The 144,179-nt window shown below is 31.3% G+C and overlaps 4 protein-coding genes and 1 non-coding gene across 10 annotated transcripts in view; 1 reads left to right on the top strand and 4 right to left on the bottom strand.

Moving 5' to 3' along the window:
- The window catches only part of pall (pallbearer), a 21,353-nt gene extending 18,279 nt beyond the window's left edge, over positions 1 to 3,074 (bottom strand). For both annotated transcript variants that reach the window (XM_067263373.1, XM_067263374.1), the window contains exon 1: positions 2,821 to 3,074. In XM_067263373.1, coding sequence (XP_067119474.1) covers positions 2,821 to 2,919 — 99 coding nt within the window. In that variant the 5' untranslated portion in view covers positions 2,920 to 3,074. The remainder of the gene's footprint in view (positions 1 to 2,820) is intronic.
- An 18,594-nt stretch (positions 3,075 to 21,668) lies between these two features.
- Positions 21,669 to 21,760, bottom strand: TRNAI-UAU (transfer RNA isoleucine (anticodon UAU)). The gene is given in 2 exon segments: positions 21,669 to 21,704; positions 21,723 to 21,760. It is a non-coding gene; the product is annotated as a tRNA-Ile (tRNA).
- A 4,742-nt stretch (positions 21,761 to 26,502) lies between these two features.
- LOC136969273 (ninein-like protein) lies at positions 26,503 to 136,827 on the top strand. Of its 4 annotated transcripts, none has more exons than XM_067263368.1 (17): positions 26,503 to 26,724; positions 55,148 to 55,352; positions 55,419 to 55,533; positions 55,609 to 55,790; positions 55,862 to 56,149; positions 56,484 to 56,728; positions 103,441 to 103,513; positions 109,762 to 109,901; positions 118,370 to 118,510; positions 119,063 to 119,237; positions 120,126 to 120,242; positions 127,179 to 127,271; positions 129,094 to 129,265; positions 133,363 to 133,434; positions 133,614 to 134,462; positions 134,636 to 134,779; positions 136,389 to 136,827. In XM_067263368.1, the coding sequence occupies exons 2-17, from the start codon at positions 55,167 to 55,169 to the stop codon at positions 136,469 to 136,471; spliced, it is 3,075 nt and encodes a 1,024-aa protein (XP_067119469.1). In that variant the 5' UTR covers positions 26,503 to 26,724; positions 55,148 to 55,166; the 3' UTR covers positions 136,472 to 136,827. The 4 variants fall into 4 exon arrangements, with proteins under 4 accessions (XP_067119469.1, XP_067119471.1, XP_067119470.1 ...); XM_067263369.1 differs by having other exon boundaries at positions 26,504 to 26,724; positions 134,675 to 134,779; XM_067263367.1 differs by having other exon boundaries at positions 26,504 to 26,724; positions 134,636 to 134,775.
- Positions 41,616 to 46,720, bottom strand: LOC136969339 (monocarboxylate transporter 12-like). 2 transcript variants are annotated; one of them, XM_067263471.1, is made up of 5 exons: positions 46,395 to 46,720; positions 43,409 to 43,552; positions 43,247 to 43,342; positions 42,569 to 43,141; positions 41,616 to 42,002 (listed from the first exon to the last, which is right to left on the bottom strand). In XM_067263471.1, the coding sequence occupies exons 1-5, from the start codon at positions 46,579 to 46,581 to the stop codon at positions 41,872 to 41,874; spliced, it is 1,131 nt and encodes a 376-aa protein (XP_067119572.1). In that variant the 5' UTR covers positions 46,582 to 46,720; the 3' UTR covers positions 41,616 to 41,871. The 2 variants fall into 2 exon arrangements, with proteins under 2 accessions (XP_067119572.1, XP_067119571.1); XM_067263470.1 differs by having other exon boundaries at positions 42,569 to 43,342.
- On the bottom strand, positions 60,822 to 103,585 carry LOC136969274 (XK-related protein 4-like). Its single transcript, XM_067263371.1, has 4 exons — positions 103,405 to 103,585; positions 69,211 to 69,790; positions 64,239 to 64,498; positions 60,822 to 61,731 (listed from the first exon to the last, which is right to left on the bottom strand). Exons 2-4 carry the CDS (start codon positions 69,774 to 69,776, stop codon positions 61,124 to 61,126), a joined length of 1,434 nt encoding a protein of 477 aa, XP_067119472.1. The 5' UTR covers positions 69,777 to 69,790; positions 103,405 to 103,585; the 3' UTR covers positions 60,822 to 61,123.
- Positions 136,828 to 144,179: the final 7,352 nt, after the last annotated feature.

The raw sequence follows: 144,179 nt of genomic DNA, 5'->3' as shown, positions 1-144,179 counted from the left end.
CAGCCCAGACTTAGCATCAAGTGATTTCCATCTGTTCACTTACATGACGCATGGTTGAGAGGGCACCAGTTCTAAACTAATGAGGAGTTGAAGGCCAGCATGAAGAGTGGTTGAGCTACCAGGTGACAGACTTATTTGATGAAAATGTAGAAAAGATGGTGCCACAGTAAATGGCTAAATTGAAAGTGGTTACATTGAAAAGTAGCTAAAAAGTGTATCTAAATTTTGTATTAAAAAAAAAACAGTTTTAATCTTTGCTGTTCATTTTTCATCCTAGCACATAAAAGGTTGGAAAAACCTCTTCACATTATTATTGCTGCTGGTGAATCAGCACACTCAGATGATATTGACTGGGGCTACACCACACCATGGTCAAGGCAAAAACTGATGAAAAACTGTTGATTTTATTTATGTGTTATTGATATACATATCTATATTTAAGAATTTGCTATGTGATTCATGTTTAGTGCTGCTTTCTGTGAAGTACATGCTATTGTTAAGATATAAGATTTCCACATTTGTGTACTGTATGTAATCTGTACAAGATACAGAAACATGAAAAAAATAATGAAGAACATAGGCACAATAAGTACTATACCTTATCCATTTTCCATGTATGCTTTATTTTATGGTAAGTTCTGAACATAATTTCAGACTGCCCACACTAATTTTTTTGTAGTGTTTTTGTATATTGTATGTGTTTCAAATGTAAAGTATGTGTCTATGATTATCTTTTGTTTGTCAACCAATGTGATGCCTGGCCTATTATGATGAATTGTTTTGTCTGTAATTATGTAAAGTTTGTAATTACTAATCAGAATGTATTACACTAGATACTGATGATAACACACAATAAATAATGAAAGCAATATCACAAATAAAAAAAATTGCTTTTCAAAAAAAACTTGAGCTACTAAGCATCTATACAGTTTTTACATTTATTTTGTTTTATTCTAAATAAGCATTTTGTCATTTAAGTTGGAAAAGTTGAAGTTAATATAAAAAGTTTATCATTCACTTTAGCAGCCAATCTCCTTTGTAATGTAACTGAAATTTGTGACATTAACTACAAATATAAACTCAACATAACAGAAAAGTTTAAATATCATATTTTTGTATAATACTTTTTGTAGTCATATATCTTATGTCTTATTTTCACTTACTATCAAATAAAAATTTAAAAAATTCAAATTTTCAAAAAGTCATATTCGAAAAATATTCAAAGATTGATTGTATTTTTTATTCTCTCTTGCTTGTAATTCTTTTATGGAAATATATTTCAATGTGAAATTGATTTTAATAAGAGTCATATTTTAAATTAACTGATACAAAATCTGAAGTACTTCTATTAAACCATAGCTGAACTTCACCATATTTTTAATTTCCAGTAATCACAATGTCTCAAAAGCAACTTTTTAATTTATTTAAAATAATCTTAACATTACACGAATGTTTTTGAAGCTTTAAGTTTCTTTCAAGATTTAATTAAACAAAAATGAAGTTAACCTTGAACTTACTTCAAACAGAACATATTTTATATCAATACATTTAAAGTCATTCTGTAAAACTGGTTTCATTAGAACAAAGTCTCAAAATGAAAAATACATTGAGGCCGAAGATTGGGAGATTTTTAAAAACATTTTTGTAACATTAATCAAAAAGTACGCAAAACATATTTGAGAGATGCATGCACTTTTAATTTTGAATTTTTTTTAAAGCTACATTCCCAATCAAGTCAAAATTTACAGTATTCTAACATTGTCATCTTCCAAGCACTTTTGTTCTCGTTAAAACACATTTTTGCCTAACGATGGCTTCGGGTGCAGTTAAAATTTGTTTGTGCATGTGTCGGCACATATATAACGGTTCATCTGAGGCTAGATTCAATTCGAGTAATCAGAACGATATAGAAACGGTCAGGAATATCGTTTTGTGCAACGCAGAGATGCACAAAGAAAAATTCTGTAACACTGCCGACACAGCTTTTGATTTTGTGTCAAATAATTCTAGTAAAAAAGTCACTTTGTATGCAAGATTCGACAATCAAGAAAGCCTACATTATGTTACATCTCATGCCAATTTCTTAAAAATATTCCAAAGTAAAAGTATAATAAAATTCCTCAAAAATAATACCTAAAAAAAATCACAATAATTAACAAAAACGTATCAAGAATATCCAAGACACATCAGCTGCGTTCGGCAGAGTCAACAGTTGTAACCGAGCAAAGGCGTTTCGATCAGTAGCCGTTACATAATTACGTCTGCCGAACAACCAGCGACGTAAGCATCGGAACAAAAAGCAGTCATTGTCGGTCAATTTTGGGTAGTCATAGGTAGCCTAAATGCAACGTCAAAATACCAAACACATTCCTAAATGGACGGCGTTCGGCAGAAAGATACTCAACGGCTCCAGAACAGTCGAGTCTGCCGGCACGCCCACTCCAGGATTTTAAATTACGACTTCTTCGGTTAATTTAAAAAGCATTTCGAGACAATCTCTCAAGGTGCAAAACCACGTCGGCCATCCAAACAACATTCTTATAGTCCAGATAAAAACAAAAGGGAAGATATTTCCACCAGAGAAGCAGATTAATGGTGTAAATGTCCAATTCTTTAATTGACCTAGAACATTTTTTGTAACAAAAAATATAAATAATAAAATCTTATTGAAAAGAAAAACATTACTTAATTACTTTATAAGACTTTATTATAGAACACTTGATGATTTAATAAATAAACTTTTCTAGAAATTTCTCTGTGTGAATGTTATAAACACGTTTAATCTATTTCGATAATATAAAGTAGACACGTGATAATTACCAATCTGAGATGGCTTAAGTCATCGTAAGTGAAATACGATGCAATCTTCTCCAATAGTTCTTCAGGCATATCAAGCAGACATATGCCCGAGTTCGACATTTTTCACCTGTTTTTTGTATGCTTTACCTCAATCCGTACCTTGATTATATTGAAAAATTATAATCATTAAAATATAGAAAAAACCAATAAACCAAAACAAATTTTCTCTTCCCAAACCAGAAACTTCCTTAATCTCGACCTCAAATTAACCTTCACTCAAAACATTCTTCGTTGAATCATGCGTCCGAGATTAGACTTATTTTGGTTTTTAATTTTCGAAAATTATTTTCGGTCTTCGATTAAATTTTATAAATTTGATTTTATTTCGTAATAAAATTTATTAGAATGTAATAGTTTATGTTTAAAATATTATATTATAAAAAATTAGGTAAGGAGAAATGCCGATTGGCCGAGCGATTAGAGTGACGTCCTACCATTCGGGGAAACCGGAATCGAATCCGGACGGGTTGGAAAAAAAATCCACGAATTTTTCGGAGGCGTTCGGATATGTCGGATAGCGTTACCGCTCCCCTTTAGGCCTTAGGCATTTTCTATCCCCACGGGAAAGTTCAGAATATCAATTTTCAATCTACTGAAGATCTATAAATAAGGAAAAGAGGAGATTCTAGAAACGGAAAAAGACAAGAATCGAGGACAGAAGCTACAAACTAGAATATTCTGTTATAACTTAAAATTATGGCCTACAGCCACATTGATTGGCTCTTTGTTTTTTTTTTTTTTTTTTTTTTTTATTGCTTTATTACTTCTACATCTACTGGGTTCCGGTTCCAGTGGTCCGTGACCAATTTTAGTATTTATTTGCAAAAAAACAAGAAAAAACAAACTATGCCAACTTTTTTAAAATTAATTTTAGTAAACGATTTCAGTACGCTCTACTCTCTACTACTGCTGTATTTATACGTCTGGATGGTCTGTCTTGGGTATGTCGGATCCCATCCCTCATCCGACCGTCTTATTATGGCCCTAGCCAAACCTACAATGGTTTTTTTAAAACTCTTTCCTCCCTGTGGGAACTGAGAGTTCCGTTTTGTCAAGCGAATCGTGTGTTCGTCAAGGTATACAAAGGAACGGCTGAGTAATGAGGGACTGAACTAGACTTATCTGGGATGGACCAATCCCGAAGAATTCCTGGGAGTTTTTATCTTTCCGGATGCGTTTCTGGGTCCAGAGCAGTGGCGTGCCGTCCATGGAAACTGTGGAAGCGCCGCTTCCTTTTGTATTTTTTAAAATATAAATATATATTGCGCGATTATTTTCATATTTTAACGTACTGTACTTTGAATTACTTAAAATTAATATTTTATTATAACCGCATTATGTATTTTATTACAAATTTCTATACACGTGAAAAATAATGATAAGATCGCTATTGTATATTCGAATATAAATCCGTACATGCATATTCCCAATGGAAGCCCTGTATTGTCGAATTCGGGACAGCTTCAACCGCGAAAATATCTGAATGGTGTAAAGCAGCCACATTACAGGCATTCGCGCATGCGCTTTACAGAGCACCAACCTCTGGCAGTTTAGCTGGTGGATGCTACACACCAAAATATCGTATAACGATTCCAACGATTTCATCCATAAGCCACTGGTAGGGAGCTATTTGACTAAGTGCATGTTTTCAGATTTAAAAAGTAAAGAATATTCAATGTTATTTTTATGTACGTTTCTTTATAAAGCTATATTTAATTATAACTATATTGACATAAAAATCTTTACAATTTTTATCACTTTTAGATGTTAATAATTTTGAATACAGTAAGACCTCGTTTAGCGCTTCCTCGATTAACGCTGATTCGATATAACGCTGTCTGCTTGAAACCTAAAAAAAAAATCAAAATTTACATTGATTCAAATTATCGCGGCATTTCATCGATTCGTATATAATACGATTATTCCCAAACACGAACCGATCAGCAAAAGATGACAATTCGTCGTAGCGCTGTACTTTCCCTAAATCTATGTTTGTTTGATGCAATTTTGGAAAAATATGACATTATGGATGCCATATGCAATATCGACTTCACTTGGCATGAATTAACTGATAAACGCACAAACGCAGTATGGAAGAAGATATGGCTGGAGGTATCCAAGGATTCTCACGAGAAGAGCCTATCGTTCAGTGGCGTGCCGTGACATTTGATGACAGGGAAGCTGTGTTTCTGTAAGAAGCCGACTTCCAGGGGCAATCAGTTAATTGCGCGTCAGTGATGGTCTAGGGCAGTGGTTCTTAACCTTTTTATACTCGCGGTCCACCAAATATTTCATAATTTTTTGTGACCCCCATTTTTTAATAATAATTTATATTTGATAATTTATCTATAATAAATTGATTTTTTTATTATTGCTTTATTTTTTATATAATAAATGTAAATCATAATTTTACTATTTCATTATCTATTTAAATAACATTCAAACTTCACAATTAAACATGAAAACTCATTAATTTTTAACAGAAAATAAAATAAGAAACATGTCGATAAATCGATCCAATGTCGATGCTAAAACTAAACTAAAACTAAAACGCCCACTTGTCGTAAGGATTTTGCATAACTTTTGCAAAAATATTTAAATTTTCAAAGCCTACTATTTTTCCTAATTATTTTTAAAATTCCAAGCATTAATAGTTTCTTAAAATTACTTTGGAATAAAAGAAGTAAATACTGCGGTGTAAGTAGCATATTTACATTTATTTCTTCTGTACTAACAAAGTTGTATGTAGGAAGAAATACAAAATAAATAAATAAAAACTAAATAGGAAAACTATCTTTATTATTTCACTTTTCAATACGATATTCGGATTATACATCAATTTTCTTTTTATTATATTCTGAAGGAAATTTTGCATAATTTGGAGGCCCCCGGCAAACTTCTTATGGACCCCCAGGGACCGCGGCCCCCTGTTACGAATCACTGGTCTAGGGTCCATTCGTATTCATTTGTTCGATAAGCCAGTAAAAACTGTAGACTTCTCTAAATGTATTTTTAATATCACAATTACATTCTGAATCGCTAGCCACGATATAAGGGCTAAAATTAAAAATAAATTATAAAAACTTACTCGGTGAAATAAAATGTGCGGTGGATATACGTACCTGGTACAATGTATTGTTCGATTGTATTAATATACTTTTAAAGAAAATTATAATTAAAATATAGCTTTGTAAAGAAACGTACATAAAAATAACATAAAATATTCTTTACTTTTTAAATCTTAAAACAATCCACTTAGTCAAATATCTTCATACGAGTAGCTAATGGATGGAACTAGTGACGGTCCAGGTAGGTGTGTAGTGAGTGTGCGTGTGCCAAATCCCGAGGGTGCCGATACCGGTCAATGTCAAATGCCTCTTTTGTCGCATCACTAGTATATCTCAAAGGACGCCACAGGGCTGTTGTAAATTTTAAACGTTTCTCACCGTAGCTGTAAAAATCTATGTTAAACTTAATAGTCATTCGTTTTCTAACTAATTCGTTTTAATACCAGGTGTACACGGAAATCAGTTTCCCACTGTACTGAGCGAGTGATTGGTTCTGTTAAGCTTTTGTTAAAGTAAAATTCTGGCTCTTTCAACAGGATTTTATTTATGTCTCCATTCCCTAATCTCTTAATTATTTAGTCACTTCTTAAGTAGAAATAAGTCGAAACCAGTTACTTTGTATTTGAATATCTGTAGTCTTGGGAAAACAGTGGAAAGACAAATTTTTATGACAACGGATATATAAATCGTAAATTTAAGGAAAATAAATTCTAGAGCTTTTTTTTGTACCATTGTATGTACTGTACGTCTCATTCATTAAATTTGGTTGTAAATGATGCTGCCAAAGTAACAGTTAATTTTTAACACTGTACTAGAATCGTACACGTTTTTTCTGCATCTCCTTACAGATGGGACATACTAAATCGTAATATCACCGGTTCAACATCGAAATCCGTAAGTAATATAAGATGGGAGAGCGGAATAAACGCGGAATAAATATATCAAATATTTTAATGGATGTTTTTAAACTCCTGTCAACTATACAGAACTATCATAAAAACATGCCAGTAAATTCCTATCGGTTGGGTTAAGTTATAAATCTAGTCTAGGGTGGGCAACCTTTTTTATAACACGGGCCAGAATAAATTTTACGTTTTTCCGCGGGCCGTAGTAGTTAATTGACGCCTTTTTGTGACTCGTAATTTTTTTAGTCTGCAAATATGAAATAAATAAATAAAAAGTTTATACTACATTTATTTCTCTTATCGTTTTCGAAAATTATAAAGAATTGGAAAATTAACTATTAATTAGTTATTTTTCCAATTTAATAATCTATTAAAGATCTCGCGGGCCGGATAAAAACTTTTCGCGAGCCGTAGCTGGCCCGCGGACCGGGGTTGTCCGCCGTTGATCTAGTCTACTCGTGATTCACGTAATCGGGCGAGGGCGGCCGAATATCTAGCAGGCAGGCGGCTAAACAGCCCACAACCGGTCCGGGATATAAAATTAGAAGCTTTATGTGTGAAGCATCCACCAGCTAAACCGGGTGACGTTGGTGCTCTGTAAAGCGCATGCACCAATGCCTATAATCTGGCTGCTTGGAAGTTGACAGGCAGGTGGCTAACAGCCCACAACCGCTCCGGGATATAAAGCTGTACTCTTTACGAGTGTGTCGCTTCTACCAGCTAAACCGGGTGAGGTTGGTGCACTGTAAACCGCATGTGCTAATGCCTATATAATCTGGCTGATTGGAGACTGACCCGGTTTCGACATTCCTTCCGCCACCGAATTATTCGAATATACAATAGCAATCTTATCGTTTTTTTTTTCACATGTAGTATAGAAATTTGTAAAAGATACATAATGCAGTTATAATAAAATATTAATTTTAATTAATTCAAAGTACGTTAAAATATGAAAATTTATATTTTATAAAATTCAAGGGAAGGTCATTGGAAGGTGGAATCGGCGCTTCCATCGCTTCCAATGACGGCATGCCACTGGGTAACGATAACCCGAATCGTTGATTAAATTGTAGCCAATGATCCAGATTTTGAAAGGAGTGCAAAACAAGAGGAGGCGTTGTGAAAGTGATCTTCTGCTACCGACATTTGCTTAAAGGGAAAAAAAAGAAAGAAAGAAAGCGACAAATGACACTAGACGACTTCATCCCAAAAAATCAAGAATTTCAGCAGAGCCAGGACCTTCGTCACAAAAATGAACTTTACATTTATGTGTGCATATGTTTATGTGTTATGTAACGTATGTTGTTATGCAAAGTAATATAAAAATAACTTAAAATTAAAGTAAAATCTGTTTAGTTTTGGTCGCGTGTTCCCCTTTACCCATTTACTGTGAGTTAAAATGACTTCGTTTCACGCGAAGATAATTTTTAAATTGAAATAACGTGACTTTCAAGTCTAAATCAGGAGTTCCTATGTAGTTAATCGGAGCTTCTGGCTCCTAAGATTTCCATATATAAGTCTACACTTTCATCTACCTAACTTCATTCTTGAGATTACGAAAGGACAAACAGACAAAGAAAGCCAGTGGGTATTTTTAGGTCTATGCTTTTTGAAAATTGCAGAACAATAAACTGAAATGCAGTATTTTCCTACAATGCTGAGTGTATCGTTTAGGTTTTATCATAATTCTCTTACATTACCTCATATTTTCTTTAACATCGAAAGAACATTTAAGAATCCAAATTCTAATCACCCCACCCTACAGTTTATGATGAGACTTTCAGGATGTCCTTCTACATTTCTCGCCATTGCGGTTCTTACTCTTCAACAATGGTCAAAACTGTAGTTAACAATATATTTTTCCTACAGCTTTTGGGCTGACTGTACATCAGACAATGGTCTATGTAATCTATAAAGTAATATGTTTGAAAGTATAATAATTCAGATCTTCAAATAATAATGACGAATTACAAAAAGTTTAAGTTATTCCATGTATTCTAATATGATTTCTATTTTTTCAATTCCTGTCACTCTCAAATCCTGGATAATTAATAAAACATTCTGATTTTATATCTGTATATTGGAATGCTTTTCGGGAATGCTGTTATCTTAAGCAAATGTGTATTTTATTATCATAATTTTCTTATAAAAACTAAATTAAATTAATTTATAAAATAATTATCGATTAATTAAATTAAATTATTAGATATTTTAAAAATGCTGTTACCACTTAATCTGTAATATATTTTACATGTTTAGATTATTAAAACTTCTTTCGTAACTTTAATATAGTAATAGCGTAGAGTTCTATTGTTAAACGGAATATTTGGTTTTAAATTTACATCAACATACATATATGTTAAATATTAATCTTCACACAACTACTACTAATATACGTTTATTTCATGCGAAAGTGTTAAATATTTCTGATTTAAGACTAGCTTTTCTGAGATTCAAAACTTTTATTTATATAGATAGATCAATAGTTCTAGTCAGAACTCTCACCAGTGATTCAACGAATAAAGCCAGTGAACTTTGGCAGTTGGTGGCGGGTTCGCACTCTACAACAATTTGCCCAATCAGACTTCTACGTTAGTAACACGGAAATAGAAGCCAGTTTCCTATAGAAAGTCCTCTCTAAAGATATTCTCGTTGCGTTGCTGTATTTCATCAAACCAAACCTAGTCAGAACAGACATGAATATTATTTTACTTAATTAAAAATTTAGCAACGAGTTGTCTAACTTTTCCGGCGACATTTGGTGTCGCCATCTGTTATCATATTTTATTTTAAATTTTTAAAATATTTTTAACAATTATAAAATGGCAAATACAGTAGAGACTCGTAAATCGGCACCCCGGTAATCAGAATCGCCGGTAATCGGCACGATTTTCAGTCGGACTGTGTCGTGCTGAATCGAACGTTTTTGATACTAAATTTACTTCTAAAGTATAATTTTCATGTTTTTATATTCTTCAATACATTTATTTTGTTTGTACAGAATGCAGAAATAATTTTTAACGATACGATAGCCTCGATTATTATTATAAAAATTTTCGTTAGGCTTAAAATCGACGAAAATTCAACACGAAGCGACACGCAACGGAGAAAAATTTGAACATCGGACAGGTTAATGTATTTTTTCGTACATAATCGGTAATCCGAACAAATCACTAATCTGAACAACCCCAGTCCTTAATTGATTCCGATTTTCGGTTCACTACTGTAGCTTAATTCTGAGGGAAGGAATGGGTTTTATTAAAAAAAAAAAAAAAAAAAAAAAAAATTGTAAATGCTAATAACCAGTAGAATCGTCAATAAGTCCACCCTACTGGACTTATTGACGATTCTACGCAACCTTCTTTATCTCCCTGCAGAATTTCGGAAATTTTCGACAAAAAGCACATGAGTTATTAAGCTTCAAACAGAGTGAACAAACTCGTGCCCACACACACACTAACGTCCATACATACAGAAAAAAATATCGAAGTTTTTTGCGTTTCTCGACGTTACAAGATTCTCTGAGTCCAAAAATGTAAAAATCTTGGGGGTCACTTTTTGACCGATTGCTATACTTTCCCTCTGTCATATATAACAGCCGGGAAAGTAATAGGAAAATATAGTTTTGTGTTTTGTTTGTCTGTATCGCCAGGGAGAAAGGCGATTTGTAGGAAATTTTGTTAGCGTTATTAGGCTAAATGGGATTTAATAAGACCACTTCGACACGATAATGCATTTTTTGTATACGAAGGAGGTAAATTTAAAGAGTACAACATCTAAATTAAATTATAATATGACTGGGTACGAAATAATTGAACGAATAAACAATAGAAACAATTTGTATTATAGAACAGTAATATCTGGCCCATTGTTGGAATTACAAGTCAGAAGAATTTGAGAGATGGGACAAGAAGAATTTGACATGTTTCATGTGAGATGTCCAATTTGTTTGGAGATTTACAACGACCCGGTGTCCCTGCCTTGCGGCCATCTCTACTGCAAGACGTGTATCGAGGGGGTCAGAAACATCATGAATATCTGTCCAATGCCAATGTGTCGCTCACCGATGGGCAGAATTAATAAAAGTGACCAGCGAGTAAAGGAAATAAGGACGTTCATGGCCACACATTACGCCATCTGCCATTTGTGTGGGAAAACAAAACAAGTTTCAAAACTGCATAAACACACGAGAATATGCGAAGAGGCAGCAAAAAATTCCGACATAAAAACCTCCCGTGATACAAAAATAATTCGATGTCCAATGTGCCGTGAAAAGATCGCACCGAACGGACTGTTAAAGCGCCTGAAAAAAAGGAAGAGGCGTGGACCTTCGTTTATTTGTCTAAAGTGCGCTTTGAAAAAATACGGCTAAATCGAGATGGTCGGATCATTTAAAATAGACGTGAACAAAATTCTCAATGAATAATTTTAAATAGAAATAACGCTTCGTTTCGACGAATCTAAATGCAAAATTTCTGAATTTTAAGTCATTAAAATTTGATTTTATTATTTATGAATAATTTCTTTATTTGCAACAAATGATATAAGCAGCAGACTTTCGGATCCTTTATAGATCTGTTCGTGATAACAACTTTTTATATTTTAACAATTTCGCGGAAACAAAATAATTTGTCAATTCTCATGGAAACACAATGGCGGACGGATTTATAGGTTTGTTCCATTGGGGGGGGGAAACACGGAAGTTTAGAGGTTCTACAAACTTGATATTACTTTCCGAGCTGTTGTGTATCGTATATGTAAAGTATTGAAATCGTGTGAAATTTGACCCTCCGGATTTTTTGCAAATCTCCGTTTTTCGAGACCTCCCGAATTCAAAAAAGTCAAGAAAACTGGAAGAAAATGCCATATGTATGTGTACGTGTATATGTAGCCTATACGTCTGAGAGTGTGTGTGCGTCGGGGGCATCTATTTTGTTTAGTATCCGAGGATAGAGTAAACAGTAAGAAACTAACTAAGGCAAGGTAACTTGTATATAAGGGGTATCGATGCTATTAAATTTTGGTGGTAAAAGGTCGAGAAGTGGGGAGCTAGATGTCCTGTGTTATTTCTCCAGTGGGGTGGGACTTAAAAAAATTTTTACTGGATATTGGCATTTACAATAGTTTTGAAAACGCGCCATTATCTTTAAAATTAAGTCATTTTTATAATAATTAATAATATAAAAGCTAATTTTAATATCTCACAACATACGACGGCAGACAATTTTTAACCTCGATCTAGTGTCACAGTGTTTTTTAAACGTGAAAATCTCATTTAAATAAACACTTATCATAATTCAACAAAATTACCCCATGGGTTTTTGTTATTAAATTTTATATCGTAGCATAATTGAAAGTTACCGGATTTTCTAATGGAATCTTTAATCTCCCATTCGAGGACTGAGAGGATCGAGCTTTTCGAGAGTCATTGCTAGATTTTTTTTTACTCCCTTCTGACGAATGACGACCGGCCATTTCATCACTCAAAATAATACTTAGGCCCTCCGGTGCAATTTCTAATAAGAACTTTGGCAAGTACCCGAGCATTCACAATCCGGTTTCCGTTTGCCCAGTCACCAATCTGACATTTACGGTACTGATTATTATACTGTAACATTTATATTTAGGAAAGAGACTTAGACTGCGTACTCCAAAGAAGTACACGCTACTATTCATTTAACAAAATTAATACCCGTTAATTTACATATAGGATAGGATAATTATAATAGCAAATCATTAGCCATTTCGTAGCGGGTTCTCACCACTAGAGAGAGAGTTTACAAGTGATCGCGAGCTGATAAATACCTGAAGTTGTAGGTCTTTTGAGGAGATCGTACACTTGCAGGTTGGAGAAGGTGGACTCGTCCCGTAGGATGATGAAATTGGCACCTGGCAAGTAGGATCTGGTCTAGTCTAATAAGATGATGATCTGGCCGCTGGCGGCGATGACTAGATAGGCGGCAGAGTCGATTGAATCTTCTTGAGTATAGTTGCAACTCTCGATGACGGCGAACTGCTCTGTCGTCATCGATCTTTCATCTTTTATTTGGGGGTCTTCCCATTTATTTCTCATGCTCATTTTTGGTAAGGTTAAGTTTTTTATCCAACAGATGACTTTTCGTGTGTTAGGTTTCCGATGAACTCATTCGGAAGATGTCACGTTGCAAAGGAAGCACGTTGCTAATCCGTGGAAAATACAATCATTTCCCGCTATCGTTGTTGAGAGAAAAGCTTCTTTTTTTTCCTCTAACACTTACGAGAGAATTTTAGATATTTTATTTTAACTCCCTGTTTTTTTCAACGTTTCTCTACCTAGCCCGGGCTCTCACACTAACAAGAAAAGTACGACGTACGGGTGCGAGACCACCACTAAAAGAGCTGAGAACATTGTGACGAAAATTTACAGGCCGGCATTGTGACCATGTCACAATAAATAATCGCTGGTTGGAATTAGTTTGGTTTATTTAGTTACGACAACGCCACACGTGAGAGATCTCTGAGGGGAATGCAATCCGAGAAGACTTTTATATAAAGGTAGTCCCTATTTAGGTGTTACTAACATGAAGAAAACCCAGAAAACTCCACGTGACCAGCTCGTTGGCCATGCTCTGAACCCACGACTAACTACCAGAGTTCAGTAGTTTTATCCATTCGGGTACAGAGATAGCTTATTAGAATTAAGAAAGTAGCGTTCGGAAGTGCATAAACCCGGGTAATTTAATGTGAAAAATTAAATACTTAGATACTTTTTACGGGGTAACATTTTCCATTCCACGCAAGCAAGTGCTATATGCTATTTGTGTCTGTAATCTTATGGCGCAAAATAGACGCGCGATATCGTTGTTGCAGTAATTAAGTGAATACATATATATATAATATATATGTAAAGTTTCTTTTCCCGCCTTTTGATTTCTGTGGTTAACACGTGGTCCTTTCTTCTTGACCTTCTTGAAACTTCTGTTTAAGTGTTGCCAGATCTCGAAGATTGTTCTGGTGTTGCCAGATACCTTTACATTCCCCCGCTTTCTAGATCCAAGAGTGAGTTGTTGTATAAGTGTAACTTGGATATATGAACGACATCTGACAGTGGCGTGCCGTCATTGGAAGCGGTGGAAGCGCCGCTTCCACTTCCAATGACCTTCCCTTGCAGTTTCTAAAATATAAATTTTCATATTTTAACGTACTTTGAATTAATTAAAATTAATATTTTATTTTTGTCATTGAATTTTCGTCCGATGGAGAAAAATTTTTTTTTTAAAAAAAAAGGAAGGTCAGTCGCCGAAAAGTGTTTGTCTTGGAACACAAAATAAAAAAAGGTGATCCCATTTTTTTGGGCAGACTTAGTCTTTATTCTAATTTTTAATATTTTATTATAACTGCATTATGTATCTTATTAAAAAATTTTATACTACATGTGAAAAAAACGATAAGATTGCTATTGTATATTCGAATATCAGTGGCAGAATGGAAACGCTTACGAGACAGCTTCCACGACGAGAATAATTAAATGGTGTAAAGCAGCCAGAGGGCATTGGCGCATGCGCTTTACAGAGCACCAACCTCAGCCGGTTTAGCTGGTGGAAGCTACACACGTGTAACGCTTCCAACGATTCTATCCCTTAGCCACAGCTATCTGACTAAGTGAATTGTTTAATATTTAAAAAGTAAAGAGTATTCAATGTTATTTTTATGTACAGACAAACAGTTGATCGACCCATTCGAAATGCAAATGCTTGGGAAATTTGATAATCTCCACTAGCTAAATACCTAAAATTATCAAACAAATCATTTATCACTTGCATTTATAATCTATTATTATATTTCCTTATTAAAATAAATAAATACATTTTCAATATAGATATAAAACGAGATCTCAAAAGTCTTATTTAATTTAAAATATAATTACAGTAGAGCGTCGATAACTGGAACCAATTGGGGACTGGGATCCTTCCAAGTAGTGATTTTTTCCAATTTCCGATTATGTACGAAAAAATATATTAACCTGTCCGATGTTCAAATTTTTCTTCGTTGGGTGTCGCTTCCTGTTGAATTTTTCTCCGTTGCGTGTCGCTTCGCGTTGAATTTTCGTCGATTTTAAGCCTAACGAAAATTTTTATAATAATAATCGAGGCTATCGTATCGTTAAAAATTATTTCTTTATTTTGTACAAACAAAATAAATATATTGAAGAATATAAAAAACATGAAAATTATACTTTAGAAGTAAATTTAGTATCAAAAACGTTCGATTCAGCACGACACAGTCCGACTGAAAATCGTTCCAGTTTCCGGCCATTTCAATTACCGACGTTCCAGTTTTCGACGCTCTACTGTATAAACATACAAGTTTTAAATATCAATTTTTTTTTATTTAAACCCACCATTGAACGATTTTTTTATGAATTATGAAACAAAATAAGAAATCCTATATCTTATATCTAATCGTAAAAATTATTCTGTGAATCAATGGATAAAGTTATTTTAAACTTACATTGGTGGCAACAAATAAAATTTAAACAAACTAGAACTATATCAATGGCAAGTATGCTTGCTTGCTTATCGATATAAAATCACAAATTCTGTTTTATTTCAATCGGTAAATAGTAAAGATCGCGTAATAAACTCAAAACTCTACCTTAATGTGACTTCTAAACGTTCTCTCGGAGATATGGCTTTACGAAAATTCGTATCCTTTCTGCGTATTAATGGCCCTACTCTACAGAGCAATTCATCGAATAATTCATTCGTCATTCTAAAAAACCTAAAAAGTGTTATAATAAATTTTTTGTTATTCATATATTTTCTTACTAAAGAGAATAAAAATTAGTATAAACAGTCCTACCTAAAAAAACTCTCTTTGTCATTCAGTCTCATTTCTCGCACCAAATTAGCATGGTAACCATGTAATTCTCGGTTTTTTAAAATATCTCTCACCCAACATCACTTTCTTTTTTTTAGTATCTTTTTCTCTCAGTAAGTAAACAAACGTGGTTAACAACAGAATATCGGAAGCAGCCATTTTTGTTTTTCGAGATGACGTTTTCTCTTGCTTGCAAATGATTGGCTCCTTAAAATTCGCAATCCGCTTTTCGCTTTTGGTCGTAGGGTCAATTTCGCTAAGCGAATAAAAATCGCTTTTCGCTTTTCGCATTTGCTTTCGCTATTCGCTCAGTGTGAACTAAGCTTTAGTTTATAAAAAATTTAAAAAAAACAAGTTTTTCTATTATTGTTTGTATCGTATCAATTTGTATTGTGTATGTATTATTTGTATTTTAGAACTAAAATACATAACTTGTTTATTTTTGTCATTTCCAGTATTTGTTTAAAACTTTTATGGAAATGTCATGTACCGGACAGGTCTGACTCGTAACGAAAGACGCGAAAAGACGATTAACTTAGAGAAAAATTTATTAGTTTAAAAGAACATAGGTAAAAGTCGTTTGTAGTCGGACACCCATTGTTTACATCAAACTGCCAGGCAGAAACTATAAATCGCGGAAGGAAGTCGTTTTATGATCGGTGGAAGATCGAATTTGTCTTCAATTTTGACTTTTCTCGCGCTCCAGGGAACCTATTCTGAGCTCTTCCGATAACTGAACGAGAGCGATACACGGGACATTCGATAAGTCCCCTTAGCGAAAGGCGGTTAACGAACCTTAGACAAATCGCTATAGACGCAGGCAAAAGAAACTTTTTCGGGAAAACACGAGCGTCTTTGGGTTAGATACGTACTGAGACGCGGTGCTTGTTTTCTGCCTGTGATAATGAAAAACAGCTTTCTGCCAACAAAACTTCAAAAAATAACTGTTGTGTGGCCGGTTGTAGTGTTACCTATATTACTGAGCCGCCAAGTACAAAGTTTTATTCGTTCCCGCATGAATAATAGTCCTACCCTGAGACGAAAAAGAAATGGCTGACTGCAATTTAATTCCTGAGGTTAATTACATAATGATGTGTTGCATTCTAACCAATCTCCTGTTAACCTTAGTTGGCTCTATTTTAAATTTAGTTCTCTAATGTAAAGTTTAGTAATTTTTTTTTTATGTTATTTTGTTAATCTGACAGATATTAATTGGCATATGATGTGATATTTGAATTTACGATATCTGTGGAAGAAAGGAGTAAGAAGCAAAATTAGTATTTTGAGGAAATGAGGATAAGAATTTCCCTATGAATACAATACTATTAGCTATTGCTATGGTCCTTATTGAAGTTCCTTTATATATATGGTTAGTTACAAATTTCATTATTTACCATGAAATAGATATATAGTTTATTTCTTCCACACCACCCTTTAAATTGTACAAAATTAAGAGTATAATAAATATAAAAATATTAATACTGCTCAGTCCCAATGATCTACAGACACTTCTCGAGTTACGACCATTCGCACTTATGATGAAAAATTTCATTAAAAAATTTTAAAAATCTATCAATTTTTTATAGGTTTCGTGGAATATATATCATATACATATATATCTTGCACGCTTTTGGCGATTGATTGTCATCTTTAGTTTTGTTGTGTAGTTAGTTACCCTTCGCGTGTGCTTGTGTAAGATGGCTAACTGTTTTATTGAAGTAAAGTCACTTCTTGACTTACGACCCTTTCGACTTACGTCCGAATTTGCGGAACCGAACCCCGTTGTAAGTCGAGAAGTGACTGTATTGACTAATGCAGGCATTACTTTGAGCTTAAACTGCAGAATGTATGTATATATTATATATAATTAAATATACGCTTATAAATAATATATAAATTTAGAATTTATCAAATTTCTATTTATTAAAATATAAATAGTTTTACATGTAACATACAAAATTCATACAGGATAAATTCATATGTTGCAAGAATGCTATTATTCCTCAACAACAATCAAATGAACAAAATGATGAAATAAAAGTAATGAACATGAAGTACTGAACTTTATAATGATCACATTGAAAAATCACTGGTAAGATCGTCATCATCAGAATCTTTTTCACTAGAATGTTTTTGTATGGTTGAAGCGGATGATGGTTTCCAAGTGTAACATTTTATCATTGTTGCTTTTAAGAACTCGATTTTGTAGTTTAATTTTTATTAAATTTAATTGCAAAAAAATACGTTCAACTGCTGCACTTGAATGAGAAAGCAATAAAAACATCTATTTACTGCCAAAGTAAAGTAGAAAAATATTGAAATATAGAATTAAAATGAATGTTTTGAAAGATACTAAATTGAAAGGAAAGATATTAGGATTTCATAAATAGTACTAGGAAAATGGTGTTGGGTATCTTGGTACTGGAACAAGTAAAAAGATATTAGATTAGTACAAAACTACTAGGTGAAACAACACTGGTGTTGCCTTTGTAGCCCCGATTCTGTTACTCGGCGTCGCCGCTAGAGGCGCCTCAATCTAGTGTCGCCGTTCCTTCCACTAGCTCTATTCTGTGCTCCACGTTAAGTGGGTTTCGCTACGGGTAGTCGGTCGAGATGTGTCTGGGTTCCATGCTATCGATAGCTATTACGCTTTAACCAATCACAGTTTAGTTAACATTGTATTTTGTCACGTGACTGCAACCTGCCATTTTCTAAGCGAAGCACGTGCTTTTAGCGTTGTCGTGTACTAGCACTAGTGATATAGTTTTGTTTTGTTTTAAAACGTCTGGGTCTATTACTGGGTCTATTTTGTCAGCCCATCCGCTAAGCAAATATTTGTTTTTAAAAATTATAATTTATGTGATAGATAGTCATTTATGTCTAGTGTATAGTTTACTGTTAAGTTACGTATATAGAATGTATTTTTTTATACTAAAACTAATGAATTAAAGCCGACATTAAACTTAGATAAAATCTACAAAATAAAGATTTCTATTATTACATAATGCTAACATTTTACAATTATACAAAGTATGTCTAAGTTTGTTTGTATATTTCTATATAACTTCATGTAATTAATGTATTTTTTAATTCATTCATTAAGTAAAGGAAGAAGTTAATTCGATGTTTCTCTTTATTAGCTTTTATTATTACTCAATTTTCAAAGGTCCGTCCGTGGTCGAGTGGATAAAATCAATGGGCACCGGTGTAAAGTAAAAAAAATTAAGATAAAAGTATTTCAATTTTCCTCGTGACGCAGAAAGTTCTCTTGGGAGATATCATTTTCCGCAAATCTTTGGTATTGAGTGCTTTATCAGGTTTACAGATATGTTAAGTAGAATTTATCTTCATTTAAAATGAGTATACTGTATCTAAAATAATTAAACCACAATTCATTGTTTCTACCAACTTCTTCACACTTAAATCATTTATTTTCTTTATCTCGAGATCCAACGTTATCCATTGAGTTATAATCACATCATTTTCCATCATCTACTGTATTTTCGTATCTTCATCAGTTATAGAAGTTAGACGTATAAAAAATGATGTCTTACTGTATTTAATGTTTTCTATAATTTGTGTTTGGTCTTTTTTCGTTCTGTTATTCTCTTCACTGTCTTCGTACACTTATATCTAATGTTCTTCACTTCTTTTTGGATTTATTCAGTTATTTTTTGTTAATTTTTTTATAAAGAATGAGAAAAAAAATACGATGAAACGTATAATAAAATGTCTCATTTCATTACAGACATTATTGAATACGTTTATAGCCATACATACACATAAAGCGTGTATAAATGAAGAACAAAAGATCATTATCAAATTTGTACTGTCTTTTATAAAGCAATCAGTTTTTGTCATTGATAATAGTCGTTAAAGCCAATATACCTGTTAGCTGTAAAATATAAATAACAGGTAGATTATAATTATACGATGCTTATTGTCAATATGCGATATACTGTATAAAGGATAATTCATAATGATTCAAAAGGTTATAATGAACTTGAGTATCGTGTACTAGTGTAAAAAAATCCAGCAACGAGTTCCTTAACTTTCCCGGCAACATCTGGTGGCGCCATCTGTTATGATATTTTATTTTAAAATCTTTATATTTTTAACTATTATAAAATGGCGAAAAGTTTAATTTTCAGAGTAGGGACGGGTTTTATAAAAAAAATTGTAAATGCTAATAACCAGTAAAATCATCCTCAAGTGAAGATACACACGATCCCGATTATCTCCCTACCCCCTCAATCTTTAAACACGAAAATTTAATAGTAACAATCTCCCTAACAAACAAACTTTCCTGCAAAATTTCAGGATTATATTTTAAATTAAACAAATGTCTACCATTGGCCAGTTTTCCAGATTTTTCAATGTCTAATACCTAAATACAGGTCCGATTTTCTATTGAAAGTTTCCCGGGAGCCATACCTCTAGGCAGATTACAGTTTTGCCCAAATTGCCCAAACTAAAACCCAAACCTTCGTTGGCACTTTTTAAAAATTATATTTTTAGATGACGATTCATTACAATATTTGCAAAATAAAATGAGGAGTAACATTAGATCTGTCTAGAAACTGTATCGAAAGAGTATAGTTCATTCAGCTCTCGTACAATTTATCTTCCTGAATATTGATTTCTAGCTTTTGACAAAATTGTAGTTAATACATTACTATACGATTTTAGTTTGAGTATTATTTGTTTATTGAGAAAAATCTGCATTTTGTTATCATTCGAATTTGTTATCATCATTAGAATTAAGTTGAAATAAATACATTTTGAACACCTCCACTCTCTTAATTCAACGTGATTGTCGATTGATATCAGAATAAATGCTGAAACTGGATACAAACTGTAAACAATTAATGAAAAAAATATATATATTTTACAACAAGCAGTTGATAAGAAGAGAAAATAATAATTATGCTTCAGATAATAAAAAAAAAAAACCTGCTTTTAATAAACATGCCAACTACTTGTGGGTCTAAAGTACTGAAACTTGGCCTAAAACACTGGTACTCAATCACGGGTTCGGACCTCTCTAACTGGTTGGCCACGTGCAGATTTTCGAGTTTTCTACTCATTTATAACACGCAAATAGGGACTAGTTTCCAATAGAAAGAAGGAACGATCTATCAAAGTGGAATGCCTTTCAGAGCATCTCACTTCGGTAGATTGCCCGTGGATCTTGTTGACGTATTCATTCAAACAATAACTTTTTAATAAATATAATGCTTGTATAATTATTTGTATTTATTTTTATTCGATTTATTTATTTGTTTGGTTCTTTCTGTCTTTTTCTTTATCATATCCATCTTGGGTTCGGCTAGGCCCACAATAATATTGCTGAAAATTGGATTGAAAACACCATTTTTCTCTCCAGACGTCTCGTCTAAAACATGGAGAACAATGATGAATGACGTGAGGACTCGAAAACCGACTTGAAGGAAATGGCCAAAGATCAGATTGATGATGATGATGATGATGATGATGATTAATAATTGATAATAAAGTTTAAACAAGTATAGATCATATTTTACGTAAGAAGCAGACTCTAACAGTGACAAAACTGAGTAATTAAACATATTTTCATACTCCTAATGTTATTTCTTCAAATATTCAAAAATATATCTCCAAATTCCTAATTTTAATAGAAATATAGCCCTATCATAAATAATCAGAATACATTTGAATTAGAAAATATTCTGCATTATAATAATCTCAACTGAATAACTTTGATGATAGAGCAGTTTCTAAATTAACAATTACAGAGTAATCTCTGACAGTCTATTAATAAATTCGAAATTTCATTTATTTTTAAGAGAAGTCATTACACGAAAACAGGTTTATAACAGTAAATTACACTCAAACCTTACGCTAACGAATACACCAATTACACTCTCTAAAAGACCAAAACAACAATAAATATTTGTTTATATAAACCAGTTGATGGAGAAATAAATTTTAAAAAATATTCCCCAGGTGAGGCTCGAACTCACAACCCCGGCATAACTCACTAGTACTGCGTTATAAGTACCGTGCGCTAACCAATTGCGCCACTGGGGACACGTACTATCAGCCCTCCTATTCGCTATAGTAGAGTAACTTACTTATCAAACATCAAAATGCTGATGTATAATTGACTTTCGTGATAAATGGTGCCTCTTATCATCACACCAATCGCTTATATTATAAATTATCAACTAATATATCATACAAGTGATTAAACTTTTCGTGATGACATGGCAAATCCTTGAACAGATTGACAGTAGACTAATACATATAAATGTTATGTACAATAAATAAACTAAGGAATTGTCTTTTATGAGAAATTTAATTGCAGAAAAACAGTGTTTAAACATAATTCTTCGCTGAGAAATGCGGTATATGAGAGTAATAATAGTAACTGTTTGTGTAAACATATTATTAAATTATACAAGGAAACTGCTGAATAAATTTGCATTGTGTGTTAATTATTTAATCTAAAATTAAAATTTACTTTAGTAATATTCCCAAAAACATAATTAATGACCAAGCAGATGTGACATAAATATAAATGAGCAGTAAAAATTAATAAAATTGAATTTTTATTTATGAAAATGGCGCGTTTTATGAGGTAATCGAGGAACCAGTGCATATATATTTTTTTCCCTTTACTTTTTTAAATGGAAACATTTCAATCAAGCAGGCGAAAATTAAGTAGACTGATTATGTCGACTTTATTACGTATAACGAGTAAAGGAAACAAAAAACGCCGATACATTCTATAATTCACTTTTATGTTGTCAGATGGCGCTATGTTGCTCTTCATTATTACAAATTACCCTCTTTAAAGAGGTCATAGATGTTTGAAGATCGAAATTGCTCTCAATTTTTCGTAAGGCACAGCATAAATTTATTAAAATCTGAAGTTTATTATAACCCATTAATTTTTATATTACTTACTTTTTAAAAAAAATCGAAATTTTATAGGGCCATAAAACATTTTATAGTATATTTATTAAAGTATATATGCGCAGTTTTATTCAAAAGTATAATAGATGTATTACACGTGATCGAGGTGATGCCGTTCTTAAGATAGAGATGTGTTTACGATACTTTACCATTGGTTTTAATGTCGATCTATCTCAAAGTACAGTACAGTACATCTGCATGAAAGCATAAATTCCAAATGAGTTTATTAATAGAGTAGATAAAAGGCCAAAGAATGGGGTTCTATTTACAAGGAGACTGTTATTACCCACCGAATTCCAACAAACTGGTTTTACTAAGAAAAACTAGTTTAATACATTTTGTATTTTTTCTAGAAAAAAAAAATATATATATATATATATATATATATACTGTATATATAATATACATATAAACAGATTTGTAATTATAGTGTAGCCTGACATATTGCTTACACAGTAGAACCTGTTTAAAACGAAACCTGCTAAACCGGTATGGTGTGAGTCCGGTTTACACAGGTTTTACTGTCCGTATCTATACCATCTCTTCATAATCTTTGTCCATTGAAAAAAAATCCAACAACGAGTTGCTTAACTTTCCCGGCAACATTTGGTAGCGCCATCTGTTATGATATTTTATTTTAAAATCTTTACATTTTTAACTATTGGTTTAATTTTCAGGGTAGGGACGGGTTTTATAAAAAATTGTAAATGCTAATAACGAGTGAAATTGTCATTAAGTCCCACCCCACTGGAGACACACAAGACTCTCTTTATCTCCGACCTTTAGTCACCAAAATTTAATAGCATTAATTCTCCTAATAAACAAACCTCCCTGCAAAATTACATACAGAAATTACCCCGAAATTTTTGCATTTCGCGACGTTTCAAGGTGTCGTAAGGCGATCGCCATACTTTTCCTCTGTTATATACTGTATAACAGCCGGAAAAGTAAAAAATGTATCGCGCTAAACAACGCTATGTTTGGGCTAATTGTGAATAATTTATTACATGAGGCCGATCCTAAGAGGGGATTCCAGGAACCTCGTTAACGCAAAACACTCCTGACCTTTTTTTTAAAGATGCGAGTTTACGAGATAGTAAACTTAAATTTCTTTCTGTGCGCTGTTATTGTTTTAAGTTAAAGATCAATGTCCTGAAGTTAGTGTGATGAAGGATTTTTCGATTCTCGTTTTCAAAAATCATGAGGCGAAACCTTATGATTTCCTGTATAGTTCGTACTAGTGTTTTACGGTGAAGAGTGCGTTGACTTTCCACATCATGCCAAGGGTCGTTGGCATATCTGCACCCAGCCACCTTGATGGCTGCTACAAGTTAGTTCCGCATTGTCACGTAAAATGTCGGGTTCTAACTGCATTGGCCTGTATTTTCCAATTGAACGTTTTATATGAGTCACGTCGTAATGATTTTATTAGTGTTTTATGTTAGTTTACCCACCTAAAAATAATCGTAATGGAGTTCAAGTACGATTTACGCTTCCAAAATAAAGGTGCGTTTTCGCCTTCTCTCTTCTCCTTTTTACTTTTTAAAATCAATTTTAAAATTCTGCAAGTTTGATTTTAAGAAACTTTATTTTTTTTTAGCAATTCTCTGTATTAGTTTCTTTACTTAAAATAATTTAATTTAAATTTAATGCCTTGTAAACGCCCTAGTAATTTGATTGTTTGAGTAAATTTACTCATTTTATAACGTTCTTTTAATTAAATTTATCTCGAGAAAGTAAATTTTATCCCAAATTCAAACTATTTTACTAACATTTTCGATTATTATTGGGAATCGAAGTATATAAAAACACATATTAAGACACGAATTGTTCTAGAAAAACAGGGATTTATGTTAAGTTCCCCCTTCCAATGATTTTATTAGTAAATTTGACCACGTTTGTTTGAGTTTGTCAGATTTTAATGGGGATTGTTGTTCGGGAGATGCTTCTAATAGGGACGTTGTTTGAGAGAAGTCACGTGCAACTCAACTAAAATAAGTGGAGTTGCACGTGACATCTTAAAAATTATATTTATTCCCTTATATTGATCGTCACAGTTTTAGGTCGACTTTTTTTTTATCCTAAAAATAATTATAATTTTATATAATAAAATAGAAATAAGAAGTTTTATTAAAGATACTTTTTTTTTGTAAAAATAAAACTAATTTTGTACACAATTCCAAGACAATAATGGGTAGTGTACAGGTAGGCAATCGGTAATGTACTGTACAAAAATATTAAGGTTAAATGTTTAATCAGACGTAATTATCATTACGTGACACTTTCGGTATTTGAAAACTTTCTATCATTAGCGACTTAGAAAAAGAAATTAATAAGCAATTTTAAGGATTTCTAAGAAAGTTTTTTTTTTATTGTTTAATTAATTATATTTAAGAGGAATTAATTTAATAAATTAACTCGTAAGAGGTGTTCTTCGCAGATTTGATTTGCGTGAGAAATGAAATAAAAGATTCAATTTTTATAAATCTCTTTAGGAATTATTATATACTTTTAACAGTAATAAAAAATAACCTTATATTAAATTGTCTTCATTGTTTATAAATTCTTTTGTTATTTTTTTAAATAAAATGATTTATTGTGTAATTTATTTATGCCCAGTTTTAGTAGTTGGAACGGATTATTTTATTGAGTCGAGTTTATTTCTTTGAATAATTTTGTCATATTCAGTCATTTAAGTGAATTTATTTTATTTTATTAGATAAAAATCAAATTTATCTCTTGTATTTCTTTTCGAGAAGATTTTCTGATCAAAATTAGATTATTGGAAACCATTTTTCTTTTACTCTGATTCATTTCTATAAAGAAAAAAGTGGAGTATTTCATAAGAATAAATTATAAAAATATCAAAAATATAAGTAAATTTGATTATTGTTTCAGTAAAGCAGGTTACACACGGTTTAGGGCCTCAAACTGTAAGGGTATAGTTGAGGGCCTCAAACTGTGAGGATGTAGTTTAGGCCTTCAAACTGCTAGGATATGGTTCGGGACGTAAAACTGTAAAGATATAGTTTAGGGCCTCATACTTAAATTTATTATTTGAAGAGGAAGCGACTCCTATATTGTAGCTTAGTGTCACTATAAGTCTAAATCCGGTAATGCTAGAATCATTTGCAAATAAATGACTTTAGAAAAAGCTGTGCATCGCCTACTTCTAAGGTCATTCCATACTTAGATACGACTTTTTGCTTCACGATTGAGTTAGATAACTTATTAAAATTTAAATTTAATATATCTGATGATAAATTAAACGTGAATTAACTAGCAATCTATCGATTCCTTTAAATTTGTGAATCGTTGTAAAAATACATAATTAAACAACACACACATAAATAAGAACCTATTAAATGAATACACACCTTTCCTATATACACACGTATACTTACACTAACACACACAGCAAAGTTTTATGTCTACATCAGTCGTTATAGAACTTCTTGTGTCTACACACGAGGTTTGTCTTCATCACTCTTTACCTCCTGCACCTGGTTGATATTTCCTCCAAGCTGGTTATTGCCTTAATTCTTTGCAACAAATAACACTAGAAAATAGCATAAACTCGATTTATGTTCAACCTTTTAATTTCATTTTAAAGAAAGTTATACAAATAATTCTTTTTGTATATGGTTTTATTGTTTACGTTTCACATACATATACAAATTTGTATTTTTAAAGTACAAAAAAAATTTATAAAAAGTTTATATGTACGCTCAAATATAGAATTTGCGTACGAGAAAGCGAAGAGAAATACAAGTAACGTCTACATTGATAAACGTAACGTGTGTTACGTTTAATCCAACAAGAGCGCATGCGTAACTTAGGTGGCGCTATAAGCAAATCTCTTGCCAGGTGTTTAGTGGCGTGGCGTTGTTGACACTTTGCACTTAGTGAGTCAAAGTAGTGATACTATCGTCTCGGCCATTCATTCGCTAACTGGATTCGTAAGCCACTTGTGACTAGTGACAGTATTGTCGATAGGGTCGACTGTTTAACAATACAGGAATATATGTGAATTGGCGTCATCGGTACACATAACTAAGAGTCTATGATGTAACTAGGTGAGTGATATGACTCATTTATAGTTTTATTATCTCTATGGCATTTAAGTTTATTACGAAATATTATTATTCTAGTTAACATATATGTATATTGTTTCCATTATTCGCGTACTTGTCTATAGAATATTCATGTTTTAAAGTAATTAAAATGCATGCATTTTTATCAATTTTACTTACGTTGAAAACAATGGTTATCGGGTTTTTAGTTTGTGTATACGTCACTCATTTTCCTATTGTTATATATGAATTTTGATACGACTCTTCGTGTTATTTACGTGCATATTATATTACGTTTGAGGAGAGCAATTCGATTGTTTTCTTGTTGCATTTTTTTTAAAAGTTTTGTTCGATAAATAACTACGTAAGAAAAGTTATTGTTCGAAGTAATTTTAACGTAAAATTAGCGTTAACATTTATTGTTTGGGAAAACAATAATGTTCGAGTCGTCGCACTCGATATGGAAAAGATAACCTTGAAAATTGTCTTCTCTTTACGAAAAATGGTCCGTACAAATTTTGAAATTTATGCTGTTCGACGACCGTAAAATGAACGTTTATAGTTGAAACACTGCACTCCTTTTGCTTGGGTTTGAAATGCTTGGATGCGAACGAAGTTATGCGGAAGGATTGCTTCGTTTCCAGTAAATCTTTCATCAGCACAGAATCTACCTAATAAATGTCGCCTTTCTGTCAGCTTAACGCTCTGCAAGGAGGACAGAATCGTGTTTTCGGGAAGCAAAAAATAAACTTTTTTTTTTTTTAAAGAAAAGCGCTTTATAATAATGTAAAAATCTCCACTTTCTTATTGTAATTACATCAGAAAATCCGGCTAGAGAAAGGCGACTCGCAATGACCCACTAAACTGTTGTTCAGATAGGTGGAAAGTAATTCAGAGCAAGTTGAATAAAGACATCTTGATAAACCTGTTTGAGTTTTTACGACTTGGAATTCTCTTAATATTGCCGATAACAAGTTTTGTATGTAGAAGATATCCATCTCTTACCTATAAATGAGATCACACTTAAAGTTTGTTATATATTTTTTAAGCTAATTATGGAGTAGGAAGTGAATAATCTGTACCGAAATTAAATATTACTAGTTATACGCTTGAGATCATCTTTTAAATTACAGAGAACTCGCATTCTTAGAAGTACAGCACATATGAAATATCTATATAAATACGCTGGCAGTCATATGAATTGTTTTTAATACATGCAATTATCTTAAAGGTTCAAAGTTTATACATAAATACCCGAGGAAACATATTTACTAATACTTTAGAATAATAAAAATAATTATCAGTTTATGGCCTTTTTAATCGACTGTGCAGAAAGAAAGATAAATTTTTAAGTAATTTAAATTCAGCAGGCTTAAATTTTGCAGTTTTATGAATTTAATTTACTTTTTTTTATGCCTTTATCGCAGATGTTAAGTTACGCTTCTCGACAATTAAGTTTACTTTTTGATATATCAAAGGTAATTCAAGGTCTGTGCGACTCCATTGATCGAGCGAAATCCGTTGGAAGAAACTATAGAATATTATTTGCTTGATTTATCGTATTTTCAGATATAAATAATTACAGTTTTAGCAAATATAATGATGTAAATGCGCATCTGTCGCAACCGTACGTACATTGCAATAATCTTAAGTCGTAAAAAATTATAATGGATATTTTATCAATTAAACAGTTTTATATATTCATATATAAGATATGTTTTAATGTTTATTTTCGAAATTATATTTTATTAAAAAATTGAGTGTGTATGATTAAAGAGGGTTGAAAATGGTGGCAGAAAACTACAAAGAGAGAACAGTCAATATTAATTACGCGTAATTAATATTTATTTTGCTATCATATACATTTTCAATATATATATTTAGAAATATTTTATAGAACCAAACATATATATATATATATATATATATATATCTTATAGGAGAAGACAATAGAGCCATTAAGCCAGTAGACACAGAGGAGCCTTAAAATTTAGTCTGTTAAGTAAACAAAAAACAAAAGTTTCATTTAATAAATCTGTTTGTATTTGTTTTATTGATTTTATTTGTATACTTTTATGACTTTCGGATGCGGGAAAGGCCCCACATTTATGGCTTGCCGAGCCTCATTTCACTTCTCTCGAGCCCTGTATATATATATATATAATACATTCAAGGTCTCCAGCCTAATTTCTACAAAGGCATTATACATATACAGATATAGAACAAAGTAAAAATATGGCCTCTAAGAAGGAGAGGCCCTCCGATACTGTCCAGTGCGCCTATGAACGTTACGTACTATAGAGTATATAATAAATGTATACAAAATTACTTTTTGTGTAACCGTTACGATAGAATTACGTCAAACTGATAACTCTGTATCTATATAACCTTATACAGTACTTTCAGCTACGATTAGACAGTGATATAGATCATTGAAAGATAACCGATTTACGTAGAGATTATACTAGATTTTTCGTTCTACAAATCTAAAATAAAACACTACAATCAACACAAATTTCATTTTAATTTTACTTATGCCATCTTTAAATAATCAAAATAAATTATCTAACGTTCCACGAATGCATATAAAAAAATATAGAAATATTAAAATAATTAGGTCATCGTAATTGTTTAAACGGAACTTTATATATTCTTCTACCAAGAATATACTCATCGTTATTTTATAGTTCTAGTAATATAACTTTTGTCAACGGTTTTAATGCGTTTTGAACTTGTTCTGTCGAACCTCTCTCTACTTATAACACCAGGAAATCTTTACAATTCTATACAAAAATTCATTTATATTGGCAATATTTTATATTTTTTATTATAGATAATATGATTCCAGCTTTAATTATTTTCTGTTCTATACGAAAAATACATTAAATGGGACAGAAGACAGCCCATTTCGTGCAAACACACACACACACTCTTATTGATTATATACTGTACTTCGCAGAATGCTGTTGAAAAAGGAGGGCATTTTTGATTGAGAACTAAAAAACTAAGTGATAATTTATGGTTCCAATTTTATATATAAAATTTTTTTAATAAAGAAAAAAAGAAAACTGAAGTTAAACGGAGAAGATAAACTTTAATACAATTTTCTTTTTCTGCTTTCGTCTCATTTTTAACTTTAAAATATTAAAAGAAATTCGATAAAAGTGAGGTAAAGATGAATAATTCTATAGAAGTTTTATAGTTTGTAGCGGTGTAGTGTTATTTACAGTATTTATCAATAGTTCAAGTTACATTTACAGTAGTATTTATCGAAGACAACTGATAAAAGATGATCGTTAAAGGGGTATAAAAATATATCTTTGGAGCGAAGGAAAAAAAAAAATACTTTAAGAATTGTGAAGATAAAACTCTTACAAAGTAGATACGTAAAGCGTACATTACTGTAGTTTATCCCTATATAAAAATAGGGTTTAGACGAGGGAGGGATGCTAGTTTATTGAATGATGCGACCATAAGCACCGTGTACATTTATCAAGAGGGGGGAAGAAAAAGTATATTTTCTCTAATCTTTATAAAGATTAGAATAGAAGTTGGAAGATGATTTTTCATATTCGAGGTGTCATCATTAAAAGTGTAGATTATCCGGTCGGGTTATTTCTATGTGAGGCTTTAATGGTCGGTCGAACAGTGCGGACGTGTGCCACGTGCGTTGCTAAGCGACCGTCTTGCTCTGCTTGTTGCATCAGCAGTTAAAGTTGCCAATGATAAACTTCGTAGAATCGTTCTTCCAGGTACGGCCCTAAGCTCTCTTTTATTGTTCGAAGTTTATGCCATTTATTTATAAGGCCTGGCACCTATTTACTGTAGTAAATAGGTGCCAGTCCCTGTATTGATTGAGATAAAAATTCAATTTTTAATCTTTGATATAAATAAAAAGAGGAAAAGATGGGTTGATATTATTTCATTTAATTTATAAAATATTTATTATTCTTTCAATGGATTAATTTTTGATCATCCGTGCAAGATATTTACTGAAAATGTAGGACAAATGTCCATTTTTAACCATTGATTCGTATTTATTTTAGAAAATCTGTATAAATACTATTTTGTGTTCGAAATTAAATATATAAAAAATAAAATTTTAATTGATTTTTATACGACGAAACAACGATTTTCTTCCTTTTTTTTAAAAAAATATATATATATTAAATTGTTAAATAATGTATAGTTGCTTAGTAACTGTTAGTTTCCTGTACGGTATACAAATGAATGCATTTCTTTCTTGTAAATATAGAAAAATACATGAAAAGATAGGCCAAATTGCTGTTTACAGTACAAAATAATTAATTGATTAGATATAAGTAAGCAAAATACATTTTATGAAGCAATTTTACACCATTTTTTTCAACGTTAAATTACTGTTAAAAACAATTAGCATATTTGTAATTTACTGAATTAAAATACACGAATTTATTCTTCTTAATTTCATAGTAATTTAAAAATAATTGTAGTTATAATAACTGAATATTTCATCAGGAAACGGGAAGAAACTTTTTTAAGAATTTAATAAATATTCTTATAAAATTTCATGCGAAATTGCTTAAATTGTTTATAATTGACCTATGCATTCCCACTGTCGTCCGTCCGTCTGTCTGTCCTTCGTTAATCTCGAGAACGGAGGATGAAAATCGAGACCGGATACGGAAAGCTTACTGACCGGAAGCCCCTATTAACTGTACACGAACTTCCGGTTTGTACCGGAAGTCGCGTGATTATTTAAATGAAAAAAATATGATTAAAAATGCACATTCTGTTTTTTTTTAATTCTTAATTAATGTATTAAATATCGCCAAATAAAATTCTGTTCTAAATATTGTTTCATTGGAAACAGAAAATCAATCTGCCGTTTCGTAAGTTCCATTTTATATTACTGTAAGTAATTGGTTACGAAGGAAGGTAATTACGAAACTTTTCACCGAAATTTCCTTCAAATTGATTTAAAAATTCGATTAAATTATTTCAATAAGTAAATGTATTTTCTTACCTATGCAAAATGCAAATTTATATTAATATTAAATGCTTAGACACACTGCTATTTCGTTTCACAGCAGTGATGTATTGTATTTTTTAGGTCTTCTTAAACAATACCTTGATACTTTATACAAATAAAAATAAAATTTCATTCAAATTTATTCAAAATTTAAGACTTGTAGTAATGTAAACAATTGAAAAAGGTTTTCTTTCGAAAGAAAATTGTGTTATTTTAAAATGTTTCCTTTAAAAATTGGGAGAAAAAAATTTGCCGAATTTTGAAGTTTCTAGTATCAATGCATTCTTGGATAAACACTATGTAAACGCGTAAACAATGGAATGGTAGGATAAAAACTATAATTTAAAGAGGAGAAAAAAACATTTAATTATAGCTGAATCACGAAAACAAAATGAGTTAACTTAAGTTTAGACAATGTTTTGTGATCCAACAACACAGGATGCTTTGCATGTGAAAATTCACATGCTGAGAATAAGTTAAACCCATCTCTCATCCCACATGCGATGGATAATTCATTTACTTTACTTTTTGCCATAGGCGCAACTTACAAAATAAGTTGTGTGTTCTTTTAAAAAATTTAAAAGCATGTAAATATTACATTTTTGTAATTTAAGAAATGTTAAGAAGAAAAATATGGACTGAAAATTTATTATTTTGCAAAATTTTATAGTTTACTCATTTCTTACGTCACATACTTACTTGTAAGAATGTATTATTAAGTATCAGAACATAAATTCGGAGATATAAAATTTAACTAGCAGTACAGACCGTGACTTAAAGCTTATGTTTTAATAGGAAGAGGAGTTTTTCCCCTTTAAAAGGATTACAGTTTTCTTAATGACCTTCCATGTATTACTTCTATAGAAAAAGTAAACGTGAAAAAAACGGTAATCAAGACGTTTTTTATTCAGATTTAAATTGCAATCACGATTTTTATCGACTTAATTATTATGCTTTTTATCACCCAAACCGAAATCTCGGTTTTAAAACGTTAAGAATTTTAAAAGATAGATTGATATCTGCGTGCTCGAAGCGTATCTCGAAGCGTTAGTAGAAAACAATTCGGATGATGTTGATCTTTAATGACTTGTTTCCTTAATTAATTGGTAGAGTAATAATTTTTGTGTCGATCCCCCGGAGTCAAAATGTCGTGGCTTTTCATCAACAAATTCATTTCCTCGTTGAAAAGTATCCTCGTAAATTGTACAAGAGAGAAATTAATGAAAGATAACATCTTTTTCTTTAAAGATGATAATTATTTAAAAGACAAACATTCTGAAAACCTTCACTTCTCTTATCTTACTTCCAACTTCCGATATCACTTTTATGTAACCGGAAATTTGACGTCACACCAGTCACCTAGGCAACTATAATATCAACCCTGGCCTAGACATTGAGTTCTATCGACCGAATCGCTTTTAAAATAGCCGAACGAATTAAAAATCAGCTAAAGTAACCTTAATATAGGCGTACACATAGTTACATTATGCTAAATTTTAACAATATCTCTTAGAGGCAGATTGCCAGATCATCCTTACTGTAATTACCGAACTATTTATTACCCTCTTTGTAAGTTCTTGTGTTACGGATGAATACGAAACAAATATATTTCTGTGTTATATACTTGGCCTATATAATGGATACACGCTTTATTCATCGAATGTATAAATTTTTTTAAATAAAATTTAAGCATCTAAAGTTTAATTGAGAGGCAACTTGCCAAGTCTATGTTGCTATACTTTTACACCATTACCCCCTTCAACTTTTTCAAAGGAGTAATGAAGCACGAAAACATGATTTTCTTAAATTACAATTATATTACTGAATAAATTATTTGTGCGTTGAACTTTTCCTTCAATTCTACGTAAATTTCTTTAAAATTTAACCGAGAGGAAGCTGTTAAAATTTAATTGAGAAGAAGTTGCTTATACCCTGTTTTATTTTTTATTTTTTCAATGATAAGTTACTATTGATTTGTAAGCTCTTCCAGTTACACACGTTTATTCAGACATGTGTCTAAACCTTGTTTGAATAGTAGAAGGGTGGAGTTTAGAAATCTATTTATGTATCGAACACCATCAAAAGTTCAAATACTCCTGTTAACAAGAATTAAATCGATAAAACTCTACTGTGTAAAATTACTGTAAACGGTGCCATATTTTTTGATAAATTAGTAAAGTTCCTGTAATGTATTGGCAATTCGATATATTTGAACTCGTCTAAAATGAGTACTCCACCCTCAGAAGGCGGATTAACCTTGAAACTCGATAGAAGACACGCTCGAAAGAATATATAATCAATTGTGTAGCTGTAATTCAATATGCTGAATTGAGTTTATTTTTGTGTATTTTTTAATATAGTTTATAATTAGATTTTTATTAAAAATTTATTATTAAAAAATTTATTTTGTTATTAAAAACTTCATTCATTTCTAGGAAAAAAAATACTTACATAAAATTGCCTTTTCTTAATAATTATATTCAATTAGTGAAGTGTGATAATAGCTTAGAATGACTTTATATATATTTAACTTAGAAAAGAATTAAAATAACTGAAAGTAAATTTAATCCTTGACCGAATTTTTTCATATTAGCCAGTTGAATCTTTTCTTGACCGTCATTAACTCAAGTACAAAGTATCCATTTGGTATAAACAATGAAAGGAAAGAGCATTACTCCGCTATTTCTAACTTTCCCTAACGGATAAACCAATATTAGAGTGTCTATCATTATATTTTTATATACATAAACAGTTAATAATATTATTAGAGATAAACACGCTGCATGAATTAACGAAGATCAGTCTGGTGTATAAAGTATTAAGTAGAGTAGAGGATGAAGCAGAGTCGAGGATAATTATTTTCTGAGCTTCCATAAAAGTGATTAAAAGTTTAAATAACAAATTTTAACTTGTAATAATAAAGGATCCTTTGAGTTGTGATGCGCATATTTTACATAATTCCCTTGTGCTAGATGACCTTCGAACAATTTTGTTAAATTGCAAGAATATATAAAGTCGCGCCATTTATTCCACTTATTTTAAATGTTAATTATAATATAGGTGAATTTTATTAACGTTCGAGGAAAGGAAAATATTCTAAAGGAACTAAAGAAAATCCCTCTTGTAGCCGGATATATTCTAAACACTATCATTAAGAATTTAACGACGAGGGATGCGAAGGAAATTTTTACAGAGGATATAAAAGATGCACATTCTTGTGTTTTTTTCCCCCTCAACAGATTGCCCTGTATAAAAAGTACTTATTTAAATTACGCTATGGCAGGTTTATTAGAAGGACACGACCTGCTAAAGGGTTCCTGATTACCTCTCAACGTAGTTGAATCCTTCCTGGAATTTTTAACAGAACAACAGAAGAGAAAGATATAGGGGAAAAAAAACTTAAGGTATGTTGTCATAACACGAATATTACTCACATTTCATAACCCGGATTTTACCTTCAGGAAAATTTTGATTATTTAGACTCTACAATGAGGTATTTATGTAGCTGCAACTAGAAATTTTTCCATTAATTTATAACGTAGCGCGAGTAAAAAAGAAATCTCTTTGTACTATATAAAATAATAATAATAATAATAATACACCCTTCTCGAATAATTGGAATTAAAGTTACGTGTATAATAAAGTAAAAAATAAATATAAATATTTAAAATTTATATATAAAAGTATCCAAATTAATTGTAACGTGTTTGTTAGGATAAGCGTAACAAACTGTCTAAGTAGATCCGGATAAGTTGAATAAAAAAACCGAATTTATGTGTCTAGAAACCGGAACCAACACCCGTTATGATCTAGTTCAGCAGATTTTACAATTTTAATTAATAAAAAAAAGAAAAAATGTATATTAAAAAAAAAAGTCAATAGCTATACAAGAGCATCATTCATCCCTTGACTGATAATTGTACTTGATACGTTTCCGCTTCTTTTTCTCTTCTATGGCTTCTTTAATGCTTAACTTGTTAAAAACATGTTTATCATATTAATCATATATGAGACGTCAGAGAATTTTATACTTTAATTTACTTGAATTTATAATAAATTTTTAATATATTTATTTTACACATTTAAGCTTTCGCTAATGGGATAACCTCGCTCATATTAATACACTTTAAAAATTAAAATTCCATTTAAAAAACTTCATTTTTGTCTCTATTTATCGTGAAATTTATTATTTTAAGAGAAAAAGTGAGAAGAATTTCGTAGGAAATTTATCAATTTTTATAGATAAAAACAATTTTAATTCCCGTTATTAATATTCAAAACACTTCACATGTTATTAATTTTATTCTTAATCATTATTAATCACTTAAACGTCGAAAATTGCACGAAGAGGATTAAAATTTCACGAAATTGACCGACATTGATACGATTAACTCGTAAAAAAACAATGGCCATTAGAAAATTCCTCAATGAGACAATTGTTTATTCAACTCGCTAATTACTTCACATGGCTTAAGAAGGATTCATAAGTTATATTTTGGCATTTGTAGGATATAAACCTGGAAAAAATACTGAATTAATTCACTTGCGGATCCATTGTGATTACAAATATAATAACTATCCTGTATATGAAGCATTGTACGTGTTTAAATGGCAAAATTATTCTTGGTTGAGTAACTCATAGGCCAAGATAATGATCTAATGGATATATTCTATAGAATATAACAAATGATTAAGTCTTTATGTACTATATAATAATACTATAGCTTAATAGAATGTTAAAAATATTTGAATTGCATCTCTAAAATTATATATTTTTACACATTAAAATATATAGGCCTGTATATTAGTTTGTCCGTCTGTTTGTCTGTATTTACGACTTTGAATTTGAAATTTTCAAATGATTTTGGGAGTCGAATGAACACACTTAAATGTATTCAAAATTGGATCAAAAGTTTTGAAGTTTTATACAGAGTTTTATGAAAAATTGATTATAATTTTAAATAAATTTACATATTTTTGTCGATTTTTTAAAGTTATTTCGTGTAATTAACTGTTTAATATTCATTTATGTATATTATAGAAAATTTTAAAGATTTTTCCTTATAAATATATTCGGTTTTAAATTCAATATATATTAAAATATTACTTCAATTCTTAGTTTCTTATATATAATTATAAATATTGCTAAAATATATTATTTTCCTCTTAAATATCAATTAAACTTAATTTATAATCTGCTATTACCAATTACTGTAAAATAAAATACAAAATTACTGTAAAATATGGATATTTTTAAGGTAGACGAAAGTAATTTCGGCTTAATGAATGTATATTTTTGCTGTGTAATTGTCGAATCAACTTACCTTAATGTAACATTAAATGATCCTATTTTAATGTATTAAACTGGAGGAATTTCTAAATAAATTTTATTCAGGAAGAATTCGTTTTATTTTATTATTTCCTAGAACGAAATTTCTGGATTTTATTCAGATTTAAAAGTTTTAATTTTTATTCTTTTAAAAACTCGAATCAAATATCTTTATCTCTCTGCAATTTGACATTTAAAAATACGAGTACACATCAGGCTATGCTTTTTTTTGTTTTTTTTTGTTTTGCTTATTGTTGTTATAAAATTTCATAATAATAATAATAATAATATTTTATTCTCGTTTAATAGCGAATTAAAATTACATATAAAATTTCAAAATAAAATGGAGTAAAACTTCAGAATATTTTAAATTTTTTAATTTTAATTTCGTAAAAAAAAAATTGCAGCGAAAAAATTTAAAATTCGCAATTTACGATGGGTTGTCTGTAATTAAAATTCTCAATTAACAGTGAATAAAGTATGGCTTAGATCCGCAATTAACAGTGAATAAACTATGGCTTAAATCCTCGGTTAACAGAATAAACTATGGCTTAAATTCTCAATTAACAGTGAATAAACTATGGCTTAAATCCGCAATTAACAGTAAATAAACTATGGCTTAAACCCGCAATTAACAGTGAATAAACAATGGCTTAAATCCTCAGTTAACAGAATAAACTATGGCTTAAATCCTCGGTTAACAGAATAAACTATGGCTTAAATCCGCAATTAACAGTGAATAAACTATGGCTTAAATCCTCAATTAACAGTGAATAAACTGTGGCTTAAATCCTCAATTAACAGTGAATAAACTATGGCTTAAATCCTCAGTTAACAGAATAAACTATGGCTTAAATCCTCAATTAACAGTGAATAAACTATGGCTTAAATCCGCAATTAACAGTGAATAAACTATGGCTTAAATCCTCAATTAACAGTGAATAAACTATGGCTTAAATCCTCAATTAACAGTGAATAAACTATGGCTTAAATCCGCAATTAACAGTGAATAAACTATGGCTTAAATCCTCAGTTAACAGTGAATAAACTATGGCTTAAATCCTCAATTAACAGTGAATAAACTATGGCTTAAATCCTCAATTAACAGTGAATAAACTATGGCTTAAATCCTCAATTAACAGTGAATAAACTATGGCTTAAATCCTCAATTAACAGTGAATAAACTATGGCTTAAATCCTCAATTAACAGTGAATAAACTATGGCTTAAATCCTCAGTTAACAGTGAATAAACTATGGCTTAAATCCTCAATTAACAGTAAATAAACTATGGCTTAAATCCTCAATTAACAGTAAATAAACTATGGCTTAAATCCTCAATTAACAGTGAATAAACTATGGCTTAAATCCTCAATTAACAGTGAATAAACTATGGCTTAAATCCTCAATTAACAGTGAATAAACTATGGCTTAAATCCTCAATTAACAGTAAATAAACTATGGCTTAAACCCGCAATTAACAGTGAATAAACAATGGCTTAAATCCTCAGTTAACAGAATAAACTATGGCTTAAATCCTCGGTTAACAGAATAAACTATGGCTTAAATCCGCAATTAACAGTGAATAAACTATGGCTTAAATCCTCAATTAACAGTGAATAAACTGTGGCTTAAATCCTCAATTAACAGTGAATAAACTATGGCTTAAATCCTCAGTTAACAGAATAAACTATGGCTTAAATCCTCAATTAACAGTGAATAAACTATGGCTTAAATCCGCAATTAACAGTGAATAAACTATGGCTTAAATCCTCAATTAACAGTGAATAAACTATGGCTTAAATCCTCAATTAACAGTGAATAAACTATGGCTTAAATCCGCAATTAACAGTGAATAAACTATGGCTTAAATCCTCAATTAACAGTGAATAAACTATGGCTTAAATCCTCAATTAACAGTGAATAAACTATGGCTTAAATCCTCAATTAACAGTGAATAAACTATGGCTTAAATCCTCAATTAACAGTGAATAAACTATGGCTTAAATCCTCAATTAACAGTGAATAAACTATGGCTTAAATCCTCAATTAACAGTGAATAAACTATGGCTTAAATCCTCAGTTAACAGAATAAACTATGGCTTAAATCCTCAATTAACAGTAAATAAACTATGGCTTAAATCCTCAATTAACAGTAAATAAACTATGGCTTAAATCCTCAATTAACAGTGAATAAACTATGGCTTAAATCCTCAATTAACAGTGAATAAACTATGGCTTAAATCCTCAATTAACAGTGAATAAACTATGGCTTAAATCCTCAATTAACAGTGAATAAACTATGGCTGAAATCCTCAGTTAACTGAATAAACTATGGCTTAAATCCTCAGTTAACAGAATAAACTATGGCTTAAATCCTCAATTAACAATGAATAAACTATGGCTTAAATCCGCAATTAACAGTGAATAAACTATGGCTTAAATCCTCAGTTAACAGTGAATAAACTATGGCTTAAATCCTCAATTAACAGTGAATAAACTATGGCTTAAATCCGCAATTAACAGTGAATAAACTATGGCTTAAATCCTCAATTAACAGTGAATAAACTATGGCTTAAACCCGCAATTAACAGTGAATAAACTATGGCTTAAATCCTCAGTTAACAGTGAATAAACTATGGCTTAAATCCTCAGTTAACAGGAATAAACTATGGCTTAAATCCTCAGTTAACAGAATAAACTATGGCTTAAATCCTCAATTAACAGTGAATAAACTATGGCTTAAATCCGCAATTAACAGTGAATAAACTATGGCTTAAATCCTCAATTAACAGTGAATAAACTATGGCTTAAATCCTCAATTAACAGTGAATAAACTATGGCTTAAATCCTCAGTTAACAGAATAAACTATGGCTTAAATCCTCAATTAACAGTGAATAAACTATGGCTTAAATCCGCAATTAACAGTGAATAAACTATGGCTTAAATCCTCAATTAACAGTGAATAAACTATGGCTTAAATCCTCAATTAACAGTGAATAAACTATGGCTTAAATCCTCAATTAACAGTGAATAAACTATGGCTTAAATCCTCAATTAACAGTGAATAAACTATGGCTTAAATCCTCAATTAACAGTGAATAAACTATGGCTTAAATCCTCAATTAACAGTGAATAAACTATGGCTTAAATCCTCAATTAACAGTGAATAAACTATGGCTTAAATCCTCAATTAACAGTGAATAAACTATGGCTTAAATCCTCAATTAACAGTGAATAATCTACAGTTAAAATCGTATATTTTAAAAACAAAATTAAAGAGCTTGCAGTAACACATTAATCCAATTATGCTGATAACATCTAAAATTAACAATGATTCCTCTCGTACAGTTTATTACTTCAGTTACAAGCAAAGTTAATTGAACGTAATTGTTTTAATGCTTAATTATAATTAAGTTTTGGATGTTAATTAATTACGTTTTTCGCGTCAACTAAGTGTGTTTTTTTTTTTAATGGCGATTAACTGCATGATGTCCATAAAAACTATATTAAAGGTGAATAACAGTGAACAACTATTGCGTTAGTGAAGATCCGTGTTTAGTATCATCTTACAATAATTATGATTTTAATTGTAATTATTGTTGAAGTTAAAATATCAATTGTAAACAATTATAACCACGCAGTCTTTAAATAGGAAACACATTAATTACAGTTAATTCTGGTAATATAATAATAATTATGTATTATTGTAAATTAACTTAATTATTTAATCTTAACAATTATAAAATTCGATGAAGTTAAATGCAATTATATTAATTTCAATTAACCGAATTAACTAGATTGTCTGCAAATTTGGTTAATATCGAGCACGGTTACCAATTCGCTAATTGTAATGAAGAGAAATACAATTTATCAGATCGATAACACGGTTAATTTTAATTAAATATGCTACACCGATGCATAATTAGCTATAATTAACTATAATTATATATATATATATTATAAAATAAGTTGTTCATATTATGATAAACTAGTTTATATTGAAAGGCATTTTTGAGTTATGATTTAAATATGATAATATTTAACCTTAAATCATTAATCTGATAATATAAATGTAATTGATTACAGTATAATTGTGGGAATTATGTATCAATACAGCATATTTAACCCTGTTATAGATCTGATAATTGTATTGAAGTTTATTTGACTCTACGCTCTGTGGGCACTTAAGCCCATTGTGGGTTCAGCCAGACTCACAATGGGACGGGTGATTAGAGAAGACCACACAAGACCATCCGAAAAATCGCCATATTTGATCTCGGATTCTCCATGATGCCTTAACCGCCTCGCTCATTATTACAGTTAACAAATTGGCATTCATGATCTAATTTAACCAAATTCGTAATGAATATCGTTAACTATAATTAACGTGGTGCAATTAAAAGCCTAGTAATGCCAAATTTTTAGTGGAAAATGATGACGTTTGAAGATTCATAACTATGGTTTAGTAATTTGTATTAATTCAACGACGCATTTAATCGATCTAAACGATTAAAAACATCTTAATCATTAAGCGATTTAACACTTTGTTATGGTATTTTTATTCTTTTATTTTCCATTGTTACTGTATGTAAAAAGCAGAATGCTATTATCATAGTTGATCATCCAACCAAGACAGACACTCAGACTAACCAAACAAGTTAGGTTAAATTGTGTTGAGTTTTTAATTTTTCATTCCTTCCAAGCTCATTTTCGTGCTATTTCTTCTCGGTACAGCGATCTTCCTACAAAACAAAACAATAAAATTGTTTGATTTGATATATTACTTTAAATCGGAGACGATATCCACGTTAGGATTGAGAATTAATAGGCCTATCTACAAACAGATGCTCCAAACTCCATAATAAAACAGCTAATAAATTGATCCCTGCACAAGTGAAGTAGAGTGAACTGTAACTACCTTTTATATCCCTGTAATATCCTGTAAAAATATATTAAATTTTTAAAAATATAATCAAATTTTACTAACTTTTAAATTATTTAAAATGGGTTGTGACTAGTTAAATCCTATAATAAATAATATTTGAGAAATAAGAGAGAGGAAAATCTATATAAAATCTTCCTCTTTGCCAAATTTTATATAATTTTTGTGTTTTTTTTTAAATATAAAATGGAATATTTCAATTATAATTAACTTTAAAAATTAAGGTAAATTGAGATATTCCAAGAAATGTACTGTATATTCATAGATAAGTAAAGGTAATTATTATATTAATTATGACCAAATTTTGTCTATTGTTTCCTTTCTAGATTTAATTTGATTTTATTATAACGCGAGAAATATAAATATTTTGATTATTCTCCAACTCTTTCATTAATATCAATTTCCTTAACTAATGAGTATTAAGAGAGACCTGTCTCGGAATATCTTCGTTAAGATATTAAGCAGAGAATAATGTATTTTTCTCATATGATTCTCCTCTGCTCCGCACCGTATCACGAATTTATGGTTAATTCTAAGATTTAAACTCTTATAAATCCACTTACCTATTATATATGGGAAACAAAATGGGAGAAAACCAGTTAAAGTTAAAACGGTTCCTATTGCGAATGGCAAGTGAGTCAAACCAAGATAATCAGCGAAGATTACGGGCCATTGAGGCATTAAACAACCACTAAAATATCCAACTCCCGCGCTCACAAACATTAAAAATAAATAACTGTTATAGAAAGGTGTAATTATTAAGATCACAGCTTGAAGAAGAAACGAAGCGATTATCACGTGCTTTTTCTTTATCCTGAGAACGTCAGTAGCCCATCCACATGACAGGCGACCACATAAATCAGCTATACAGTAACAAGAAAGAAGAAATACTCCTTTGTCGGTTTTGATGTTCAAGTCCGAGGCATAATCGACGATAACAGTAGGAAAGATGAAATACGTGAAGTGATAAGCCGCATAAGTTATCCAAATAAGGTAAAATATCCGAAAACGAAAGATTATTATCCATTTAGAAATGATTTGAGCTGGTTTCGAAGTAAATTTCAACTTTTCTTCGCATTTATTTGGCGTGGCATCTTCTAATTCTTGAGGTCTGAACAGAGCAGCAGCTACCACACCTTGCAAGCAAATACCAGAAAGTATAAGAAATGTACCTCGAAGTCCATATATTTTTAATAAATATTCTATTAATGGCGGAAGAATAAAGGAACCCGTTGCAGTACCAGCGTATAATACTCCGATAGCGATAGTTTTGTATTTTTTAAAGTATTGACAGGTGATGATTATGCAGGAGATATTGACGATTCCTATACCGAACCCTGTAATATTCCAAATTATATATATATTTTTTCCATATAAAATGATAGAATTAATGATTAACTTACCATAAAATAAACCTAAGTAGATGGTGAGTGGTAAAACCTCGTGAGCTGTGAAACACAATGCTATGCCAATTGCACCGACGAGTGTTGCCGAAATTACAATTGTTCTAATGGTGAAGAGTTGGCACAATATACCATTACAAAAAGCTGGAGAAGAAAATTATTTATTTTAATAATAATATTTTGATGTAGAACTTAATAAAATATTCATTTTTAGATCAGTAATTGAATTTTTTCCCTGGTGTTTTCAATTAAGAATTAATCCTCTCATACGAACTTGTGATCCAAATATGCAACTCGTAAATATATATTTTCCATGTATAACAATTTTACTAATCTTATCTTTACATACACAACTGTTATAGGCCTATATATAGTTACACTCAACTATTGTTACGTTTATCTTTACGTATACAACTAGTTTCAGTTATCTTTATTGAAATAACTGAATGCCTTTGTTGATGTAAGAGGGTGTTACAACATAATATTGATTTGATTCAAAATTATTTCTGGTGTAAGCTTAAATAAGCTTCATTCTTTCGATGACATATTGGCTCTTTAAAATTTTGGTACGGTCGAACCTGCAATGAAGGCCATTTTTCAGGAACGTTGAACAAAAATGCATACAAAATAATCTGCAAACAACGATCGTTTTTTATGTTTCGGTCAATTGCCGTTGTTAAGAAACTCTGAAAACATTTAGAAATGATTAAAGAAATTGGTTTTATTTTTACGTATGTAATTAAACAATAATAGGGAAAACATTTCATGAAATCTATGTTATTAAATGGTATCAGTTTGATCGATATTGTCCCAATTGTAAAGAGGATTTTGTCACATAGGCCTAGTTTCTGTAGACATTATTATTTATATATTGAATTCATGAGATTCACTTCTGTTCCTAATATTTCCTGGTGTCATTTCGTATATAGCTTACATTTTATTTAGTCTAAATAACATAAATAATATAAATATAAACATATAATTTATAAGATTAAATTGTGAGGTAAGAAACATTTCCTCAATTTTATATTAAAATAAATAATTAAATGTTTCGTAATTTTTGAATTAAATGTCAAAATTTAACCTGAAAAGTGTGTTTATTGTATAAACTTTTGCAAGTGATTTATAATTTTTATTTTAGATTTTAATATTTTAATTTCTTTTGTGGTGTGGGGTATGGAGGAGTCAATCTTTGAAAGAGTTTAAAGGGTAACATTAGAGTTATAAGCAGTGTTAGTCTATGTTTAGAAAAAACAACTTTATTATTAATTAATTTAAAGTATTAATATTTAAAAACTGCCGAACAGTATGTTTTAATGAAGTGGTGTGGAGTCACAGGATGAGACAATGCAACACATGGACAATTTGCTAGAAGGGGTGCCTCCTGCGAGGACTTTCTATGGAGGAACTGGTCCCTATTTAGAATTAGACACGGGAAGAAAACCCGAAAAACTCCCCCTGGCCAGCACGTCGACTAACTCGCCACCAACTATTAGGTGTCAGTGATTTTATTCACTATATTAAGTATATTCTATTATTGTTATAATCGTTCTATAATTCTTAATTAATGTATAGGAAACATAAATTGCATAAAGTATTTGTATTAAACTTATGAATTTTTAAATAATGTATTAATAAACATTCAGAAAGATATTTTTTAATTCAATTTCTTGGACAGATATTAATGTAATCAGTAACTTTATTAATTGCTGTTTACTCTATCGAACACGTCAGTTTTTAACAGGAAATTGAGCAAGTTATATTTCATCTTTTGCAATATCAGTTATCATCTGTATGGAAATAATCTTTCAAACTTCGACCGTCGTGCAATGGCGATTTTAATTTTATTTACGTTTATATACTGTCAATTAAACTATACTTACACCATTAGATAATTTATAGTAATTTTAAAAAAAGTGAAATCCTAATTAAACTTGACAAGTCATTAGTGCTTTTTCTGTCTCTCTCTCTCTCTTTAAACTTGTTATCTATAGAAAAATATGCAATTTTTCTCAATACTTCTTGAGACTTTCTGCTCATTTTTCACACTACCCTACTGAGAACTTCTATCTCGAAATCTTAAATTGTTTCTTCAATTACAATTTGCTAATCTCTTTCAGTAAACTGAGCTAATTTTATTAACTCTTGTTGTTAAATAAGGACTAATGAAACTAGATTACAATTATGACATACAAAAAGTTTCTTATGCAATAAGCAAAATTACAATTGTTTATATTCAAATCAGTAATTGGACTTTATAAAAATGCTGTTATTAAAACATAAGTTATGTAGTTATGGTTTATAACTAATATTACAAATATAAAAATCAAATTGTTTCAATTACTTTGTTTTTACTAATTATTAAATAATTTCGTAAGATTGGATCTATTCTTAAGATGAAATTTATTTCAAAAATATTATAAACTTTTCCATCGTTTTAATTTTAATCGAAGGTGACAAGGCCCATCAATGACCGAGTAGGTTAAACCCCCGAATAGTGGGTTCGCGCCTTGCCAATGGGCTGGCCTCGTGAAGTTTTAGGGTGTTCATCACGTGTCTAATATAACTTAGATAAGGGTCATTTTCCCATAAAAAGCCCTCCAGGAAGGTACCCACCCTTGACAGCTCGCACATGTGTTGCGTTGCCTTATCCCATAAATCCAGTCTAATAAAAGGAGAATTAAAAATATATTTCAGTAATATTTACTATTTTTGCTGTATAATTTTTTAATTACTGTAAATAAATTATACATTTATTAAAATTTACTGTTTATCTGAAAGTCTATTTTTATCAGTGTTAAACTCTTATCTAAACTTTCCATCGAATTCCTTTTACAATTTGTAAGAATTTAATATTGAATTTTATCCCTAGAATAGGCTATAATCTTGTCTCACGTTTCCTTATTTTCCCTACGACAGCTTCAGAAGTAGATGAATAATAGCTTTAATTATAGTTCGACTCGAGATAATTCGAAAATGAACTTACACACAAGCAATCCAATTGTTCCAGCCAATGAGAAAGGCCAAGTAGCTTCTTCCCTGGTCACACCGAAGGTGTCGATAATTGCTGAATATATCACCCCCGATGCCCTATACAGACCTATCACAGCCAACATATTGACAAAACAAGCGGCACTTACGACCCACGACCATCCTCTATCGATCACAGCCATTTTTTAAGAAGGGATTCGCGTATTTATTAAATACGTGGCCAATTTCTAATGTTTATGTTAAATCTTTATCTTACGTTTCGAAATTTGGTGCCTGTACCGCAAATGTAAACAGTAGTCGTAGATTAATAGGACTTTTTAATGCTAACGTTATTTTATAAGTTACTTGTTTCGCGCGGCGCGTAGTATAGCGACGCGACATACAAATAAACATAACGTAACGCGTCGCGAAGCGCGGAGGGGGTGACTAGAAATGCTGTTTTTGTTTCGAGCTAAATAAAGGAAACTAAGTTTTAAAAAAAGCTTTCAAGGTCGTTCTGATATTTAGCTATTAAAATATCAATTCGATGAACTATATAAAGAAAAGTTTACTGACATCTTGCAGCAGTTTTGTAATTTATTTACATCATTTCCCCGTTTTATGCATGTTTACTACATTTTATCCTTGTTTTATACGTTAAAAATATTAAATTATCGAGCCTCTTACACTTTCTCATGGTGGATGGAAATTAATTATATTAATTAAAACGTTTAAATAGTATATTTTCCTTTTTTTGTTATAGAAAGTTGAACTCGTTTAGGCAAGCAACACCCCCTAAAGCGACCGTTTCACCTTCTTAACGCACAGTTTACAAAGTTCGTTATGCCGAGAAAATACCTTTCTTTTATTTTTCCCCGTTGGAAGAAGGGCAACGTGAGCAAAATACAAAAATAGTCGACTTATTTCCTGTTGGAACTTTGTAACTCTGTCTTTTCTGTCAGCAGTCATACGATAGAACAGTCCATCAGTCGATACAGTTCACTGTTTATAGGTATTTTGGACTAGATTACTTTTAATGGACGTCGAGGAAAAGAGTGAATAGAAGCAGAGAAAATTGTAAGCAAAGAAAATTATTATTCATCTTTACTCAAAATAGATTCTTTGCGCTTCATTACATATTCTGAATTCAAATTATGGAATGTGCAAGCCTAAAACCCTATTTTTTTTTTAGTTTACAAAGCATATGAAATGCTATATCCTAGTAAATCATAATTAAAATTTCTTGTTTTATTATTCAAATTAAACATTTTAATTATAATTAACTTTTGAACGTGAAATATTATTCTTTTAGCCCCTGTTTAGTGGTTCCCTGCTTTACTTCGCTTCCGTCGCGTCGCGCTTAGCGCGACGCGACGGAAGCGAATAAATTATCTCTGTTTGTCGAATTGATCTATCCACTATCCAAAAACACACTCTAACTTTCTTAAACTAAGTCCATATCAAGAAACTCGAGTAAATTAATATTTTATGATTGATATTTACAAAAAACTTCATAAATACGTCTCGACCACGCGCCGAAGCGACACGCCATACAAAGTGAATAGAAACAACAGTAATGACATTTTAAACTTTAGAACGTAATATCAAATTACATATCGAGTAAATTCGCAGAAGACAATTCCTCAGACAGCAAATGATACTTTTTTTTTTTTAATCTTAAGATCGGGTGTCTAAATTAAATTTGGGATTAGAAAGAATGGTCTTTATGACTCACTTGGGTATGTTTCTGTTTCTACGCCCTCGTGCTAACTTTGACCTCCCACAAGAATGGAAAGGTGAGAAACACCTATGGATTATTACACACTATTTGTAGAAGTATCAAGCTGGCAAGGTCGTTTTAATTTAAAAAATGTTGTACCAAGTCATCACAGAGAATGTAAAGACTAGTAAATTAGTAACTTTACTCTCTTTGTTTTCATTCTTTATCACTCATAATTCATTATAAAAAATGGTGTTTTTTTTAATTAAACAAAGCTTGCTCTTTATAAATTTTATAAACCATGTTCTATTACAATTAAATCTTTCTAAGAAATTCTCCTCGTCCTTGATTTTAAAAATGGGGAGAGATGAAAATGCTTAAAGATAGGAAGTTGCGAAAGAGGCAATTTAGTTGTCGCTCGTGTTGAATCATTGTCCTACAAAATAAAGAAATAAACAATCAAATCTTATCCTACTCGACTGAGTTTAAAACAAAAGTAATGCTCCAAAAAATAGGGAAAAAATAATATGTTAAGTACCTTTAAATACACAATTTTACTAGGTATTTGCATAAGATAAAAAGGACGTGTTGATAAATTATAGAAATTTGTAGTGTAACGTTTCCTTTTATGGATAATTTGTTTTATAGTTCACGTAGAGTTTCCTGAAAATTTCTTTTCTACGGTGGACGAAGTTGAGAAAATAAGAAGTAATTCGTTCGAAAAGAAGATAAACTTCGAGGAGTGCTTCGCTTGCTTAATTGTCTTAGTTGAAGAGTTCAACATTCATTTACTTCGGTATACAGTTGGAAAAATATCGCATGCAATCGTAAAGAAATAATCATTTAATAATATTAACAATTGAATAGAATAGAAAAAAAAGAATAATGAATAGCGTGATTATTCCATAGAAAACTTAGTAAAGTAATAATAATAATAATAGAGGGAAAACTGTTATTGGCAAGTTATGACTGTTTTTCTTTTATTTTCCTTCTTCTTCCTTGCTGGCTGTTCCTAAATTAATCATTTTAGTTATTTTTATCGATTTTTTTCGGAACAAAATATGTCACGATGCATATTTATATCTATTTGAAATCGTTATCTTATAATCTAGTTCAGATTATCAGTCGCGATGAACCGATTCTAAGTGTAATTTCTATCTTTTTTTTAACTCGTTAAATGCATAAATTACTCTTCAACTTACATCCTTTAACGAGGAATTTGAAATATAAATACAAAGGAAATAAATTATACATATACATTCTTTATTATTACTATTTATCCGTTTTAAATTGAATACTTTTTTATTAACTCTTTATTCAACACGCAAGATGTTTTTCCATTTTTTTTGGGGGGGGGGCTCTTTCCGCTCTATGGACATAAGGAGGCCTTTCTAGCCATTCTATTATGGGTTCGGCAGGCCCACAATGAGGACAACAGTGTGGCGAGAGACGGGGTCCGACATATCCGGGAGAAACAATCCACTAAAAATTTCTGGGGTTGCTTGTCTGGGTTCGATTTCCAACCTCCCAGAACGGTAGACTGAGGTATACAGAGTAACAAAAGATTTATAAGAATTTCAGCGATGTTAAATATCGTTTTTAATAGCATTTTTCGGGCTTTTCGATGTCTTCTTTTATTGCAAAAGTGTCATACTTTCCGAGAACGTGACGTGATGTCCTGCTCTAGCAACCTTGACACGCGGATTTTTGCTATGCACGCTTGATCATTAGTATATTTAAAAAACAATAATCTTTAAAAAATTGTAAAATTTCTTAAAAATAAACGAGTTTCTAAAATTAACTCTTTTCTATCCGACTTCGAAAGAGCTAAGAACTGAGATGGACACCGTGGAAATTAATATCCACGGTGTCCAATATGTCCATCTCAGTTCTTAGCTCTTTCGAAGTCGGATAGAAAAGAGTTAATTTTAGAAACTCGTTTATTTTTAAGAAATTTTACAATTTTTTAAAGATTATTGTTTTTTAAATATACAATAACCGATCCCATTGCTTGATATTTGTTTGATCATTAGTGTTTAAGTAATCCGGTTGGAACCATCGGCATTTAATTTTATGCTTTAATTTCTATATATAGGCTAATGGAATTATTTTATTTATTTATTATTTTTCGACCTATTGAGCTTTAATGAAACTTTATCGATTCCGTGCTATCGAGAGAAAGAGAAAGAGAATCCAATAGAGGATACGCCCGTTTGAATTGAATGTGACGTCAATTGCTTCAATTTTTTATATACAGAACCAAGTCGTTAGCTACAATCTAATCATTAAGTAACACAATTACAATTGTTTTAATTATTATTATAATAATAATATCTCTACATAAAGGCATTATTCTCTGTATGTATTTTTTATGTTTATTCACATTGTTCGCAAAGTTGGAGCGATGAAACTTTTAGAAAGGGTTATCTGGCCTTTTGGGGATGTCTTAAATATCTCCGAAGCAAAAAGTTCGAATTTATATTTACGTTTTCTGCTAATTAGCATCTGCATGTCTGTTACTCTCTCAGTAAACTTTTATGTAGTTGGACTCTATAGTGAATATCTTGGAATGTATACACTTTACACGAAGATTTACTTCGATAAAGTTTTTAAAACATTACCCCCGTTTGATTGGCATGTTTTATGTATATTTTAAACATAAAACGTGCAAAAAAAAAGTATAAAACGCGTTGAAAATAGTTGACAACGTTGTTGATGGAATTTTTCCTTGTTTTCATCCCTAATATTTGCTACCCTTACCTTTAAGTCTTCAGGAATCTGTTTGAGATATGGCATCACCCCTTAACCAATGCTCTGATTTCCTGCAAATTTCCAGAAACATTTCACCTGATACACAAACCTACATGAAAAATTTCAGAAATTTTCGACAAAAGGCACGGGAATTATAAAGCTTCAAAGTGGGTGAACAAAATCGTGCCCCCCCCCACACATACTAACTTCCATACATACAGAAAAACCCCCAAGTTCCTCTTGCATTTTTCGACGTTTCAAGGTCCCCCGAATCCAAAAATCTTAGGGAGGGTCATTTTTCGACCGATCGCCATATTTTCCCTCTGTTAGTTAGGAGAGTAAAATGCCTTTTATTTTTTAATAAGTGGAATGTTATATTATATTAAAGATTCATATTCTTATCATTTTTGTGTATATTTAGTATAATTAATAATTGAATATATGCTATAATCATCAGAGGAGTGGTTCTGTGACAAACTAATCATAATAAAAAGCGATGCAATGTCATTATTTCAATGTTTATTCTGATGAAATTTTTATGATACATTCGTTTAATTGATACTCTCCTACATTATAATGCCATATTGTGACAGAATTAAACGTGGAGTGAAGTTACTGCAAGCGAATTTCTTAATAAATAATAAATGATGTTTGTATACCAAACACGATTGTAAATTAACAAAAAATTTGTGTCTGTTGTATGAAATATAACAAGTTAATAGTATTATATCATATTATTTATTAATATTAATGAAAACAGGAGAAGGAAGAGAAGATGGGGCTGTAGTCTAGAAGTGCGGGGTGGAAATCTATACTATAAACTCTAGAAAAATCTGTCTGTATCTCATTTCGAGTGCTTAAAAATGTAAAAGAAATATTGCAAACAGAAAGTGTCGCATTATAAGGGACAAAGGAGGCCCTATATAGAACAGTCGCATTTTTAATAATTACCAATTTAATTATTTAAATACTAAAGTAATACAAAATTTGCCGTCGTCTCAGTGGCACGTTATAACTTCGTGGAACCCGGGAGAATTTGAATTAGGGCAACCCATGTATGTACGGTGTTGACTTCAGGCATTTTTCTTCCCCGAAGGAAATATTTTCTTACAAAAGATTGGTTTTGGGGCCTCCCGTTGGTGGGGCCCCAGACAATTGTCCTTTTTGCTTATAATATAACGCTATGAGTCGCCTTTTTACTCTATAGGTAGGGCCACTTCTGGGACGTCTCCAAGGCCCCGATATTAATTACAAGTTTTCAAACGTATAATTAAATCTAAATAAGATACTGTTTTAAAATTTCGAAAAAATTAATTGTTATTACATAATTAATTCGATAAGAATAGCGTAAACAATAGACTTTTTGGTAATTACTTTACGTTGCAATAGAAGAGGAAATGCAAAGAATGGTTAATGTTCGACGTCCTTTCTCTATACAAAACTATCCTATCCATTTGTGTAGCGTATTGATGGACCGTAGTTAGGATCACCTGTATACTAGGATCGGTTATTGACCCTACGTCACGTGACAAAAGCGGAAAATGTTTATGGGTTTTAAATTTATTAGTCCGACCTGACGTGTAAGTCGATAGATAGGTGAGTTTATCGAAATCCAATTTGTATCAATGGAAAATTTTAAATGGCTTATACACAATCGCATTTCCTCTATCCATTAAGGCACGTGATTAGCCCGCACGTGTACTACCGACGTCATGAAATGTTACTATAGCAACAATGTACCACGCCCAAAGCGAAATCGGGGGATAGAAGGGGTGTTGCCACCTGTGCTATCAGGTACGGCGCATAAGATTGGATTCGATCACGCTATAGTTACAATAATCTAATTTAGAAAAATCTCATCTTGTCTAAGTAAAAAACAAAAAATAAATAAAAAATTATAAATATAAGAGTTAAAAGCCGTTTTAATTTTTCGGAAGATGGTAAATCGTCAAAAGGTGCAAGAGATTTTTATTTAAATTAAAAACATTTCTAAGAAAAAGGATGCGGTAATGGCGCGCAACAACCCAATTTTTAAAGGAAAAATAACGGTTTAGAAGTTCTAGTAAATCATAATGGAGGTGGACAAAGGTCACTTATGCACGCTACAAAGCCATATATCCTATAATAAGGTCACTTTGTGTGTCGTTGGCATCCCTTAAATGACGTAAGTGGGAGCATTATATAAACAAAATGCTGTTTATAAATAAACTCGAATCAAATATTCTTTTATAAACATGACGTAATTTTACGAACTGACTTCATCTTTTTGTCAGATGAGCTAATTTCAGGAGGTCAACGTTTTGGGTAGAGTCACCAGAGGCGTTGTGTCAACCCCGTTTTTTTTTTTTCTTCTTCTTCTTCTGTATAGAGAACCTCTTTCATTTTTCGGAAATTTTTTAAATAAAATTTTCCCACTCGAAAATTATTCTGGTATTAATTTATGCAGGAGACAATAAATCTTAACCTCCCAAAAGCACGTCCTAATTTAACGTCGATAGAGGTTCTGTGATGTAGTACTGTACTTTATTTACCGGGTCGGATTTTTCGAATTTAGTTCACAGAATTGTATAAAAGAAAAAAATATCTACGTAATAAGTGTAAATATACGTGTTTTTCGAGCTTGTTTATGAAAGGATTTACTCTTCGTTGCGTATGTTTCTATTATGTAAAATTCCGACGTTTTATCTATTGTCAGACTCCTGTGACGTAATTGCCGTCACGTTTCGCCGATTCTTTTAATGGTGGGCTCGTGATGTAACGAGTATCTTGTTATCACGTAAAAATCCGAATTAATAATCTAGTTCTTTCGTTTAATAATAACATCTTTTGAAAATTCTTTACAAAAATCAAGTCGATTTATAACGCGAGATGGCGCCAGGCGAATTTTGAAACGATATTAATTTCCACCAATGAAAACTAGTTTTACAGAAATATACATTTTTTCCCCTTTTTAAATTTTGTAGAAATGTGTAACAGTTTGAAAATTTCGTCGAGGGGATTTTTTACGAATATAAAAGAAAATAAAAACTTGGGAGTTGATATATTATTTTGGCATTTTGAAAAATAATTTATTTATAAATTTAACATGGTAAAAAATTCAAATATCTTCTGTTGTAGTGTAGGCCTGTGTACAATCTTCTGCCATCTGTTGAGGGTGAACGATGCTATTCTTTGTATCGATTGTCAGCCGAAAATGGTTTTTTTTGGGTAGCAAAACTTAATCGAAATATCGAGATAAACACGATATTGCAGCCGGTTTATACTTCCATTTATCTAGAAAATAATATTTAACAAATGCTCTTTGCAAATTGAATGTTTTTATTGCGCCATTTCGTTTCGAAATTTATCTCCTTTTTTTTGTATTTGTGTGTTTATAAAAGAGAAATAGAGACGAAATTCTCACCCCCAACGTAGCGGATTATATCTCCCAACAACTTACTAAAGAAACACTATTACCTGTCCGTCCAGTTTGTTTACCTGAGAGAAGTGACTCACCACCCTCTATACACAAAAGCTGTAGCACCTGGGACTGGGACCTTGGCGGGAAACTGCATTTGTCTGCATCTCCCAAGGAATAGTGAAGTGCGGTTATCTTTCATCTTAGTTTCTTGAAGATGGTAAGTTTGTGTTTAGCTTCAGGCTACGAATTTCGTGTAATTTCGTCTCCTTTTTTAAAAAAGTCTTTTATTGTTTCTCGTCTGACGTGTGCTTTATTGTTTACGTATCAGTAACGTTCAGTTTTCCATTGGTTACTCCCAAGCAAGATCTCTCTCTCTCTTATCGCCATGATCATTACACGATTAGTTTCTTTATGGTTCATTTATCTGATTATGCATCAGTAAAGTACTAATTATTTTCTTAATTGTTCCATTTGGATGTTTAAACTAATTAGGTCAAGATTAACTCGATTACGAAGAGGGATGAACCCATGCACTCATTTACCAGTTGTAAAATATATTATTACGCCCATCCTTCAGGCAAAATAACCGATTCTTGTGTAAGAATCATTGGACTGAGATCAGAAAAATAAAAATAAAAAATTTCAACTCAAGGTTATCCTGAGTCCAACAACTGCATAATAAAAATCCTTTTGATACACTTTATTATAATATAAATAGAAGTTTAATAACCTTTCGAATGAGTTATGACGTGTCATTTCATTGTTCGAATGTGGGAATTTTATTATTATTATTTTTTTGTGTCCAAATTTTCTATTATTAAATTTTTATGCGACGTAATAGTGAATTGAGGTTTAGTAACTAATAGAAATTGTTATTATTTTTTTTTAATTTTTACAGTTCTGATGAGGCTTTTACTATGAACGAATCGGAGGAGCAAGACACGTATGTCAGCCAACTCAGGGAGGTATTTCAGAGTTGTGACATAAAGAATAAGGGCTTTTTGAACAGAGAAGAACTCATTTTGCTATGCCACAAGCTCCAACTGACAGAAAAAACGAATATCTTCGTGTATCAATTATTAGGAGATGATCCAAATGCTAAAGTGAGTGATTGTTTTAACATTTTATCTATTTTTAGTGATCGTGAATATAATTAACCATGCTTACAGGTTGGTTTCGATGAGTTTAAAGAAGGATTTGTATCACTCCTCACCGAATCAGTTGGCTTAGCAGATGCTGCAGAAAATGATAATGATGAAGAGACGGGAAGCCAGCACCTTTCAGGTTTAAGATCACTACTTTCTAGCACGTTTATGTAGCTTTATAACGTCTTAATTTCTTTATTATATATAATTTTAGATAGAGAAGTATCTCCGAAATTTGTCCTGGGTACGAAAAAGTATGGACGACGTTCTCGTCCGGTATTTAATGAAGATGGCGGAACTCCCGATTATTCGGATTCTGAATTACTTTGCGTTCCTATAGACGGAACTCCATCACTTCTTCGAAGATCTTCCCTTACTAAAAATTCGGTTACGGATGTAAGTGCTGGAGGATTGCGAGAGGAAGGCAATCGAAGGAGAAGAGTGTAATTTTCCAAGTTTCATTTCAGGTCGATAATAAGATGGAATGTAGTTACGAATCGCCAATTAAATACGGAAGTAATGGTAATTTACCCATGGTAACGGTTTCTTCTGATCAGCAAGTGCTGGAAACGTTCGAATCGGAAACGAATCCTCATCTCGATGTGCCAATGGAATCCGATTCGAATTTAGAAACAAATCCGGAGGAATACTTGCAAGGAATATGGAAAAAATTAGGAGTGGGCAAGGACGGTTACTTGAATCTCGAAGAATTAGCCAGAGTTTGCGAACGGATCGGCATGGAAATGTCCGACGAGGTAAGTTCAACGGCCAACTCCACGTGTCGCCATCTAGCGGAGAGTAACAATATTAAATTTTTAATTGTTTTTTTTTAATACTAAAAAATATATTAAAAATTAAAAATTTCTACACTTTATAAATTTGCATTAAGTAGTTTTTTTCAAAGAAAGTAGAAAATAAATAAAATTAATTTTGCTTTAGGGAATACTTGTGGCGCTAGGTGGCACTACAGGCGTAAGTTTTTAGTGTCACCTAGCGAGCGCCGCATTATATATTTTTATTGTATCTTATTTATTATTAAAAACACGTTTAAATAGGTTTAAGTAATTGTACCAAAAATATATTTTTAAGGTGGTCACTCAATTATTCGAAAAATTAGACTGCGATCAGGATGGAAAAGTTAGTTTTGAAGAATTCCTTCAAGGTCTCTTCCAACATGGCGGACCACAAACCACAGAACTGAACGAAATACAGATAACAGACAGTCCATTACACAAGAATAAATTCTATAAAGAAGATTCTCAAGAAGACCATCAGATGGCGGTAGTGACGTCAGAATCGGGGATATTTTCCTCCATCGATCCGGAAAACACAGGGTGAGCCTCAATTACGTAATTTAATAATAATAATAATAATATCATTATTATTATTTTCTTAAAATTATCATTATTATTTTTTTATTCAAAAAAAAATATTTTAAACTCGGTATAAATATTGACGTCATTTCCTTAAATTGGGGTCGCCCTTTAAAAATTAAACTGTCAAAGAAATGTGTATAAAACGATAAAGATTGCAAAAAGTCAGGAAGAAAAATAACAAAGAGGGAAATTGTATTTGGTAACAAATCACCTTACATTAATGTAGTTATGAAAAACGAGCGTCATGGTAGGGGAACCATGAATAAAGGCAGTTAATTCACTCTAAGAAGTGCATTTGTTATGAAAAAAATACAAAAAAATTACAGAATAAAACAAGTTAAGTAGTAAGAAAAGAAGAAGAGAAAAAAAATTATAATACAACCAGCTGCTGAATTCGCTAACATTTATCAAATAAATTTTAAATCATTACAGAAGTAAAGATAAGTTACAGGAACGAAGGAAAATTGTAATTTATCTAAAGTCTTGTGTACTTTTTTTTTTTTTACTGGTTTTTCTGTAGATTGTATGTATTTTCTTTTTTAATTTTTTCTGCCGTAGTCATTACTTTTATGAAGGGTGGAAATCGGTGGAGAGTCGCTTTTTAACTTAAACACCTTCCAGAAAATATATTTCTTGTGTATGATAAAAAAACAATTTGTATCTTTTTTTTTCAAGTTTCAGTTGATTTTCCTGTTGATTTATGGAGTGTTGAAATGTGTTTTTTTTTTGTTTTTAATTTACTATTAAATTTAAATTTAAAAAAAATGAAATCTATTTCGTCTAAGAGTAATAATATTTTACCGTTGAATATTATTGTCTGTTTTGTTCAATAGCGTAACTAGGGGCCCAGCAGACTACGAAAAAGGTGGGGCCTTATTTGCAGAATAGGCCCCACCTTTAGGGGTCCCTGGATACATGTTTACGCTACTTAGATCTAATAAGGGGTTCTTGGTTACGCAACAAGACAAATAATTACAATTACAACAGGTAATAACAGGGGGGCCTTCTTACCTAGGTAAATAAATAAATGACAAAACTTTAGGTACGTATATATAATATCTAAGTGTTTATTTTCGTCCATGGCACGCGGTGGTACAGGGTTAGTCTGCACGTTCTCATCTGTTTCACTATTGTTGAATATATGTTTCGTAATTATCAAAACTGTTTCATTCAAAGGTTGAAATCTGTCTCATTTGATGTTTCACAATTGTTAAAGCTGGAAATAAATATTTCTATTGTGGAATTATTTAATTATTTTCGATTCTGTTTTATGATTATTTAATTTGAAATCGTGTCCATTTTTAATTACAGAAATAAAATTAATTTCAAATAATAATTTAATTATAAAAGTCCTATCTTATTATTATTATTATTATTATCAAAATCTCCTTCGTTTCACTCTGTTATTATTATTATCCGACGATCGATATTTCATTTATTATTAAATTTTAATTCGTTTCAATTATTATTTAATTGGAAAGAAACAACGTTTTCATAATTGTTCCTTTGATATTTTGAATTTTAAATTATTATTATTATTATTTAAATAAATTCAAAGATGTTATTGAATATTGAAAGAATATTTAACTCTGGAATATTATCTCGATCGTGTTCCAGTGCGGAGTCAGCTGTTTTCGACTGTAGAAATCGCTTGGAAGAAGACTTTCCCCTTCGTTAAAAATATAATAAAATGGCTGAAGTTTTCTTCTTAAAAATAAAAATAAAAAATAATAAAGATTTTTTTACTTAAATTAATTTTAAAATTTCCACCATATTTTCAGTAAATTAAGTCTAATTTCTGCGATTTTTATTTCGTCACTGACACGTCACTGAAGGTGTCATTAACTCGTCGAATGACGCAATTTTCTTTATTACATTCGTCACGTCAGCGTAATAAACTTATTTCGCGTGGGATCTCTCGATTTAGCGTGTGAAATTGTCACTAAATCGAATGTGGCGCTAAATGGAAGAACCCGAAGGAACGAGTAACGAAGTGTGATAAGGTGTATTCGTTTCTACTAGTGTACACGCAGTTCCTGCTTTGGGGAAGCGTAAAATGGCGTCGAAATGACGTAATGGTGTACGCAATTTTGACGAAACGAATGAATTTTTAGTAATTTACAGTTACTGAAGTGTTCTCTATTTAATATTTAGGCGGTAGGTCGGCGCTATATCGAAGTGTCTAGCCATACGCGGATTATTATAATGAACGAAATGATTATTAAATAGAGAAAAATTCACTGAAATTCTATTCGATTCAGGTTTTGGTGAATACCTGAGGATTTGTGGTTAAGTTTAAAAGTCGAAATACAAGAGATAATTAAAACTTTGTGTAATAAAATATATTCAGAAAGTGACAGAAAGAAAATAACGATGAAGATGACAATCTACAAACAAACAGAACAATTTTGTAATTAAAATCTAATTACAAATACCATTCACTGGCAACATCAAGTATCGACTTTGTCTCCTTTACTTTGTTTCTCTTTATTAATTGAATTTTATTGGATTTTTCTTTGTTCTCTCTTAAACATGACATGTCCCAGATCTTGTAGAAAATTCGGATTCGACAGTACATTAATTGTACATTGGAAAATTACTTAAAGCGTTTTAATTAAATGATAAATCTTCTTTCGATTTTTAATTTTCTATCTTTCTTAAGAGCCATTTGCAATTTTATAAGCAATTTTCCTCTATCAAAACATAACTTTTGATAGAAGAAGACGGGCCGAAAGCGATTCAAACATACTTCAAAATTAATTATAAAGTCTTTACATATGAATATTTTGTATAAAGTTCGTGTTTGCTAAGATTATAATTCACTTTTATGGAAGAGAAAATAAAAATTTAGTGTATTTAATGTTAAAGTGATCCTTCTCTAACGATGCCAGTCACGTTATATATCTGGAAATTTTAAGTTATAAATGAAAATTTAATATTAATATCCACTTGTACATTATTAATCTATAATTAATGCATTATTATTTTTTTTCACCTTGTTTTCTTGGTAACAAGAAACGAATTATTGAATGTCTTGTCACGTTGTCACTTGGCTTCTTGACACGAGTGCTTTTATGTCGAGTTTATCTATTTGACGACCGACTTCTAATTATCGTCTTTTCCATAATCTCCGATTATTGAGAACGAAAGGGGGAAAAAATATTGTTACAATGACATACCATTAATGACTTGTCAGCCTGATGTTTAATATTAAAGATCTATTCAATACGTATAGAAAGAAAAAGGTCGGAAGCCTGTATGTACTGTACGTTGCCATTGACGTTATTAATAAAATAAAAATTATCGCCCCCTCTTTTTTTTTATAAATTTTTCTTTTTGTTCCGCTCTTTTTGTTATTAAGTAAAATCTAATTTGACGCTAAAAGCGGGGAAAAGATACTTGATAAGATTTTTGTCACTTTGAGATGCTTTGGCTTCTATCAGATGTTAGAAAAACATTTTTAAGAAATTGTCTGAGGGAATCTTTATCAAGGAAACGAATTAAGTTTCAAGTGTTTTTCTTTTTATGAAAAATGAAGAGAGTTTATCAAATTTATATTTATTGGATTATGATATATAAACACACACACACACACACACGTATAGGCCTACAGTGTAATGTACAGTAAATACTGTATATACCTGGAGGATATCAAAGATCATTATCTTTAACTTAATTTTTCTTGTCATTCTCTCGCTCTTGTATCTTTGTACACATCTCGTACACTACCTACGATAAATTTATATAAAACAATTAGTAAATAAGACTTAGTCTATCTTATTATTTTTGTATTCAAAGTTTATTTAGTAATCATAAAGTATATAAATTTATTTTTCCAGTCGAGACTCAAAAAACCATGTATAATGCGCACTTTAAACAATAAGCTCTTGCTATTTACCGATGATAATTGTATTCTATTTTTTTATTTTTTTATTATCTTTTTTAAATATTTTAATCGCTGAAAAAAGATTTTTTTTTTCTTATATTAAGGAACAACTATTTATAAATAGGAGAATATTAGTATAATTAACTGAGACAACATTAGAAACAATACAACTACAATTGTTATTTTATTGTTCACGATAAACGCTCCTTGTAACAGTTTTTGCTTTTGTGAAAGCCCCGATTAATAATAATTATAATAATATATTAATATAATAATAATAATAATAATAATCAGCTAAAACCAAAACTTCAATTTTTTTTTACGTTTTTTTCTTCTATATTTTAAAAGTCCAACCCTATTATCCCCACGTTCCGAATCCCAGACAAACAAGTGGCCGGAAGTTTATGTATTGCTAGTAGAAAAATGGTTGTAGACGTTGGAAGTGGATAGATATAGAAACAGAACAGTCAACAACACCTGGCCGCACGATTGACGAGGGGCATACGACCATTGGGGTGAAAATATCTGTAGTAGATTAGCATGAATACGATGCCTAAGAAGAAAGCACCGATCACACCTCCTAGAGCGGGATAACGGTACCACAGATGAGTATCGCACTTCAGGTACCACAATACGATCATAGATGCATCCTCGAGAAAAACGATGACGTAAAAAGCAGCGTACTTTCGTCTTGTGGGCTCCTCTTTGACGTTCAAGAAACAAAAAAGGTATATCGCTCCGATGACCATGTTGAAAAGATACTCGTGGCAAGGACGTGGTTCTCCGGTGTCGGTATCACAGAATCGGGTCTGCTGATGCATTACCCAAACTGACATCACCCCCCAGTGACCGATGCATAGTGGAATGAGCCAATACTTGTACTCGGATGCGAAGAGTGCCAGGGCTACTACACGTGAACCGATGGTACAATAGCGCCAAAGGAATTGTAGTGCTGTACCGGTACGGCTCATGTTTCGTTTATCCGGTGACGAACGGCGTATGGCTCGATGATAAGATGCTAAGGCCCAGGCTAATTCGAAGAGAGAAGTCGCCACCGATGCCAACTGTAGATATTCTACAAAATATACACAAAATATTCATTATTCATTGAGTAATTAAGCGCTTTCAAAGGTTAATTTACATTGTAACCCGAGCTGATAAATGATTCCTAACTAAATATTTGTTCGAATTTACGTATAATGTTGATCATTAATGATTATTAAGTGAACAAATTAGTTAAGGGGGTTATTAAGATAACACACTTTCTAATTTGCCACACACACAATCGGCTTCGAAGTAGTAATAAATGTAAAAAGTCATTTCCAAATTAAATTAATGCTCTTCGACCAGAAATTTGCCCAAAAATTCCCTTTGTTTGCGCTCCTTTTTCAAGAAAAATCTTTACTTTTGGCTCTTCTGTGATATCTGGAAACGAAAAACATTTTTATAGCGAAAAATCTGTTGAAACATTGCCAAACAAATGAAGGACTTCACAGGAAAATTATCTACAATTTTTTTCCTCCTTCCTTCCTTTCGCTAAATTTAAGTGAAGAGAACCGGGGGAAAAAAAATTCGTCCAGTAATGACCAAGATATAATTTAGTCGACACGCTTACTTAATTAATGGACTTCTAATTAATTAGTTTTGGAGAAGCGACGTACTAGAAGAGAATAAACAACAGCGGTTCGAAGGCATGCAGCTACTGCTTCATCTGTTTGTTTAACCCGAAAGACGGCTACTTTGCAAAGATTGCTCAATTCCGACGGAAACTCGCGATAGAATTAAGTGAGAATGAAGTTTCTTTATTTATTGATCAATGAACTGTTTAAAAATTGATTAGAGAAATAACGCGACTAACTCATATAAAATTTATTCTACACGTGTTTTAGGATTAGCTTGTCATGTTCATCCATCATTTGTCATCATCGCGACTTCGGATACTTCATCTGTCACGGTAAAACCGGTTGACAAATGTAACTTCCCATTTGTTGTGACATATTTTGAGGAAAAAAATGTACATTGGACCACACTACAACTTTGTTTTTAGAAAGTTTCGGCATCTGAAAGTGACAGCTTAGAGGTGGAATCAACTTCTTTCTAGCAAAGGAATTGTATATTTCGACCTCCTTCTAAGACATTTTCCAGCCAGTTACAGCTAAAATTTACTTATTTAAGTGATTCAAATTGTGTATTGCTTCCAAAATAAGCAAATAAATAAACATATTTGCGCTTTTAGGTAAGTTGAAAAAAAGTAAAGGAGGAATAAGAATAAATAAATAAAAAAAATGCCAGGCCTATATTTAAATTGGAAAGAGAAGCTTCTAAAGAAATTATGCAAACGGAAAATGAAATTTCAACTGAAGGACTGAATCGATAATCATTCCGATTCTTTTCATTTTTAGAGAAGAGGGAGTGAAATAAAAATAAAGATAAAAAAGAAGTGAAATTTTCATGCAGAAATCTCACATTTCTGAGATTATCTCGCTCTTTGTGATAAAACTAGTGAAAGGATCGATAATTTGGCACAACTTTTGGGTAATTAAAATCATCATTAGATGCGGTTAGGCATTCGTGTGATTTACTCTTTGTGTTCAATTTATATTAGGAGAATAAATCGAAAGATGAGTATCGTGCAAGAAACATGGCGATTATCATAGGAGGAAACGTCATTCCTGCAATTCCATTTATGGAAAAATATATATTTTTATATATATTACATCGTTTGAGTCGGTGAAAACGTTGTAAAAATCTGAAAAGCGTATTGAGAGAAGAAAGAGATGGAGCCAATGCATTTCTCACTCTCATTTCCGACGAATATTTATCACACGTAATCTCTTAGCGTGCATCGAATATTGGTAGGCAGCACCTTTAACTCTCTCTTATACATTACCCAGTTTTATAGCCGTTTAGGCATTGAATTTATAGGCGTTATCCAAACCAAGACAGCGGTCGAAGTTTTAAACGTGGGCATTTCTGACACTACATCAAACTATTCTGCAGCAGTCACTTAGAGCCATCAATCTGGCTTGAGTATGCCGTAGCCTGACACTTCCACTTTCCAATTCCTTTCATCCCCCTATTTATTTGACGTTTTAAATTGATAATTGGAGTCGAGACGAGCTCCCAATTCTGTCCAGTTAGCGCATTCGACTAATCCCGTTCTTGATGAAAAATTTTAGACGGGATTAAGAATGGGAAAAAAGGGAGAGAAGAGAGAAAGATGGACGTGTCGAGGAAGGAACAATTTGCTAGATATCGACCTTATCCCGAAAGTAAATGGATAAAATTCCTGTAAACTGGAAGCGCCTTATAGACAGGTTACTGTTAAATCTTCCTTAACAACCACTAATAAAATAAATCCCCTAGAAATCAAAACACAAAAGCGTTAAACAAACATTTATATCTTTGCTTGTTTAATTTTAAACCGGCGAAATGATATCGATCCAATGGATTAAACAAGGGATTTGACCGCTTGTCGTTTCTAATTCCCGTCCACTTTGAGCTTATCACTCGGAGACTAAATTCCACTTTGAATATTGTCTAATTAATTACGATTTTTGTCATCTTAAAGCGCTTACCAACCTGTAAGTTGATGTCTTTCCGGGATATCTGTCTGAGCCAAGAAGTACAGTTGCAATACCAGTTGGGGTGCCGATTCCATAAAACTCTGAAGTAATGAGAGAAGCGCTGTATCTCTGTCTTCGTGAACCATCAATAGATAGTAATCCACGTCATCCGGTTGTTCAATTCGAGCTGGCAAACGCGAATGCCAGTCTCTCGGATCGGATCGACTTCTTCCATTTCTTCGACTTCTTATACCGTAAATCAGTAGATCCAAGTACCTAAGAGGGGAAGAGAAACAAATAGGTGGGATTTCAGTAAACACATCTCTATATAAGCACTGTTGTTGCATGTGTATATAGATATATATAGATATATACACACAAACAAGCCGTATAAATAAATCTTTATGTTACGTGTTATTCCGTTTGAGTTGGCGCTCTTAGAAAAAGCTATTAAGTTTCACTTTCCCAGGCGACTGATCACAAACGTGTGTGACACCCATAAAAGTCTTTCGTCCTCTTACATAATCAGTTGAGTCGATTAAAAACGACAATTTATGGTGCGGAAGACGACGCAAGATTTACTCTGCCAGAAACTTGTACGTGGCAGGTAATTGAGCGTGTTTTGTGTCCTCTACCCTTATCCTTCCAGTCCAAACTACTTACCTAACTTATGTAACGTGTCGCGGTAGAATGTGTCGTTGCCAGGCAACCAATTATCCTCTTCTTGTACAGAGATCCCGGCATATTTTCTGAATATCCTTAATGAAACGATAATGAAATAAATTATCGCAAAAATCGATAAACGTGTTTTTTATCTTCTCCTTTATTTCTTTGGCATTTTCTCGGGTTTACTTGTTTATCGAGTCGACGATAATTATACGTTTAATAAATAAAACTGTAGGAATTTTTGTAGAAAATTTTGAATGATTGCTTGTTTATTATCGAATTTTCCATTAATAACGAAATCTTCGGAAATTTTGGAAGGATGATGATGAAGAGCAGTGTTATGATTAGGCGGGCAAACATTGTTTATCTGGATGTCTGGGTTGTAGTCGTAGCCGTAGCCCTCTTATTAATTAATTAATCTAAATATCAAACTTAATTAAGGAAGAAGCGTGTTAATTAATTTATTCGGGTTTATATTCGTCTCCGGGGAGAATTTCATTATTTATATTATTCCGAATTTCGGTTGATTCTTGAATGTCAATGGCATTGTTGTGTGGAGTGTGCGGATGATGAAAGACTTAATTTCGTTTGGGAGATTGTGCTGTGTAAAAATGACTTTAAGCATTACAAATGTACTTTTCAACAAGTTTATCGATTATATTATTATTGTTATTATTATTTTAAGAGTTGAATTATTATAGAATTAACTCTGTTAGAAAGGAGATAGCGTACGGTAATAAGTCTGAAACAGAAACCACACCATTAATTTTATTTTATTTCTCTGGAGAAAGACTCGGTGACAAATTATTGAGTATAAAATTTTTGCTATAAAAGTTGACGAATGGATAATGGCAAGTCTAAGCGTGAAAAATTACTTTCATAATCTCCGAAGTGGAGAAGGATAGTTCTATCAATCTCGACACAGTTGTGTTTTCAGCTGTCGTTCCTAGTTTTGATATTGAGCACAAGAGGAAAGTCCTCCAACACAGCTGCTCTGGATAGGATCGCATCTGCGCTCATAATTGAAGAACTTATTGGTGAAGTTTCTGCTTAATGATGCTTCTTTATGGGTAACCAAAGAATAGCAAGAAAACTCTTTAGGGTTTATGGTGGTTTAATGCTAAGAAGAAAGTCCATAACTGCATTCCTATGTTGGCAATACGTTACCGGTTTCCTATATATTACACGTTACGGGTTAGATACTTCCATGTATAAATCGGCACGTTTCGGGGAGGATACGCGCTGATTGCCAAGCAAATAAAGGGATAGGTAAAGTCGTAAGGTCTGAAGATAAAAGTTAAATATAAAAAAAAAAGATAAATCGTATAGAAAGCGAATCACGTTCATCCCGAAAGAAAGATGACAATATCCTGTCTTCGAGAGGTCAAAAAGAATATAAAAAGAATGGTTGTGTTTCGGGGTCCCACCTCCCTCCGGGGTACAGTTTGTCGTTGGCAATCTAATGGAAAGATCGGTTGCAATTTCCCTCGAGAGTATTGTGGCGAATTGAAGTTGGCTTCGATGAAACTACCGAGCCTGTTTAAATGGCTTCGTCATTAAGAGTTGCTGCTTTTTCTTGGAGAGATGGAAGTAAACAGGAGAATTGTCGAAAGATTTTCAATATTACAACCACTCTACACTCTTTCCCCCTATTTACTAACTGTTCTCTTTCACTAAATAATTAAACAGCAACTAAAAATGAACGATGTGACAAATTTACCTGTAATTAGGATGAAAGAAAATATTACTGTCAAGCGCCTAATGAACTCGCCTCGGTTAGGTTTCTTATTATTTTCTCTTTGCAAGCTATCTTATTTCTTAACAATTATTCTCCAGTTTATTTTTTCGTGTTTTTTGGACCGTCTTGTGCGAAATTTAAAACCAATCTCGAATCAAGTCTTGAAGAAAATGAAACTCCCTTCTAGGCTCTCTCCAATCAATATTGCATGCTTTATCAATTTTTAATATGCAGTCTACTCTACATATATCTATTTATTTATAACTCGTATATACATATATATATATACGCACACAGGCTTTCCTTTATTTGCTTTAATTTTACAGAGTCAACGTTATCAAATTTTCTCCCGTATCCATCTTTAAACACTTGTTTATAACCTAAAGGGAAGGTATTTTATGTATAGAAGAAAATAAATTTATAAATAAAATAATAGAGAAAAATAGAAATCCAACATTTTTTTATATATTGATTAAGAGTAATGTTCTTAAAGTAAAAAAAAAATAATAATCAGAGGTAATGTTAGGTTAATATCTTGTTTTCTATTTACTCTCTTCCACATAAAATATATAGAATATATTTTTAGATGGTCCAAGTTTTCTATTCTTCCATTGAGGATGACGAACTTTCATAAATGCATAAAGGATATTAACAAAAGTTAGATTTATTTTGACTCGGTTTAATTACATTTATCGTAGAGCGTAGAGGAGATATCTCAAACGTTATCGAAACCTTTTAAGGAAAAAAATAAAGTAAAATAAAATAAAATTCGACTTGGGAGAGATTTAATGCAGAAAAAAAGTAGAAGCGAAACGAAAGATTCCATCAACTAGAGGTGATTAAGAGAGTTAGTAGAATTCCCGAAGCTAGCAGCTCGTAGAAAACCAATTAAAAACTTGGACGTCGAATTGACTGATGGTGGGAGGTAAGGCGTGATTTGATTCGTCTTTTACCTTTGCTGATTACAAACCTAAAACTCTTCTGTCGCCTTAATCCTTGTCTGGTATCTCGTCTGTACAAGCCCGACTTGACGACCTAATGAACTATACTTTATTTAAAACTTCCAGTCGAGAAGATTTAACTAGGAAACAATATAAATGCGTACAGGACAGAAAAGAATTATTACGGAAATTAAAGCTTGTTATCAACTAGTAACTTGTAAATAATCTTTTCAGAAAATTTGTTTACTGAAATTCTACTTTTAATGTCAAATTTATTTATAGTAAGTTTAGTCATTTCGGTTATTAAAGTCAGTAAAGATATTAAATACTCGTTTATCAGAATGGAATACATCCTTCCTCTTCTCTGTTCCTTGTTTTTTCCTTCATCCCCTACTTTTTGTTGCACGTCTGCAGAATGGAGATAATTTTTAATGACTTCAATTAAGATATTCATTGTAAATTTTAGAAGATTAACCTTTTTTTGCTGGGTTTTTGGATATTGTTTTAACTTATTTGCATTTTTGTCATTTTTTTTGGTCGAGTTAAAGGGAGGCAGCAAAGCGTGAAATGAATATTCTACATTGAAACATTCTTTATATTCTTCCCTAAATGTAATAATTATTTTTGTTAAGTATTAATTACATCAAAACATTCTTAGTAATTGTCGTTTAAAGAGGACAATTAGATTCAGAAAACGTCGTTCTCGTGGTTTTAGAAAAATTAAAATAATCCTTCTTAAGTGCTGCAAATTGTTTAAAAGTATACTAAATGGCTTCGATTTTCTGTATTAAATTCGTTCAATTGTCTGTAGAGTTATTGGCTTCTTGTATGTCGATACTGATTCTGTAGTAAAATGCAAACCCATTATTATTCTCAATAAGGATGCGAGCCCGACTTTAAGACTAACTGTGATAAAATGGTCCCATCAGATCCCATTACTAACACTTTCTCTTATGCTAATGATGGGTGCTCTTTCTCCTTACCTGGCCACGTCTAACAAGATCGATGGTCTTTCAACTCCCACTGGAATCATTTGTGTTCGGTAATCTAGATCTCATTCCATTCCCAGTTGCACAGAAAGGAAAGATACTTCCCTTTCTAGCTCGAAATGCAACAAAAAAGATGTCTTTACCTGATCCGAAAATGTTGCAGGGGGAACACGTGATTGATCTAAGTTGGATTATTTTTTTATGGTTATGCTACAAAATCTGTATCATGTAAGGCTTTCTAGGTTATTTACTGTAAGTTCGACTCACTGAATAATTTTTTTCCTATAAATATATTTATCATTTTCTTTTTTTTTAAAAAAAAGAAAAAAAATATTTATTTAAAAACGCCAACCGAAAGCAGTGAGTGTGGTTAATGTAGCTTACTACTCGCTTTCTAACGCGTTTTGAAATATTACCCATTTGCGCATTGGCTTCGTAGATTTTAAATTAAATATATTTTAAAGACAATTTAAGATTTGTTATCGTTCGTATCTGATGCGTGTAGCACAATAATTTGAGCATAATTAAATTTAAATTCAGTGCGCGATTATTTCGATTATGAAACTAACAGAAAGGTGAATGGGAAAGTGGAAAAATGGAGAAGTGGATGATGGGGAACGGTAAAATGGAGGAAAAAAAAGTAGTTAAACTTACCTGATGACAGGTCCTAAGAAAATAAAGTGGAATAAAATACGAAACATCCATCCAGTTGCGGAAAAATGTGGACGTCTCGCCGTTTCGGGGCATGTCGCTCTCTCTTTTTCGTCGTGCATATACCAACGTAAACTGATTATATTGACAGTAATTGCCGATAGAGCAGCTACACCAGCCGTAAGTCCTAGCCACCAGAGGTGACCACCTTTATAGAAGAAATAACATATGACCAAATCGGTACCAAAGTCAGCAATGTAGCTAAACAACGACACCAAAGTGCCCAGAGCACTGAGACACGTAAATTCGTCCTCTTTTTCCACACGTCGTGGATAAACGATGTCCGATAGTGGTACTGCCGGATGAGGTCTCCCATAACGTGCACCGGGTGTGATAGTAACGATGTGACTGCTATCGTAGTCATAATCGCTCGATCTGTCGTCTTCGCTGTAGTAACGACTTCGATAATGTGGTGTCTGCCTTGTATTGGGTTTCAAAGGTGTGCGATAGTGGGCATCTTCCGGACGCAGGGCTGGCTCCTGCAACTCTACGTCGTTGACTACAACCATTGGATGCTAGTCAGCTATAAGCATAAAAGGAATATATAATTTATTCGGCTTCAACACATCCACAAAATAAAACTGAAACGAATATAGCTACAAAAGTTAAAAGATAAGTCCGTTTATTAATCATGTTTTATTTATTCATCCAATAACCCAAACCCGTGTAGTTTCTTTTTCCAATTTTCCGGTGTTGCCCTATTGATTTATCTCGGAAAGAACCAAAATAGACTGATAACTTATTTTATAGCCCGTTACTATGTAAATGTTATAACTGTAACATGGAAGTTGCAAATATTAAATAAACGTAGAATTCTGGCAATATTTAGAAAGCGGAAACTACGTCAACTATGTAGAAAAATATCTTTTCTCGTACATTTTTTATTGATCAGATATAAAAATTCCATCATTTCATGATCTAAAAAAAAAGGAAAGTTTTCGTTTCCATAAAAAATCGTGCGAAATATTACTTGACAAAATAAATATTTAAATTCGAAAAAAAAATTTAATTTAAATATTCCAGATTAAGTACAAGGCAAGTTACTTATATTTATATATATTCCAAGTTTAAGAAAGTATTTCTTTTTAGTTGAGTAATATTTTAACCAACGTACTTGCAAACCAAATGCATTCGGGCTTTTCTGATGGGCAGCGAAGCGTTGCAAAGAATACAACTTTACAGGCGCCGAACGCCAATCTGACGTGTTGCAGGCAAGTGAGTCAAGACAGGAATAAATTGCAGAGCTTCTTTGCCCTTCCTTTTCTTTATTTTTGATTTTGTTCTACTTACAAACGCAAATATAAAAGAGGAACAATTTAAATTTTCATTTATATAAAAATTTAATCTCCTAATGAATTAAATTGTAAACATAAGCAAAGAATCTGCAGTACAGTAGCCAAGAAAAACATTGTTTTATGTGTAAAATTATGATTTAAATTTCTAATTATTTAAGTAGTTTTAAGGAAAAATTCAATGCAGTTTATTGTATCGATATTTACGCTCCCCTATGCATAAATCTATTTTTAATAGTTTACTAATTAGCATGCGATAATTCGTTGAGATGATTATTCCTATTAAATACTAATAGGTCATTCCTTTAATGAACTTCACGCTCCTCTCCAAGATAAACTTTATTAAAATCCGAAGATTATTCGCAGTAAATTCTGCGTAATATTAAATAATTAATTAAAACTTGGATGGTTAATTAATTATATAATATCTCGACTGTCATCTATGCTAATTTTTATTGCCTGAGGAATCTTATCTGCTGGGTTATTTTGCTTCGTTCATTCTTAGAGATTAGCAGGTAGAATTATTCTTTCAATAATGCAGACAGGTGAAAAGCCATCTAAACATCGCAAATCCCAAGAATATCCCAGTGGAATTATTATTAAAGAAGAAAGGTTTTTACCTTTCTTCTCAATTCACCTGTTAAATCCTTCGGGATGGTCGAGATGCACTATAGAGAACATCGCCCAATTGAAAGTGGACTTCTTTACTTCAAATGTATTTCTTTCCCTAGCTTCAAATTGGATTTATGTCCTAAATATATAACATAATAGAAAATAAATTAAGCTTTCCCTTCCAAAATTAGCATAGAAATGATTGCACATTCGACAATAGATTGGACTTGTAAGCGAAATGTTTATACAATCGAAAATTTACATCAAATTATATATACCAATGAAAACGTTCCATTTTAAATTTTTAAATATTTAAACACCCAATGGCTGCGCTACATTTTTTTATTTTTTATTTTTTTATAGAGAAACCAATAGAGACCGATTTTGAAATGACGTATGAACTATCCGAACCAATGAAACTCGTACGAATGATATAGACTATCAATAACCAATAAGCTTAAAAATCTATTTGAAATTTGAAATTCTCGACGGTGATTGGCCTTTCTTTTTAATTTTCGTCTAGGCGATATATTTTATCCGTTCGCATTTAGTTATTCGCATAATTTAAACACGGTAGATAAATAGTGCGGTTTAAACTCAATAATAAGGACGTTTAAGTAAATTTACATTCACTTTCTCATTAAATATAAACAAATGACGTCATTATCAAGTTATAAATTGCTAATTCGTGACGAAGTACGATAGTAGTTTTATCTTTCTATAAATAGCATCATGGTCATATACGAGGTAACGGGATAAGATTAGCAATTAATTCCCGTTTTATTTCTTTTTATTTTCGATAATTAAAACAGATTTATAGACTATAAAAAGAATGTAATCCCTTATCAACAAGTAATCGGCTTTAAAGGATTATAAATGGAATTGATTTTCGTTATCTTCACTGAATTCTTTAAAGTTTTCGAATGTAAAAAGCATTATGGAAGTTACATTAGTTGTTCAATCGAGTTAACAAGAGTTAGTAAGAAAGAAGGAAAAAAAAATAGAGGAGTTGACAAGTAAGTTGTTACACGCCGTGTCGTGACAACATTGCCTTCAGGCTACTTTGTTGCCCCTTGTATGAAATTTTGAAATGTGTCGTAAATAGTTTGTACGTTTTTGACACTCAAACTGTATTTTCCGTCCCCCCTCTCTCCCTAAAATCTTCTTTACCGAAAGCGTTATACGCGCTCGAGGACATGATTTTACTTTCTTTCAGGATGTCCTTCTTAAAACTGATTTATAAGGCGAATCTTCTAGTAGATTGTTCCGGGTGCGGAAGAGAGATAACTGGATGAAAATTTAATAATCTGACGATTACAACAGTTTTCTACACGGCTTAAACAGTTCGCATTTTCTGAATGTTTTTTTAAATAGATATTTTTATTTTTTTAAATGTCTTTTAATATATATATATATATAAAACCTGTTTTTATGCGGGGATAGGGACCGCATTAAAAAAAACGCATTAAAAAAAATCTCACGAAACTTCACGAATGGCTGTAAATAATAGTTTTCGCAACACAATTAAAAAAATAATTTTTTTATGCGGTCAACAGGGACCGCATAAAAAAAAGTCTCACATAGAAAATAACTCAAAACCGTACGAAATAGAATTAATTGACAACAGATGTCAGCACTTGACTGCATCGTCTGGTCTATCGTCTGTTTTACATATTTTTGTCCAGGTGGTGTTTTGTTGACTTAAAAAGTAAATTATTTCATTTTTCGCATATTCATGCAATAATATTACTATAATAAGTGTATTTATGCTATAATAAGTTTATTTAGCTATAATAAGTCAACGTAAGACATGACGAATCGCACGAGACTAGTCGCCAACTATACCGCACAAATTAAAAATTCGCATTAAAAAAATCGCACAAATAAAAATCGCACATAAAAGGAGCGCATAAAAACAGGTTTTTTAAATGTCTTTTAATATATATATATATATAAAAGCTTTTTTAAAAGTTTAATACGCGTACCGACCAGTAGATGGCGCTATGTGTATTTTGAGAATTGGAATGTTAGCCGCCATAGCAACTGGAATTGGATAACTAAACTAATTTTCGAAACGTCGCGATATTAACTGCTGTTGTTGCAGCTTAGGAATGTCTGTCAGTGCGGCTTCGTGCAGGTAACTGTGTGAGTGATAGAAGTGATGTAACGACGGCAGGAAGCGTGACTTATCTGCCGTAAACTGCGGTCGTTACTGGTCGTTAAGGCTGGAAAACGGGGAAAAAAATAATGTTAATGCGAAAATTGTATCATCGCAGCTACTGGAAATTCTTCTTTTAACTTTTCTATTGTTTCTACAGTTGCAGGGAATTCTCCTTTTTTTTCATAAATATGAAATAGCCCTATTTTTCGCTATTAAAATTCAAGAATGGTGAAAATTGAAGATTCCAAATCGTAAGGAATGATGTAAACTTTTCATAAAAATTACTCACTGTAGCAATATTCTTTTTATACAACTTTGCATGTATGAAAGTATATTTTCTGATCTCTTGTAGATTTATATACATCATACGTTTCTTATCGGAATACATCCCGGAGGACTACTACACGTTTATCACATTTACTACTTTCTTTTCTCGAAATTTTAGTTTCCTATATTAAAATCTTCGTGTAAAATTTATATACTAGAATCATTTTGTATTATTCTAAACAAATCGATCGATTTTATAACATTAAAATTGTAATTTCCTTAATTTATCTTGCTTTGTTTGTTCGTGTCTAGACGTAAACCTGCGAGCCAACAGTCTAAAGCAGTTTTAATTGTTCTTTAGTAAATACTCTTAACCGAAACAATAAGGATTCTGTTTGTAAACTAATAATAAAAATTTCTCTTCGGCTAATTTTATAATATAATGTAATTTTTGTTTATACATCAGGTTAATTTATATAAATAGAAGAAGTAGATAAAAAAAAAGTATTATAAGATAGTTGGCTGCATTAAGATGCATTGTCGACCGCAATGTCTGTCAAACGGAAATGCCCTAAGCTAAATGTGTTATTTCATTCCCTTCTAGAATCTACTAAATGAAAGTTTGTTGAAAGCCTCAGTTGAACCAACATTCTCTTATAGAAGAGGGAAAAGAGACGAGGAGGAGGAAGAAAAAAAAGAAACTTCTCGCTGCCTTTTTGCAAATTCTATCCACTCCATCAATATTGCATTTTTTTAAAACTATATTTTAGTTTAATTCTATATTTTTCTAACATTTTAACTGCTGTATATATTTATACGGTGATTAAATAATACGGAGCTAATTCGGATAATCTCATTTCTGTTGCTATCAGTTAGAAAGTTAAAGGAAGAAAAAAGAAAGAAATCCGTACATAAATGAAGGCAAAGTGAGTTGAATTAAACCACTTGCTAAATGTTTAAGTTATCATTTTTCTTTCTCTCTCTCTCTTTCTCTCTTTTGGTATGTGCAATGACATTTTGGACCGTTGCCATGGCCGCTATTTTGATGCAAACATTATTCGAATGTTTAAACGACACAAATCACCAGATAAGAACCTTATCAACAGACCAAGGAAAAAAAAAATGTACGCCTTCTTAGTGACGGCGCGGCACCTAACGGTGAATTCTCGTACTAAAGGTTAATAAATGTGGCGGAAGATGCTGATAATTTTTGCTGCCGTAGACATTTAAAGGAACTAATAATCATTTTGGATTATCCTTGATTAAAAACGGTAATAATAATAATATAATAATGCCTGGCGGAAATGATTTTTAACTATTGTGTTTTTTTTTTTATTTTCTTTAAAAAAAATAAAAATAATTAACAATTAAAAATAATATTAACTTGCGTAATGAGTTTTCACGAAACATTCATTACGTGCCTGTAAATGCTACAAACTGTATTAACTAAAATAATATCGATTAGTTACGTCATAGAATGCAATTAACGTCAATAACGAAAATATGTAATGTATTTTTTAACAACTTATTCAACCGAAACTTCTTAAAAAACAAGAAAAAATAATAATAATTTCAAAATCTGATAAGTTGAAAAATTCGATTATGCTTAAGTAATGTATTTTTTTTTTCTTCTTTATTTTTTACTCCCTCCTCCTTCCTTCTTTCCGAAAGTTTTAACCTTCGTGGCATTAAATTTAAAATAAGAAAAATACATAAAACAATATCTGAAGGTCAAAAAAGCATTGTGTTAAGTAGTTTTTATGTTTAATATTCCTTTTATGTCGGCCTGTTCTGATTAAATAACGCAGACAAGTCAGCTGTTTATGATAAAAGGATAGAAAATCTGGTCGAGTTCCCTTCAGAACCGTTATATTCTCTAAGGCTAGTATTTAATTGCTGCTGGTTGCGGATAGCAAAAGACACATAAAAAGTTAAGTATGGTTGCAGCTGGGAAAGTAATCCTCGGTGTTGAACCACCTCGCGTGAGAAAAACACAGGAAATGAGATTGTGTTAGCTCTTTCGGTTGTCCAATTGATTCAGCTGCCTCTTTGCAACACACAGGTACCGATACCGAAATATCGGTAAGTTTATGCTAGTAGCTTTTCATCAACCAACTCATAAATAGCATCTAAACGTCGTTTTGATGAGATATGATGTCACTGATAGTTTTCATATACCTAAACACGTCACCGGTCTGCCGATGACCTCTATAGAGTGGGGGGGAGATGTCATCGATAAACACGTTTTTAACACAAAGAAAATTGTTTAAGTTATCAAAGTACAAGTAATAAATTTAAGTTAAATTTTTTAAGGTAGAATCTTTTTTAAAAAACCAGCGGTATTTACTTGTAATTATTTTTCTTTCAGAAAGATATTTAGGTTTTCATTGTGTCTTCCCGTGAAGTCTAATTATCAGGGGAGTAACGCTTTATTCTTTTATCAACATACGAATTCCGCTCGGTTTATTATAAAATCTATAAATTCTATTAATTATACAGAGAAAGAAAGGAAGAGTGAGAAGATAAAATTATTGATTTGGCAATTTAAAAAAAAAAAAAAAAAGAAGAAAGTGAACGTATATATACGAGTAGCCTATACGCCTATATTTGTTCGGGTATATCTACTATTTGATAGAATTTCTTGTATAAAAATAAAACCTCCCCCCCTGTTTGTAATTGGAAATTCCATATATAATATAGAAAAATGATATTTTCCAAACGATTTTAAGATAATTTATTTTTATTATTTTTTCTCTTCCTTTTGCTGGAAAAACTTTTTGTTATTTTATATTTTAGAAAATAAGATCCGCAAAATATATTGTTTTCGGAAAAAAAGAAAAAAAAAGTCAATCGCCAAGTACGGATCAGATTTCTTCCATATTTTTTTTAAAACTTTCAGTCCACCAGAGACTATATACGCTTCAGTTATATCCGAGATAAATAATATTCAGATATTTCTAAGAAAAATATACTCATAAAAAACATGAAGTAAGCCTCTTAAATCCCACCAAAAATATATATATTTTTAAAGGGAATTAACTGCCCAAAACATAAATTTTCTTTGATAATTATTGTAAAAAACATTTCGTAAACATGAAAACCTTATCTTTAATACAGGGATCTATCAAAATATATTAAAGTATATATCGTGTTCTTCTATAGCGAAATTAAATTATCGGCTAAGGCTATGTGTATGTTTAAAGTAAGAATATTTAACGTAGGCAAAAAAACAATCTTTTATAAATTTAATATACTCTTAAACATTCTGCTGGTTTCTCAAGGGAGCCTCTCCACATGTTAGTTTTATGATCACTATCAGGATGACTTTTCTTCGTTTATAAATAAATCTTTTATAGAAGAAAATTATTAAGATTTAGCCGTTTTAAAATGAATAAAAATTATTCTGAAGCTAATATAATTTTATAAAGATTTAACTGACGGGTGATTGTAGATAAAGGTAAAGGACGTGGGTGTCAGAATAAAAGGGAGGTGGTAGGGGAATAAAAAGAGCTGCCATATTCAGAAGCCAGGACAGTTTCCTGCAGGGACACATGCAGTGTAATTGGTATTATACCGTACAAGAATATTTATTCGCGTAAATTCGGTAGTCGTGTAATTGGTTTCTCTACTTGTACGACTCGATTTGGAACCTGCGACTTGTGTTAGTATCTCAGTATCTAAAGGAAATGCTGAGAGGTCGTTAGCCTCTGCATTCTATCAAGCCAAGTTTACTTAATTCAATCACGTATTCAAGGGCTTCTTTACAGCGTTATCCTGTGTTAGGCGTTTGTTTGAGAATGTTCTAGATCCATAGAAAGTCTCTATGTATCATCAGATTATATAGAGTGCTTTTCTTCCGTTATTATCTCGGCTTTATCTGCTATTTATAAACTTTATAAAATGCCATTAAGTTGTTGATAAAGGAGTATTGACACTCTTAAATGTTTTCCTGACAAACTAGGCTCGTATAGAAACCTTTTTAGATGTTAGATTACCGGTTTTTTATTCTTAACATTATATTCCACCAAAACCTATTTACACATTTGATTAGAGATTAAACGATTAAAAATCTGTTTTCCTGTAAATAAATGAAAGCTTAACCGCAATCGATAGAAAACTTTAGCTTATTTTCTATATAGACATCGAACAGTTGGACGAAATCGATAAATTTCCCAAATATATATATATATATATTTTTAGTAACACACAAAATCGATCTGGACCTATGGATAGGTGTCTATATGGCAAGATTTTTCGGCTTTTTAATAGAGACTTCAATGTTTCTCTGAACTTTCTACTCGAAAAGAGAGCAAGAATTCTCATCAAGTTTGCTCTCAAGATATACCGTCACCTGTCAAGGCAGCATCTGGCGTTAAGATGTGATCTCAATTAAGTTCTCGAATCGATATAGAAAAAACTTTGTGCCCAAAACTGTAGACGTTAAGGGGTTGAGGATAAATGCGTTGATGGAACATTTGTCTGCAGGATGTCGTCGGCACCTTGACTTGTATTTATTATCTCCTTTCCAATTGTCTCCTTAACTTAGAGAGTTATGATGAATGACTAGTTTGTTTGTCACCCACCAGAAGAAAAAAAAGCCTATCTCTTTTGTTACCATCGTACACGTTATAAACTCATCTTTTGCTCTCCCTCATCCCGATCATCCCGACCTTTATCCAATAGGAAATTCCAGACCGGCTTTTCTTTCATTCGGTTACGAACAATTTTTGTTTAAATATAGAATATATTTAAGAAGAATTCTTAAATATTAAGGCTGCAAAAGAAAGCGCAGAATAAAAAAATATATTTTTTAAAGAATTATTTCTTACTAGAAACGAGAATTTCTCTATTTTTCTTTTTAGATTTATCAATTTCTGGAAAGAAGTCAACTTCTGGCATTATTGATGAGTTTTCTTTATTGTTTCCAGAAAGAATAATATCCTTAAGCGCTATCTTAGCTGATGAGAAAAATTATTATTCACTAAATTAATCTTTTTGGTATTATTATTCTTGCCTCAAAGCATTACCCGTTTTATTCTATGCTTGTATTTAATATCCTGGAATATTTTCGAGTAGGTTACATTACTTTTTTTTTCTTTTTCTACAATTACTAACTCGATACTTTAAAGTATTATTACTTTTAATGAGATTACCATCATTACTAAAAATAAACATCTTTTATTTACTTATAGCTATAAATATTATGAAGATAAATGATAAACCAATTAAAATTACGTAAGATGGATTTATTACTACTTAAATTACCGCACCAAAACAAACGATGTAAAGTTTATAGATTTATCTTTACAATATAACAAATTATTTAAGGAGAATTAACGAAAATATTTATTATATAATTAATATTTTTATCTTATTTTCTGTTAAGGCATCAGCTGAAATTTAACAGGCTTGTTTACCTGTTTACGCATCATTTTATCAATTTATATATAATAAAATTGACGGAAAATAGCTTAACGGAGAGGGAAACATAAGAAAACTCTTAGAAAATAACATCAAAACTGATCCCGAAATTTGAAGTAAGAGAGATGCGAGATGCGGAAGATGCTGGAGCAACAATATTGAGATGTTTGTTGAAATGATTCTAGGGATTTATATATATAATTTAACATAAACATTCTTGAAAAAAATTTTAAAATGATCCTGGAAGATTTGGAGACGGATAAAATAATCTTACAACATTTTTTATATGGTCTAAAGACCGTAATGGAGAATGATCATGAACCAATTGGAGGCAATATAACAAGAAAGATCTCGAAAGATTTAAAGATATAACAAGAAGGACTCTCAAACTCTCTTAAGAAATGAAAACGATATTAAAGTTGACTATCTCGAAGACATAACAGGAAAAGAACTCTTCAAATGGAGCCCGAAGCGAAGAAAAAAGTGTAGAATAAAAAAAATCTCTTAATGATAGCCTCCGAAAATATTATTAGTTGCTTCTTTGAACTCGTGTTTTGCTAGAGAGGAATTTAAAACATGGCCAAACAATCCTCCAAGCATAATTAAGAGTCATAAAAAAATAAAATTGATTAAAAGTTTCATAATGAAAATTTCGATATTATAAGAAGCTCAAAGGGTATTATTTTACACGGGATTTTAAATTATACAGCGTAGCGCATGTATAATTTAAACGTAAAATTCGTCAAAGTGCAGTCAATTAAGGTTGCACACTCTATTGTAATTACTTCCTTGGTGATAGATGCACAACCCGCACCGGTGATTTCCGGTTCGGTCAACCGGAAGTGACGCGTTGCCCAGAGGACACGTGACAAGCTCTCTCTCTCTATACCCGGTCTCGGTAATTTAGGGAAGGAATTGAATGCGCTTCACCGCATCTCCATGCTGTAGAGCACGTAGCCAAGTTAAGCTACCGTTTCCAATTGCATCCCTGGGATGCTGAAGTACAGGAGGAGAGAGGGTTTCATTAACTCCGCAGATAATCGAAATTTAATTCGTTAGAAATTACTATTACAAGATGTTATAGTTTATGATCTCGTCCCTGTTGGTTATTTGTTCAATTATCCTGTACAGTTGTACCTTTAACAATGATAGCACGGAAACGATATTAAAATCACCGGTTGACAGATTGTCTCGGTCGATTATGAAATCAATGATAACATAAATGATTGATGATGGCATAATGAAGACGAGAATGCAGTAATACCGGGGATGAGACGTTTAATTAAAACTAGAGATAGATCAGATGTCAATATTACTACCTCTTGGTCCACAACTTGGACGATATGGCCCCAACTGTTTATATTGTAAATGTAATTATAGAATAAATACGATCGAGATGCGAAGAAAACACTCCCCGGATGTTTAGAGACTGGAGAAGATATTCGATTCTCTAGAGAGAATCCATTTTTATTCGAGCATTTTCGCCGAAATTACATTTTTTTCCTTCTCTCTCTCTCTCGAAAAAATCGCGTCTAAATATATACACAGAAAAACAAAATTACAATCAGAATCCATATAAAACAGGAATAAAATAGTTTCCTGAAATTGTTAGATAAAAACTTCATCTTCGGATCTTCCATTGGATAGAATGGAAGAAAACCGAGATGCACTTCTTTTTTGGCTATGAAAACGGAGGTTATTCTTTTTTTAACCGTCTTGTTGGAGCAATGAATTGCTAATGGAACGGTCAGAGCTTTGCTAGAGAAAATAATTGTCTCACAGACGCCGTTACTGATCGATATTGTCGCATATTTTACCTTAACTTCTATATATATATATATATATATACACTATATATATGTGTGTGTGTGTGGACTCTCTCCTTCCATAAGGCAAACTTAATTATAGATAGATACAAATTAACTTTGGAGAAACATCGTTAAGACAATCCAGCAAACAAAATTAGTAATAATATCTAAAAATATATGTAATTTTCATATTATTATAAACATTAGGAACGGTATCCATCTATAGTCGAGACGAAATATTTGCATCCCACTTTGCATATGGCTTGGTTTCTCTCTCTCCGGGGATTTTAGCTTGGTATGAAAATTAATGGAGTCAGAAAATCCTATCGAGCATCCTGCTGTTTTGTTCCAATCATTATTTTTTTTTTTTTTGTTCCTATGCTTTATCTTTTGATGAAATATGAGCTGTCTAAATGTTAATGAATAATTATTTCTCATCCTTTATTCGTCTAACAACTTTTATAAATAATTATTCGAATTTGTTTTACGAAGAACTTTTAAAAGATTTATATATTTTAAAATGTGATTTTTGCATTTAAATAATCTATTTTAGAAAATATTCTACATTTTACTCCTTATTCTTATAGAAAATTCAACATTCTCGTGTAACCGGAGAGGTCAGGAGTTTATCCTTAAATATAAATCAAACATGGCCTTTTTTTGATGTTTTTTCTTCTACAAATATCCACAGGTATCTCAGGTGTTGACCATCCATCAACACTACTTGCATCTTGGCGTTTTTGTTTACTTCTAAATTTTCTGTCCTGTCAACCGCAAGCACTTTTTTATATTTCGATTTTTTTTTTCGTCTTTCTACCTTTTTTTTCCTTCGTTCCGATCTTATTTCCATCCACAATCTTGGGATTTTGTTTTCCATAAATAATATAATATAAACACATATCACTTTTTTTTATCGTAAATAGAGAATATTTGTAAATTTAAACCCCTTATTCAAATTTTGATTCACGAAAAAAAAATGGCGAATCCGAAATGTGGCCTTATAAAATTCTAGAATTGATTAAGATGATTTTTTCCCCTCTTCTTCTTCTTCTTCATCTTTAATTTAACCTCATCGTTTCTATTTATTTTGTATATTTTTTCTTCCATTCATTAATATTTATTCCCTATTGAAACTGTTCTTTTGTTTAATTTTTGTCTATTTTTTTCACCTCCTCTTGATCATTTCAATGATTATTTTTCTCTGTGAGCGGGTTTCATTTATTTTTTCTACGTTTCCTTTAACAAAAACCCGACTTTAGTTAGAATTAAATTGAATTTTTTTTATGTATATTCTACTTAAAAACGTCAAAATAATTAAAATTTTAATTCGGAGGATTAACACCGGAACCGAATCCCCCGAGCCTTTACACTTTAAACCTCATAGTTTCGTAGCCTTTGTAGGACTTATAATTATTCCTATTATCCCCATAGAAGGATAATAGGCGAATCCTCCTCAAAATTACATGAGGCTACCGTATAATCGATTTGTTAATTAAATTATCAATATTGATATATTAAATCAAGTTTGTTCACTAATTCTATCCATAGTTAGATTGTATTGCTCATAGTAGCGAGATAAATAGGATTATTATCCGAATGCCACAAAAATTCCTCTTATTAAAGAAAAAAAAACATAGTTTGAGCCTATGAGTAATGCATTTCTCGTATCATTAGTGATGTAAAATATGAAAATACGAATTAAGATAGGAAAATTTTAAAGTTTTTGAGTTAAATATCGATAACAAACGGAGTTATCTCGCCCCCATCGAGTTAATGATAACCGTTTATATTTTAAGTACCCATAAAGACGTTAGTTAATTATTATTTTCGCACGTTTTATCAGATGATATCTTGAAATTTTACAATAATTTTCCTGCCAATTTGATGGGTAATTTAATTACCTTTTCTTATCTTCGTTAAGGAAAAGTGACTAAGAGAAACTAATGTGGTCACATAAAACAAATGACAGTAAGAATCAGCAGTAACTGAGGAGGAGATATCAACTGACCACTGCTCCTCACCAGGATACCAATTACTTCCAATTTGAACATGAACTAATTTACTACACATCGATTGTGCTCTTTCCATCTTCTTCTTTCACTTAAAGCTATTTCTAAGTATAAAAGGATCCCTTTCTGAGTGTCTTTTTTTTTTGATTTTTTCTTTCTGCTCTAAATAAACAATTTTCATTTTCTCAGTTCGTGATATTAAAAATGCTACTCCTAACCGGGATATGGTTTTTATGGCTTCTTTGACGAGGTTATATTGAAGTTTACCAGTGAAAACAGCTTCCTTTATTGATTGGTTGTAACGTTTCTATGATGTTAGGACTCGGTTTGTGAGGGGGGGGAAAAATTTGAAAAAAATTCTTCTTCTTCTCTATCGATTTCTAAAGTAGAATCATAAACAGATTAATCGCTTTAATTAATAATATTCGAGATTAAACGGGCCTTTTTATTGCCTGTGTTCATAATCTGGAGTTGCAGAAACAGAGCTTGTTATCGAGTGGAGAAAAAGTAGCACACGCCAGGATTTGTAAGGAAAGAAGGATTTAGTTAAGAACAAGAAGGAAGAAAAAAAAACTGTTATCATTAGCAAAGGTTTAATGGCCACTTAAGTGTAGTCCTTCTTAAGTCCTAATTATGTCGTCTGTTGGTCTAAATCCCAGTCACAGTTAATTGAAGTATGGTTTCGGTGGTGGTTCCAACAATCTGGTGTAGTTATTCGGACACGTGTGCCGTTTAGAAGGTGCGGGTTCGGCTGTAATCCAAATTTTCTTTCGTCTCGAATGGTTTTTCAATCCCCGGATCGATTGATTGATGAGTTGCAAACGGCTGATCTTCATTGCCTATTGTCTTAGAAGAGCGAATTAACTGTTTTCTGTAATTGGGAAGAGGGAGGGAGACGTATTGTAACTAGGCTCTGTTCTCTTCGTTTCTTTTCTTTCAGTCCAGAAAGTTAGAACAAAAGAAACGTCGTAAGTACGAGATAAAAGAAAGAAGAATAAGAGAAAAAATGTCGCCGTTAGAAATTGGGACGTGTACTTTTCGTAATTAAGTTTCTCTCTTTGTCCTATTAACTATGTACAGTACTTATCGGGTATTAGGAATAGTAATTTTGCATGTTCATGCGTGTAACAACTGATGCTGGACTGAATAGCTAATAGCTTCATTATCATACCTGCATTGTTTGTTTGTCTTGTATTATCATCGAATGTGCCCCGACTACAATAATATTAAGCTTCTCTCATCAATTAGTGATCGGTATTATAAGTTAGAAGATTGTTCTATGCATTAAATGCGCTTAAAAAGCATCATAATCGATCCGAAAGCAGTTAGTACAGATTGAATGTCAGCAGCATAAGGAGGGCATTTCATCAGTTTTGCAATATTACAACATATATCACTAGCATCTTGACTTCATCAACGATTTCGGTCGGTTCCTATCTCTGCTTACGTATAATTGAGAATCATTACGAGTCCTGCACAGACACCGACTAATGGATAGTAATTAAGATGAGCAATAAATTCTGTTTAGACATGACGCGAGTGCAGAAAACATGGACGGTGTCCTAATTAAATATCCATTAGATGTTTGTATGCCAGTTGAACCGGATGGACATACTGGCCAGTCGTGTCTTCTCCATTCTGTTCTATGAATGATTATGATACTCTTTATCATCTACGGTAGCTGATAAGGATGCGAAATTACTAAAAATTTCAATGGTTTGTATAAATTATGATGATGAAGGATGAAGTACTACGTGAAGATGATGCGCGAAGGCCAAAGGTTACCGTGAATGTTTTAAGCTTTTTACCACTTATAGGAGTATTTGAGAAAATTGGCTTTGAAAATCCTATACGATAATCAAGTGATATAAGAGGTAGGCCCTGTAACTAAGTGAAGCAGAGTGGATTTCATTATTCGGACAAGAAAAGGAAAAGAACCGAGATGGTTTCTCTCCATATATATGAATAATTTTCTATATTTTCTCGACTGATAAAGCTTTGAATAATTTATAAAAATTAAATTCGTGAAGCGAAAGGAAGAAAGATGAAAGTGCATTACACGAACACGGAAGGAGATGCTACATTCGAGTGTATTAATGATTATTATGTTTCTTTTTATCCTCTTTTCTAGCCGAATGAGGAGCAAAATTACCGAACAGTTTGAATGTCTTATATAAATTATGATGATGAAAGAAATCAGGCAAAGTATAGCGCATGAATATCAGTCTTATACGCAAGGAGAAAGATTGTGCTACATAAAAGATGATAGTTCTCTTTAACTCTTATCTACCGATGTGGACTTTCTAATGTTTTAAATATCCCAGGATAAGGAAGAGAAGCGAATATATCACAAATCGGTGCCATATAAATACTCATCTTACATGTAAGGAGATGATACTAGATCTTTCTAGTAAATGATTATTAATCTATTTATCTTCTTCTCCATTCGACAGATAAAAGCTTAAATTTTCTAAAATTTTGAATAATTTTTATAAATTATGGTATAGAAACTATCAAAGTATGTCGCAAATTCGATGTAAATGACACCACGTTACAATAGACGAGGAAGAGGGTACATTACATAAGGAAGAAAAGATGGAAGATTATGTTGTATTGATGATTATTATCCCTTTATCCTCTTCCCCAAACGTTATGAATACAAAAGTTTTAAAATTTCAACGTTATGTGTATATTAGGATGAAGAAAAAGTAAGGAAAAATTCGAGTCTGGTCATTTACATAAGTAGGAAAGTTGCGGTTTATGAATAATTACGAGTCTGTCATCATCTTTTCTAGCTTAACAAGAGCAGAAAATCGCTAAAAATCGGAATGGCTTGTATAAATTATGAGGAGGAAAGGAAACGAAGCACAAAGAACGCAACAAATTCGTGTCAGATGAATGCCTATCACGTAGATAAAGAGAAGGGTGCTAGAATTGAATGTGGTGAGGTTGAGAATGTCAGGGATATAGCCATATGTGTCAGGTGTGCAACGACTGTCACACATTTATCACGAAGCAAACAGCTCCAGTTTAGCGAGCGTGGAGTGAATATTGTATAGTCGAATTAGATTTCGGACGAATGCTGAAAACCATTCAATCAGGCCGTGTCAGCGAACGTGATGGCGACATTGGACGGATCTTAAACACCACGTCGACAAAACCTGCTGACTTTTTACAACTGCAACTCCAGACACAAAATCGAATTTACGTGCTTCGACTCGCCAACTTCCACCCGTTTCACTACATAATTGTTTCTTAATATTAAAAGAACCAAGAGCAAAGTATGTGCACAAGATGCCGTCCACCTTCTGCGAGTCCAATGGATCGGGCGCAGCTGTTTGGTCAACGTCTGTTTGTCCACTCTTCTCGTACACAAACAACCAGATACAGCCATTCTCATGCGGATTGACAGCAAGGAAACGACTATGCTGCTTCAATCATGCATTGTCACCTCACACCGTACATAAACAAACACCACCTATTTCTATATATTTATACTTCTTATGTACGTGTAAAAACATCTTTTCTACAGCAAGTGATTAGATATTAACGAAACTTAATTAAATATAAACGTTAATTATATTTTAAAAATCCTTTATAACATTATAAACTGTGTGTGTGTGTTTTTTAGTAAAGTATCTGTAATAATAGAAAGCCAGGCTTTAATTCTGAAAGCATTTAATACTATTTAATTATAGTTAATTACTTTTCTTCCTATTGTTAATTTATTTTTCTAGTTTAAAAATTTAATTTAGCTTTATTTTTTTTATATTTGAAGACAACAGTAAAATCATTGGAAAATAACAAATAACATGTCTTTATGCCTTTTAAGGGGGTAGAAATTCGTTTTATTTAGGAACTAAATTCATCATTGTCATGTGTATTTAAGTCGAATGGATAAAGTAATTATTTCAAAAGACTGAAATTCAGTCTTACTTTTTTTTTACAAAAAGAAGAAAATCAGAAGTATTTGTTAAAATTTCTCTTATTTCGTCTGGGCTTTGTGACGTTGCGCTTAGAAGAAGGAACGATAGCAAAATATTGATTAAATATTAAATATTTCCGCTTCATTCGAAGTAATTTTTTGAAAGAATAATTTGTTTTCTTGCATTTTTCTTTACTGCAGACTTCTTTTTATTTACATTCACCCCCTTTTACAGCGACGTTTTGCTTTGTTGTAATCTATATTATATATACAGCTTTATATGGAGGATATTTTCGTCTTCATCGATATATATATATATATATAGATATATATGAATAATAGTGAAAGAAAAACAAACTCTTGGAGAGTATAAACACCTTTCAATAAGAAGGGAAAATAAAGAATATCCAGACAGGAAGAAATGTTTATGTACATTATGCAATGAATTCGAATCTGGTGATTTTGTCGTACGTTTACTCAGGAATGTGTGAGGAGGAGAAGAGAAGAAAAATCAATCGACAGACAGCCACCAGTCGACAATGGCGAAGATCTAACTTTTAACTTCACCGAGTAGCATTGTTAAATACGTTTTCGACAGAAGAATAAAATATGTTCTTTTTATTTTTCTCTTTAAAAAAAGGGCATATAATTAGCTAGAAATGAAAACAATACGTTCAACACAATATTACAAACTAAAAAAACAAAATAGAATTATGAGAAAAATAAAGCGATAAAAGAAGAAAGAAGGAAAGAATCGGATTTACTGTTCTGTTTCATAAGAAAAAAGGAGGAAAATAGTAAACATATTCAAATTTGTTATCGTTGAAATGTCATAAGTAATGCTACCGTACGCGTAGAAAATGAGATCGAAACCAAAACTGTAAAAATATAAGGTAGGGGGTCCATTATGCCCCAGCAAACTTGTACTATTATTATGACCGACGACTAAGCTAGGTGATAATCGTTGGGCCTTAGTCAAGGCCTCCTATCTTATATGTATAAGAATAACACGATAAAGTACACACATGTGGTTTGTTTATTTTATGTATCCTACTTTTCTAAGACACGTAATTATAAAAATTCCTTACTAGAAATTGGAAAAGTAGAAGAGAAATTGCATTTTGCCATCGAATCCATTCTATATATAAAAATATAATTTCGTCGGTGAACATGCAAAGAATAGAAATATTGTTGATTGAAGGAGGAAACTAAAGTTGAAGCAATGAGTTAGAAAAGAGAAAAGCGAAAGTCCAACCAAGCGAAGTGTTTCTGACTCGTATGACTTTGTTATCGTAAAACTTTGACGTCAGAATGGTCTCTTTTTTAACCAAGTTCTTTTCCATTTGCTTGCTCCCTACAGAATTAAATCCCTTCCTTCTTCTTCTCCTCCTCTTTCTCCTCTTCCTTCTTTTTATATTCAACCAATAAATTTAAAAAAAAAAACTAGATTTTTAAATCGAATTTATGCAACTAACAAATTATCATGCAGCCATCTCTTGACGTAAAAGAGAAGATGAAGATCTTTTCTACCATCCAAATCGTTGTTAATAGGTTGAATTAATGACTAGAAATATGCAATCGTTATAGGGATTTTGGTTTAATTTATACGCGATATCAAACATGTCTAACTGGCGAGGATAATTAAATCTGATTATTCATCTCTAGACGCGAGTTAAGAGAGAGAGAGAGAGAGAGAGAGGGGAAAAAAACAGGAATATTTTTTCTCTTCCTCTTCTTTTTCTGACATAAAAGATCTTTCAATTTATCTACAACTCTGTTATTTTCTGAGAAATTTCTATTTGGAACGGTACTCGTGCACAACTAAAGACAAGACGTGACCACAGCTAACTTCATTATGGGGGAGGCATTCAACAAACTGCAAACCCCACTCCTTTATTATCTTATTTTTTATATATGATGAATGATAAAATTCAGAATTTTACAAAAATCAAGATTCGTAGTAAATACATTTATTTTCCTATATTTTATTGGAATAAATTCTCTTTCAACGAATGTTGCTCTTCCTTTTCTTCTTCTTCTTCCTCTTCCTCTCTCTAACCCATTCCTATTTATTAATATATTAAATTAATTTAAAATTTTGTTATTTACATAAAATTCATCATCGTTTTCCTGGCTTGGTAAAATCTTTATTCTCATTAACAAGATTAATTTACGGACAAAAGCAAACGTTATTTAGCAATTTGATTAATTAAATTTCCCCGATTTCTTCATTATCAACATCAGTTAAATGTTAAGTTAAAGTGTTCATCGCTGTCTTAACTTTGATCCCGTTGAAGGTTAATTTGCGCCAAAGGTACCGAATTTCATTCATTTTTGTGAATAAAAGTTGATAAATTATTGTTGGGTGTAATGATTTTTTTACTTTTAAATGGTGAAAAATGCTCAGTTTTAACCGGAAAAGTGGTGAAAGAATGTGCGAGTTGATGGATAATGAAGCGAAAGACCTTTTATAAGGGGAGGGGATCCGAATCGATTTTTAGCACCGGGTCTATGGACACGAGCCTCTATCCCCAGTGGGACACGCACGGGTCATTCCACATCACCACCTTCCCTGCAGAGTAAAGGAGAATACACACTTTACTACGACACAACTTTAACACGGCATCCATTGTGACGTTACAAGAACCGCCTATTTTTATCAGGGGAAGGAAAAAAAAAGAAAGGAAAGAAACTAATGTAGGTGCACTCCGGCATCGTTAAAGCTCTTCCAACCTCCATACCAGCAAATAATGTATTTGGATTGTTAAACTGTCATTATTGCAGTAGGGGATATTGCGAGCTCTTTTAGTAGCATTCTCGCTCCTTTCTGCGCTTTTACTTGTCAACCGTAAATCTTTCATTCACAGTTAACAACTCTAAACTATGCCACGTTTGTTGCTCTCTTCATACGAGCGGGAAGATGAGCAATCAATAAATTGTACAGAATTATACGCGTACAACTAAGCCACAACCAACGCATTTAATCACCGTTTTGATCCCGTTTGACGAATGTCACGTCGGAAACTTGGAAAAAAATGCCCAATTTTACTTATTAATTGAGCCCCGGGAATGTAAAGAATAGTCTGAAATTATGCATTTTCTAAGAATAGAATAAATTGGTTAGCATCTGTACAATGAAATCCCACAAATACTTTTAGACGTTGCGCCGTTATCTTGACAATTCAATTTCTTTTCGCTTTGCCAAGAAAAGGGTATAAAGAAATACGAGAGAAATAGTTGAAGCCGTTATTAAATAAGACAACAGCTTCGAGAATTTCTTAAAACGGACAGATGCGGTGCATCCCGCATCCATTTTTCAAATATTGATAAAGAGTAGAGGCATTTTTCAAGGTGGATAATTGTAAAGTTTTTATTAAAAAGTTCCGGTTAATGTTCTTTCATTTACAAAACTTGCTCTCTCTCCGTTCTTTTACAATTTATTTGCTAGATTATTCTTGTTGTCTTATCTGCTTTTACATATTATAATTTGAACATTAGCTGACAGCTCCTGTATATCATCTACCTACACTCTTTACCTCTTCATTTTATTCCGAAAATAAATTTTCCATCTTAACAAATTAAGCGCGAGCTGAAAATTTTCACCGACATATTTTATGTTTTGCTAGAATATTACAAGAGCCAAATTACTCTACAGCTTCATTATGTGATGATACGCAACTTCCCTGATGTGGCTCTAGGATTTTTATCACTCGTCCAGATTCGTAGCAGCTGTTTAGCTCCTAAAATTCCTATTTTATCCTACGTAATTCGAGATATTCCACGATATCTTCTTGGCTGGCTCCAAATCGTGTTTATCCTTCGTAAACGGATAATGATGCTGGAAGAGTTTATCAATATTCATAACGTTTTTCTTTGTAATAATGAGTCACACGTTTAGCTCCATAATTTTGGCAATAATGATGCATTGGGGTAATATAAAAAGTCTTGTTTGGTGTAAGATGCCTTCACCCTGGAACGGGAATGGGATCCTCTGAGCCTCATCGATCTAGAGGCATCACGTGATGCTGTCTTATCTCCAGCTGGATGCTGGTCTAAAAGATCCAAACGTATTGTATTGTCAACTCGGAATCGGGTGTCTTTGGTCTACCTGCACGATCAGCAGCAGGATGTGGTTTGCGTGTTACATTTGGTTCCCTGCTGGATCGTCAAGGCGAATTAAATTCTTCTTTTTTCTAGTCGGAAGGGAAATAAGGCAAAACGACGGGTTGGAATCTAATGCTCCAGACAATCTGTCCCTGTAGACAAAACTGCATTTCTGAGGATATAATAGAAGTGGCGAGAAGGAAAAAATGGGGTCTAGTAGCTAACGCGACTAAGAAATGGCTAGATTGGAGTCGAAAATACGACTTCTAAGTGGATAATAATGTTAAGAATTAATGATTAAATTTAAATGTAGAAATAACTAATGGATAAAATGTGTAAGGTAATTTAAGGCAATGACAGAGAGGTAGAAAACTACTTAAAAATTAAAATTGCTTTTTATTACATAAGTATGGTGGTTAAGCATAAAATCAGTGTTATAAATCCCCTATTTGTAAAGGCGACTCACACACCGTCCGACTTTTTATTTGTGTCTTTAAAAAGGTTTATTCCCGAGAAACAAACCCGGTTAGCCATAAATCGAGTCATAAACGCAACTATTTCGTCTGACCTATCTTTTATTGAATTTACGACATCATCAAACTACTCACACTCACTTTTCCCACGTGTTCATCTATGCATGCTTCTATACGACACGAGCAACGACGACTAGTGTATGCCTAAGGTCACGTCCTTCGTCTTGGAAACGGAAATTGCAATGTTGTAGTCATTGCAGACATGGCAAATCGTATTATGTGCAAATACTGTTTTTCCTGTCTTTAGTTTCCGCCAGCTATCCCCAGAAAATGCGGAAAAACCATCACGAACATGTTTTCTTTCAAGCCTGACCTTGTATTTGTGTTTATCTGAAATGATTAGATTTACTTCTTCATATTGTCTGTTTACTCAGCCGTCTCCTATTCCCAACTTTGCTTTTCTTGGCCAAATGATGGTTTTAAGTCGATTAGATATTTTTCTATTTAAAAAAAGCAATCTCCTACAAAACAACTTTTAACCTAACATAAAAATATAATAAGAAATTGGATATTTTTGTAAACTGTATACTTTTAACATTAACTCTCGATATCTCGTGTTACACTCGATCTTTTAAATGCACAGAGGAGCACTAGGTAAACTACAAGTCATCTCCCATTTATTCATTTTTCTCTCATCCTAAACATTCTCGATAAGTAGCCTTTTTAGGAAATTAAAAACTCCCCTTTCGATAAAGCAGAAAAAAAAGCAACATCATATTGCCTTTTCCATTTACGTGTGGGAGGTGTTCGTAAGACTTCTTACGTATTCTTTTCTACCGCATTTCTCTTGGGATACAATGCGTGCAGAGCTTCTATCCCCAACACGGGCCGTCATGTCTACTTAAAGGGATTGAAGAGACGTCTTGCAGTGATAGACACTCATTTCCATGGCTACGGAGCCATGGAATTTCAATGGGCGACTGCCAACACTTAGTGGGAGTGGTTGCGTCTAGTGCATAGTAAAAGTGGATCGACTTGTCTTAAGCGTATCTCGCCTTTTTAACTCAGATTTTACTTTTTGCAGTCAACTCGGATTTTCTTTTCTCTATTTTCTTCTTTTCTGTGCTAGAGAAAGCGTTTTATATCCTTCAGATAGTGACTTTTTTGCTTGAAAAAACCTTACAAAGCTTGTACAGTACGCGGCTTAATTTTTTCTCAAAACACTCAACACAAATTAAATTTGATTGATTTTAGCAAAATTACAATTTCTTTAAATTAATTTTAATTAAAATCGATCGCTGTAATCTTCAAATTACTTTTAAAATCGTTAATTAATCGCTTTTTAACGCTTAAAACATAAACCTGTAAATTCGTCTTCACTGCGTTACAAGCGAGATTTGCGGGAAAGCCGACATACAATTATCTATCAGTTATTCGAATTTAGATGATTTTTAATTTATTATCTTTAGATAGAAAGGGGGATAAATCAAATGGTAATAAATTTAAATTGCTTCGTCTAAACCGTGTTAACTGTTATGAGCTGCATGCCATGTGTATAGCTGAAGGGAAATTGGTTGGGGTGCGAAGCGTGCGCGTGAAATCTTATTTAGGTGCTGGGGTTAATTGAATGGCGAAGGGAATGCCAGAGTTTCTTGGTCATCGATTATCGAGTCGAATCTTCTCTTTGTTAATTACCGAGGAAGCTAAGAAAGTTTGTTTCACCCCTTTGGGATGTCAAATATGTGGCTGTTGCCACTTTCTTTATCTTTTACGTCATTACAATTTTTTTAGCCGCCAAACAGCTGTTGTAAACATACACAACGACTATAAAAGAGAATTTTTAGATCGTTTTTCCTTCTTTAACCTTCGTCTTATAAATTACAATAGAACGTTCCGTGCTGTATCTTCAGTCAATAATTTGAATTACCCATTCTCCTTCTTTCCTCCGGGACAAAATCAATTCAAATACTTATTATCGCTTAACATCTTATCTAAAAATACTTAAAAATCTCTAGTTTATAAGGAAAAAAACCATCATTTTTACGAAATTTAATTGATAAATAGTAAAAAATACAAACGTCGTGGAGATGCACGAAAGAAAACAGTCTGATTTGATTTTATCGTCATCTTCAACGTCACAAGATCTGGGAGTTCTGCAAACCCCATTATTTCCGCAAACCATCACACAGCTTGGCGCCAGCGTGATGGGAAAGTGGATCAAATTCAGTAACGTATATAGGGACTACATTACATGGGTTGAAAGAAGCATCTCTCATGACACACGTCAAGAAGTAAACGATCCCTCCTGTCATATTTATAGATACAGATCGCTATAGGGACACGTCTAGTTTATCATAAAACGAAAAAAAATCTCGAATCTTTACTCCCATCATCGAGTTAGAATTAACTCTTCTTTTGCCACCGAGAAGATTTAAAAACAGGTTTCCGTCTCAAGAAAATTGGCACGAGAACTTTTAAATATGCAACAGTTTAGCGCTTTACTCAATTTACAATTGGCACGTACTGTACGCTAACAATTTGTATTATTATTATTATTATTATTGTAAATTTCTATAATGTCTATTTAATTCCAATGCCATGGTAAAATTGAAAAAAGTTCGGCATTAAATGGATATTTGGGAGTTTATTGTAAGAATAGAGTTGTACTTCGTTAAGCAATACAAACACCTAGGCATTAGCGGGTTTGTTGGATAGTTCTCGAGAAGACGATCACTCTAATTGACTCTACATCTGTCTCTGTCTGCTGCACACTGAGCTGTTCAATCACAGAACTGACTTTGCCAACCAACCGCTAGCACCTCCGTGGGGTTAATTTGCTGTGTGCGTGACCAGACTGGAGAAACTCTTTCCATCTCTGTTCTATCTCCACATTCTTTGCTTTTTCTCTAATCATTCTGCTAATAAAGGTTTCTTTCCCACTTCTTTTTTTCTAAATTGATATCCACAGCTCGTTCGCAATTTTAACCTGTAGATCACCATTTCTTTTCTGCTGGCAACAATTCCCTTGTTCTTTTTCTTTTGTCGTTAGTTTTCAAGGAAATTACTACGTGTATTGTTTTAAGGATGCAATTTGTAGATGAAGATTGTTTTCTATCTGTAAAATAATTACTTTGTTAGTTAACTGACACCAAATGCCGAGTCTTAAACATTTTTATGGATTTTTTCCCCTCTTCTCCTCGGCTGTTTACACGACAGAAATCATAATTTTAAGTAATTATCGACTGATCTAACCGCTTTAATCTAATGTAGTAGATGGTGCGGAGGTTGTTTTCGTGTTTACAATAAGAATTTACACCGTGCCAGAACAAGAATTGCAAACACGCAACATCTTGGCAGAATGGAAACTGCCCAACTCGCATTCCAAGTTCTGATGCATCCGGAATTCTTAATAGGAATTTTCTCTGGATAAAATTCATTATTTAATTCTATACAATGAAATCCTTAAGCTAACACAAAACGTTATTATCTTAAGTAGATTGCTGGTTGTATACTGATTATCAAACAAAGCAAGAATTACGATTGATGACTCGCCTAATTTACGTACCTCGTAAGGATGAACGTGTTTATAATGGAACGAAAGAAGATATTCGGAAGAAAGCGTAAAGATGATGCGGATAAGCGGTTTTAAATTTACAAAACACTTTGACAAGGAGCGAAGAAGAAAAGGAAAAAGTGGAAAAATATTAAAATTTAACTCGGAGAAAAGGTTGGGAATAGGAATCCTTTCAATCTAGCAGTCCTTTCATTCGGATAACACCAGATTTTTGCAGATTCGCTTTTTTTCTACGGGAGACTGCAGTTGCCCGTGTCCTGGAAGATGGCAGTCGATGATATCTCGCTTAAATCTACTAGCGTGTCCAAACCTCGACAGAGCAGATGTTCGATCTCATCTTCGTCTGGCCAGGTGCACCGTTAACACCTCACAATAACCTTACCAAAGATTCGGTCACGCCATACAGTCGAGGAAAGTACGTGTAGATACGTGTTTCTAAATCATCTCACCCCGTTTAAACAACCATTGCTTTATCTAAAATTGATTAACGCGTGTCCTCTACTTTTATATATATATATATATATATTTCTCCCCCGATTTTATAGTAGAGTCGACGATAGAATTTCCTAAATTTCTTTAAATTCTTGAAAGTGAGTGTTGGCTTTTCGGTTTGGTTTAACTAGAGTGGACGATGTGTTCCATTTATCAATTTCTTATCAGTGCTTGCAAGAAGGAGTTTCTATCCAGCCATAGCAACAATTTACCCCAATCTTTCTCGAAACAATGTAATTTTTACCCACTGAAACTTTAAGGAACGAGTGTAGAAATCTCGAATGACCTCTCTCCAATTTGGACACTCGTCTCATTGTTCGATGTAGCGCGAGACCAAGTGATTTTCTGATTGGCTTCAACCTCTTCCAATAGAGCAATGGCAAATATTTCCCTCCCTTTATACCAACCTAATCAATTTACCTACTTAAATTACGAACAGACTGAAAGACGTGCAGTCCATGATTGGATTAAATATGGAAATTCAGCAATTTATTTTATTCATTCCGCTTGACCTGCTTTAAATTGTTATATTCCGTCCGGACGAAAACTTTTCTTAGATACACTAGAGAGCATCCTCTGCCAATTTGATTACCTTCACCACTCAAAAATTCTGCCACATACAAATTAATTTTTTTCTCTTTCTTTTTTCTCGTCTCGACAGGAAGAATTATATATAAAAGTTTTTAAAACTTGTTCTGATGGATTAAGTCGGATTGCGCTCGCTATAATTTAGGTGGAAGCGGAAGAAGAGGAAGGAAAGAAGAAAAAAAAACAGGAAAAAAGAGAGGTTTTTTTATACTTCTTTCACTATAGAAAAGAGGATTTGAAGTAATGAGTATTTGAAATTTTATATGTAAAAAAATTATTACATTTTAATAAGATAATTGTTGGAGCGAGATGCACAGTAATGATGTTTGTTTGACTCCAAACAGTAGCTCTCTCCCTTTCTCCTCTGCACAAAATGTTATCTTACTAGAAAGTAAAATAAGAAAATTCTATAAAAATTTTTTAAATTTGAAACTTCAATAATATCTCACCACGAATTTCACAATTTCTTCCTTTCAGAAACGATAATAACAATAATATCGAAACTTTCAAATTCGATTTATTCATGAATTTTCAGTGAATAAAAATTGGATTTAAAGGAAGAAAAAAAAAATAAGAAGAAGAAGAAAATTTAATAATGTTTTGGGTTTAATCTAAAATTGATTTTATCCCCCATCAAACAATTCTTTTCCAACGGGAACGTGGTTTTATATTAAAGAAAGAAACCCTTTCAGTACTCCATTTACCAATAAAAATCATCTTTGGCGAAACAAAATCGATGTGACGTTTCCAATTATGGAATATTTCAATGTTAAATGTAATTGCGGATGAAACAATCATCAAGTTTTATAAAGTTTCCATCGAGTTTTCGGTGTTTTCCTTTATAATGAGTTGATGTCTTTTCTGCTGTTTGTACTTTTCTCTTTCTCTTCTCAGTAAATTCTCATACATTAATACATCAAAGTTTCATTGACTATAAAATTTTAACAGGTCACCCCTCCTGGGAATCAAATCCTTTGCTATTCAATGTTATAAAAGGCATCAACTCGGACACTTCTCTTACTCTACAAATATTTGTTCGCTTGGTGTACAATATGTTCTTTTTATTCTATTCTACAGGTCTCATTCAAATCGACTCGACTGTGTACGATCAGTTTTAAACTTTTAAACCCTCGAAAAATGCCAAAATAAACTTTTTAACATTCAAAATGCCTTAACTTTCTCTTATTTAACTTGTTTACTCGAAATTGATCGAGAGAAAATTAAGTTAAACCTAAGAAAATTGCACTTCTTAATAATAAATTATAGAAGAAAAATTCAATTTTAAATGTATAAATTCTATTTAATTATTATTATTTTCTAAAGAAATTATTTAAATAGTGAAGCTTCAAATAGTTACTTAAAGTACAGCTTAATATTTTACTAATAAATAATTAAAATTAATTAATAAACACTAAATAATAAATTAACTTGGTTTAAAAATATGCAATAGACTTATTAAATATATTTTATCATTGTAAATTAATGCAAATTTAAAGGGGGGAAAAAAAACAATGCTTATTAACGCCCTTTTAAGCTCAATTAATCATTGTTTCTAGTTATATGTATATATTTTAAACGTGAATTATTAAAAAAATTCAACTATCTTAACAGGTATTAATGAATAAAAATTAATGTAATTATACTTTGAATTATGATATAACAATAATTATAAATCACGAATTAATATTTTAATTTAATAAGCAATATTAAAAGAAATTAATGTATTTTATGAAAAATAATTAATTAATAAATAAAAATTCTCGAAAAAAAACCTTCTGTGGTATATTTTACTGTAATAAATTAATGATAATTAAAGGGGGGAAAGAGAATTTATTTATAATTTTTTCCTTTAATTAATTAGTGAAAAATTAAATGTAAAAATATTAAAATCGTTATAAAAATTAAGATAATTTTGAATGAAATTTTTTTTTTTAACACCTTCAATTGCCCTGATATATTTTATTAACGTAGATTAATAATAATTAAAAACGAGAGGAAAAAAAATTGTTTATTTGCAGTTTTTTTAAGAGAAATTAATTAGAAAAAGTTAAGTTTTAAGCTTGTTTAAATATTATTTAATTATTAATCAAGATAACAATTAAGGGGGGAAGAAAAAAACAATGGAAATTAGTTTATTCAATGTTTGTTTACACGATATTAATCAGTAGTGAATTAGGTAGAAGGTGTTTAAAAACAAGACATGTTAACCATTAAAAATGCCGAAAAATCCCCGTGATACCTGTTTTTTTTCGGTCGTTATAACTTAATAATGTGATAGTAGATAATGAAATAACAGTTGAAATGGAAACATTAAGTAGTGGTAGTCACAATTGTAGCACCTGCACCCTCAGGATTAATGACATTGTCACTCTTTGCTGGTTTTCTTAATCACTAAAATAAACTTCTTTCTTTGTGCAAGTAATTAAATTCTTAATGACGAAACGTTATTATTTTTTTTTTGGAAGTTTGAAACATAACTTTGGACTTATAAAATGGAATTTATAAATCTTAAATTGTCAACGTAAATACTAGGAAAAGAAGATTGTCAATGAGTGTATTAACCATTACTGGAAACGTATGAAGCCGAAGGAGAATTTTCAGGTCATAAACACCGGGCTATCAACAAATATTGGATGAGAATTTAGTAGAGGGAGGAAGAGAAAGAGACGTATTTTTGTGTCTAGTTTAGTTTCAATGTGATTTGCGACGTTACAATAAAGTTTTATAAAATTGGAAATGGAAGGATGCTGTCATTACGGTCATCGTAAATACATCGAGGTTTGTCGATTGGTTCTGGCGTCACTAGGAATTCAATTATCTTACTTGGCAATGGCCTAGAGTCTTGCTTCACTCGATGACATTCTCAATATCCAGTAAGGTTGGCAGTTTTATTTAACTCGGTAACGAGAAAATTGGCTAGATTGGAAAGTTTTGGAAGAGAGCAATGACGTGAAGGCGTCATATCTTTTGTCTCTTCCCTGTCTGGCTGATGCTACTATATAGTTTGCTGCAGGTGTTTACGACATTCCTCGATGGCCGGACAAGGCCGGCCTTATTGTCATCGTTCGAGAGTGCTTTGTCGTTTTCTATACGTCCCATTGAGATCTTGGCCAATGACAAGCTAAGTTTCATCTATGCCCGTTGGAACGGATCTTGGCAAATGCTCCTGAAATCTTTTCTGTGTTAGGCGACTTTAAATGCCTTTTGTATTGCTAGAATTACGGTTTTAGTTTGGTCTTTTCGTAATGCTTTTCGTATCCTTTAATCTTTACTATCCAAAGTGTAGACTCGATAAAGCGCCAACGGTGTCTGTAACGTATGTCATCCGCCTCCCCTTTTTTGTCTTTGGCCATATTCTCTGTAGTATTGCGCCATCTCTTGTCGTGTTCGATAACTTTATTACTTAAATAAAATTGATAAAATTGCCTTTCGATACGGAAACAATCTTTATCCATTGTCCCGATTGCCTAGAATCCGTTCCTTTTCATTAGAGTGAAGCTCATTAGCTTCGTCTTCCTCTCTGTCGTCGTCATGTCTAGATGGCTGCAAATGGTCGTTTTATGGAAATCTTCCCGGCAAGTGTGTTAAATTTAGACTGAACAGTTGCATTTGGCCTTCTGACGCCCCACAACTAAATTGCAATCTTGCGATGTAAACAACATTAAAAGTACTCCGAGAGAAATTCCAAAATAACCAGAGAATTTTTTCCAAATACGTAAACAAGTAGGCTTCCAGTCAACAACATAGTCTAATCTACTCATTAAAAACATTCACTCGTATATAAAAATCCAAATGAAAAGATTCGACGCCATTTTTTATCTTCATTTTCCGCCGCTATGAGTACAATCCGCAAGAAACAATAATAATAAAAAGTGCCTATTATCCGAGAAAGTCAACTATACAGGAGGAGAGATAATCTTTCCAGATAGCTTCGTGTCATGCTACATAAACTAAGCCCTTTTCGTCGTTGTCCATCCTAAATTGGCTCCTCGGTTGTCGGGGACGGGAACCAACAGCATCGAAAGGAACAACAGGCACAAATCTCGTTCCGTCTGATAAACAAAGGCTACGTAAACAACCGTAGAAATATTTTTCAATTGGATAATGGCTAAGTTTATTAATTTAACCGGGCGAAATATATTTCGCAATTCTTGTCGGTTTGACGCTTCTCTCGCCTTTTCTGCTCGCAGATATTAACAAGGCGCGGTTAAAAATTGCTGAGAATTGCGTCTTTTCGCCTTCTTGCATAATAAGTGGTATTAAGTCTTGCAGGGTCAGCAATTTATGATATATTTTTTCCTCCTTCCTCTTCTCTGTTCTTTCCTCCTTTTCCCTTTTGCGTTGCGGCTTGTACTCTTTGATGGATCGAAAACGTTAATGGTGACTTCGCAGGAAAACAACAATTCCTGCGAACTTTTGTGCTCTATATCTCTAGATGTAATTAAACGATGTTCAAAAGTAATATAAATTTATGACGTTTTAGTCAAATGTTATTAAAATATTGATTTGTCTCAGTAAAAAAAAGAGAGAGAGAGAAAAGAAAGATCAACCTCGACTGGTGAATTTGCAATTAATAACATTACCGATGTCTCTCGTTCGAGGGAAGGGGGAAAAAGAAATAAAAGAAATATTAATCTCTCTTATCTCCGGGACATTTTGATGTACAGTTCTAAATATTATTATCGTAATTTTATTTTGTAAGTTAAACTAATTGGTTTAATTTTCTTTGCCTTTCTACTCGCGAAACGTTTAAGTCTGCATGGTTGCTTTGCTTAACGAGTATTATTTGTTTAGTAGTTTCTTGCGTGTGCGTAACAATGTGTGGTCGATCGGCAACTTGCGTAACAAGCTATCGAACATTTACCACAATAGCGACATTCATTCATAACTAACGTGCGTAAGAGTCTCTTGTGGATAACCACAATGACACCCTATACGCTTGACTGGCCAAAGCGTTATATCCGGAGATCAAGTCGTCCATTGCTTCGTCCTGGCAGCTTCCGTCACGTTTGGAATTTACTAGATGGTGTGCACCCTCTGGGAATGCTACTTAAACTAACCGAGCTTGGGTAGAGTCACGTACCAACAGTATAACTTCTCTATAGGTTTTTATGATTATTGAGCTATTTCCTGTAATTTTTTAATCCGTAACAATTTCTTAATGCCCCTATTGTACGCGAGTAGGAGTAAAGAATGTTAATAACATCGTTACGATGTTAGAAACACAAAAACAACACTCTTGACCCCGACGAAACGACGTTTAGTTACATTCAAACTTAATTAGATTATGTATAACGCTGCAAAGTAGAATGATGTTATGCAAAGAAGGACACACGAAAAGTTAAGTGATGATATCGAACGAGAAAATGATACTAAGTAATGATTATTATTATTGAGGGGAAACGATAATCGATAGAAACTAAGTACAGGATGGTTGGTAATGATGAAGTTTAGGCAATAACAAACAAAAATACTCTAAATAAAGTCACCAAGTAAAAGATATTATGCAAATAATGACACTAGATGAATGCCCGAAAATAGTAAACAGCGATGCGAACGAGAAAAGAATACTAAATACTAGCCAGGAAAAGACATTATATAAAATAAATTTTATATAGTTTCATGCGTAATATTTTATACACAACCCACAACAACATTATATAAGAAAAGACATTAAACAAAACAAGTTATGTAACAAAGTTATAACGTAAAAATCACCGAGCGAAGATTCTCCAAAGAAAAAACACCACTAAACAGTGATATTAAATAGGGGAATAAAAGAAACTAAGCAACAGTTACCCGTTAAGAATTACTTACAAGCGTAACGTCCAATAATGACAATACCCAGCAGCGTAACGGTTTTTTAAATCACCCATTCGTATCTATTTTTCTTTATTCATAAAGTAAATCCGGAAGATACGGGTAGGGAAGGGTAAAAAATAAAATAAAATAAAACCTCTCAGCCGACGAGTCTTGCCTTAGTTTAAACCATAAAGAAATTATTGGAGAGAGAGAGAAATTTCCAATTATGTGGAATATACCGATGCCGGAAATCGTCCTTCGTCAAACAAATGGTAATTTGCATAGATAATAAAAACAAGGGATGAAAATTAGCAACCGCATCGATTCGACATCTTCTTCTTCTTCTTCTTCTCCTCTCACACCATGCCAAGTGTTGGGGTGTCTAGACGTTGGCAGTTTGTAGTTTTTCTTCCACTCGTCCCGGGGGTAAACTTCACTAAATTAAAACTATCAAGAATTGTTTTATCAAAATTATTAAAGGGCTCATAAAACTTAAAATAAGCTGTTGCATCACTAATGAGAAATTCTCTTTAAAAAAAAAGAAAGAAGAAGAAACGTTGCATTATTCTTTTTCGGTGATTAATCGAGTAATTTGTCGTCTGGTAACATAAATTTCGGTGGAGTTATTGAACCTAATTATCGAACTGTATCGGCGAATAACTACTTGACATATCTGCCTAATAGTTATAACTATATTATAACCGTAGAACCATCAATGTTTAAACTGTAATACGAACGTCGTAATGTTATTAATGCATTTGTTAGTGGATGCGAGAGTAATCTGATTTTCAGACAGAAAAATATCAAGGCGAGGTTTAAAGTTTAAACAACAGCCAAGAAAAACAAACTGATTTAATCCCTTTGGCATTTCTTAAAGGACGGGACATTCTCTAAACTCTGGAGGACACGGAAAAAAGTCAAAACAAGATTTTTGGCTATTCGCTTGAGAGTGACCAAAGCAAAAATATCTCGTTTCTTTGCCTTTGCACAGTCTTTCTGACTTATTCTGACATTTCTTTTCTACGCTCGATTTCTTTAGCCTTTGATATATTGAATTTTTCCACCTCTTCTATTTGTTTATAGTTGATTTCCGCATTTTTTAATACACCCTCGACCAAACAGGAAGTAGATTACTTTTCATCCAGATGAAATTGAATTATTGATAACCTTTCTCTCGCCCTGTCTCCTTTTTGATATTTAACAACCTTTACTCTTTCCTTATTTGCCATCCTCCTCTTGTCTTTTCACTTTTTTCGTAATTCGTTCGAATTAATTAGACGTGTAACACGCACGACCTACGTCTTGATATATTTATTTGGCGGAACGTGTTTAACACTACAAGCAATTTATTCATAAATTTCCATTCCCCTCTTCTATCAACTATGTCACACGACTTGACCGCACTCACATCGACCTAAATTCCAACCTATGACTCCTATCGTCATCGACGAGTCGAGTCACAAGCACATTTTAAAAAGTCACGTTTGAGGGCTACATTTGAACACATCGTAGGAAAGAACACGTCCTTGACCCAATATACGTTTACTGGTGTTGGCATTCTTCGAGTTTACGCTATAGAATAGCTTATTCTTACAGAAAAATTACTTACTTTCAACGTTCCTAACTCTTCTCCATATCTTTACAGGTATGCCGATTCGTCAACCATTGTAGAACTATGGGATAATTTAGGACTTTCGGGAGGCATCAGAGTTCTGAAGGTAAGTTATAAGCACTCACATCAGACGTCTAGCATTGTAAACGTCCGACTACCGTCTGCTTGTAGAAGCAGTGGACGGTCGCAGTTGCAACTACGCAGCCTCCTTCTCAGCTTCGACTGGATCTCTTCCCATCGATTTTCTCCTCGGACCGTCCTTGCTCGCCATGATACCGCAAAAGTCTGACGTAATAGCTATGCCGGGTGTCCAGAACACCCCCTTCCACCTGCTCTTACTATCGGCTCTTGTTTGTAAACACCGTTGTGTACTGCTTAACCTCTTCCAGCTGCTCACCTGAATGCCTGAATGACGTTCGTTTCCATCGTCTACCTGACCCACCGCGCATTGTTCGACCGAATATATAAACTTTTAACCATTTATACACTCCACTTAAGAGACGAGAAATTCTCTTTTATCATTCATACTCGGAGGACATGAAAAATTCTCGATTATCCTTCAGCGCTTAACTCTTATTATACATGCAAATATAACCAAATGGGATTAATTTAATAAGTGAAAACGAACCAGACACGGAATTCGCGTGAATTATTTAAATTGTAATTTCGGTTTAATGTATATGCGAATATAAATTAAGAAAATCTCGTAGCATACTCCTGCAAGTTGCGGTAGCTCTTGCGGGGGTGGGGTATGCCACCAATTCGTTTCCTTCGAAAACCTCCATTTTACAAAGACCATAAAGGCATAGGAGCACTCACAATCTTTAGGTGGCATCATTTTTTACCCTTGCTTCTCCCATACACTCTCTTTTATTGATTACACTGTCAGGTGCAACCAATTATACGATAGATAACCGGTCTTTTCCAAAGCGTCTGGAAGATCAAACACTGCTGCGAGAGGCGATATTAAATCCCTCCTTAGAGACTTTACCGTTTCGGCAGAATACGTGAACCAAATTCCTCCCTACTCTATGCCAAAACGTCCAGAAAACGTCATTCATTCTTCTACTGGAGCGTGGGAGGATTTTAACTCCCGACCTTTTATGCCATCCCGATTTATGATCTTTGACCCCGCTTAAAAGCCTTAATGCCTTTATAACTCGATTTAATGAATTGCAAGAAGTTAACTATTATAACAGTCCGGGATTAACTATTAAATTTAATACCGGACTTCGGAGACGTTACATTGTTAAGGATTACGCCGTAAATTGTTGAATCTCGGATCAGCAGAGTAGCGATGATTAATAGCAAAATATTCTCCCTTAAATGATTAACTTAATGCCATTAAAGTGATTTAAGTAGAAGTGGAAGGAGCCATTCATAAGCAACGTTCGGCATTTTACAAAAGGATTTTCATTAAATTGGATTTTGCCACCTCAGTCGGGGTGCAAAATGTCAGCCATTTTTTTTATAACTCCTCGCATAAATTGCCTGGTTATAACGTTTATATCGTCTATAATAAATCTTTTTTTTTTAAACTCTGTAATTACAAGTCTCGGTTTACATAAATAACCCTCGACGCCTCGCGAATATAATTATTAAGAGCACTTTGCAGCAGTTGTATACGCTCAAGGAGTGCAATCCGAGACACCTAACTGTACAAAAAATAATTGTTAAACATCAAAAAATGTAATTCGTGGGAGTAAAACAATGAGAAATTCGCTTAATGAGCTTGGTCCGATAGCTTTTCTGATACGTTTCTAATTTATGGAGACGGCTTTTGCCACGTAAATTACAATTTTTTATGCATCAGAGATTATCTGTCTTTGGGCATCGAGCATGGCCACTTCAACTTTCTTTTCAAACATTTTTATTTATCATCAAGATTAAGATTTCCTCGTTGCTAATTAAGGTGAAGAAAATAAGCGAAAGAAAATGGAAGTTTTACTACGTTTTGTCTACTTTTTTTTTATTCCTTCTTTTATTTCTACTGTCCAATAAACTTTCACATCTGTCAGAACAGTTCTATGTTATTAGTTTGTAGCTGCTGTTCTGTACAGAAAGACTTGTGCTAAACACTTCTTTTTTTTCCTTTTTCTCTCTCTTATAAACCTAATGAGATTATTTACTCCTACATAATTTGCATCAGCAACAGGACATATGTAAATACATTGTATAAATATGCATGTATGCATTTTGTAACAGCATATTATCTGTAAAGGAAACCCTTCTATACATTGTGAATAGCCTTAAACATCTGAGTAAGATAGAATAGAAAGCAATTTAAGCTTCTATTTATATCGTATTTTTAATATACACACGAGAAGTGTGTAGTTTATTATCGTGCACGTTACATTGTTTTTTTTATTTATAACACGGAAAACAGCTAATAAAAACGAAATTTGTTAATAACAACTAAAAGTTAGAATGTAAATAATTAATCTTTTTCTACTTCTTTCCAGATGAAAGGGTCTATTTAATAACTGAATGGATTGTTTAGTAAGCGAGCATTTGTCAATAAACAGATAACACCCTGTGTATAAACATCGCTATATAAACGAGAAATCAAGATCCAGACAACAATACAAAAGAAGAGTTTAGTGACCTCGGATGATATCCGAACCTACATCTTTCTATAGTTTGTTACCATTTTTTAAATTAAATTAATTACTAGACAGAAGAAATGAGTGCACAGGATGCGAACCCACGTCCTTCCATACGTGCCAAATGCTCTAATAGTTAAAAAACGAGATATGCTCTTCTAATAAGATTCTAAATTCCATCTCTCTGTAATATTTTCTTAATTTAAATCCTTGTTTTATAAAGAGAGAAGGGTTTTGATCCTCGAACACATCAGAGTCTCTGTTCCTTTGTTGGGGTGGATATTGTTTCGTGCAATGTAAGTAGTATTTGTATAGTAGCATCGTGTAATGTTACCATTCTATTAATATTAAACGTTTATCAGCAGAATTAATTTATTCAAGCGTTTTTTTTCTTCCGTTCTTCCTCCTCTTCTTCAATTGAAACAGTTCTTGGAACAGAAGAGGATTTTTCCATTCATTTCATTAGTACAGCTAATTGAAATCCGAACAATGTACAGTACATACACAGAAGTTATTCTTTTGTTAGAACGAAATACTCTTGGTCATCAATATGCTAATTAAATTTTATTTTTAAAACCGCAGTAAAAATGAAATAAAATAATAATAATAATAAAGAAAAAAGAAGAAACTTTTTGGAGATTAAATATCAATTTTCTCGGTTGTGCAGAATACATCTGCACGATCAAATTTGCATTGATATGAAATGGTTCGTTTTCTGAATTATGATTACTCGCAAAACTGCTTTTGAATAACGATTGCAGGCTTAAATTCTTTCATTTTCTTTCTTATCAAGGTGTATAAAGTTATTGCAGGCATCCTGCATCATTTCCTATTCCTTTACACGTGCTACCGTAGTGACATATATGTAATATTTAAACAATTGCATTCTGTAATTATACGTTGCTTAAACTGTACATCTGAACAATAGCATACTTCTCTACTTTTCATAGATTAATGCTGCTACAGTATACTTATAGGAATCCCATTATAGGTGTGGAGTACACTCATACGGGAGTGTTCATTTAATTAATTAGAATAATTATTAATGCAATAGTACTAATAAGATACGGGGGTGATTATCTGTCGTGGCATCTATTTTTCAACACGCTCACTGCAACTATAAATGCTACTGTAGGGCTTAATATGTTACTATATGAAATGCTGCGATAATTTACTGTATATATATAGTAAATGTACTTTATATAAATAGAAAAACTTATCTGTGTATGCCACTATAGTAATAACACGTTATATAAATGTCAGATTTTAATACGCGACGTTAAAGGAATTTTTTTTTCTGTTTTCTACAAATATTTTTCGAATATTTCAAGAATATGAATTTGTCAACTTTCATATTTATCTACATCTGTAAAAGGGTAGAGAAGTAGTAATGCCTCCAGGGCGATACAACTGAAAAATATTTATATCTTTACACTTAAAAAAAATATATATATATATATATATAAATAAATATAAAATATCTTGATGGAAACGTCAGAAAAATGAATATTTCTGTATTTATTCCGAGCGAAAATATCTCCTTATTAAAAAAAAAACGTGTAGATCTTATTGTTGATTTAGCTTTGTGACGTGTTAAACAAAATTTTCAGCTCCATTACTTTCGCACTAACCGCACAATTTTGTGTGCGTTAAACGTAATTAACTAATCTACAACCGACTTTTTTTTTTTAATTTCTACACGACTTCTACTGTTTAAATTACTTTTTAATGTATAAATCTCGGAATAAAATATATTAAAAAGGGGTAAAAAGGAGGTGGAAAGTTTAAAATGCCTTATAAATCGGTTCACGTGACCGCTTTTAAAACTTCGATCGAGTAGACATATTGGTTATTCCTGCTTCCATATTTCAATACCTTTAAACGAATCGACTCGAATACCTCGAAGCTATTTACATCAAAATAGAAAAATATTTTAAATTTTCTGAAACTACGGACTTATATATATATATATATAATATTGAACGTGCTTTATCAAATATTGAAGCATTGTACAGTACGAATCGGTGGTGTTATGAAGAGGGTGCATTTTAAATATCCGTAAGATTGATGATTAAACGAATAGATGCGATTATTGGAAACGTAACAGCACGGTTATTTTATGGTTACGAACGTCATCAACCGCATCATTTTAACTGTATGACAGGAGATTTTTTGTCATATTGCCACATGCCAGGACCCTTGCTATATCTTTTGATGTGAAAATATTGTGCTTGTCTAGTTCGTGTGCCCATCATCATTTCTCATTGTGTACTCGCACCATCATTACCTCTTCGAGAGATTCTTAAATTCTTTCATAACTCCTATGTTTGTTTTTACTACTACCAAATTCTAGTAATTCAGACGTTTCTTTTGTCGACAAATTATTTGATATTCGTTGTAAAATCAATAAATCTACGTTCTCTGGTTTCGGGCGGTAATATCTTTTCTTCTTTGGAAAAATTCTAAATGAACATCTATCATTTTGACTTTAGGACTGCCTAAAGGTTTTCCTTTTCGTTTTCTCTCTTGCAAATCCTTTCAAAAACAAATATTTTATTTCATTTTAATATTCAACCACTTAGCATGACAAGCGGAATGATCACAAATTTAAATTCTTTTGTGCTGAATGGAAGAGCCCACTTCTACTTCTTCTCCTTTTTTTTGTTTAATATCTCCAGAATATTACCCATTTTCTCCTCTTTGTTGAATTTCATTAGTTTCTCTAAATTGTTGGATTATTCGTTTTTCCTCCTCTACTCTTGTATAATTGAAAAATTCGCAATAGGAAGAGGGGGAAGAGGAAGAGCAGAGAGAGAAGTTATCAGGAGTTCGAGTAAAGATTATAAATTGCTGGTTAACTAAATTGTTAATAACTATTTTCGTCCTCTTTTAAAATTCTTCGTTAATATTAAAATATTAAAAAATATTCCTCTTTTTTTAAAATAAAATGTGTTAATTGAAGGCTTCATTTTTTGCTATTCGTTAATGAGGAAGAAAAGGAAATGCTTCTGCGATTTACAAGATAGATTTTTCTCAATTAATGAATTCAAATATGCAATTTTTAATAATACTTTCTATCGAATCAAACATTTAATCCTATTTTCGTGCAGCGTATTTAATTTGTAATTTGCTCCTTCATTCGAATATATAAACAATATTAACATTTTAACATTCATTAAAATACTTACAATTAACTTATGCCGTTATGTATAACTAAAATGTTTGCAAAATACAAGTAAATTGTTTGAAACGAAATTATTCCGAAGCGCAATTTTATAGAATATCACTTATAATTAATGTATAACTGATACGTAACACAATGGCTATTTCTAGCAATTTTTGATTCATTTTCTCGTTCTCTGCTTACTAAATTTGAATATAAACAGCAAAAACTAGGACTAAATTGTTGTATTAATAAGAAAACATCACTCAAAGTGTAAACTTTGGTGTATAAATCCAATTTAAGATCCCATTATAAGGTAAAATAATTGTTTTATTTGCAACTTTGTACCGATAACAGTAAATTTCAATAAGTGCACTCGTTTTGTTTGAATAGTGTACAATTTTACGTCAAATTTGACGTAACGAGGAAGTGTCAAAATGTAGTAAACATTATTTTGACAGAGCCAATGCACCCAATATTCTTCGTAAGAATTAAATTATATTCTTATATATTTACAGTACATTAAGATTCGCACCTTTTTTATGCATATTTTATAAGAAAAACTAACACAGAATTCTCTTAATACAGGATCTGGGATTCAATGCAAACATGAAGATCAATTTGCAAAATTTAACCTCGATGTTGGAAGACGAACTGATGTCTGCAAGTAATTCCACCTTATACAAATTTGCAATGTTAACATACCAGAACGAATTGAGACACGTTAAGTAAGTATATTTGTAATAATATTACACAGAAACCGAGTAACCAATGAGAAAATATTTAACAGAATTATAAGATTGTAATTGGAATGAAGTCGAATTACAAAAGTTGTGCTGTCGTTTATAATGAGCTAATGATCTCTCGATTAACATTCTAAATTCTTGTCTATTATTCGACTTTTAAGTAGTAAAATCTTTATTATTTAATATGTCATTTGTTCTGCTTCATAGAATGAATTCTGGCACTAAACAAACTCATTTTGTCTTGGTTGTTGATTGTTTCTATAATTGGAATATTTATTTCTTTGATTAATTTAACATTCGATTTTCTACTTTAAAATTAAATTTAATTTGTATCTGAATAAAGAAAATTAATTAAAATTTCTTTACTTTAATTGTTTTTGAAATATTCCTTGTGGATTCGATGCTAATTAGAATATTCATTTCGATTTAATTCATATATGCAGTAAAACCTGTGTAAACCGGAATCGCACGTTACTCAATATTTTATCTTCGTTTAGACAGGTTTTCGCTTTATTCGGGTTCCGTTTTGGACAGGTTTTGCTGTATTTTTCTTGGTTTATGTTTATCAGGTTTATATGATTCTTGGTTTAAATATATTACAAACACAGTAATGAATGTTATTTATTCTCGTAAATGAAACTAATTATTTTTTAATTACTTCTGAGAAGATTTGTTTACTAAAATTTTAAATTGTTATTCGATTCATGAAATAATAATGCGAATATTCATCGTATATTTATATAAATATTGCATTATTTGTTTTTGAATTAAATTTTACACAATTCTCTTGTCGTTAGAAGTTCCTACTGTTTGCACAGTTCTTCTGTTCATTAGAAGCTCCTACTGTTTGCACAGTTCTCCTGTTCATTAGAAGCTCCTACTGTTTGCACAGGTCTCCTGTTCATTAGAAGCTCCTACTGTTTGCACAGTTCTTCTGTTCATTAGAAGCTCCTACTGTTTGCACAGTTCTCCTGTTCATTAGAAGCTCCTACTGTTTGCACAGTTCTTCTGTTCATTAGAAGCTCCTACTGTTTGCACAGTTCTTCTGTTCATTAGAAGCTCCTACTGTTTGCACAGTTCTCCTGTTCATTAGAAGCTCCTACTGTTTGCACAGTTCTTCTGTTCATTAGAAGTTCCTACTGTTTGCACAGTTCTCCTGTTCATTAGAAGTTCCTACTGTTTGCACAGTTCTCCTGTTTTGCATTTGAGTTCCTGCTGTCTACAGTAACAATATCAGTGGAAAAAGTATTACAAAATATAAATAAAATTTAGCTTCATGCAACTAGATAAACTCCAGTTGTTACATTACAATGCACATAGCAACAATATTTTACTCATGAAAACAGAAAAATTATGCACAATAATGAAAAAAATGTTACAAATTTATTCACAAAACTACCTTTATTTTTAATTATCATTCTTTGAAAGTAATAATGTAATAATATTAAAAAGTTATTCTTTCTGAATTGAATGATACCTTTAAAGTTTATAGAATTGAACTCCATATTTGAGGAAGTATGGGTTTAGTGACAAAACAATTAAATATTAATTAAATAAATACAAAGATATAATTAAGAATTGCTTTAATTAATACATTAATTTACTTGTTTATCAATTAAAAATAACATTTGATATATTACTCATCTTTGAATATTAATTATTTTAAATTTCGTGTTTATTATGTTGTAATTTCTATTATTTGACATTCGAACATTAATTAAAATATGATATTTTCTTCCTGTTATTCTCTATAATTGTTGTAAGGATCATGTAAATTGAATTTTTCGAAGTTATTGTCTACTTTGAATAAGTGTAAATGTCATTTCGTATATTGAATAATTCTGCACTTATCAAGAAATTTCATTTATGCAATTAGGAAGGAAGAGAAATTCGTTTCTCCATATTTTATATAATATTATAAATTATTCACAACTTTCTGGAAATATTAATTAAAAGCTATTTGAGTAAATAAGGATTTTATTGAGCGTTTAGGAACATTCATAGAAAATAATTGAGAATTCCTGCTTTGTTATAAAATAGTCTCAGAGATTTTGAAATTACTGGGTGATGTAAGGTAAAGTATTCCTATTCAGTGCGGTCTAGAGAGATATTTATCATTCTAAATGCCATCGAGTCTCGTACGGTGGCATTTTGAGACGTAACGAAGACTTCCGTAAAGAAACAAATTAGTACTAAAACTCATCACTGCGGCATTTTTGGCGCTTCAATGACAAACGATCTGGTTCTTAACCTTTGTGAATTTTGATGATGGAGACTCTTAAAAAGTGTGGTTTTTTTCGAGGACATGCTGCAAATTTGGCAGCCTTCATACTAGATGTGAGGGGTCAATTACGCTTGACAGTTGAACATACTTTTCGTCGCATTCAGAATGGAACGGTATCGCCTGCATTGTTAAGGTCTCTACCAGTATATAGCACGAGTGTCTTATACAGATAAAATTTTTGATGTCCTTGCGGCGCCAAAAGTGCCATAGTGACGAGTTTTAGTACTAAATTTTTTCCTTACCTCGTGTCCTGAAATCCACCGTATCAGATTTAGTTGCATTTGGACTGCTAAATATCCGTCTAGACAGAGTTGAGTAGGGATATTTTAATTACGAACACACGGTTTATTTGTTTAATAATCAAACTATTTATTTCATTCACCGTATAGAAATTGTGAAGATATTTATTGTGTAAACAGAATTTCAAAATGCGAAAGCAATATAGATATTTTCAAATGTTTTAGTATAATTTTCCTAACATAAAACTCCTCGGATAGGGATAACCCGTAAGAAGTGATAGCAGAATGGTTATTCTATGTCTTCTTAGGGGTTTTGATTTGGTTTAGTTTTCGTAGAAGAGACCACGAATACGTGGATGATCTGGTAAGGGGGTTGTCTCGAGGACTTTCCACGAGAAACTCTCCCCTGTTTAGGTGTTACACACGTGAAGAGACACGGAAAACTCCACGCAACAAATACTGGTGTTCAATAGTTTTAACCATTCAGTCATCCCTCGTAGATTTCTTATGGGTTCTTATAGACCAAATACTTCAAAAGACGATTAAGAAAATATTATTTTCGTATGTTTTATGAAGGTAAAACAGTATTTGTGAATTATATTTTCTATCGAAACTCTTTATAATTTGATTGGGACGTTTTCTAATATGACTTAATGTAGCTGGAAGAATTAATCAGATTTTGTAATTAAACATTCACCACGAAAGATTACTGCTTTCTAAGTGTTAATGAATAGTTGATTAAATTATATATTTCTAATCATTTATACTAAAGATTTAGGGACTAAACTTTGAAATTATCGCTAACAAGTCTGTACATAGGAAAGATGATGGAGAGTTAGTTGATTATTAAGATGGTTGTGTGAAGTTTTTGTATTTATCTCCGTTCAAAATTTGATTAGTTCAATCTTAGATAAAAATGATTGAAGTGTAACTTAACGGATTCCTCGTAGAATTACCTTAGTTAGAAGAATTATTAAGCCGAATACTTCAGAGAAAAATATTATTTTCATTAAAGATTTCCGTCATCAGACCACGTACTAATTAGTGACGTTCCATCTTGGTCCAAAAATGTACGTAAAAACGAAATTATAGACCTTACGAAGGATAATAAAAGAGGAATAAATTATGTTTCTAGCTAAGAAACTGATTTTCGATTCATCTATTGAGAATTTATTGCAATAGCATCTTGAAAATTATCGAAGATATTGTTCCCAGTCAATTGACGAAGCTGGTATTTATTATATTATACTGAAGACTTCCTGAAATAGCTGTCGGGTGATAATTAAATTCCACATTTTTGTCACCTTTTAAGATACGAATTTCTATAAAGATGGATTAATAAAATTGTTCACCGTATTATTATTATTATTAATATTTAATAATGGAATAATTAGTGAATCACATTGAAATTTGGTAAATTCGTAAAGAATGATAACAATTACACTCAGATTTAATTAGTCTAATTTCTCAATTCTACGGTGAATTTTTCTAGAACATTTTCTACAATAATTTATATCGATATGTAAATTACTTAATCGTAAATTATTCAAATAATTGATTGATTTCAATAGAATTTTCATCAATCCATTCACATTTTTCCTGATGAAATATCTTAAATTTATAGCTTTACCCTTAAAATATATATATATATATATTTACTCAGAATATTGGCTTTTAAAAATATATTTGCCAATAATTCTAAGAAGCCGAAACAATTTGTTTCTTTCTGATTTAACTTTATGGCACTCGAGTACCATTTTATGTTTTGGTATTTGGTTTTGTTTATAGGTTTATATTTTCCTGTACCAAGATGCCGTTCTTATAAGGAATTCCATTTTTTATCGTTAATTACCCTCTTATTATTGTTTTTTATTATTCTTATACAGGCGTATTCTATTTATTGCCGAAAATTTTTCGGTTCGTGATTTTTCTAACGTTAGCTGCGATTTAATTTTTCTTTATTTACAGACGAAAATAAATTAGTAAAATAGTAACAGCCTTATAATTGAATCTTATTCTTTTCTTTTCCTGTTAATTTTATTCAAATTGTAAGATTTTTGTTTAAGTCTACGAGTTTAAACGGTTCAGAAACGTATCGGATAATTGGTCGACACGAATATTGAAACCATAACTCATCTCTCCTTGCTTGGGAAATTCGCTATATTTAATTAATTCCTGTATTTTATAGTAGAAATTAATTGAGTTTTTGGTTGATGGGCTTAATGTTTACAAAATCTACACTTGTTTTTTTTTTTCTAGCGATGAATTAGATTAATTGGATAAGGCAGTGCAACACACGAGCGATTTTCCAATGGCTAGAAGGACTTTATGCGAAACTGTCCCCTATTTAGGTGTTACACACGTGGAAAAAAAAAAACGTTCAATGGCGTTATCTACTTGACCACTGGTGGGCCTTCTAGCAATGAAATCCCATTCAATTCTATAGTAAAACCACGAAACTTCCGGCTTTTAGGCGGAAATTTTGTGAAAAAAAAGACTACTAATTAAATAAAATTTCACTAATATTTTACGAAATTTAAAGAAACTGTGTATAGATAAAATACCCGAAATGTTATATATTTGAATTGCGTTTTGTACTGTACATTGTTTAATATATTAGAAGAATCGACTCAATTGGAGGAAGATTGCGCTAAAAAATACATCAAGTAAAATTGAATCTTCTCTTTCATTTTCCTCTCTCCACTTTATACAATTACTACTTAGAGATTGTAATATTTCACATTTAACCGTTCGGTTGTAATCGTATATCCGAATTTAATTCAGGTAAGTAGCCACTGAAATTAATACAAGATGATATAATCATCAACAAATGAATTATAGTTTTCTGTACATCTTATAAAGACGATTTACTTTTCCAAATTCAGAACGGAAATTCGGAGAATCGATCCTTTATAAAGCATTATACTTTATTTAATTGTTTTTATAGTGTAACTGAACCTTATCTACGTACAATAGTATCTGTACAAACACTGAGAAAGTTCTGTAGCTTAAATTAAACTCTAGGAACACGATATAAATCTAATTTTACATAATGTAAACATTGTTATAAATCTGCTACACACACATATATATATATATATACGCGTATTAACACTAAGTTTCAAAATTAGACATATTATGTTCCAAGTCTAATTTTCCAAGCCTTATACAAATGTACTTATATATAAATGTGATACCAAAGTGTAAAATTTAATTTCGAATAGTGCAATATCGTATATATATGTGTGTGTATCTAATATTAAAGCACAGCCAATGCGTGCTATTAATTAATTCCGTAATTTTACGTAATTTGTTTACAAAATTCGAACAATTATAAAGCAAAAATAGAATAATTTAATTCATTTTATTATTTACTCGTAATAAAATTATTAATTTTAACCGTAAACAGAGAAGAATAACAAGATTTCTTAGCTGTAAACAAGATGAGGAAAACATTTCTCGTCGCCATAACGCACGACGAAGCGATCATTTGAAAAACCGAATCTTAACGGGGGAGGGAAGTAAAAAATAAAAATATTACTGTCACAAATCAGACAGAAAATATCGTTTTTATACGATTTCGGATATTTATTTCTCAATGGAGCTTCGTTAAGTCACTTCTTTCAGAATAAAATTTGTCGAGTATCACTTTCGCATAACAAAATCGTATCATTACTTCCCTGCAAAACTTGACGTATTGCTATAGAATTTAGGAAAATCGTGTCATTGCATCTCATTTTTCCAAGATACAACCGTCGAAAACACATCATCGAATCAACAGATATGATTTTTCCTATTGACTTTGAAAGCAGAGATTTTTATATCCCAGTTTAAAAGAACGATATTAAGCAAAATAAACTTACTACCTTTTAAAATTATACATTAAAACACGACTTTTATAGAAGTTTTTGAAGAGGGGGGCCTGTATACAATAATAAGTTTTAAATTCGTCCTTGTAATCACGTATAAATTAAACAAGTCGTGGGCATTTTTACATATATTCCGAGTGGACTGAAGGGGTCTGTTAAATGTTTGGCTTAGAGCCACGAATCTAAGTCCAACCCTATTTAAAATTCGTTCTTAATCTTATTTCACCTTAAAAGTAAGGTAAATTTACATTAAAAGGCACTGATAAACTTATAGGACACTTATACCAATGATTTTTCTAAGTGGCTCATTTAAATTTAATATCAAAAATAACCTTTCTGTTCTTTTTTGGCATTAGATTTGAATGCAAAAATTTAACGTATACATTTAAGATTTTAAGTATTTGATTGATTTTCACGAAAAGTAAAGCACCATCCCCTTCGTGCCGCCATCTAGTGCCAATAGAACTATTTAGCTAATCTATAACAGATCGATACCCTTCTTCAATAATAAATTGCACTCCTATTTTCGCATAAACAAGAAAATATAAACCTTCAATAAATAAATTTAATAGAAAACTAGTGAATTGTTTCATATACATGTTTTTTCTTCTTTTTTCTTAGGTTTTTTTTTGGAATAAACACAGTTAAATTATATTTCTTCCACGTGGAGAAGGGATATATATATATATGTTCTTATGAAGAAGAAGAAAAAAAAATATATTCTTTCTTTTTCTTATAAATTAAGAAATTTAATTAAAAATCCTATCGATCAATTCTTTCAGATAAGAAAATTTAATTTAAATAAAAATCCTACTAATAAATTGAAAAATTCATTAAAATTGATGTTTTACGATTAGTTAAAAAAGTTACGTTACTATTCTACATCATTTGATTCTCTCGCTGTTTAATATTACTAATGAAATGATACTTTTATCTCTCGCTTAAATTTAATTTTGAAAAAAAAAAAAAACTTTTTCTTGTTAAATTTATGAAAGTTTTTAACTAAAAATAGTAGCGTAGACAGTCGTCTTTTGATAAGTTATCGTGCGATCGCTTGGTATTAATATTAACATTTGAAGGGTATCTTCAGTAACGCTGACCGCATCACTCTGAAATTTAGGGGGAAAAAATGTTTAAAATATGTGTTAGATTAACACATTTTTTAAACATTTTTTTTTACTTTTTACTTGCGCTATTTTTCTATTTCTAGAAAAAGTTATTCATCATGCAAATGAGTACACGATAAAAGAAAATTTTTCCTGAGAGAAAATGTATTAAGCAACTATTTTAGTAGCACGATTGGACAAAATATTGATTGTTACTTCATCATGAGTTTACTGTTGTGTGACATATCCTGTGTATTAATCTTTCTCTCTTTTTTTCCCCCGTTTCTTTTCGTTTCTTTCACTTCTTTCACTGTTTAGCAGGTTTGATACCATTAACGATACTCGATTGTGACTTGGAAAGGAGAAAATGCTGCAATTAAGAAGATATTATTTTGCTACTGTGACAAATTCTTCCCTATATTTTACAGTTTATTTTAATAATTTTTATACTTAAAACTTTCTCCAAACTCTTAACTAGAAGAGGAGTAGCTTCAAAAATTAATTTCAATAATTATGAGGATGCTACATCATCCGGTTTAAATTTAGTGATATTGATCTGTGTTAGATGTGTGTGTATATATATATATATCGAGGAAAGTTATCTCAGTTTAAAGTAAGGATGTAATTTGTTACTAATGTAGAGGTTGTCCACGATTTTCGAAATGAGAAGTGATATGCTGCAGTAATTTAAACCAAATGTGATCAGCCATTATATGTCATCACCGAAACTGGTCACTACATTACATGAGTTAACTGTCATAAACAATAATGGCAGTGAGTAATCTAGTTACTTGCTGTGACATGTGAACTCTCTATATATCTTGCTGGCTCCGTAATGATTTCCCTTGGTTAATGATAACAGAAAAGACAGGTGACAAAGATAACTTGGAAATCTTAAATCAATCGAAAGTAATTATGTTTAATTAGGTCTCTTTTTTTTGTTTGTTTGCAGAGTTAATTATGATCAAGCCGCTGCTGAGAGGGAGAAGCTCAGAATGGGAATTGCAGAAGCTAATGGAAGGGCCGCATTACTGGCTCAGGAAGTTGATGATCATCACGCTAAATTAGAAAAATCTTCTCAGAATAAACTTATGTAAGTTTTTTCTTTTAATTAACTTGTGATTATGAATAAAACTTGGGGAAAAATTTCGAATTTTTTCAATGTATATTAACTGGCATTAGCAATGTTAGAGTGGATCTTAAAGGTTAAAGTTACTTATATTTTAATATATCTTTCCAATAAAAATATTTTTAACGATATTGTCTTAAATGGAATGGAAGTTAATCTCAATTCTCGGAGGATACACTTTTAAAGCATGAAGCATGTTTCAATTTATTGGTAAATTGGCAAAGTGTAAAAGCACAATCTCTGGAGATGTATCCATAATAAATAGAAGTAATGGACGTTCAATGACAGTAATGTGGAAAATTAGACCCAAAATTAGCTAATTTAAAAGTTTGCTAGAGCGACTACTTCAAATTGTGACGAACACAATTCACAAAAGTCAGATAAAACACAACCATAAAAATCTAATTATCCGAGTAGAAAATATTTTAAGAATTTATTAAATTTAAGTAATATTATATTTTCTGTATATAATAAAACAATAGATATTAATATTTGCTCTTCATCAATAACACCAAGGTATTTAGAAAAGAAATATCAAGACCAAATGAAGGAGCTACAGGATGAACTTCAAAGAGAACGTGATATCCTTGCTGGCCAAACAAATCGCATCAAACAGCAATTCCAAAGGGAGATAAATGTTATACGTGAAGAAGAAGGGAAATTAAGAAACAGGCTAACTGTCCTCGAACAGGTACTCTCCCGTGTATTGATGCATTAGCAGTACAATTAAGCTTATAATTTACTTAACTGGCTAAACCTTAGACATTTTCATTTTTATTCTTAAACGTATAGTTATATTTATCCTTTATCGATCCAAGGTCTTGTTTGAGATACTCTTCTAAGTGTTTATCAAAAGTTTCTTTCAAGAAAATGATAAAAATAAACTAAATATTCCTATTAATAACTTGCTCCTTTATTTTTGGGGAATGGAATAGATTTATCTGTGTAATCTCTCTCTCTCTTTTTTTTAATGTTTTTTTTAGTATTTTCTTCTTTCAAAAGTACATCTGCTATATTGTGATGATATTTTTGTCATGTAATAGCTCTATAATGTTTCTGTAATAGCCAAGCTGTGGTTTCTAGTTTTTCATTTTTTGTATCAATGGCATTTGTTCCATTAGATTGTATTGTTGGCTCAAATTTATGTTATATTTGGTTCTGAACTTGTCTTTTATGTAGTTTTATATTTATGAGAATGTTACATCATAGATCTGTCATCATTTTACTATGTTCACAATGTTTCAAATACATATATATAATAAATAGCAAACAATAAAACCCAATTAACAAAAATATAAAAATATTCAAGCTTTACAAAATAAAAAAATCAATATATTTAATATTGTTGTTATTGTTTTGTATCTAGAAGCTTTACAATGATAACTACTCCCTTTTTTTTAAGAAATAATTTATCATGCATAATAAAATCTAGTGTAAAATGGCTCAGAGCCAGAATATCCTGTACTTATTCATAATTGAATGTTTACAGCTTTATAGAGATTTAAAATTTAAATATATATATATATGTGTATTTCATTAATCTACTATATGCTAAAATAGAACATTTTAATTTTTCTAGGAGAATTCTAGATTAGAACAAGAAGTTATGTTAGCTACTGAAAAATGTATGGAAGCGGAACGTTTAAAAGATGCACAACAGAGAGAACTGGAGACTGTTACAGAGTTGAAGCAAAGGGTAAAATGTTACTATTTATTATCATTTATCTTTCCGATTGAATAATTTATACCTTATATTACAGTTATATTATTTTTATAAATTAAATCAATATTTAATTTTGCTTTTTTATAATATATGAGACGATTAAAAATGTAATTTTTCTTCCTTTATAAATTATTAATCATTTCCTCCGGTTACGACAAAACAAGATAAAAATTGTTTTTTATATATCTGCAATACATACGCATCATCTCGAATATAAACAAAACTATATAAAATTAATAATAAAACAAATAAAACCTATCAAAAACCAATTCAGTTATATATGTGAATTAGGAAATAAATCGTTTGGAATTAAATTTAAATCTTTAATGCTGTTTTGTAACTAAAATATCCGCTTACAATTTTAAAGTAAAACTCAAACAGAATAATAAAAAGATTTCTAATATAAATATGTAAAAAGTTACAAGAGTAATTCCCAACGACTATAGAGATTAAATAGATACAAAAAAGAAATAAAAAAATAAAAATGATTTTTTATGGAAACTGTACAACTTGGAATGCTTCCAACTTTATCTGGTTCCACACACCAAAAAGATGTTTGCATTACCTTTATTGAAACTGTAATACATACTGCCAGCAATGATGAAATTTTGGAAAGGAAGAAAGTCTACAATTTATTTTCACCTTAAAAAATTCAATATACAAATCAGAAATAACCAAATTTAATATTTGGAATATTGTTTAGCTACAAGACAATATATACATATATATATATCTGCTTTATTTTAATAAATATTTACAAATTTTACATTTACGGTATGCAGTTTCCTTAATAAGATTTGGAATGTTTGTATGTATCGCTTCAAACATGCGAAATTGTAAATCTCAAACTTAAAGCTTGACATTCTAAAATCAATAATTAATATTGTTGAACCCTGATTGACAAGACAGTACAATAATTGAATGAATCATCTGTATCATATGAAAATTGGATTTAGTGTTAGATAATATATATATAATGCATTTAAGTCAAACCTTCCAGAATAGTTAGGAAACTTACATTACCAAAACTTTGAATTCGTAAGGATTAAAATATATTTTCCTAGAGTATTTTTAATTATATATACGTATATCGTGCTTCAAATAATGTGAAAGTGATGATGATAATTTTGTGTTTCAGAACTATATTAGATAGCATTAGCAAATTTGTCACTATGCCTGTCAAATTTAGCAATAAAATCAACTTACTCTTTTTTTTATTCCAAGGAAACAAAATTAATTTTACTTAAGAAAGACTGATGATATAGATATTTTTTTTTATTGCATCAACTAAATTAAATTATTACATTAAAAACTTGATGCAGTTTATTGGTAAAGTACACCAAGTTTGCTCAGCAATACTTTATCAGACCAGAAGTGAAGTTTTTTAGGTGTCATTTTCTTGATAAGTTTTTTTTTTTGAGTGATAAATTCCAGTCATTATTAAACTACCAATAATAAAAGTCATTTATCTAATATTAATATTAATACTTTTTTTATTCGCTTTAATTGATTCATATATTAAATTCTAAAAATATATTTTGTTTAGAAAAATAAGTTATAGGCAACAATTCTGGTTGGCAGAAGTATGTTTGTAAGTTTAGAAATGTTTTCTTACTGTAATGCTATATTTAAATTTTAAATATTTGTAGAAATAGTTTTGATGATATGCATTCCCTAAACCTGTTACGACTTAAATTTTACTGAAAATAAAAATAAAAATAAAAAAAATCTGTCTAAATTTAATCTGAATAAATTCAAAGCATTCTTTCATAAAGCTTTTTGAATAAACTACGAAACTCTATCTTTTATATATAAAGCAGAAAATACCTAACAAGAGAGGAAAAAATATCAAATTATTTGACATTATATAAAATACAATAAGCTTATAAATTATGCATTATATGTAGTTTCAAAAATTCTATAAAGTTTGTATATTCAAACTGTCAAATCTTTCTATTCTTTATACAAGTTTAAAAATTACCAAACAATCAATTTTTAAGTTTCAAAGGAATAATTTTAAATATCTTTAAATTTAAAGTATGTCCAGGTATAATAGTTTTATCCAAAGGGTTCAAATAAATTCAATTATTATCATATTACACATAAATAGCCAAAGTTAATGTATTTTTTTAAAATATTTTAACCTTAATATTAAAATATATAAATATTATAAGAATTTATAAAGATATTGATATTGAATAATTAGTACTCGAGTTTCTTATAAATGCATAAAAGTGCACTTATAATCTAGACTATTTTTGTGTATCAGATATAAAATGTATGAGCAATTTATTAATCTGAATTTGTTTTTCTTTCTTTTCCTGTTGGAAAAATCTTTCATTATTCAGATATACCTTTGCGCATAAATCACAATTTATATGATAAAAGAATGTGGCTTATCAAAATAGTCTTTAATCATTTACTTTGCTCTATTTAAAATTAAATGAATAAACACGTAAATTAATATTGTTTTTTCCATCAATTATACGTCCTTCTTTTTTTGTTTATACAGTTTATCTCTTCTAGATAATGATACACCAAATTAGGAAAGTGTATGATAAGCGAATACTACAGGATCCTAAATTTTTAATTCAAATTTCAGATGTATTAAGTAACTTTATAAAAACTGTTATCAGAATTTACATTTCATTTGTTCAAAAAATATCACAAAAAGAGCCTGATAAGGAGCAAAACAGGCTGGCTTTACCTCAAGCCCATACCAAGCTTCCTATAGCCCTGTTTTTAACATAGATATGACATACACATTAAATATATTTATATTTATTATCACTATATAAAATGCTAGAATTATGGTAATAGGATTTTTCTGAAAGGATGTATTTATTAATACTGAAATTATTAAATAGGTATTTTATATTATAAAGAAGATCTGGACCGCATTGTTAACAATAATAAATGAAGCTTTTGTCTACAGATTTCCACAATCGAAGATTGTTATTCAGAAGATCTATATTATGCAATCTAATTTGATATATAAAATGATGATAAATTGCATCCTTCTTGTATAACTTCTTAAATATTTATAAGAAAATTTATTATATTAGCATCCAAATACATCTACTTACAATATTTACATTTATCTTTCCACATCTCTATGAGTTAAATGTCTACTTTAATCACAATTAAAAAACTTTCAATTTAGTGTGAGCAATTTTATAACTGGATATAAAAATTAAAAGAATCTTTTTATTATATCAGTGAATCTGATTGCTCATCAGTTGACAGTTTTATTTCGTTTTTATAGAATGTTGCAGTTATAAGTCATCTTTCCATTAATCTCCTCAGGTTTTATAGTGGCATGTCACATCCATTATATAAAGGCATTACTCACACCAATTTCTTCCTTTGGTTGCCAACTTTTTACTTGATATACTGGTATATATTTCTTTGATATAAGTACTGTACATACAGGAATGCTTAGAGAGAAAGATTAAAGCTTCGGTGCCGTTAAAGCTTTGCCGCTTTCTTAGAGCGGTCGTAGTTTCGGACAGAGTCATTTAAGATAGCAGATTGGATAAAAGAGTTATATGTGTAAAAAGGAAGTGACCCAAAAGTTGATTGATCAATGAGGCAAGAGGCTGTGGCAAAACTACTTTGTCTCAATTACAAGCATATTAGCTTTAATGATGTTCTGGTAAACAAATTATCAGAATAAATGTTTTGTTAGTGTATTAAAAATGTATAGCAAAACTTTTAATATGGAATTAACTACAAAAATGTAATTAAAAGTTAAAATAGATATATAATTTTATTTACATTTTATAAAAATTTCATATCTGAATTTAAAACATGTAACATAATTTAGTAAATAAATATTTATTTATATGTTTCTGAAATTTCCTTTTGTACCAAATAGGGACTATAGTTATAACAATTCAATAAATAAAAAGAAAGTGAAACTAAATTTAAGTTGTATATCATTCACCTAACATAAAGAGAAACATTCTGAGAACTGCAAGCAGTTCATGACATCTGCTAGCCAACATTTCCTGAAAAGTATTTCTGCACTCCAGTACTTATAATAAAAAATTTTGATAGTGGCCAGAATCTATGTTATCCCTTCTGTGGAATTTTGGATAGTTTGTTTTTATTGATTTTTCTTACTACAAAGTATTCTCTTTCTATGTAGAAAATGAGTAACCTGCAGCACTTTGGTACAGAATAACTACCACTGTTATCCACTTGTATTGTTATCTTCATGGCTCGATCCCAAAGGGAGCTTAATGATTACTAAGGTAGATGAGGGAGACGCACCAGTCATCCCGCAACCCCAGGGACACAGCTGGAAATCAAGATAGGAACACTTTTGTAATATATCACTGTCTGTGTATCAACAGTTATCACTTGTGAAAGTTAACCTGTGGTCATGTAATTAACATGACAACTTTTTGTAGCAAATTTTCCACCCCTTTTTCTAATCAAAGAAAAAAAAATACTATTGTAATTTAATTGAACAAAGAGTTAATGTAATTTTAATATTCGCATTTAAATTTTTTTAAAATCCTGCATTTTATTTCTGAACTTTATAAATAAATTATAAAGTTTAATAAATAGAAAATTTAAAAATATATTTTTATAAGTTTTGGAAAAAACTTTTAATAACTGACTTTGTCTTGAATCTGTCAAAAAGCATGCAAACTTGACATACATGGATAAAATGTTTGTTGCAATCACATTGGAGTGACAGGCAAAGAATAACTTCTCAAACTGAAAGTCAATATAAGAATTCCAATACAAGAAAAGAAAATTTTCAATTCACATTCCTTTTCTAAATAATTATATTCTTGAGAATAACTTAATAAATATACACAAGTTTATACAAAAAAATTGTCTATTTTAATTTATGAACCTGATGAAATCTTTCAATTCCCGAGAGAAAAATTAACTTTAAACATCCAACAAATGGATTCTTCACTAACAAAAACTGTTTTAATGCTACAGAAATCTCAATTTTAACAAAATAAATAAATATTTTTAATGAAAATATATTAAATAATAATAATAATAATAATAATATAACACTATTTTAAAGATAATTAAATTATAATTTTACTTTATTCATTAATAATGGGCAGTGTTGTACATCAATCTTGTATCAGTTGAATGTATAATAAACTCTTAAAGTTATATACATTAAGTGATTTAAAAAATGTTAAGTTGATATTATTTTGAGAGGCAAAATTTAATAATTTTTCATATAATAATATATTAAAACATCATCTGTAAACTAATTATACACGAAACAATCAAGCAGCTGGCCATATTAATAAACTTTGCTTGACGATCGGGGGTGATTTCATACATAACATCTTCTGATAGTGGCAGCTAATTAATGAAAGTCTTTACTTTTCTTTTGTAGTCATGACCGTTTATGGAGGAGTGGCCCTCCTTGTAATGGAATTTAATAGCATAAGGGTGACACATTGAATTGCGTGGCTGACAACGGGGCCATGCTCTTCTGTTGGCAGGTTCCCATTAATAGTTCGTGCGAAAAATATTTATAACCTCTGCCATCAATCAAGTAAAATGACTGGGATGCATTTAACTGCAAGCACTTTTCCCAAGCACAGTTTTTGATGTTTATATTATATAACTGAAGTATTGCCGCAAATATAAACCTACTGTAAATAATAAAAATAGAAGCTCATAACAAATAAACAAGAATACCCTAATATAAGTCTATAATGATTTTTAGCGCACTTCATTTTCTTCCAGATGACTAATAGTTTCATTTGGGATATTACATCCAAGGTAGGGATATAAAATTATTAATGAGTTGGGATTTGGAGAATATGTTGGGCGTAATCCTCAGAAAAAATTGAATTTACCAAAAAAAATAAGGCGTTATGTATACAAAAATCATCTTCGTCTTCACTCTAATCCCGTTTGAATTGTCGAAGATATAACCAATGAAAGTTTAATCACAACGTGGATAATAATTAATTATTATAAACGGTGTTGAATCACTCGAAATCAGAAGATTTGACTTTAGCATTTTGCAAAATAAGAATAAAATTTATCGCTGCGTATCTCTCTCCAACGATATTCCCGTTAAGAACATCGAATAATACTTTTAATGGTCTATTCTTATAATGTTAAATTCACTTTAATGTTCCTCACTTTCATTAAATTTTCTATTTCTAAAAGAGAATTTTTATGATTGATAAACGACTTTTCCAGGGGGTTTAAAAACGGTCAATAAATTTATTTATTTATTTATTTATTTCGAATGGCAGAAAATTTCGCTATCAAACAATGTTAAATCGAGGTAAATTCTCTTTAGTTAATTCTTAATTACCGTTTAGTTTCGTCGTAAACGGGTACAAATGAGGTCGTTTCCAATCTTTCGCATCAAATCCTCACTTGTTTCAGCTCATATAAAAATGTAGCGGTTATATATATATATATAAGTTTAAAGGCATTTCTTTTCCTCGTTAGGACATCATTAATTGATACTATTCAACTTAAATGACTCCCATGTGGTCGAATTTCGATTTACTTTCAGAATTGTAAGCTTCTCCCTCTCTCTCTCTTTCTCCAAATTATATTTAATTAACCGGAATGGCACAAATTGATATTCAAACACTTGTTTCTACTTAAACTTAGTAATGGGTTAATAAATGGTAATTTGCTTCTCTCTATCACGTGAGTAAACAGCACAATTTTCATCTCTCTGTCATGTTGCTAACAGTTTCAATATTTCTCTCTATACCGAAACCAACATACCAATTTTCTCTGCTTCACTTATCGCTGAAATAAATTCACATAATTAAAAACGTTGGAATACGTTACTTTTTATTTTTTCTAATAAAGATGGAAAGATATTTAATATATGTATATATATATATATATTGTAACATTAATAAAATTTGATTTTATTATCTTCAGGTAGCTGAACTGGAATCGGGTCGAGGATTGCTAAGAGAACAGCATTATCAATCGTTATTACAAGAGTTGGAAAGTTATAAAAATCAAAATAAGGTAAAAATTCTTTTAATTTTTTTTATTTTTTATTATTTCATTACTTTGCAGCCGAATTTATTCTAGAAATGTAATTTAAGAGACGTGAGACGTGACATTGCTAAATTGAAGATCATCAATTTACTTGAATTGCCATAAATTTGTTGGATTATATCCAATTTGTGTTTTTCTTCATCTATAAAAATTTTAAAAGAGAGACATTAAAATCTCAATTAGCATATTCTACTTTTATATTTATCCATTCATATTTATTAGTTTATATAAATTTCAGCCATTTTTTTATAGCTTTTCATTGTTATGCATTTTTGACGCTGTTGATTACTTTTTCTTTCTTTTGCCAACGTTTCTTTTTAACAGCTTCGATCCGGAACCGTCTTTAAAATCTACAAAATGGTATTTAAATTCATTCCATACATTCCAAATCAGAATAGTTTAATGGATTTCGTTGCCATAACTGCAGATTTTTCCCCTCTTTTTTTTCCATTCTACAAAAGCACACTAGTGGCTACTTACTGGTTTTTATGACTTTTCTTCTCGTTCTTCTATCTGCAGTGATTGCACGGATGGTACATTTAGGTGATTGCAGTAACAAATGACTTTGTACCAGTGTCATTCTCTGTTATCCCCTATATCATTTGTGAAACGAATTTAGCTTACTTGTAATTGGGAACTTCAAACTTGGAATAAACGACAATGTCATCAGTCATCGCATTTTGATGGCATTCTGTCTATCTGAATGGCTCCGAATTATTTTTGATGCTCTTCCCTTTAAAATAATATTTTTATCTTATTCTATATAATACTTTAACCCTCATTCTGTATAAGTTAAAGAAGTCGTCACTGCGAGCAATTCTATTCAGAAAGAAGCAACTCTGCACTTTGAATAAAACTTAAATCATTTAAAACAGCGAATAGAATGAAACAAAAAATAAATATATCAAATATAGAAGCAATAAATGAAAATAAAGGATTATATAAATTTTTTTTCGAATCATAAATTATTATTAATCGCTCTTAAGTACAAATATTTCTAGTTCCATTAGTTGGAAAAGTTTTCCTCCTCCTCCTCCTCCTCTTCTTCTCCTCCGCATCTTCCATCCTTTTGTTTATTATTATTATTATTCACCGCATTTCTACTTTAAAATATTTTTTATTTGAATAAATGTATACGAAAAGAGATTTTTAATCTGTTTTATAAAAGAAAAAAATACAATTTTTTTATTTATTCTTTTAATTAAATTTTATATATATATATATAAATTATAAATAACACGCATGAAGATATTCATTAGAAAATAATTAATTTAATCCTTTTAAAAAATGAATAATATATTTTTTTTCAATAAAATTACTTTAAAAATTCGTTTGTTTTATTTTAAAAAATGTTAAATTAAAATTATTAAATGTTTTATTTTTATAACTCAATTCTAAAGTATTTAATATATATACACTTTTATTTAATAAAAAATTCAACAAAATTGATGGAAAAGTAAATAATATTTTAAAAATAATTCTAAAAAATAAAAAAATAAAAAATTATTTAAACAGATCGAAGAATATATTTTCTCGCATTGGATCACATTTAATTAAACTTTTCATATTTATTACTCAGATTAAATTAACACCTCACAAATTGTATTTTTTTTATTCCTTCCTGTCTACATAATTAGATTAACTCTCCCTTATGGTTATAAATTACTTAACTCGCTGTTAGCTCGAAGAAGTTAATATAAATTTACACCACGCTTTAATCAACTACTTAACATAAGCTTATCCCCCTTCTGTGCTGTTACGTGTATAACATATACGATACAATTTCTAGGAACTGCAAGATCAGATAGACGAGCTGACATTAGAAGTAGAAAGCTTAAGACAACAGCTTGCAAATAGCAGTCGCCCTCAGGGGAAGAGGCACAGGATCACTGGTTCTTGGTTATCTGATTATACAAAGGATAACAATAGTTTGAAAAGAAGAGGTAGCGGTTCTTCGTCAGGTGAGTTTATTGATCCTTAAATTCTATTCAAATTTAATTTCTAAGCCCAGTGATTAATTGTATCAAAAGGTTATTGATGAATTGCAACACGCGTGGTTGATCTCGAGTAATTCTTTAACTTTTAATGTATGAACTTACCTGTAACTAATCCTATGCCTTATCATTAAATACACTGATTAATATATATTTTTTTAATTTTTAGATATATTTAAAAGCTATTCTTATAATTAATTATCTTTTTTTTTCCTATGTTTAAAAAGGTGTAGTGTTATTGTACGGCGCGTTAAAAAAATTATTGAATTTCAACATACCGAGGGAAAAGAGAGATTTTTGATAAAAAAAATATACCTTTATTGTATATAATGCATCCAATTCAAAGAAATATTTGTATATAGCGTGTGGTTATCGAGTCAATATTGAAAAAAACATCTATTCAATAGCACAGTTTACAGTATAAATGGCTGCAAAGAGAATTTTATAAGAGACGATTGAATAGCAAGATTTTTCCTCAAAATAAAGAGTACTATAATGTAATATTAAATTTTCCAGTTCACTTTTATTTGATAGAGAAGAGAACAAAGTAATTTCAGTTCCAATAAAATCAATAAACTTCTATATAATGTAGTAAAACCTGGAAGATTTCATGTATTTTAAGTAAGTAAGAGAGAGTTTATACTAGCTTCCTATTCAGACTAAAGAGCGAGATGAAAGAAAAGAAGAAGAAAAAAAAAACATATATTTTTAATGATTCACAAAAACAAACGATTAAAATAAATAATTACACTCCGTAAAAATTTCTCTTAATTGATAAGATTAAACTGAAAAATAAAGATTTTCTCCATACTAATGATGCGAGTTAAGAAAAGTACTTTAGAGTTTTGTAAACAGTAATTCTGTTTTTATAATACTTTCTTCGATTTTTAGCGTAGAATACAAAGTTTAAAATAAAATTAATGATTTACTCGAAGGTAAATCGTTAAATTTTAAACTTGCCAATTCATTAAATGTGACATTAAAATGATCTAATTACGTTAACTTTCTTTTTAAATTATCTACTTTTTCCATTGATTCGTAAGCAAGAACGGTGTTTCCTGCCTTTACTTCTGTACTTTTTTTTTATATAATAGAATATAACAATTTTTTTTTTTTTTACTTTCCTTGCCCTTACACAACAAAGGGAAAAAGTATTGAAATCCCACTCCGAATTTTTCGCATTTTTCTCGACATAAATGACATTCCGTAAACATAAAATAAGGGAACAAAATTGTGTATATGTTGGCCTGTATTTTATTATATATCTCAGGACTGGATAAACCGAAAATTTTTAAAATTTGGTAGGAATATGAGGCATTGATCCTGCTGCATTTTGTAGATTGTAAGACAAGGAAAACTCCCCTAAAATAAAGCCGGTTTCCTTTCTGGTTTACTCAACCTCCTCCTATTCGAGTTGTGCCAGAACCCTTGACACTTTCCTAATTTATATAATAAAAAAAAAATCCTATTTTAAATCTAGAATATTTTCGTACACGTACGAAGCAAAATTATTAATTTTTATATTAGAAAAATTAAATTAAAATCTGCAAGAAGAACAAAAAGAAAAGAAAAAAAAACTCAATTTTCTATATTTTCAAGATTCAATTTTCAGTATTGGAATTCTTGTCAGAAATGAAGACAACAACAAAAATATATCTTTTTCTATCTAATATAAGTTTCTAGGATTTGGAATCTACTCGAAATAACGTCAGAAAGGTTTTTACTAAGTATATACTGAATATATACGTTCCTCTTCTCAAGAAAATATAATGCAAGAAGGGGGGAAAAACTACTTTTTATTATATATTACTCGATCTATATCTACTCTAACATGCATAACAATAAAAAAACAATATTTATGTACAAGTTTTCATATTAAATACATGATATATAATACAAAGAAGGCTTTATTACCCATTTAAATCCTTATATTTAATTATATATATATATTAATAAACAAGAGCATGGATATTAAATCTTTGTTTCTGTTTATTTCATAATTTATGCATAATTTATTTACATTTTTAAAATAAATATATATATATATATTTCATAAATTCAATAAATATTAATATTTAATTATAAGTTTAATTAATATTAGTTTGTTTATACTGTTTTTTATTAATTAAGCTCAATTTAATGCATTTATTTTAATTTTATTCCATTGAGATTAATTTAATTATGATTAATGCAACTTCTAATTATTATTATATATTATATTTTAGCATATTTGACTTTTTTTTTTTTAAATTTTAGTTAATAATTTAATTATAATTAAAGTAATTAAAGATAATTTAACCTCGAGCTATTTAAATTAAAATTATTGTGATTTATCTTCATTAAAGTAATCAAAATTAATGCTACTAGTTAAAATAAGTTTACTTCTAACCAAATAATTAAAATTAACACTACTAATTAAAATTTTAACCACAATGTTAAATTTGCATTAATGGGAATTAATTATAATTAAATTAACTTTTAGTTTATTTTAATCGAGATTATTTAATTATCAAGTAATTAATTTAGTTAAAATTTAATAAAATTCATTAAGATAAAATTTTTTAAATGATAGAAATATCCTTAAATAACTTTAATGATCCACTCAGCAAGTGGAATTGTAATTAAATTAATCAAGATAATTATTTTAACCTTTCTAACTGTTTAACTAACTAGTAAATTTTAACTACCGTTACTTGATGAGTGAATCATTAAATATATTTAATTATAATTAAAATAGCTAAAGCTATTGTAATCATAATTAACTGCTTTACTTAAGATATATATTAGTTAAGTAGCATAACTAATATATCTTCTGTATAATTAAGTGCCTTTAATTATAATTACATTGAATTGAACTTTAAAAATAGTTTAAATTAATTATAATTTACTTAACTAGTTACAAAATAAGTTGAATTAGAAAGTCAAAACCTCTAAACTGCAATATAATTAATGATCATAGTGCATTATTTAACTAACTTAATTACGGTTTTAAACATTACTCATCTCATAATCTGATTTCATACATCAATATTTAAGTGATACAATTTAATTACATTTAAAATAGGCCTATATATATATATATTTTTGGCATGAGTTAAGTTAGAAATCGATTTTCCATGATGATAATTCAGTATAAAATATGAAGATTATTTACATAATTCATTGTCAAATGATCCTAAGGCTGAAGGAGGGAGATTTTGTTTTGTAGATAGTCGTTTGCTTAATCGAATTTAAATCGAAGATAAAGGAGGAACTAATATATAAAACAGGATGATAAACAATTTTCTCTTGGAAGAAGAAACTAATATGTTATTTTCTTCATTAAGTAATATTTTCCTCTTAAGAAAAATCCCTACTTTAGCAATAGTCGATGAAAGAGGAACCAAGTTACAATTGACAGTTGACAAATTAGAAGCATTAATTCTGTAAGCTGCTAACATACACGTTAATCCTAGAGATAACTTGCCACAAGAAGAAAATATTTCCCGAAATGATCTACACGAATGTGGAATTAAAAGAAGAAGAAGAAGAGAAAAAAGATAATTCTTTAGACAAATTTTTAATATCTTTATTCCGTTGTATCTTTCTTTAAACGTGGTAGGTAAAGTATAAGTCAAGATAGTGGATATGATTAATGATGCAATTATAGATGTACAAGATTGTTTGATTAATTGAACACGAAGTTTCTTGATGTATAAGGGTCGGTCACATATCTCTTTTATAGTTTTCTGTTATTAATTACCGGACGGTTCCTTGCAAAAATATTCAACATCATAATCACTTCAGCCAATATCAATCTCCAATCGTTAGTTGATGATTGAAAAATTTATCTTGCTTTATCTTTAAAACTTTTCAAGAAAATCAATGATTCTTAACAGCCAAAAAGCTTAACTTTTTTCATAAATATTGCACACATATTTGATTTCCAATTCGGATAAGAGAACCTTCTTTTTTTCTTTTGCAAAGTTTGCATTTTTCAATATATATATATATATATATATTTTCAGTAAATTCATAAATATTGAATATTGCAAAAAAAAACATTAACTATTTATATTTTTCAGAGGATAATTCTGATGACGACAGCCCTATTGTAGGGAAAGTGAGGAGGAGAATATTAATGCTGCCTAGAGAAGGTATTTTTTAAGCTGGATTTTAATATGGTGGCGTAGGTTGGCACGCGTTACACACATTTATATTCGCATCTGTCGATCGATTTAATGCATTTTCGTTAAAAATCTAATATACACACGAAGGTGTGCGGTGGTAATTTTAAATATTTAATAATAGTTGATTAATACTGTATTATTTTTAGATCAAAACCGTGTGCCATTTGAGGTAGAAAAATTGAAAGAACACCATAAAGAAGAACTAGATCGATTGAGAATCGACTACGAGAAGGTAGTGAAAGACATCGAGACTTCTTATAAGAATCGCGTGACTGAATTAGAATCCCAACTAGAAAGTCAGTTTCTATGGCAACCCGAAGTCGATCGTGACCAGGTCGACAGTCAAGAAACTATACAAGCAGAATCTCAAGACACAAATAAAAATGAAGAAACGTCTCGAATTCTCCAACTACAAGATGAGGTCAATCAACTGAAAGAGAAATTATCACGGGAAATAAAAGAGAGAGATAATTTAATATCACAGAATGAACAATCACTAATTCAGTTAAAGGACGAGATGGAAATTCTGCTGAAACAAGCCGACGAAAAATTACAAGAACAGCTTCGGGTTAATCACGTATTGCAGAATACTTTGCATCAAGAAAAGCGAGAAATGGAAAACAATCTGCGAGAAGAGCAAGAGAAATTAAAGAGATTGATGGAAGAAGAATTAGAAAAGAGGGTGAAAGAAGCAAAAAAACAAGCTCTGTTAAAAGCTAAAGAAGAAGTTAAAAAGGAATTGCAACAACTGACACAGAACCATCACGGAGACGACATCACGAATCAGATGAGCAAAGATCTAAGAAGCATCATCCAGACTAGTCGACAAAATAGATTGTGCGGTGAAGAAGAGAGTTACGATTCTTATCTTCAACAAGAAGTAGAAGAATTATTAACAAGGACTCTGAGAATCGTCGAAGCTAGATTAGAAAGCAATCATCTTCAAGAACAAGAGAAGTTGAAGCAACAGTGGGAAGAAGAGATGAATCAGCTGAGTGAGTATCATCCATTTTAAATCTATCAGCTGCATGCTTAACTTTCCTGTTAACTCTACTACTAGTTAACTAAAAATTAAAAAAAAGTAAATAAATCTTCGAGGCCACTCTTAATGCTTAGGGTGTAGTTTTAACTTAAGATAGTAGATGGTATTTTGGTTATGTGTGTTTAGCATGTATGGTTGGCAAGCGTTGCTCCATTTACCCCACAGGACAACAACAGATAATGGAACGACTGGAAATGGAATTACAACATAAAGAAGAATTGCAGATGGTGTGCGGGGATTCTGTTGCTGTACCCCAAGCCATGGAGGTCGGTACGGTTCTTTAATCCCTACTGTGCATGAATCTCTTTAATCCTCTTTGCATGTATTTTCATTTAACTAGATCTAAAATCGCAGATATTTATAATAATCTACTTAATCGTAACTTTATCATACGTATGCAAAAATGTAAATTTTCACGACATTTGTCATTCTAATATATTAATCTTAACTAAACTAAGAATCTAGAGTAAAAATAAAATTGAAATCAAAAATTTTCTTAAGGTTAATGGCCACACCGAACTTAATTTAAATAAAGAAACGTGTCTGAACTTTTTAAGTACGGCACCAACAAGTTCTTTATTTATTCGTTCTTATTTGTGATCAACAAAACCGTATGAAAAATGAGTTTTATCTCATTCAATTTACTCGATTTGTTACGCGATTCCTTAACAAACTATACAAATTGAAAGAAGTTGAAAATTGTGTGAGGGCAAAAAAACGAACTGGTTATCATTTGTTGGTGTCAAAGAACAGTTGATTGATTCGACTAGGCGTAAAGAGGTTAAAGAATATCCTAGAACAGAAAACATCAGGTATCATTCCCACAACAGGCAAAAGAAAGACTGGAGAAATCCTATTCTGATTACAAAGTACACTTCGAACTTTAAAGATGCTATTTTTTTAATGAAAAAAAAGTAAATTTCGTTATTTGTTACTTTATTTTTAAATTGGGACACGTCGAATTTAATACGGAACCCGTAATGATTAATGAACACTTTATCAGAAATTGTCATAGTAGAAAGTTTGGCCCCGGCGTAAATTGTGAGTTAAAAATAATAATAATACGTCGTTTTAAATTCGGTGTTTTTTCCTCACAAGTAAACTGTGTAGTCAACGTTAAAAAACTGTTAATGGTCCATCATTTAGTGAGTGTGCATAAGGGTTGTTATCGCTATCTTACTCGAGTAAATGGGTGTCATGGTTACCTTACAAAGTCATTATATTGACAAGCTGCAGATTTATATGATCGTTTAAGACGTATCAAATAGCAATTAGTGGTCTTTTTAGTATTCATCTCTTTAATTAATTAACAATTGTTTGATCCTTCTTAATTTGCATAAAAATCCTCAACGTTTAAACTAAGCTATCGAGTTAAAAAGCGCAGTAATTTTTCGAAGGTAGGGTCGTGTTTTATGATATTTGACATACCAATTAATTAAATATATCGGTCTTCTATACACGGTGTATTCATAACGTTGGAGCTAGTTATAGAAAACTGCAGGATACATCTGTTTCTGAATGCCAACACCCACGGGGTGGCACAATGCTTATCCCCATCACTAACGATCACAGTCATTAGCAGGGGTGTGAGGGGCACGCGACATTATACAGAGTTAGATTTAATGACCGGAGTTCGGAAAGAACCGCTGCTGCGATTCGTGGAATGGAGGCGCATCTCTAAATCGAAAACGATGTAACGTTTAAGGAAAATCATAACCTTTGTCGACTTTAAATACATTTTATTTCATTTTATACACCATTCTAAGAGTAACAGGTAGTCTAATATTTAATATTAACTAGAAATAGATACAGTATATACGTATACACACCAAGGAATAGAAAAAAATTTTAATAAAATCTTCGAAAAATTCCTTTCTAGCCAACCAAGATCGACGTTTTATTGAAGGATCTTTACCTGGAGAATTCTCGACTACTCAGAGAGCTGCAAATGTCGGAAGATAGACAACATAGAGCCGAACAGACTAATACACGTCTACAATACAAGTGTAAGGTGTTAAGTAAACTGGTGACCGACATCACTAGAGCAGCGGTGTCGTGACCTGCAATTCAAGTGTCGTGTAAACACGACTTCTCTTAACTTTTATTGTTTTTTTTCCGTCTTTCTGGCACCTGTGTCTATCGAATTAATTAGTGACATGCCACATATGTAAATATAATTCACAGTTAACTTCGATTTGCCAGAATTCTTCCAGGACATTTTTTTTTGTTTTGTTTTTAATTTTACGACGCGCTGGAAGCTTGTAAAGTTTGTGCATATGTCTCTAAATAAAGTATATAAAGTTGTTGAAAATATTGAACACTGTAATTCTATGGTATACCGCACAATACTGGTGTATATCGCTTTGTAATTACAGAAGATGTAATCTACGTCCTCTCTCGACTAAATTCAAAGCCAGGTTAACTATTTATATGCATGTTCACACACAAATTTTGTATTACCATTTGTGCTACGTGCTTACAATACTAAGGAAGAGAGTATTCAAACGTAATTACGAGACGTATAAATTCTATTGCATTTTAATGATGATTTGAACAATGTAAACTCGCTCCGATTGATAAGAATAATGTTTAATTGTAAAGATTCGATTTAAAAATGACCGAAATTGTTATTTTCTTTTGTAAAATGTGACGAATTGAATTTACCTTTGATCGGTTATGTTTAATGATTATCGAATTTATAAGACAAATAACTGCTGCTAATTTTAGTCGAATGGGTTTCTACTCGATAAACACGATTCGTGTACAGAAGATAAAGCTTAGAATCCGATTTGATGCTTGAACAGCTTCTGGCATATTGCTACAATGACTTTGATCAAGTTTTAACTTTACAATATTGAAATTTATCATTTCAAAAGCGTGTTAAGAAGCCATTTTTTACGTTTATAACAACAGTAATTATCACAAGTCATTGATCGATCGGTGATAAGTATTTAAATCTATCGCTTAATACGTAAGAAAAGTGCAGTTCTGCTACGTTAATTAGCAGAAATTTAGATATTTATATGAATTTATATTAAAATTTATAGATTAATTGATAATAATTAATGAAAATATTCAATGAGAGCAATTTATAGCCAAAATCAATTATTGAAACTTATCAGATTGCCAGTAATTTGATCATTTTAACATAAATACCATTATAGGTACATTAATTACTGGAAAATTAGCAATCGAAAGCCATTGATTATTAAAACTGATAGATTGTGCTCATTCAATCTATTTGAATTTGTTCTCTTTACAGTTTAACCAGAGGATGAGTACTGTCCACTTTACACCTGTCACAATACTACTCTTGCAAGAAAGGAATTTAGTGTCATTAGTGTTATTGAAACAATAATCAATCAATAAAAAATAATAAATTATCATAAATACTACTACTACAATAACAATTAGTGGAAAGTAAACAAAACAATAGCAATTGTTGAAATGAAAGAATAGTAAGGAGATGTATTGTTTTAATATTACACACTTGTATTAATTACGATTTAGTAACAATAATTAGTGAAAAGTAAACAATTAGAAGCAGTTAATTTATTTTATCAACATATAAATGGAAGAACGTTTTGTTATCTTGTTGAAAGAGGTAAGAAGAAAAGGAATGAATTGATCAACATGATCAACAGAAAAAGAAAAAAATATTCAAGTAACTTAAAATGAAGTCTTTTTTTTTTCTTGGAGGACAGAATAAGTTTCAACACTTTGCACAAAGGGAAATGAGATGAGTTGGTGAAGTTAAATAAGTGTAGATGGTAGATTAGAATGGAGGCGAATGGAAGGACGAACATACCCTTTCTGTTAAAAAAATAAATAAAATAAAAAAGGAAAAATTGCCAATGGTGAGAGGGGATTAAATCTTGCACATGTCTGACTCGAAGATTACAGACTTAAGATTAGTTCTGGGTGGGTTAAATATATATATATATTTTTTTTGTATTTAGAAATCATGGCGCCAGATGGATGATTCATTCATTCATGTGAGTTTTTAAGATAGCGAGGGAATTATTCAAAGGAATAAATTTACTTCAAATCGATACATTATTTTACTTACTTAAGCATAACAAAATACGATAGCGGAATGAATATTCTTCAATAAAATATCGAGCCGTTTATATAGATAGATGGATATATTTTCTTTTTTTTATATATACCAATTATATTCGAGCTTATTTGTCGCTGAAGTAGTTGATCTGTATGAAAATACATTCCTTAAACTGAATACGTAGGGAAAAAAAGGGGGGAAGGGGAAGAGAGAGAAAGAAATCTTTACAATTCCCAGCCCGATCGATACGAACTATACTTTTACCCCGAAGTCATTGTTAAAGCCGTGCAGTGTGGAGGGAAAGCGATGACGTCATCAAACCTTAATCAAAGACCTGCATGACATTGTTAGGGAATGATCTGTGCTGGTGAAGATTTGTTTTATTGTGTTTTCTGTTTTTCCCAACAGGTTTACGTCTCCCAAATGGCAATGATTGGCGAGCGCAGTGTGTACTCAATGGCTTTTATCTGTTCTTGATGATAAATCCGATAACCCTACCACTATGCAAAAATTCTTATCTTTCTATTCACTTATTTACTTACCTTAATAGGGCAAATATTTAATATTAGTTTTCTTTACAGAGTGATATTCTTTGTAAGTACAGTAGTGTGAGATGGCGATGATTTTCTTCTTCTTCTTCCTTTTTATATTCACGAATTTTTAAGGAAATTGTTCTTTCTCCTTCGAGTTACATACATTTTTCGATCATTTAACGTTCTCTCTACTATAGTTTAGTTAATGGAAGCGTTAAACAAGATCGCCTTCTCTCGTAACAAAAACAAATATTTAATTAAGAATTGAAAGAAAAGAACAATTGTTGTAAGATTTCTTTTAAGGAAAACTTCGGTTTAATTGATAAATTGTTTCGATCACTAAACTTGTTTGGCGAGAAATTTGCTCTCCCTTTTTTTTAAATCCGTCACTAAGATAAAGGATGTTAATTTTGTTTTTAATTGGTTTTTTTTGGAGTCAAGAATTATACAAAAATTTTCTAGAGGGCAAATTAACGTGTTAAAATCCTAATCTTTGTCTTCCCTCACACATTTTTCTATCAGATTATTGCACTGAAGTTAAGTAACTTATGCACAAAATTCCGTGTTTGTATACCATAAAAATAACAAAATTGATGGTTTAACTACGTGTATTATCTACCAAAATTTCAATTTTTCCTATTAAAATCAAATATTCTCATTATTATCAATCTTTAACGAAAAATATTCGATTTTATCTTTTATTTTCTTCCTTATATTACGCATTTCGGTTTAATGTAACCCTTGGTGCCAAGATGGCGGCTCGTCTCTGATTCCAGCAAGGAAACAGAGGGAGGCACGTCCTAACCTAACCTATTCTAATAATTTGGTTGCTAATAATTATGGTAATTTATTAGAATAGGTTAGGTTAAGTTAGAACGTGCATCCCCACTGTTTCCTTGCTGGAATCAGAGACGAGCCGCCATCTTGGCACCAAGGGTTACATTAACCCGCATTTTTTTGTATAAATAATCCAATTCTTTCGTAGAATATTCTTAAAAAAAAGTAACAAAACCAGATTTTTTACTTAACTATTTAATTAAGCATCATCCAGAAGCTGTAGAGTTTCTATTTGATGAAATTTAAATATTAACAAAACTATATTTACAGAAGATATTTTTATTATTATTTTATTTTCGAGAAATTATATAGAAAAATTAATTTAAGAAACGTTTCTGTTTTGTTTATTCCGTGTTTTCTACATAAGAAAGGATCTCAAATATGCTCAATAAAGTTTTAAAATTAAGTATTTTCGCGTGGAATATGGAATAAAAATTTTTATTCTGTCTTTAATATACGTAGACAGAAGGGTTTTAAGTGCTAGTGACAAATTACAGCTTAAAAAATCGTATATTTTACATCAACTACCCCCCCGTAGAGATGACAATTTGGGAAGAAAACTAGTAAATTATTCAGCAAAACCTTATTAGAAACGATAAAAATTCTTAGAGAGGAAAGAGAATTTTAACGTTTGATTTCACTTTATTTTAATCATACAAATTGGCTAGAAAAATTTCTGAGGAGTCAATAACCCAAGAAGTCAGTTCGATAGAAGGAAATTAAAGTGATGAGATGGAGAAAGAGAAGAGAGAGATCCATCTAATTAAAAGATCGAATTCTTCAAACGGAGTTAAGATTATCGTCCTTCTTAAACAAGTCGGATTTCGTGCCAAAGAGGGAATCAACATCACCACAAGGTACCATTAAGATGGCGTAATTAGTGATTCTATTATATCGAATTTTCTGAAAATGTGATTTAAGTTAGAGGCCGAGCAATAAACGAGAAAATATGACGTGTTAGAAAAGGGGAGAACATCTGAAAACACTTCTGCAAGATAGAGAAAGGAAGCGGATCAATAGCGGCAAATGGAATGTTGGGGAGTCATATTTCTGTAGTAATGACCACTCCACGACAGTCGAGCCAAATCGATAATGTTATATCAATTAGTGTTTCAAACGCCATTGGATCTCGTATATTTAATTTGCAAAATTTCACTCCAACTTAATGTAAATAATAATTTGTTTGACTGCGAGCTTTGCACCGTTTCTAATGGTCGGTTGGCGTTTACAAAAGAAGGAAAACGAGTGGAAAAAATCTCCAAGAAATTAAATTATTAAATTATAAATCACTTTTATACAAGTGTCTATTAGTTAATTGCTAAATTTGCTTAGAGATATCATTTTTTTCCGCTTTATTTGTAAACACTTTAGTTAATTATCATCCACTCGGATGAATTTTAAGAGTGTTTTCAATTTTATTTCTTCATTTATCTCTCTCCACGCTATCTAATGTGACTAATACCAGCTACTTTGTAGTTAAAACTTATCTAACACACAATTTTCCTTCAGAGAATTAAATTTTTCTACATAAATTCCTCAAGTTTTAAAGTATTTCATCGCCAGAAATTTCAAAGTTTTCAATATTTTATATATTAGTTTATACCTTAACAATAATTGAAAAAATTTATATATAGGGGGAAAAAATTTGTATTTAGTTTTCAGAAATAAATATTTGAAATCATTCGGTAGTGAGAAATAATCCCAAAAATTTTACAGCAGCCTTAAAGCATTAAAACGGTGAAGTGAGAAATCCGAGACTTTAATCCTCTCGATACATCTTTCATCCTAGATTTAATTTCTATCAGGTGTGCTACTTAAAAGATAAATTTTCTCATAAGATAAGTTGAAATTAGCAGAAAGTTTTTACTACATTTTTAAGTTTCTTGGAGCCGTTGTAAAGGGGTGAAAAGAGAATTAAAATAACGAGGGAAGCCGTGTTTATTTTTGCCAGGAAAAGGGTCTTAATGCTTTCTTTACTTTATCAATACTTCTAATTAACCGTTTGGTTAGAAGACCGAGAGGAGGGAGAATTTTTTAACTGATTTTTCCCCACCCCTACTATTGTTAGTTTTCTTTTCTGTTATTTCTTTCTGTTGTTGCTTTAAAAAATAAGGAAAAGAAAAATAAAAAAAAAAACTAAGTGGAAAATGAAAGGGCAATCTAATTACTCGCAATCTTTCGTACGGTAATTGCCACTTCCTTTCGCATTAAGTTTTAGTTTGTGTCTGACTTTCTCTCGAAAGATATCTACTTAATTAAACGATAGCAATAGCATATTTACGTCGACATCTGGTTAAAAATTCCATCCCTTCCCACATCAATATCCAATTTTGATTTGTTCTTCTTTAAATTCAATCTGATTAACTTGATTAATTTTATCGGAAGGAAATTATTTTGTCATTGGTAACTTTTTAAGGTTTTATAATTGAAAACTGCAACGAATTTCTTTTTTTAACTTACACTTTTTTCTCCTCTGATTTCTACTAAATTTTATTCTTTTTCCTAGCGATTATCCGCATCATTTAATAAATTTATTAACATGAAAATCTTCCTTTAAACTTAGAATTAAATCCTTACAAAATTTGAATTATTAAGCATTATTTTTTCGGTTCTGTTACAATAATAAAATGCTACTACGGTATTAATAAATAAATAATATATACAAAATTAAATTATGTAAGGATAGAATAGAGTCGTTTCCTGATGGAATTTATAACTTATCTAAGCAGGAAATTAGATTTATTACCTACCTTTATATAAGGTTAAGAGAGATTATATAAATTCGGAGCTGATAAAAATTGCATTTTTTTAAAAAAATCGTAAACAAGCTGGAATTACTCGATACAAAAGTGATTCAAATATTCAAGTGCCGCACACTCCAAGCTACTTAACATGTATATATTCAGTCGACGATGAGTATGCTGTAGTTTTTAAAATCGAAGAACGTGATAATGATCTCAAAAAGATGTTTTCTTTTCTTTAAGAAGGTCTTCGATCAACACACACTTTGGTTTTTAAACAAGATTTTCAGGATCATCCACGAGGATGTCCCGAAAATCCTCCTCCAGATAAAGTATCAAAACTTTCTGCTTTATTGTCGCAATTTTTTATTACTTTGTATAATGTAAATTATTGTTTTTTATCACTTAAAAATATTCTTTAGAGAGTATAAAAGTGTTTTCTAAACTTATAACTTATCGGGAATTTAATGGTAGTTTCCAGTTTAAATAATTGCTTTGGCGGCTTGTAAATGTTCCTGATTAGATATACATTGACTAATTCGTACAATCAGATATTACTTAAAGGTTGTAGAACAGAATTTCATAATAGAAAATAGCATTATAAACTTAAATTGCTATTTTTATAAAGGAGCAAACACTCGCTTATATTTAAAGATACCATTCACAACCGTCCATAAACTAACTAATAAATGTTATATATGGCAAGCTTTGTCTTCCTATTAACGACGTTATTAAAATGTTATTCGGATCAATTTAGTCCTAGTTGTATCTACTAACAACGAAAACTTCCGGTAGATACACTTTAACTTTTATGGCTAACCTCCGTACGCATTGTTTCTAAATAATCTTCCTTCGACATCACCTTTTTTTCGTCTAAGAAAATTAACCTTTTTTGGGGGGCTTCAAATTGTATAATTAGAAGTTTTGTCGCTTCCTGACTTGTGCCTAAGTCTAAAGCAGTCCAGTCTGTCACTTATGGCAGAGTATGAAAGTGGTGAAAGTTTAATAAAGAGCAGTCATGAAGCATTCGCCGCATCACCCTAGTCTCTAAGGAGGAGACAGGGTTGTCATTCTGCACATATGCTAGACAATATGGCCTCTCTCTCTTTCGATAAACACGTTTAGTCATTATAGAAAGTTGCAAAAGTGCTGAAACTAAGTTAAGGAACTCTTGTTTTATTGTTTTTAATGTTTATTTGCATTGCTAAACTTACGATATTCCGATCTTCGTAGAGTCTAATTGTCTAAGTAATTTCGGTATAATTTACGTTACATATTAATGTATTCTAATTATCTACATATTTGTAACTAACTATGATAATCTTTTCCCTAAATTATTCTAATGTAAAGGTCTTAATATGCGTAATATGCCGCCACTAGACTAAAATCCATTTATCACAATTTCTGCATTGCTAACTGAAGCACAAATGAGCATTTACACATTCTTAATATTTATCATAAAATGAAATTTATTATTATAATTGTTTATAAATATTTAT

The sequence above is a fragment of the Centruroides vittatus genome, unplaced genomic scaffold (genome assembly GCF_030686945.1).
Source record: "Centruroides vittatus isolate TY-2023 unplaced genomic scaffold, ASM3068694v2 contig_1776, whole genome shotgun sequence".
In the NCBI taxonomy this organism is placed as follows: domain Eukaryota; kingdom Metazoa; phylum Arthropoda; class Arachnida; order Scorpiones; family Buthidae; genus Centruroides; species Centruroides vittatus.
The sequence above is the reverse complement of the archived record's forward strand: the minus strand, read 5'-3'. Positions and strand labels throughout refer to the sequence as shown.

Excerpts from the sequence above, each read along its gene's own strand:
- LOC136969339 (XM_067263470.1), bottom strand. The coding sequence starts at position 46,581 with ATGGCTGTGATCGATAGAGGATGGTCGTGGGTCGTAAGTGCCGCTTGT. Across the intron at positions 43,553-46,394 it reads AACAATTGGATTGCTTGTGT|CTTTTTGTAATGGTATATTG; the intron begins GTAAGTTCATTT and ends TTTCTTCTCCAG. Across the intron at positions 42,003-42,568 it reads TTGTTTCCCATATATAATAG|GATATTACAGGGATATAAAA; the intron begins GTAAGTGGATTT and ends ATATTTTTACAG.
- LOC136969273 (XM_067263367.1), top strand. The coding sequence starts at position 55,167 with ATGAACGAATCGGAGGAGCAAGACACGTATGTCAGCCAACTCAGGGAG. Across the intron at positions 119,238-120,125 it reads GGCTAACTGTCCTCGAACAG|GAGAATTCTAGATTAGAACA; the intron begins GTACTCTCCCGT and ends TAATTTTTCTAG. Across the intron at positions 134,776-136,388 it reads CTGTACCCCAAGCCATGGAG|CCAACCAAGATCGACGTTTT; the intron begins GTCGGTACGGTT and ends ATTCCTTTCTAG.
- LOC136969274 (XM_067263371.1), bottom strand. The coding sequence starts at position 69,776 with ATGGTTGTAGTCAACGACGTAGAGTTGCAGGAGCCAGCCCTGCGTCCG. Across the intron at positions 64,499-69,210 it reads TTCTTAGGACCTGTCATCAG|GTACTTGGATCTACTGATTT; the intron begins GTAAGTTTAACT and ends TTCCCCTCTTAG. Across the intron at positions 61,732-64,238 it reads GGAAAGACATCAACTTACAG|AATATCTACAGTTGGCATCG; the intron begins GTTGGTAAGCGC and ends TATATTTTGTAG.